Source organism: Phoenix dactylifera, chromosome 14 (genome assembly GCF_009389715.1).
Source record: "Phoenix dactylifera cultivar Barhee BC4 chromosome 14, palm_55x_up_171113_PBpolish2nd_filt_p, whole genome shotgun sequence".
Lineage (NCBI taxonomy): Eukaryota > Viridiplantae > Streptophyta > Magnoliopsida > Arecales > Arecaceae > Phoenix > Phoenix dactylifera.
Window position 1 is genome coordinate 8,862,221 of NC_052405.1, and position 142,344 is coordinate 9,004,564.

The 142,344-nt window shown below is 41.3% G+C and overlaps 9 protein-coding genes and 1 non-coding gene across 22 annotated transcripts; 6 read left to right on the top strand and 4 right to left on the bottom strand.

Moving 5' to 3' along the window:
- The first annotated feature begins 10,326 nt into the window (after positions 1-10,326).
- On the top strand, positions 10,327-16,187 carry LOC103704810 (leucine-rich repeat receptor-like serine/threonine-protein kinase BAM1). The gene is made up of 2 exons (XM_039133547.1): positions 10,327-13,365; positions 15,317-16,187. Exons 1-2 carry the CDS (start codon positions 10,800-10,802, stop codon positions 15,736-15,738), a joined length of 2,988 nt encoding a protein of 995 aa, XP_038989475.1. The 5' UTR covers positions 10,327-10,799; the 3' UTR covers positions 15,739-16,187.
- Positions 16,188-22,425: 6,238 nt separating this feature from the next.
- TRNAT-AGU lies at positions 22,426-22,499 on the top strand. The gene has a single exon. It is a non-coding gene; the product is annotated as a tRNA-Thr (tRNA).
- A 1,730-nt stretch (positions 22,500-24,229) lies between these two features.
- LOC103704878 lies at positions 24,230-27,642 on the top strand. The gene is made up of 5 exons (XM_008788350.4): positions 24,230-24,641; positions 24,721-25,072; positions 26,182-26,285; positions 26,413-26,787; positions 27,335-27,642. Exons 4-5 carry the CDS (start codon positions 26,494-26,496, stop codon positions 27,479-27,481), a joined length of 441 nt encoding a protein of 146 aa, XP_008786572.1. The 5' UTR covers positions 24,230-24,641; positions 24,721-25,072; positions 26,182-26,285; positions 26,413-26,493; the 3' UTR covers positions 27,482-27,642.
- A 1,368-nt stretch (positions 27,643-29,010) lies between these two features.
- LOC103704809 (transcription factor GTE6) lies at positions 29,011-40,136 on the bottom strand. Its single transcript, XM_008788260.4, has 9 exons — positions 39,790-40,136; positions 39,483-39,665; positions 39,088-39,339; positions 36,832-36,909; positions 33,865-34,089; positions 33,577-33,675; positions 31,249-31,307; positions 29,990-30,140; positions 29,011-29,413 (listed from the first exon to the last, which is right to left on the bottom strand). Exons 2-9 carry the CDS (start codon positions 39,660-39,662, stop codon positions 29,249-29,251), a joined length of 1,209 nt encoding a protein of 402 aa, XP_008786482.2. The 5' UTR covers positions 39,663-39,665; positions 39,790-40,136; the 3' UTR covers positions 29,011-29,248.
- A 3,253-nt stretch (positions 40,137-43,389) lies between these two features.
- On the bottom strand, positions 43,390-59,407 carry LOC103704808 (prohibitin-1, mitochondrial-like). Its single transcript, XM_039133548.1, has 5 exons — positions 59,020-59,407; positions 46,814-46,930; positions 45,121-45,291; positions 44,770-44,982; positions 43,390-43,831 (listed from the first exon to the last, which is right to left on the bottom strand). Exons 1-5 carry the CDS (start codon positions 59,194-59,196, stop codon positions 43,631-43,633), a joined length of 879 nt encoding a protein of 292 aa, XP_038989476.1. The 5' UTR covers positions 59,197-59,407; the 3' UTR covers positions 43,390-43,630.
- Positions 59,408-73,056: 13,649 nt separating this feature from the next.
- On the bottom strand, positions 73,057-84,772 carry LOC103704807 (MACPF domain-containing protein At4g24290-like). 4 transcript variants are annotated; one of them, XM_026803739.2, is made up of 8 exons: positions 84,485-84,769; positions 83,913-84,373; positions 80,499-80,737; positions 79,336-79,537; positions 77,806-77,874; positions 77,534-77,720; positions 75,867-76,033; positions 73,057-74,051 (listed from the first exon to the last, which is right to left on the bottom strand). In XM_026803739.2, the coding sequence occupies exons 2-8, from the start codon at positions 84,171-84,173 to the stop codon at positions 73,374-73,376; spliced, it is 1,803 nt and encodes a 600-aa protein (XP_026659540.2). In that variant the 5' UTR covers positions 84,174-84,373; positions 84,485-84,769; the 3' UTR covers positions 73,057-73,373. The 4 variants fall into 4 exon arrangements, with proteins under 4 accessions (XP_026659540.2, XP_038989478.1, XP_038989477.1 ...); XM_039133550.1 differs by having other exon boundaries at positions 84,471-84,769; XM_039133549.1 differs by having other exon boundaries at positions 84,455-84,769.
- A 4,246-nt stretch (positions 84,773-89,018) lies between these two features.
- Positions 89,019-95,033, top strand: LOC103704806 (phosphoribosylamine--glycine ligase). Of its 6 annotated transcripts, none has more exons than XM_039133554.1 (5): positions 89,019-89,141; positions 89,902-90,209; positions 91,704-92,074; positions 93,120-93,650; positions 94,087-95,033. In XM_039133554.1, the coding sequence occupies exons 2-5, from the start codon at positions 89,930-89,932 to the stop codon at positions 94,498-94,500; spliced, it is 1,596 nt and encodes a 531-aa protein (XP_038989482.1). In that variant the 5' UTR covers positions 89,019-89,141; positions 89,902-89,929; the 3' UTR covers positions 94,501-95,033. The 6 variants fall into 6 exon arrangements, with proteins under 6 accessions (XP_038989482.1, XP_038989479.1, XP_038989484.1 ...); XM_039133551.1 differs by having other exon boundaries at positions 89,020-89,141; positions 91,701-92,074; XM_039133556.1 differs by having other exon boundaries at positions 89,020-89,141; positions 89,924-90,209; positions 91,701-92,074.
- Positions 95,034-98,723: 3,690 nt separating this feature from the next.
- On the top strand, positions 98,724-106,640 carry LOC103704805 (putative methylesterase 14, chloroplastic). 3 transcript variants are annotated; one of them, XM_008788252.4, is made up of 6 exons: positions 98,724-98,972; positions 99,084-99,293; positions 102,177-102,416; positions 102,520-102,663; positions 103,245-103,379; positions 106,049-106,383. In XM_008788252.4, exons 2-6 carry the CDS (start codon positions 99,138-99,140, stop codon positions 106,322-106,324), a joined length of 951 nt encoding a protein of 316 aa, XP_008786474.2. In that variant the 5' UTR covers positions 98,724-98,972; positions 99,084-99,137; the 3' UTR covers positions 106,325-106,383. The 3 variants fall into 3 exon arrangements, with proteins under 3 accessions (XP_008786474.2, XP_008786473.2, XP_017697696.2); XM_008788251.4 differs by having other exon boundaries at positions 98,724-99,293; positions 106,049-106,640; XM_017842207.3 differs by having other exon boundaries at positions 98,724-99,293; positions 102,520-102,621.
- A 7,052-nt stretch (positions 106,641-113,692) lies between these two features.
- Positions 113,693-127,994, bottom strand: LOC103704804 (regulator of nonsense transcripts UPF3-like). Its single transcript, XM_008788250.4, has 12 exons — positions 127,572-127,994; positions 125,556-125,662; positions 124,948-125,043; positions 124,730-124,825; positions 124,510-124,589; positions 118,687-118,773; positions 117,966-118,113; positions 116,216-116,307; positions 115,408-116,125; positions 115,188-115,309; positions 115,048-115,101; positions 113,693-114,515 (listed from the first exon to the last, which is right to left on the bottom strand). The coding sequence occupies exons 1-11, from the start codon at positions 127,709-127,711 to the stop codon at positions 115,063-115,065; spliced, it is 1,725 nt and encodes a 574-aa protein (XP_008786472.2). The 5' UTR covers positions 127,712-127,994; the 3' UTR covers positions 113,693-114,515; positions 115,048-115,062.
- Positions 127,995-132,703: 4,709 nt separating this feature from the next.
- On the top strand, positions 132,704-141,682 carry LOC103704803 (immune-associated nucleotide-binding protein 9). Of its 3 annotated transcripts, XM_008788247.4 has the most exons (7): positions 132,744-132,831; positions 135,801-136,011; positions 137,328-137,577; positions 137,743-138,020; positions 139,371-139,535; positions 139,628-139,762; positions 141,195-141,624. In XM_008788247.4, exons 2-7 carry the CDS (start codon positions 136,003-136,005, stop codon positions 141,405-141,407), a joined length of 1,050 nt encoding a protein of 349 aa, XP_008786469.1. In that variant the 5' UTR covers positions 132,744-132,831; positions 135,801-136,002; the 3' UTR covers positions 141,408-141,624. The 3 variants fall into 3 exon arrangements, with proteins under 3 accessions (XP_008786470.1, XP_038989485.1, XP_008786469.1); XM_008788248.4 differs by lacking the exon at positions 135,801-136,011 and having other exon boundaries at positions 132,704-132,831; XM_039133557.1 differs by lacking the exon at positions 135,801-136,011 and having other exon boundaries at positions 132,735-132,831; positions 137,302-137,577; positions 141,195-141,682.
- Positions 141,683-142,344: the final 662 nt, after the last annotated feature.

The following is a 142,344-nucleotide window of genomic DNA, read 5'->3' on the forward strand; positions in this document are numbered from 1 at the left end:
ATTTGATCTTTTACACTGCATACACTTTACACTTGGAAGCACTACTTTCAGTAACAAAGAAAACATTATTTATGTTTATATCTTTTAAATAGATGTTAATTAAGAATATTCTGATGCGAGAAATGATTATGCTAAATGATATTACTTCACTATTACCACCTTTAATGTCTTGTTGTGATGATTACTAGAGCTTTTACTTTTTCTCCACAATCATCAAACAAAAAGCCAGGGCTAGACTTGACAAAAGTAATGGAAAGATTACATCAACATAAATCATTGCAGAACTCTTGTTTGAGACAAAACCCAACTATTGTCAGTGTTAACATGATCAAGGACAGCTCCAGCAAAGAAATTATCCCAGAATTTAACCTCATCATCTCAAATGATCTTTTCTCACTGTTGATTCTTGATTTGTAAACTCTTATCACTAATAGAAGACAGAGTCGTGACCCAAATTAGTTTTGTTTGGTCGGCAGCGGCAGAACTCATTTATAAGCCTCATGGTCCGAATATAGGCATACGAGAACTAATGGATCCACGGTTGGATCCAAATATTTCACAAAACAGAAAGAAAATTCATGAAGTTGTCAATATTTAGGGGTCATGGCATGACCTTTTCCATGACTCTTAAATGATCTGTCTTCAATTTGTCCAGCAACTTGGAAATCCTTCCTAAGTAGGTTGAGCTCGGCGACATAAACACATTCCAAGGTGTCTCATAATCTCATAGTTTCAACTAGACCAACCCACTTTTAAGTCTAGAACCATATTGATCCAGGCCAAGACGGTGGAACCTATTCTAAGGTCTTGGCCCTTGGGAAGGGAGAAAGGACCTGCATCTTGTATCTTGGCACGCTATTTTTGTTAGTGAAAAATCTTCAATAATATTTGTTGAAATAGGACAATTGTCACATCATCCATCTAAAAGACAAACCGCTCTTCTTCATCATCGTGACGTGACACACCGTGTATCATGCTAATGGTATCTCTTCGTATTTGAAAAATGAAGAAGAGCCGCCCATCTTTGCGATAGATGATGCGGCAACTATCCACGATGGTATCATACTCTGCAGATGCGCAAGTTGCACTGCATACGATCCGAGCTCATATTTGTTAGGGTATGTTTTGAAATTTTCTGCAATTTGGCAAGATAGGAGGGGGAGTGCCGAGGAAGGTAAGGAGCAAGCAAGTGAGGGTGTATTTAGGGTTTGCAGGGCCTAATCCCCTCATGATCAGAAGCAGGGGCGGCCCAATATATTTGGAGGCCCTAGGCGAACTCATTAGAAGAGGCCTTTTTTTATTATTATTTAAATAATAAATTTTTTTTGTTAATAAACTAAGTAACTACAATTACTTACTAACTCACCTGCCTCACACAGTCACACTCACGGTGAACCGCCGATTCGAACCGGGGTCCGGGATCAGTGGGAGCCGCGATCAGTGGCCAGTGGGATTTGGGAAGTGGGAACAGGGGAGGAGGTCGGGAGGTGGGACCGTGGGAGGAGGTCGGGACTCGGGAACCGGGAACCCCGAGGAGCCGAGGAGGCCGGAGCGGCGGAGGAGCTAAGGAGAGGAGTAGAGGACGGGGTCACGGGAGGAGGTCGGAGCGGCGGAGGACCGTGGGTGGGGGCTTCCCTGGGCCGGGACTCGGGAGTCGGGACTTGGGAGGAGGTCGGAGACTCGGAAGTCGGAAGAGCCGAGGAGCCTGAGGAGGAAGTCGGAACTCGGAACTCGGAAGTCGGGACTCGGAACTCGGAAGACCTCGTCGCCTCGGTAGCCGCGGAGCCCGGAGGTCGGAGGAGCCGAGGACGGCGACTCGGAGTCGGCGAGGAGAGGACGGGAGGCCGGAGGCCCGGAGCTGAGGCCGGAGCTCGGAGCCGAGGAGGAGGCAGCACGGACTGCACGGAGTCACGGACGCACGGTGGACCGGAGCTCGGAGCCGAGGAGGAGGCAGCACGGACTGCACGGAGTCACGGACGCACGGTGGACCGGAGCTCGGAGCCGAGGACGGCGACGTCGGCGAGGAGAGCTAGAGAGGGTTTTGCGCTCGTCGCTCTCACTCTGCAAGCTGATTCTGCCGAGAACCGGAGAAGGTTCCGGCATTAAAAAGGCAGAGAAGGGGGAGAGAAGGGGGGAGCCGGGGAGGAAATGCCCGTTGGACTTGGCCGTTGCGTTGCCCGTTGCTTGTCGACGACTCGACAGCTCGACGTTGCCGGTAGACGTCGCCCGTCGCTAGTCCCCGTGACCCCGTCTGCTAGACCACAGACGCCACCGCCCACTCCCCGTCAGCCCGTCTGCAGCCTTTCACGTCGCCGCCCAAACCCACTCCCCGTCTGCAGACCTTTATGGAGGAATAAAAAAAAAAAAAACGTGGCTGGGTTGGGGGCCTTCCCTGGGCCGGGGGCCTTAGGCGACCGCCTCAGTCGCCTAAGGCTCGAGCCGGCAGTGATCAGAAGAGACCTCTTTCCTTTCCTTACCCAGTGCCTTTTCTTTCCTACCGATCCCATCACATTTCCAAACAGACCCTTGGAAGGTCCAGCATAATTGGCGAGGATTTGAAAGCAAAACAATATTTCCAAGCACAGGCTTTTATTACTTTCTTCATGTGACTATGGGTTTTTATGTGTGAATGATGGTTTGTCTCAATGATCATACTCCTCTGCTTAGCAATCAGAGTTTCTAATTAGGGTCTCATGTAGTATATTTTCAAACATTTGAGACCAAGTAATTTAAGAAAACAAGCCATTATGCTCATATATATGTTATCTAATAGATTCTCTCATCCATCCATCCATACATACATACATGCATACATATATTGAGTTGCATCAAGGTGCACAAGCTTTAATTTTATAAAATGAGAGGAGTATCAGAAACTATAGCTAGAGCGGCTATTTCAATAGCTGCATGCAAAATGCCAGATATGTTGAATCTACATTCTAAAGCTTGCCAACTAGCGTCTGAAATAGGTCTCTTCAAAATTTTGGATTGGACCTGTACCAATACCCTCTCGAGGGAAGATGAGATTGAACTCGAGAAGAAGAGGACACTAAAAATCAAGCTCATTTTATGTTCATCTTGCACTGAAATTGCCTGTGGGAGTGCTAAATCTACACAAGCACATGCGAACCTCAGCTACACCAATCTTAATGTATTGGTCCTACAAATACAGGACATGGAGTCCTTGCTAAAATTTAAAGCGATAGGTTTCCGCCATGCATGGGTTCAAGCAGTTTTTGCATGGTATCCCACTATAAGAAACATCCCAGAGCAAGAATCATTTAAGATGACCATAGAACACATTCACAAGAAATTAGATGATAGTAAGTAGATTAAAGAATGCAAAAGAAATATATATTTTTATAACATAAGCAAAAGAAATATTTTTCTACTATATTATTAGTATGTCACGGAAGTATATAAATTGGTTTCTACAAAATACAAATTTGATGTGGCGGAAAATAAGCATAATCTTGTGGGATGATCAGATTAGTTAGTCCACCTCAAAACTGATGTGGCAATCAGGATATACTCTGCAACTCTTTGATGTAATTGGGCCAAGTCAATTCTGACCGACTTAAAAGTCAAATCGAGCAGACTAAAAGCGGCCAGCCTTCGATATAACACATCACCCGACATACCTAAGACTAAAAGTGGCATCATATCCTAAGATGGTTCTGGTGCAATCCTAGACGGTCACAATACATCCCTCGACAATTATAACACGATCCTAGTCCGTTACATCATGATTCGGAGGATATTGGAAATCCTATGGCTATATGCTCAAAATCCCTACACAAAAAGTATGAGAACTAGAAGATTCTTTCCCTCTCTTATTCTGCAGCCATATTCCTTCTCTTTTCTAGATCAAAAACTCCCTCTCTAACTCAAACATCGAAGACGATCCATATTAGCAATTCAAAGATCGATAGTAACAATATTTATATAAACTAGCATCACCTCTCCCCTAAATATGTGAATTTCAAGTGTTTCTTGAAATATTTAATACAGATAATATTTCGGATTAGTTTTTCTCTGCCTTTCCCTCGCACATGCACAAAAAGATTAAAAAAAAAAAAAACTAGTAGTCAAGTAGGTCTTAGGATCATTTAGAACACAGTCTTCTCGATAAAAAGGTGATTCATCATCATCCCAACTTTATCATAAGATTCCTTCCCCCAAAAATAAAACTTAATTTGCCATGAGAATTGCGAGCTCATCCTTTCAAAAAAATAAAATAAAGTAAAATAAAAAGGAATTGTAAGTTCAAATCATCAATCCCTTTCCTTCCTTTAATTCCTTTCCTACCTTCCAATGCGAGGTATTTGTTAAAATTCAACTCTTTAATCACATGGGGGCACCCTTAATTAAGACCCATATTGGAGGTGCCTGAGTCCATTGATATTCCTGAGAAAGCATAATCTTTAAAGAACACACTCAAGGTCAAACAATGCTCTCTCTCTCTCTCTCTCTCAAGAGTCATGCAACTAAGTAGGTCCAAAACAACTATACAATGGGATTATAGACCGAAATCATGCAAAAAACCCTTCCACTAATCTTTGTCGCAATATAACAAAGTACTCCTTTGGAGGCCTCTACCAATGAAACCAATAGGTCTTTTCTTTAAAAGTAAAAGGAAAATCTTGGATTTGAGTGCTTAGGATCTAACTTTTTTTTTTCTTTTATACCTTTTTTCTCCCTTTGACACAATAGTACATTATATGCAATAATGTAGATTGAGAATGAAGTACATCATACTAGTTTTAAAGCAAGAAGTGAGTTTAGAGTATGGAGAAGAATTAAGCTTTTAAAACAAGGAAGGAGGTGAGATGATGAGATGCTTATCTTGTTGGGCTCTTGAGCCATGCCAATGGTCCATACTAGCACAGTGTAAGAGTACATGCGCACAGTTATTATTATAATTATGTAAGCTAGGTTATTGAATGGAGTAACTTGATCATAACAATCCTAAATCATGATTGATCCCTCAAGATAAAGGCATTTGCCTTAATTACGAGCGATTAGTACATCCATCACTACACAAAAAAAGAACATTACCGACTCTTATTTGCCGACGCTTATTCCAAGCATCGGCAAAAAAATTTTTCCGTCAACATTTGCCGACGCTTTTTAAAAGCATCGGCTAATGACGACGCTTAAAAGCGTCGTCGAAGTTAATATGTAATTAATGACACTTTTAACGACGCTTTTTAGCGTTGTTAAATAACGCTCTGCACGGATGGAATGAAGGTACCGATCGAAGAGGTTGTTTGTATTTCTAAATGGTGGAGGAGAAGATGCAGACCGCAAATGGTATTTTTTTGGCAAATGGAAATTCGCGACGCTTTAAAGCGTCGGAAAATATTTTTTCCACTGTAGCATAAGCGACGCTTTACCGACGCTTTGGAAAGCGTCGGGATGGTCTCTATCGACGCTTTTAAGCGTCGTTAATAGCAAAAAAAAGCGTCGCTAATGTCCAAGTTTCTTGTAGTGCATGCGGACCACACCTATTGATAGATTAGACCCTCAAATCGAACTTTTCAGAAAGATCATCAATCACCTTTTCTATCATAGTAGATATCTTATTATCCAAGATTTGTCCCTACTGTTTTGGTCAGTTTTGCAAATTCTTATTCACTGTACTACCTTTAATATTATTTGTCTTTTTTTTTGAGAGAGAGAGAGAGAGAGAGAGAATAGGAGACTAATGAGCTTCAACCACATTAGTCACCCGCAATTTTATTAAAGGGAAGAAAAGTTTATATGCACATTTAAGGAAGACTATAGGCAAGAATTTACATCTGAAACAATGAAGAACGAAGATTCAAAAAAGAGCCAACAGTAATGCTTCAGTTTATTTCATTTGAAACAACGAAGAAAAGTTGTTGATCTGATTAGTATTATTAATTATTAATGAAAAAAATACACTAATGCAAAGAGGTCGATGGTAATTGTATTCTCATAGACAAGGTAATGCAGCAGTTTGTTGGCTACCAGCTTCTGAATGTCTAAATTTACCATGTCAGTTGTGCATAGAAGATGCCAATTCTTCCTGTGCTGCCTGTGAAATCTAGTACTTGCATCTTGAGTGGTAAATGGGCGGCTTAGGTAGAATCCTAAGTAAATATGCACTAGCCGTTACTGCTCGAAACGGGAAGAAAAAGCCAAAAAAAGGACATATGATAATCTAAAAGTCTCAGCGGAAGCAGCAGTTCAGTAAAAACAAACAAAATATGCTGGGTTGCAACATGTACAGTAAAATCGATTCAGATATTGCAGTGTTCCTTGCATGGCTTCTTGTCTCTATACGCCAATGTTTCTCGAGTTGGACTTTTGAGATGCTTCCCATATACATATAAGAAAAGTACCGAGCACAGGCATTATAAAATTCAAAAGTAAAACCAACAGTGAGTGGGCAGGCAAAAGCTCTATGGTCGTTCAAACAAGGAAGACTCCTGCCATCATGCTTGGGAGGTGTGCTTTCAGTCTTTCCGAATAGTTTAAAAGAGTAAACCAACTTTATCACAAACTGTGTCGGCACTTAGATTCTTTCTCCTCTCATGACGTTCGCTGCCAACACAGAGAGAGCCATGGCACCTTCCAAAGATACTCCCTTGTCCTAGAAGCCAGGATGAGATCTCTTTTAAGAGCGTCTTCCATCGGTCTTAAAGGAATGGAGCAATATACTGGGTTTTGCTTTATTTTTCCCCCTTCCCTTTGAATCCTTTTCTTTCTCTCTTTTTGTCTTTTCCTTTGCCCTCGCTGGTTCATCCTCCTGCTTTTATTCAATAAAATAGGAATATAAGATGAGGTGCACCACTTCAGTAAAGGAAAAGAAGCCTGGCTTGTTTCTTGGCTTTTGCAAGGCCTAAGAGACCATCACTTATCCTGTTTGAAGACCAGCTTTCTTTCAAACAGCAAGGCATGGGATAGTGTGATCGGTGTCTTCATAAGGCATTCATGGGAAAATAGTGGCCTGACATGCCACTAGCTATCGCATTCCAATCATTCTTGGAAGAGAAAAGAAAAATGAACCATGATTTGTTCTTCATAAAAAAGTGACGACGAGCCTAGATACTATGTTGCATGACTGCAGAAATCCTTGTTGAGAGGTGTGGAAATAGGGTCTTCAGTCTCTTTTTTTTTTTTAAAAAAAGGCTTGAGCATGATAGAACTGCTAACATCTGATCAATCCTTCTCACTGATAGCAACGTGCAGCTAACAAGTAATTCATCTACATCACCATGGATGGTACTCAGAGAAACATGCAGTCCTCATACTTTTCCATTGGTATAAATGCATTTCAGGCTGTGGGAAACATATATACCAACTCTTCCACTTTGGCATTGAATACAGCATTGCCAGAACTTTGAGATTAATAGCGGTTCATGATTCACATCGAAACGCTTGCAAGTTTCACTGGAACCAACTCTTCTAGCACCTATCATGAATTCCACTTGTCCAATGATCGCATCGAGTCGAAACTTTTTGTGTCTTTTCCTGAAGCTAGTATACATTATGACAAGATGCAGATGTGGGTCAAGGTTATGCTGCACTTGTCGATCATCGACCTTAGTCAGTACGTAACAAGTTTAGTTGATCAAATATCGAGGAGAGATGATATTGATGATGTAGAAAAGAGCGGAAGTGAGGGTCCACTGGAGATCTGCCGGGGGAGTAGGTCCTGTTGTGGAAGCAGTGAACTTGCTGAGGGCATCAGTGCTTGGATAATGAACTGCGTACTTCTGTGACTTTTTTAAGCAACCTTCCAAGTGAAAGAGTCATTTAGGAGTAGTGGACCTACCTAAAGACTCATTACTGTGGCTTTTTACACACAGATGCACCTTATCAGCTGCATGTCTTTGGACCATTTCTTAAGCCACTAGCAATCCATCCCAATGACATGTAATCATTTACAATTGGTGACCACCCGTGACCACACCACCTGCTTCTTAGTCTGTCACAAAAGACCAAGATGGTGAAACCCCCCAGGAGGGCATCGTTCTTGCATGCACTCATGATCAACTCCTCCTCACCAGATCTATCAAATGACCACTAACCCTTCAAGGAAGGAGAGCCCTTAGACGCCATTGATGCTTTCAGAATTGGTTCCCCCCCTGGCCGCGGGGTGGAATAAAGGAGCTCAAAGCCTGAAGGGGCAAAAGAAGAGTGAAGTGGAAGAAGCGCTAGAAAGCAAAGAAGGCCACTTTGGGAAGTGGGAGGGGGGAAAAAGAGAGAGAGAGAGAGGTTCCAATTCAAGTCCATATGATACAAGAGCTCTCTTTCCCATGTGAAGGGCGGGCCATGGGGATAGATATCTTTATTTTTCTTTTGAAGTCGAGGGTATCCAACCCCACATACACACACACACACTCACTCACTCTCTCTCTCTCTCTCACCTCTCGTCTCTCCTTTGCTTTAGTTTTCTTTTCTTTAAGACCATATCCTTGAGCAAGGGTGGGAAGGGGGAGAATAAAGCAGACAAAAGCTTCAATGATTCCATTCCACACAACATACCCACACTTGTATATTATTACAGTCATCATTAATGTTGTTTATAATCTTTTTTCCTCTTGTTATAAAAATGGCAGTTGATCTTAGTTATAAGGACATAATGATTCAACTATAATCACATTCAGAGGCGTACATGCATTGGGATATGATATGCCAGATATGTTCACATCCATCTCACATGCTTTTTATTGATGTTAGAATGACAGAATCACCAAGTGGTGAGGTGAAACACTGCTTCATTGAGTCAGCTAAGGACATTCCAAGCTTGGCTTTTAATTGCAACGCACTAGGCTCTGCTATGTGACCCAGAGAGCAAAGGATAACTCTGTGGTAATTAATAGTTCTACTATTGTATCTTTCCGAACATTCTTATTGGATACGCATATAAAATTTCGGCAAGAGAAAGGGCAAAAAAAAAAAGAAAGTAAAAGAAAGACCATGCTCTAAATTTAAAACCTTCACCACAGACTTTTGGGTGTGTCTGGTTCAATTTGAGTCTTGCTTTAATGCATCTAAATATTACAATTGTAACTGGTTTTAAATATAACGTGGGTGATAACCAATCATATTAATGAGACCCAATCTAGCTATGCTAGGAATCGACCCTGGCTGGAATGGCATCTAAATTTAGGACTTGAATGCAATTCACTAATCCATAATCATATCTTGGCCAAGTATATGCTAGATTTGATCTCCTATCTTCTAACTAGTTTTGCTTGACCAAATTGTATAATTTGCTGAAATCCCACAAGTTGATTTTCTCATGCACAGCCTTGATGGAGGACTATAACATGGAATTTCCTTTCGAAACCCGAACCGTTGTCTTGATATAACTACTAGATTTACGCTCGAGAACATAAATGGAACCATTAATACTTATGATGTGGGCGTAAATGAGTCTAATGATATGGCATGACCAGATTGGTCCAGCTCATAATTGACATGGCAACCAAAATACTCTCTAAATGCTCTAAAGCAGTCAGATCGAGAACACCCTTGCCGACTTGGGGACCAGAGCGAGCAGACCAGAGGCAATTGTCCTCTGAGGTCACGTACCATCTGATGTGAAGCCTCGAAGCTCAAATAAATAGATGCTCAGCTCAGTATCTATCCCAAACTGACTGAGTCCTCTCTCCCACTTTGCGAGCACCCTACTTAGTACAGATGCATACTCTCGGGATGACTGTAAGTAAAGATTACAATAATAGCCCCCATGGTTGTGCCAAATCTCTAGACAGTTACAACATAATTCTAGACGGTTACAACATGACTCCAAACTGTTAAAATACGATTCACTGAAGACTCGAAATTCCAGTTATAAATAAGCCATGAGACCCTGCAAGAAAGCGCATCCTAGGTAAATCCTTAATACCAGCATTATTATAATCATTGTTACTTAATCATCGAAGGGTCTGGTAGGAGCTAATCCGGTAAATACTCTAACCCTTTTGTTATCTTGCAGATTCATAGAGACGGGTAGTCCGGAGATCAGCAGCCACAAGTTGGTAGACTTAAACGGATGATTTGAAGTTATATTCATGCTAATAAAGAGCCATGGCTTGGGACTAGGTCCAAAGTCTAAGCATGATTTGCCAAGAGAATAATATCTATCTAATAACAAAAGTAGCATCCTGAAACCATGTTGGTCCGGTCTTATTTTCCCTAGAGTGAACCGCGTTCAGGCAGTCAAGGGCAGACTTCTGATCACTCACTTTACTTTTTATATTTTTCCTAAACATCCCCGCAACTTTTTTTTTTCTTCTGTTGGGGGATAGAATAACCAATGAAACTTCAATGAAACTCTGCAGCCCATCGGCAGTCTTGTTTTCCCTGCTAAAAAAATTTAAAACCACCTCTCCCCTTCACTCTCTTTCCCTCTTTCACCTCCTTTATTGCCTGGCTAAAGAGGCCCAAAGAGATCTAATAAAACCAGCGAGCAGAACCACCTCCATTCTCTTCCCACTGAAGCCAGAGAGCAGAGGAAAAGAAGAAAGAAAAGAGAGAGAGAGAGAGAGAAAGAGAGAGAGGGAGCACTGTTCTCCCTGAAGGCAAAAGAGAGGTAGGTACTACGTTCCACCATTCCTTCTAATGTGAAGTCTCTCCCCCAAAGATGATGCCTCTGTTCCCACTTGCAGCTTCTCAGATTCCTGTGGCTTTTCCTTTTCCCTAGCCTTATATTCTCCTCTGTTCAACCCCTCAACCTCCATTTCTCCACTCACTCCCCTGCACCCATATCCCAAAAACCCATGCCACACTAAAAAACGTTCCCAAAAAACCACAAAAAAATGTTTCCTCTTCTACTCCTCTTGCTGTTCTCCCTTCTGTGCTCTTGTAGTAGTACTCTCCACAATGATGCCGCAGTCCTGGCTTCTGTGAGAAAGAGCTTCCATTCCACCAGCCCAGAATTAAGCAGCTGGAACACTTCCAATCTTGGCTCGGCCTGCACATGGTTCGGAGTGCGGTGCGAGCGAGGCCGAGTCGTGGCCATCGATCTCTCCAACCTGAACATTTCGGGTTCCATTTCGCTCGAAATCTCCGGCCTTGAATCCCTCGTCAACCTCTCCCTTGCTGGCAATGATCTCGAGGGGGAGATCATGGTGTCAAATTTGCCTAGCCTTCGCTACCTTAACATTTCCATCAACCAGTTCAGTGGTGGCCTGGACTGGGACTACTCGAGCCTGCCGAGCTTGGAGGTGTTTGATGCCTACGACAACAACTTCACAGCACCATTACCCCCCGGAGTTGCAAATTTGAAGAGAATCAAGTATCTAGACCTCGGCGGCAACTTCTTCTATGGAAGGATCCCTGCAAGCTATGGGAGCTTGCCTGAACTGGAGTACCTCTCGCTCAATGGCAATGACCTCAGAGGGAGAATTCCAGGTGAACTCGGCAACCTCACCAACTTGAAGCAGCTCTACTTGGGCTTCTACAATGCATTCGAGGGCGGCATACCGACCGAGCTCGGGAAGCTCATCAACTTAGTCCACCTTGAGCTCTCGAGCTGCAGCCTCGACGGCGAAATCCCACATCAACTTGGCAATTTGGTCTCCCTCGACACGCTATTCATCCACACCAATTTGTTATCAGGACCGATCCCATCGTCGCTTGGGAACCTCACCAGGCTCGTCCATCTCGACCTCTCCAACAACGCGCTCACCGGAGAGATACCCCACGAGCTCGCCTCCCTCAGCGGACTGAGCCTTCTGAACCTGTTCATGAACAGACTGCATGGTTCGATTCCAGAATTCGCCGCAGAGCTGCCGAACTTGGACACTCTCCAGCTCTTCATGAACAACTTCACCGGCACCATTCCGGAAAGGCTCGGCTCCAATGGCCGGATTCGGGTGCTCGACCTTTCGTCGAACAAGCTCACTGGTACCATCCCTGATAACCTCTGCCCCTCAAACCAGCTCAAAGTCCTCATTCTGCTGAAAAATTTCTTGTTTGGTCCAATCCCAGAGAGCTTGGGCAAGTGCTCGACCCTGACCAGGGTGAGACTAGGCCAGAATTATCTCAATGGCACCATTCCCTCAGGCTTCCTTTACCTCCCCAAGCTCAACCTTCTAGAGCTCCAAAACAACTACCTCTCTGGTCCAATCTCAGAGAATGCCAACTCTAGCCATGGCCCAACCCAATTGGCTCAGCTCAATCTGTCTAATAACTTGCTCTCGGGACCTATCCCATCCTCCATTTCACACCTCTCTTCCCTCCAAGCCCTGCAGCTAAATGGCAATCGATTCAATGGCTTGATTCCCAGCTCTATCGGTGAACTCAGGCAGATTGTGGAGCTCGATCTCAGCCAGAATGCTCTCTCTGGCCAAATCCCACCGGAGATCAGCAATTGCACTCAATTAACCTATCTTGACCTTAGCCAAAACAACCTCTCCGGACCAATTCCCTCGGAGATCACCGGAATTGGGATCTTGAACTACCTGAACCTGTCGAGGAACCACCTCAATGGCGCAATACCGAGGTCGATCGGCGTGATGAGGAGCTTGACGGTGGTTGATTTCTCCTTCAACGATTTGTTCGGTCGGCTACCAAACACCGGTCAGCTAGCCTACTTCAATGCTTCATCCTTCGCAGGCAACCCCCATCTATGTGGGCCGGTCCTCAACAACCCATGCAACTACACGGCCGGTCCCGTTCCGTCCCGGCACGTCTCGGGAGATTTCAAGTTGGTTTTTGCACTAGGCCTTCTCCTATGCTCCTTGGTCTTCGCGGCGGCCGCGATCGTGCGAGCGCGGTCGAACCGCCGCAGGTCCGATGGTGACACGTGGCGTCTGACGGCATTCGGTCAGGCGGATTTCGGGGTGCCGAACGTTTTGGAGTGCATGAAGGATGCGAACGTGATTGGGCGCGGCGGGGCTGGTGTGGTGTACCTTGGGCGCACCAGAACCGACCAACAGATCGCCGTCAAGAGATTGATGGGATTCGGATCCAACGGCCATGATCACGGGTTCAGGGCTGAGATCAGGACTCTAGGGAGCATCAGACATCGGAACATCGTGCGGCTGATAGCCTTCTGTTCCAATAGGGACACCAATGTCCTGGTGTACGAGTACATGAGCAACGGGAGCTTGGGGGAGGTGTTACACGGGAAGGGAGGGGGGTTCTTGGGGTGGGACCGCAGGTACAGGATAGCAGTGGAGGCTGCCAGGGGTCTATGTTATCTGCACCATGATTGTAGCCCTATGATAGTACACCGGGACGTGAAGAGCAACAACATCTTGCTGGGAGCGAATTTCGAGGCACACGTGGCGGATTTTGGACTGGCCAAGTTCTTGCGGGATGGGGGCGCATCCGAGTGCATGTCCGCCGTTGCCGGATCCTACGGCTATATTGCTCCTGGTACGTTGTTCCCTGACCTGTGCTTGATTTCATACCCAACCATCTGATTTGATTTACAGTATCTTGCTTACAAGTCCCTTGGAAGCCTATACTTATAAATGCCCTTCTAAATGTTACTACATCTTATGATTATCTTTATTTGATCTGAAAGCTAGAATAGGTGGACAAAAAATATCATTTTGGTCAAAATTTTATTATGAACTATCTAGTGCGAAAATTTTACATATAATAATTATAACAGAAGGGGACAACTAGTGATGATAGAGATTTTCTTATACAAGTAGTTAAGAGTAAATACTAGGGGGCAAGTTGTTCAGTGGCATGAACTTTCTCTTTTTACAGTGTATGACAAAGTATTTGGTCTAATATGACAAAATTAATGCAGTACACTAGGGATTGTCCAGTGTCAAGTTGGCTTGTCAGCGAAACATTGCCTGAAAAGAACTTTTTGGTGACTAACTAGAACCCAACACATCTTAAAGGAGCTGCTGTCATCTAACTTTTTTGGCCATGGATGCCACTCAAATCACTTTAACTTGGAGGTTGGTAGCCTTAGAGATATAGGATGCCCTACACGGCATGCACTACATAGCTCTGCATCATTACCAATCATCTCATTTTTTTTTCATAGATTTCATTCATCATATGCTCATCTTGATGACTGGCCCATAGAAAAAAAATAGATAATTGGTACGGTGCATAGCTATATTAAAGCATACAGTATAGGATATAATTTCTCGCTAGCTGTTTAGAATAAGAGGACGACAAGTACATGCCGGTGCTAATTGGGTGGCAATTGCATCCACAGCTTCTATTCAACTCAAAATCTTTGATCTCACTTAAATCACTTTAACTTGGAGGCTGGTAGCCTTAGAAATATGGGTTGCCCTACACAGCATGCACTACATAGCTCTGTATCATTACCAATCATCTCATCTTTTTTTCCATAGATTTTATTCATCATGTGTCTTGATGACAGGCTCATAGAAAAAAAAAAGGAAAAGATAATTGGTATGGTGCACGACTACATTAAAGCATACGGCGTAGGATATAATTTTTCGCTGGCTAGTTGAAAAGGACAATAAGTACAGGTGCCAATTGGGTGGCAATGGCATCCATAGCTCCTATTCAACTCAAAATTCTTGATCTCCTGAGCTTGAGATCTAAAGAGAAACAAAAAAATTACAAAGGAGGGTGACTTCCATGATTTCACGTGAAAACGTTAGGGGTGATATGGGTATTTTCAGTGGGATCCACTGGAACCGCCCATTAATTTCGGTGCCGCGAGTCGTACCGTCCGAGATGGAAGTCCGAGTCAGCGGGGCCGACACGGAAGCAGCTCTGACTGCCTTCATAAAAAGACGAACAGTACCAGAATCCCAAATTAATGAGCCCTTGTTTGCAGTTAATAAAACCAATTGCTTGGTATTTTAACAAGCATGTCTTTGACACTGAGGCTCATATGATATTTTTTTTTTTGATCTATGTGAATGCTTGTCCTAGGATTCGCCAAAAGTAGTCAACTATTAGGGGAGGAAAGATTCCCTCAAACTTTGACATCGTTTTCTTGATTTGAAGGGGGATATTCCTACCTTGGGATTGCAGTGAATGCTGCCATCCACTTGTTTTGTTAGGCTTAATTAAGTCGGTTTCACTGCTAAATCCCATAGCCTCTACTGGAAAGTAATTTTGAGTTAATATGTGAGATTGTGCTGGCTCACTAGCAATAAGTTGCAAAACTAGATCTTTTTTCTCGAAAAAAAAAATATGATGAGAGTTATATTTTCCTACCTTCTGAATATATGTGTAAACTGATTATTCGTAACTTTATGTGGTACTAGAAAAATCTGGCATAAAATTTCACTTTTAGTTCAATAATTGCCATGCTTTTAGAGTAATATAGATTTTTTTTGAAACTATATTTTATATTTTCTGCTCTTTGTGAATGCAGAATACGCTTACACTCTTAAAGTAGATGAGAAAAGTGATGTCTATAGCTTTGGAGTGGTTCTTTTGGAGCTTATCACTGGACGACGTCCGGTTGGAGACTTTGGCAATGGGGTGGACATAGTGCAATGGGCCAAGAGGATCACTAATTGTAGCAGAGACAATGTTGCTACAATCGTGGATTCAAGGCTAAGCACGGTGCCTATAAATGAGGTGATGCATGTCTTCTTTATTGCAATGCTATGCATTCAGGAAAACAGTGTTGAGAGGCCAACAATGAGGGAAGTGGTCTTGATGTTATCTGAATTTCCTCATCATGCCTCCGAAGATCAATCTCCTTCTTCTTCCTCGGCTCCTCCTAGAAAAGAAGACAACCCCAACAAGGAGACCAACTGTTACAAGCTCTTTCCAGATCTCTTAACCTAACTTTGGGTTGTCGAACTGTGGATATTAATTACACTAATGATGCTGAAGTTGGATATTATAATATGGCCTTGTAGTTCACCCAAGTTATTCCCCCTTTGTATTTCTAAGGTTTGAATGGAAGTTGTTGGGTAGAAAGAGTGGTAAGAGTAACATAGATTTTTTTCCCTTTTGAAAGGTGTATAGGGTCATGTTCTTTCATCTAGAGTTTGCATGGCTAATGTTGTCATGCGGCTCTATGTGGTCCATGTATTATAGTTCTCCATCATGGCATTTTGCTTTTGCAATCCTTGTAATCTTTATCCACCATCCACTGTCCTATCCCTTCAATTCCTTGTGATATCCTTTGATAGCTCATGCTGGGAAACTAATAAGTGTTGGTGTAACTTTTTTACATGTGACTTGTCCTGTCATCATTTGGATAAAGTGCTAAATTATGCTTTTTGATGTTATCATATGGCTTTATGGTTGCACGATGCGCTTGTTTATATATATATATTCTTTGTTTGAAGGTTATAATTAACCCAAATGAAGTTAAGTAATAAGAATCTATCATCTTTTCCTAAGTGAAAGTGGAAAAGGCTGAGACAGCACAAGTTACATGTAAAATTGTTCAAATAACAATATAAACTTTGATATGCAAATAAGTGCAACAATTATACTTCAAAAGGATAAGATGGGAATTTGGATTTCTTTTATATGAATTAGGACATGATAACTTGCAGGTTACCAAATCAAGTAGGCCCTTGACAATCCACATCTGATTCGAAGAGTCATGGGGAAATGTAGTTTGGTAGTTGAGATCTTTCAAGTTGGGTGCTGCCATGGTTGCTCGTTTTGTGTAGAAATATATCTGAGATAGGTTTATTTGTCCAAAAATGCCCTAGACCCTAAGATGGTATTTTCACAAAAATACATTGGATCATATATATGTTTGCAGAAAATTTAGCCTCGATATGTTTCTACCTTTGTCACTCAAGGAAGGACTGCATTTATCCTTGCTGAAACCAAGCCTCTTGGATCTCTGTCTGTCTGTCTGTCTGTTTGTTTGTCTGTCTGTCTGTCTGCAGGTATGCTCACAAGCATATGCATATTTACATGCTTACAGTTTTAACATCTTTTAGTATACCTAAGAGGGGCAAGACTGGATGTAGCAAAGCCAAAACCTATTACCTATATGGTATAATTTGATGGTCCATGGGCTTGATGTGGGCTAACAAGGTGTCCTTTTTTTCTCTCCTGAATATAGCTGTCAAGGTATCTACAGGCCCAACTCAGTTTTCTTCTTGCTAAAAGTAGCATTCATTTGTGTCTATGCATATTTTTGCATGATAAATCTTCTGAAATTAGTTGTAGCATCACTGCATCTCTTCTTGCTTACTCCTTTACACTTTCATTGCATTATGAAGTTTTAAATCATTTGTACTATTGGTACATGTGCCACATTATATATCTAAAGAGTTATCAATGCCATCTATTTAATTTAGATATGAACTATCGAATTAGGGTAAAAGTTTGTTAAAAAAAAGAAATACTGTGGCTTAGTCATATATATTTAAAAAGTTAAGCGATGTAGCTTATGTGAAAATTATATTAAATATTTGTAAGTAATTAAAGGCCCACTCAATGTGAAAATTATATAAACTAATATCGACCCTTCAAAAAAAGAAAAGGTGCTGTGATAGTATTCAAAGTTGTTCTTAAGTTATATTAGGTTGCATACTGCCTTATTAGGATGATTCTAACTTATAATGTCTGATATAGTTGCTGACATTCTCATTGAAAGACTACTAGTATTCTTGCATTTTTCTTTAATGCAAAACTATACATGGAGCTTCTGTTTCTTGCATTAAAGTAAATTTGGTATCAATTTTTGATCTAAGAGACCATCAGATTTGATATAGACTATTTTGACCACTACGTGTAGGATTAAAAAGGATCCTAAGATTGGCAATATCGGAAAGTCTAATCACATACCAAACTTCCAGAGGCTATAACTTACCTGTACGATGCTTAATCAAGATAATCCTTTTTTTAATTTTAAATCAAATGACTTTTTGAGCTCTACAATGTGGCATTGCTCCTTAAAGTGTAGGGCGTATCGAGTGAGAAAGCTTAAATTTCATTGTTTGGGCTCTAAAATAGAAAAATTGATTTTTTTTTTTTAAAAAAAAGATCTAACGTATCTTTCAATTAGGAAATAATTAGGTGGAGCAATTGAAGGCAAAATCAATATAGAAGTTAAGAACTAGCTCTTGTAATATTTTAGCTTTTTTATAGTTATATTCACTAGTTAATTTTAGAAATGCTAAGTCGAACTAAAACTAAAAAAAAAAATCCGATCCGGATTATGCAAGAGTAGCCCTTATTAGTATAAGTAGACTCTATGTATATTAATTTGTTACTAATCACTTAAAGGAAAGAAATCTTACTTTCATTAAATTTTCTTCTTTCTTCTAAAATCTTTTTGAAGACTCAAGTTAAATGGATTGAGAAAATTTTCCCTTCTTCTTATTTGGATTAATTTTTTTAAGTATATACAGTAAAGAAAAGGGGATTTAGGCACACCTAGGACTAGATTTTGCACCCATCGCAAGTCTTTCTTTATGCCTTCGCAGCTTCTTCGAGGACCATTCTGTCAATGAATAGCTTGAGAGGACAAACATTTATTATCCTATCATTGGCATGCTGCCTCTCCTTCAAGAAGCTCTAAAATAGGTTCCTTTGGCTCTCTTTATCTTTTTTTTTTCAGAAAATTGTTTCCTCTTGTTGTAAGTCCTTCAATGATCTGCTCTTAAAAGGCAGACTGGCTAAGTTGCAGCCGTCAGAGTAGAAGACTGTTTGTTTTGGTAGAAAGTGAGAGATGATGCTGGCAAGTATCAATGAATGGATAACTTTTGCCATTAGTGACAATTAATGACATATGAAACTCTCATGCAGCATTGTCATAACCAGAACCATCCTCTTGCTTTAAACGTAGTCTGGTGGGTTTTTTTTCAAGAAAAACTTCAACATCTTCAAGTCTTTCCTTCCTATAGAATTGAGAGTCCTTAAAATTGATCTCATTATCGAAGCGAATAGATTCTAAATCGCTCTATTTTAGCATACGAGGATAATAGAAAACATTCACTTTTATTTTCATTCCATTACTTCTTCTTGCTTACTTCTAAGATGGCATTTTATAGTTACATTGTGACCCTTTACATCTCCTTACGTAAATGCATTATAGTATCTAAGAGATAATTATTTATACTTATATGAAAATCTAAAAGGCATTATTTATACATCATGAATATTCTAGTAGTTATAGCTTAAAATATGCATTGATACTTCACTAACTATACTTGTTGCATTTGGTTTATTTTCCCAACAGTCTATACAAGTTTACAGGTATACAGACCAAATGTAGCAGATCTGAAGTGACCTATTTCCATGCCCTCAATCTGTAGCTTTATATATACATAATGGTGATAGTCTGTGTTTGCTGTTTGGATTTATGATCATATACAGAGCACTGATGTTGTCACAAGAATAGTATACTTGGACATTCCAAGGTGAAGAGAACCTTAAAAATGTTTTAGAATGCGCTTCGCCATTTGGTAGTGACCACAGTTTAGATTATTCATAAACTGAGAAACAAAGTTGACACCATAGATGATGTTTGATCTTGTAACCCGTCATCTATGCCCTTTCAAGGACATCCAAGGCATATTTTGATTCAAAAAGAAGTATACCATCTCCAAGTGTTGTGACTTTTAGGCCCAGAAGATAAAAGAGATGACCCATCTCCTATGTAGCAAACTTGCCACCCAAAATGTTAATGAATTCATGAAGCAGAGTAGAGCTAAATCCTGTAAGAACCATAATAATGGAACCAGTGTCCCATAAGAGCTAAGGTAGACAAAAGTTGAAGGATCAGCGTGTGATGACCTCTGTGGGCACCTAGTCCCACATCAGTTATCCAATAAATAGATCTTAGATATTTATATAGGATCAAATAACCTAAATAACACTTTTCAGCTAGTCTTTTTAGATAAAATACTGGGTTGTTGCAAATGGTATCTAAGAGGACCTAGCTTAAGACCTATATAAATTAAGGAACGTTACCCATTGCATTTGAATAAATTTGGGCCATTGGCCTGATGAAGATGCTAATACTTAAATAGAAAGAATATGTGAAGAATTGTGCGAACGTATATTTAGTCCCACATCAGCCATGCAATGAGTACATCATGGGTATTTATACAAAGCCAAGAAACTCAAATAATACATTTTCGCTATTTTTTTTGAATGAGGTCCTAGATATTGCAAATGGTATCAAAGAGGACCCAATTTATAACCTATGTGGATTAGGAGATACTGCACCATGAGCTTGCTGGTCACAGTCCTCAACCAGAAGAGGATGTTAGGGCTTAAATGAGGGAGGGGTTACGTATGCTCGGTCTCACATGGGCTATGTAATGAGTATATTCGAGTACTTATTCAGGGCTAAAAAATCTAAATAGTATCTTCCGGCTAGTCTTTTAAAATGAGATCTTGGATTTTCACACAGCGAAATAACAAAATCCATAAGCAAGAAGAAATTTGCTAAATCGGCCTAACTAGGCTCTCGAAGGCTACATGGGTATAAAGCATGATTCGATTTGAATGGTTTTTGCCGATGAATCCCCGATGGTTGTTGTTCGGTTGATGTATCTCCCATTTTGGAACAATAGGTATAGGGAAGATGGTCGTGACAATGCCTCGAATGTTTCGGTGTAGTCCATGCCATCAACTTGATCAATGCCTTTAGCTGCTCATCATGCTTCCAAGGCATTCAAGAGATCCACCGGCATGAAGCTTAGTTTTAAAGACCCACTTGGGTCCAATAACATGCATTTGAGGCTCTCTTGGAACAAGCTCCCAATTCTGATCGGGATGAAAAGCTCACACGGTGCTACGTATCATCCTTCTTTTTCACGAAAATTGATGAAGATTGGCATAGCTCAAGTTGGGCTTAGATACACCAATACGAGAGCGATTGACTGTATGATGTGTGGATTTCATGTCACTACTTGCTTGAGCCACATGATTAGAACGATCCATGTGATTTGAGTTGATAGCCTAATGGGCTTCTTGAGTTGATGGGCCTTCGTGTTTTTGGATGGTGGGCAGTAGAAGGCCCATAATTAAAGGGACATAATTTATGCTACGAGCCTACGACTAGTTAGATCCATGGAGGGAAACACTTCTTCATGAGACATGACATGCCTTGAAACATACATTTGGTTATAAAGTTTGGCACCAAGAAGGGATTAAGCTAATGGAAGGCTTCCCACATTATGCATGCAGCGGTGAAGGATGACTACTTGTTAAATTATGTGGCTGGGAGATCAAGAAGCTCATCTTTCCCCTTGATCAGCTTAAAGACTTTGATCAATTCCAAAATTGTGGTATTTGTTCATCGGCTTTTCAACAACTTATGCATGCAACTTATCCAAGTTTTAGTTGTATCTCAAGATATGATAAAAAAAAAATGTAATTCATACGTCTATTTCAAGCTGATAATTGTTGCAAGCACCAAGAAAGAAAGTTGCCTCTTCTCTTCATCCTTTCCCTTCTTCTGACATTGGAGTTTGGATCAGAGGGCAGACATCCAGTTTTAGATAACATGCCATCCTTGTATTGTAAAATGGCATCATCACAATGGACAATTCCATCGTTTATAATCGAAAAGAAAAGTTACAAGAGGTTTTTCAAACCAGAAATAAGTCTTTTCATTTTTCTCTTCTTTAAGTCTTCCCAATTCCCAATTATCTTGATACCTATCAAGATAAGAATCTTCGTAAACTGGGCTATCTTTATAGCATGTCTCTTTAAAGTGAAAGTGGAATTCCCCCTTTGTTTTTTCCTTTCCATTCACTCGGATCTCTTCCGTTTCATCTATTTTTTCCGAAACTTCCCGTTCTTCTGAACTAAGAAGGGTGTTATGCAATACATGGATGGTGGGCCTCAAACAATCACATGCTTCTCTCCAATAATACACTGATGGCCTGTGGCATGAAACTATACCTCTCCAAACAGAGGATGGTTCTGATTGGCTAACATTTTACTGTAACATAATAGCTGTTATTTTTTCTATGCATAGAGTTTGCGAACTTTAGAGGGTGGGAATCAAAGGAGGAGAGGTCATGAAGCAGGATTAGATAGTCATGGGCCATAGCTGCAACATAGGTAGGCTTTGGCCTTCCAGATAATTGTTATGGAGTGATCTGTTGAACTAAATCTGGATGCTTAAACTTGCTTCGAGGGCATGTTGCACGTAAAACATTAAGTCTTCTGTGTTCCTTGCATGTTTTTTTTTTTTTTTCCTTCTCTGAACAGCTCCTTTTCTTTCTCCCTTTTACCTGAGTACAAAATCAAATTTTAATGAAAATTTTAAGAGTTCACACTTGGATCCAAATCCATTGGAAATACAATCCCTTTTAATGAATGATACAGAAATGGATAACAGACAGAAATAATGGTGTGTTATTGTAAACAAGTGCAAAGTGTTGATGAAAAAGAGGGAGAAGGCTTCAAAATTAACCTAAACAAAGAAGAGTGGAAATCCTCTGCAGCTGAATGAAGAGAGAGACAGAAATATAGGGGAGATCATAAACAAGGAAAATAAATTGGTGTTTATTTTGACAGACTCCTCCCTTTAAAACGGCTTTCATAGCTCAGTTGGTTAGAGCACCCGTTTAGTAAGCGGGAGGTCTTGAGTTCGACTCTCAATGAAAGCAAATCTTTTTTAAAATTTCAACCTCAATAGAGAAGGCTTTAAATTTTTTTTGACCAAGCAAACATTTCGATCATTGTTTTATTTTTCCACCCGAAAGTTTTGCTCATTTCATCAACCTGTTTTGTTGTCACTCTTGTTGTCTTCATTCCTGCAAAGTTCGAGAGATGGAGTGAAAAAATGGTTTGGTGGGAGAGCAAAGAGTTTAAGGGGGTGAAGGAGTTAAAATAACAATGAGAGAATCCAAACAATATCTCTTCATATTTTTCCCCATAATGTTTCAGTGGCATGGCTAAGATTATGGAGACTTTTCTTTCAATCAAATTGCCAAGCAGAACTTAATGTGCATCTTTGTCTTGATGTTTACATAAACGAAGTCCCCTTGTTTTATTTATCAATTCCTTTTAATGATGTGGTGGTGTTGGACAGTTGGTACTTGTTTTCCTATTGAACTGTTTCATGATGCGGTCTCCCCTGCAAGATACTGGTATTAGTTTCATTGGTATCTATACTTCATTTGCTTCTGTTCCCTGGTTGGAATCATCATTGATTGCCAAGTTGTTTGAGTTGTTTAAATATCATATGATTAGCTTGTCCAGTCTGCATTTTTGGATCCTCAATGCTTATAATATCAGCATTTAATCCTCCTTCACGAATACTTCTACCATGAAAGCTCTTTGTTTCTTTTTTCGAAAAAGGAAAATCATTTATTCGATCCTTTTTCTTCAGAATTTTTGTTACTACTGTGGATGAATAGAAAAAAATAGGACAAGACCTCCAAAAAAAGTCATGGCTTTACTGTTTCCTCTCCTACTTTATGTCTCCAGAGTCCATTCATGAGGGGACTTCTTGCTTCCAGGATTGAAATGAAGCCGACGGTAACTGTCCTTTGTTCATGACCCAAATAGTTATAATGGCTTTTCTTGTTTTTCAGAAAAGAGGAAGTTTAAAGGAATACTATTATTACAGAGCTTTAGCAATTAATTTTCTGACGTTTTCAATTATTTGAAATCTATTCAGTTGATATATTTTGTTCTTCAAAATGATTTCCTTATTTACCTCCTCAGTCAGTCACATTTCATAAATTAGCAGCATGACCTTTGCATCTTCAAAGTTTCGATGGCTAACCAATTACTCTGAAACCTTTCAAAGGCAAATGAAGATAGTTACTGACAATGCGCCAATGGACCGAGATGTGTTCATAATTTTGTTTAACAATATCCATCAAGTTTGTCCAACAACTTATTTCTAAGTAAGGAGTTTAGAGTACAACCTTTGTATAATCTTAAAGTAATGAAGCGACCGAGTTTTAATGCCCGCAGCCTGAGATAATCGAAAAGGAAACAGCCTTACATGATCCAACAGCAAATCTTTAAAACCAAATAAAAAAAGAGAGCCAAGTAATTATTTTGTCTGTTTTTGGTGTTCATCATTTACAAGTCCAAAAGGATTTCATGCTAGGTCTTTGTAGGCTTTATTTTCCTCCATAGACATAGTTATTATCATGTTGAAGATGGACCCTCAATGCTCATTAGTCTAAAAAGCCATGTTTCCTTGCTTCCCTTCTTATCTAGTCATCTCACTTTGTAATAATAGCAGCTATTGTTTTTTATCATAATTATTTTTCTTTGAAGCCAAGGATGTTTGCCAATTGGTTGCAATACCTATTGAAGCCTTTGCAATACCTTTGCCTTTCTTTTTTCCACTCCATGTGCTCTCCCAGTGGATAATTCAGTTGATGGCTTTTGTGAAAAAGCTTCTGGGACACCTCTTGACAGGTCATCATAATCATCGAGGTGCGGAAATTGAGGAACCGGCAAGCGCCCGATCAGTTCCAATCCTTTTCATGCTCTTGGTCCTCACTTGTTAATCCTACATCCATTCGGTTCTTTTTAGGCCAATGCTTTTCTTTCTTCCCTTCAATCATGGTACCTCTGTCTATGTGTATCTGTAAGATCTCTGTACTTGGATTCTCTTTTTCTCATGTCTTCCTCTTGGAAATCCTTGGACTATTTCTATGTGGGATCTGAACATGTTCTTGGAGAATTGAAATGTGATATAGGAATTACTTTCCACCATGCTTGCAGCCTTTCATCTGTTTTAAAAAATATTACACATTGCCTTGGCAGCTTTCCTTTTTCTCAAAGTAATGGCAGGAACTGTGCTGGTTTCCACTTATGCTCTTTATTTTTTTCAGTGTCACTGAACTTTCTCCTGGACTGCAGATAGGCATATAACAATGACCAATCCACCCCTTCACTTATGCTGCTTGTGAGGAGTTGGTCGAAGTCTTCTAGGGACAAAGTACAGGTTTTCATTCAGGTTGAAGCAAAAGCTTATAGAAAACAATGGAAGAGGATAGGAGATTCCTAGGCACTTGCATCCTTTTTCTCCTTCATTAATGCCACTTTGTGCTATATTGCAATTAGCTTGATGCTGGCTGGGATCAACAACCATCGACTATTCCTTCCTTGGCAGTGCAGTCATAATTAAGGGGAGCTGAAGCTAGATACAGCTTATTTGCAATAACAAAGACCTTGTTACGAAATTCTGGTTCCAGTTCTCGTTCGACGTCAGGTTAGCTATCCACCAAGTCTTCTTTTAGCTTCGCTGTTCATTTGAGCATCATCTGTGCAATTATCACACTTTTTGGCTATTCTAGGTTGAAGCTGTGCTCAGCCCCCCAAGTCCCAGTCCATCTCCTTCCCTTTCTCTTTTCTAGTGCCTGTGGCTTATCTAAGCATCATGCATATGAAAACTTGTCCTAGCAAAGAGAAAGATTCGAGAAATGGACATGGTAGAAAAAATATGGAAAGAATATCACCATGTCTGTCAATGAGGCCTTTGCGCGAGTCTTTGTGATGGTTTCTGGTTATCTTTCATGTAAAGAATTCAGGATGCAAACTTCTGTGCTGCTGTTCTCACTATAAAGAGAATGCCATCACATCTGGTTGAGGAGGAATGGAGACCTTATCCTTCCGCAATTATTTAGTGTTATTTTGCTTTTGAGTATGTTTTCAAAATCTAAAAGATAGCTAACTATTAAAAAATATTTTTATGTTGATCGATTAACAGATTAGGTACTAGAAAATAAATATCTCATGAAAACAAGTACTGGAAATATGACCATCTATCTGCATGTAATTTTAACCTCCTATATTTGTTCTTTTGTAGTTTGTTGCTTATGTTAAATCTGATGCGTGGACTTGTCTCTTAAAATTTCAACTAATTTCCAAAATGAAATAAACTCGATGAAAATTAGATGGTTCCATGTGTTCCATACTCTTCAGTTCTGGAATTTTTTCTTGTTTCTTTTTTCCCTGAATTTTCTGTGAACAAGATGTAGTTTTGCATCTTCTTTCTCTTTCTTCTGTGGCATCAATTTCTTTCTCATCAAGAGGTCAGTTGTGGTTGTGGTCTATATTATTCTTAGGAGTTCTCCCACCAAACTTTTTTTTTCTCGAGCAAAGTTCTTATACAAAACTTAATTGCTAGAGTTTTAAAATGTGGAAAATTTAGAAACTAAAATCTTTTGATAGATGGTTACATGATGTATTTCTTATTTTTTTTGTTTATTAAAAATAATCTGTTTCTTCTCAACTACTACATGTTATTTAAGCATCGCCTCGAAGCATGCACACGATTCCTATTATACTGAGATACCGTTGATGCTGATGCTTTGACAGCTTGTTGATAACCAAGAAGCTAAAATTCAACACTCACGCAGAAGTTGAGCAACTCCCCCAACAGTTCAATCCAGCTATTCTATCTATTCATCTGCTTCCTTGAGGTTAGTTTGCTGCTGCTGTTCTATCTATTAACAATTTGATAACGCTTGCACATCTTTTTACTGAAAGTGCCTTAAGGACAAGATGTAAACTCTTGTACACACTCAAGAGAGTTGTAATTCTACGTAGGTGATTTAGCCAATCCTTTAACGACGGATTATAGTTGGGATACGGCTATCAAAAGTTGCTAAAGAGAGCAAGCAAGAAGCCATGAACAGCATGGAAGAGAGACCAAAATTTTGGAGTGAGAACACAACTCCATCAGGAACAACTGATAGGGAGGCTTCCTGGAAGGACGTCGGCACATCCATGAATGCCATCTCCTTTGGGTTTGTTGCTACAGCAGTCTTAGTATCCATGTTCCTCATCATGGCAATCTTCGAGCATTTACTTGGACCGAGGCCCTCTCACCCTTCATCTCAAACTGATGATCAAGAATCCATGGAGATGGGCCAACAACCAACTCAGACGCATCCACTTGGGAAGCTCAGCAATTCAGAGTCTGTAAGTCTACTTGCATTATAGCTGTATGATGCCTGTTTAGTTTTATAAGAATGATTTATCAGTAGTTGTTTCAAGAACCTGGAAATCACTGCTAAGTTTCAGTTCTGAGATTTACTCACAAAAAAAAAGAGTTTCAGTTCGAAGATGAGTCACAATTTTGAATTTTCTGATTGGGAGAATGACCAATTTAGCAAGCACAGTATTGAAATTGTGCAATATTCTGCAAAATTTCATAACTAGGTGTTGTGAAATTGTGTTTTTTTTTTTTTTGAAATTTCAAAATTAAGTGAAAACTGCAAATTGGAAATTAACTATACAATGAATGAAGGTTTAAATATTACCTCCAAACAAAATACAGATATTGAATTGGTGGTACACTTTATTGTTCTCCATAATGCTAGCTTATTAGTGGACATGGCTGAATCCCTTGCACGCTTTCGGGCATTGCCCACTTCATATTTTTATGCAGATAACTCCCTTCTTCTCCAACCTATAATTCATCGAGCAATTATTTGATTATTGGCTAATTTTCCTTTGGTCGTGACAGGTGGCAACTCCGTATCCAGTCGATGTATCCGTGTTGATGCCAGGGCAAATATATCCAACTTACTTAGCCCAACCAGCCCCTCACCCTTGTCCAAGAGAAGGGATATATTGGCCTTCCCATGATCATCATGCCTTTAGTTCTACGTAGTTCTTCACATGTAGTAATCCCATGCAAGTTGAAAATATGGCGCAGGCTCAAATAATTATGGATCTAATGATTTGCCTGTACTAAAACCTGCACCAGAGTACAGCTTTTACCATCAATACATTCAAAAGGGGTATTATTTCGAGAGTATCTCATCTCTTCTAGTTTTGTTTGACCATTGTCTACGATGCCTCACCGGATAGGAGATTCTCATGATATCCCTGATGCTGATCAATAAAGACATAGTATGGTCTACTAAAATTGCAGGCAGCATTAAGGTTCTAATGTCCATATAGCTTGCCTTAAAGTTAATCTAAAATATATTGATTTTAACATTGATATAAACTGTAGACCCATCAGCAGGTCAGCGCCTGCCATGAAAGCTCTATGATTTCTTGAGCTTTTTAAAGACATCAAAGTGCACTCTTCATCCTGGTGAGTTATGACCATGTTTTCTATTAGCCCGATCCAATGGCTAAGACAGGTGCTGATGAAGTCTTCTGCATTGCTACAGCACAACACTCATCAGGTACAGAGCCATTTATAAGTATGCCACATACGCTGAGTGAAGAAATTTTCTTTAATATATTCTCACTTGAGTAGAGTAGTCCAAGGGGATCCCTCAATCCAACGTCTTTCCAGCAGCTGCAATCCATGAACACAAGCTCTAAAAAATGTGTTCAAAGGCAGGAACCAATGCTTTTGAACAAAGGCAGTGGAGCTGGATGATGTCCCCAGTTGATAAATTTTAGCAATTAAAGCTTTTCAAAGAAGGCAGTTTCGTGCAGTTCTCATGGCTAGCAAAATTTCAGTTCCATGAATAACCTAGTCAGCAAATAGAATTGCAGAAGTTCTTCCAACCTGCACAGCTAATCATCTCCCTCGTCTTCGTTTAGTTGCCATTCTGGGTAACTGATTTCCCAGGCTGAAACTCAAAAGACCCCTGCCAACACCAGGGCATGAGGCTCAATTTTACAGTTCCTGCAGACTGTAAAGTGTTCAAAATGTGGCAGCAAAAGGAGCACAAATAGAACTTCTACAGTTAAAACAGATTTTGCTACTTTTGAATGAAGTACTGCAAGAACAAAACGAACAGAAAAGCAGAAAAATCCATGCACCTTTACAACAGCCTGATTCACATTACATACCTTTATATTATAAAATTATTTACATCTGGTTTCAAAAATTTAAAATCTTATGTCCATGAGAGTTATTTATCCATAGTCACAGTACATCATTCAAGACCATGATGAGAGTTCGATCCACTATTTCTTGTTTGCTTTGGGATGCCAAAACAAACATCAATCACACCACAAGCCAGAGAACTCATTTTTCTTAGCTTGGTTTAAACCATGAGTATCTATGGCTGAAGAGAGAACCTCCTTTGTTTCTGATTATAAATTAAACCAGTGACAAACACCCAGACCCACCATTAAGTAAACCGCAGCCATAGCATTCTGCACAAGGCATTCAGCAGACCTTTCATTGATGTTTATCAAAAACCCGTTTATATGAACAATCCATCTTACCAATAGCAAAAATGTTGGAATTCATTTCTAGCTGCAAAATAGGTTCTGCCAGGTTTGGCCATTTCATCAGCATTGTAACCCATACCAACTTTCTTTAACCAAAATTTCTTCTAAATGGCAAATAGTAAAAAGAACTTACTGCACATGCAAGATTAACTAATTTGTTATCTAGCACTTAACATCTGATATTTTGTTCAGTCAGGTTAATAGGTGCATAGGTTTGACAAATTAATAAATAACATCATGAGGAAAGCTTTTTGTTCCGTTTCTTTGCAGTCTTGGCCAGAGCATCACATATCTCCTTCTTCCGTTTTGAGTTATCATCAGCCTTGCTTGCAGAATTTTTGGCTTGAAGTTCCAATGCACTCTTCACAAAGAATTTGAGCCTCCACAATGTGCTTTCACTCTGCACAAATAGAAGGTGCAGCAAAATTTCAAGGCTTGAACAGCGAGAATGCTCTATGAACAGAAGGTAAAAAAATATTTTCACTTGGAACAACAGAGGAAATATGTTGATGTTAAACCCAGCTTAACATCTAAAGTCAAAATATGGATGGTAAGGACTAAAACTGGATATGAACACATGGAACAAAAGAAAGAGGCGCTCCTATTTGCACCACAAATAATAATAGCAATTAAGACTCATCGAAGTACAAAGGTTGCTTCAAAAAGGGATGCCCAGCACCGAACGCAAAAACCAATTAGGCGACTTGCAGTCCATTCCTAAACTGCTTAGAATAGCAAGAGTACAATTCTTTTAATGCATGGTTCATAGAAAGTAAAACCTTGTTGAATATAAACAAACATGCAAACAGGGATGATGGTTAACTCAGGCTTGGTGTTAAATATCATTGTATATAGACAATTTATCCATATTGACGGGCATTTCAATTGTTGCTGTTACATACATTCATGACACAATTATGTCATGAATCTATGATAGCACTTGAAGTGAACATGAAAAGAGTCTGCGGGTGTAGACCTGAGCATCCATATCGAGGTCCACCTCTTCAGCAGCAACTGGGAAGCTCGGATTGTGTTGAGCAATAATCTCTAGTGCCTTGGTAATATCTTCAGGGGATAAAGAACTCAGCCCCACGCCAAGTTTTCTTTTCTCATCTGCAGACATTTTTCTTCAAAATTTTTCCAGAGTTAGTCATGAATTAATCACATAAGTCAATGAAATTAATACAGAATATATCTGATAAAAGACAGAGGTATATGACCATATCAGATAAGCAGTCTCAAAAATAATTTATACAGGACAACAGAATTTATTTTGGTCCATTTCTTTGGATTAAACGGGCAAACTTGTTTGAAGAAACACAGAGAATATGGAAAGGAAAAGAGCAAATAAACAGAATGGGCAAAAATGTAGAATTCCATCATGCATAATGACAATGACCACCACCACCACCACCATCACCATCATCAATGTCTTTCCCCATCAAGCGGAGTCCACACAAGGAGGCTCCAGGGAAGAATTTAGCAGATTTTTATAACTGAAAATCAACACAGGTTAACCACTTAACTCAACCATTGGTGCCAAGCCAAGCAAGAGTTGTTTTCCATAAAACCAGTATTTGTAAATAAAGAGATGTTTATTGCTTGCAATTTAACCTCATACAACTAGGGACCAACCGTCCATGATTAGGAATTAACTTGATTGAGTAAATGAATTAATTTTAAAGAAGAAAAGGATGATTAAGTTATGGTGCTTCGGACAAATGGACACATAAAAACACCAACCATTATTGATTAATAAATTAAAAGAGTGATGGTTCACATTAAAAAATTATAAAAATACAAAGTTACACTGTGATATTGGAGCAGCTCGTGCCCACACTAGACAGCATTCTTCAAGCATAATCTTGCATGCTGTCACTCACTTCAATTGGTGCTTTCCATTAACTTGTGAAATTATCTTTTCAATAACTACAATTTTGTAATTTATTATCCAGAAATAAAAAATTAATCAGAATATTTCCTTCTTGGAAGGAGTTTTGTTTCTCCACTGTTAATAAGAAAATATTAACCAGCCTTATCCAACCTGGTTAATGTATTTGCTTTGCTTCTAAGAAACTTTATTTTTCTTAATATAGTGCCCTATTGGTGCATTCAGTCATATTATTAACTGCTAAGCCAAAATTATACCAAAGTGAACTTGTCAAATCAAACATCAGAATTCAATGATGGAGACTCGCTACAGGAGTACAAAGTAACAGAGATAAAAAAAAATACCTGCATCTCTGGATCACTGATTCTCTAAGATCTTGCAAGTGCAAATTGAGCTCATCAAGCTGAAATGCATCAGAAAAAACTGTCATGTATTTAATTAATGAGTTGCAGCTTCAACATTGTCCTAGAATTGCAGCTGCTTTGCTTGGTTTGGCCATTAACCCTTGAAAAGTTCTCACTTCAAACAGAAGATAAAAAGAGGTTTCATCTGGAATCTTTTCCACAGGCTCAGCTCATGTAGTTTGAATATTCCAGCTACCCACATTGGAGTTAAGTAATTGGGCTATTCATTATGTGTTTATTATGTGCAATTCAACAATTAACTGAAATGTAGCTGCAACTAAGTGGTGTGTAATTAATAAATTTTTAGAATGGAGAAGTGCATGGGAGATAAGGAGCTTGCTGCTGCAGTTTGCAATTCAACCGTACACAGTTAGCGAACTTTACGGATTGGTGAGCACAAGGAAAATCTAAGATTTGCTCTTTGTTTCCCATCCAAATTCCAGGCAATTAAAGGAAACTGATCCAAGAGACTAGTCCATATTGCCAAAAAGCAAAACTAAACCCAATTTTTGATGACAGATTTTATAATACAAGAACTGTATTATCTACCTTCTCAAAATGCACCCTGAACCAACAGAAACCATATATACTTGCATTATTACCTTCCAAATAGATAAATTGTTATAATATTTTCTTGTTTTCCTTTTCCTTCATCAGTTTAACTGACAACTAAAAAAAATTGATGCATGTTCCTCCAGTTCCTAAATATTACATGCTTTTTATTCCTTACAAATATTGTAATTTCTCTATCACAAAAAAAAAGAGATTGTCCAATTGGACCAAAAAGAGTACTCAGGAAACCAGTCGGGAGAAGGGTATTTTGCCTTTTTGTTTCACTGTTATTCTGGTTCTAACCACACAAGGCATCCCAATTATTCATATATTTTATTTCCTTTGATCCATAAATCCACAATTAAAAATGTCAAATTGCATAATCAAAGAGGCCGCAAGACAGACATTCCCCTGAAACATGGCTCTTAATCTATAAACAAACAGAATTATGACCAATTAATGAACATATAAAATAATTAAAGAGAAAACAACCAGGGACCTGTTTATTCATTAGGAAAGTATTTGGGGCCCAGTTCCATCTGTAGTGTACTCAGAAGTTTTATCTAAAGTGTCCAAGTTCCCAAGTGTTGAATAAAGCAGCTACCAAAAATCTAGGCATAGGGAAACATGAGGTGTAATTTTAAGTCTGTTTTAGTTTTCGATACTTAAGTTATTTACATTTATTCCTTAGTCACATTTAAGTTGTTTAAGATGTGCTAAGATAATTAAATTGATATATAACTATGATAAATTTGCATATGTAAAAGGGTGACATTTCTCTTAAAATCCCCAGCATGTGAACGAAGAATCCCCTGCATGTAGGCTGTCAAACGAACTGAACAGATCAAGCTCGGCTCAATCTCAGTTTGAGAAAGCATGAATCAAGGTTAATTTGAAGCTAAACAAATCAAGCTTAAACCAGCAACAAACTTGAAAATAGTTTCAAGCTGAGCTAATAAATGACCCAGTTTGATCAGGCTCAGCTCAATAAGGCTTCAATATGTTTATATTATATATATTGTATATATTACACCGTTAGATTTAAATATTTAATCTATATAATTCATCTTTTCTTGGAATCAATTAAATGTAAATTCAGGCTTGACCCAAGATTGAATGAAGGTATAATTCAACCTTAAACAAAGATCAATTCAAGCTTCAATTGATTTCAGCTCAATTTAGGATGATTAAGCTGATCAATTAGGCTTGTGTTTCGCTTGGTTTGAAATTAAGTTCGAATTGAGCTTGAATTAATGGTAAACAAATCAAGCTAGATCCCACCGTTCAAGCTCGAAACCAATTTCAAACTAAGCTTGATCAGAACCAAGCTCAATAAGGCTCAGCTCGATTATAAACCTACATGCATGACACTCCAAAGAAAAAATGCAGGCATCGACATTTTTTGCTGACATAAGCAGGACATCTCAAAGTGGAGACTGCCACCATGTTGTACTGTCGCATCCAAGTTTCTCAAAGAGTCAAAATTTTCAGAAATTCTGAAGCTGTTCTCTATACAGGTTTAGAATCACCATTCAGGACAATGGATAAGTGGATAAGAAAGATTTTTGTAACTCAGAGGCCAATGGGGATCACAACCAATTTGTTCAAAAAAGTAGGAAAAGATTTCCTACACATTATCAGGTTGCTCCTCCTGCATATAGAAAGGAATTGGAATTTTTTAACTTTACAGCCAAGAAGAAACTTCTGAATGTTTACCTCATTGTTTGTCTCTCTTGCCATACTTGCAAAAGCAGCCTCTCGAGCCATCTGCATATTTGCAAGTGCTCGTGCCTCCTCCTCCTTTTGTCTTTTTTCCTAGCCAGATACATACGTCGATTGTATGAGTACATAGTATATACTATAGTGAAAGAATCCACAACTTCAACTACAAGCAAGAATATGAGCAGAAATGGAAGCTGGAATGAAGGGACTGAATACATGCAAAATTGGTCCTTACATTTCAAAAACACAATAAAATAAAACAGCAATAAAATAATGTTTTACCTCTTCAACCACTTTGGGCAATAATTGCAGCCATTTCTCTTCAAATTTCTCCAGCAACGTTTTTGCCATCACATGAACATCACTTCTCTCATCATTGTATGTCATTGCATTTGTGAAGATTAATCTTACATCAGCGTATATTTCCCTAACATTTTTATATCCGCTGCCATCCTTTGCTTCCATCTGATTTTTGATAGTACTGAAATCCATGGGTTTCTTAATAACCTAAGATGCACCAATGTCCAAACCATTTTATAATTTTTGTTGGACAGCAAATTAAGTAGAATAGCTCAAGAGAAACTTTTATAAGAAAAGGAAATTAAAAATCTGAGATAAATTTCTAGTGACCAATACAAAAAATTCTATCAATTGTAACAGCAAGTAACATCTTAATATTGTAGTTGCGCATACTTTATCATGTTGTTCAATAGATGTACTAACAAAAGACAAGAATCAGATATTGGTGAATGAAATTAGGTACAAGAAGAACTGGTGTCCCATGGTTGGAGGTATGTCTAAAGATTCAGGCTTCTTCTACTGAAATAAGACTCAAGCTACAAGTGGAAGAATTCTGAAAATGAAAACACAAATGGTGCAATTTTCAGAATCCTGAGTCCCGCAGTGCAATGCGGTCTCTATCCTTCCATGAAATGCTTCCTGAAACCATGCTCCGCACACTACCTCGAATTTCAAAAGAACAAATAAATAAAGGTTGGTCCTTTAGTCAATATTTTTCACAAGCTAAAAGTTGGATTACCTGTTCACTTATTTAGTTTCATTAGATGACTCAGTTTGAGATGGAACCATGCACACGGAACAAAACTAACATGGAGCACTAGAAGTGATAGTTATAGTTTAACAACTTAGCAACATCCTATCTCAGGAAAATTGTCATAAGACGACATTAACATGCAATAAATATTATAACCTTGCCGAAGTACAAGATATTCAAAGTCAAGATCATGATATTTAAAGTCATGTAGCTCCACCCTCCATCTTGACAAGGGTCCTCCCCCACGAACTGTGTTACAAAATATTGTAGCTCATTGAATTTGACATCAAGTCGCTAGTTTCTTTTTTTCCTATTTCTTCTTCCCTCCATGCATGGATAGGTTTTGGAGTCTTTCCCTCGTCGCAGTCCATTTTCTCACAGGAGGGGAAAAGATGGTTGGGATGACCCAATCCTGCCAAGTCTAAAACATTGCAAGAAAGGAAGAGGTTCATTTATCACATGAATTTCTGTGGGATATGCATCTTCACATGATAAAGCTTTGCCATGAACTTTGGAAAGCGTTTTAGGTCCCTAATCTTAGCATAAAACACAGCAGAATTCAACTAAGCCTTTTCAAAATCCAAAAATGGTGCACCAAATCCCTCCTTTTCAAATAACAATCATAATATCACCAATATTAACCAAGCAAACTTCTCTGTGCGAGACTGCAACCCTCCATCATGCACCCAATCCCTTCCCACAATGCTTCGGAATTCCAAAACTCTTAGGACTCGTTTGGTTCGTGGGAAGAATTGTTCCTCACCGGAATTTTTTTTTTTTGAAAAGCTGATTTCTGAAAATATGATGCCTGAAAAAATGGTTTTGACATGTTTGGTTAACTATGGAAAAGTGGTACATTGCAGAGTAGCTTATGTTTACTTGAGCATCTACTTTTCTGAAATAGTTGTGTGAAATATCTATTATACCCTTAATAAAGAAAAAGAACTTATCCATGAATTTTGATAGCTTAAGGGTAGTTTTGAAAGAAAAAAAAAATCCCAATTTCTAACCGGCTGAAAAATAGGTTTTTCATGTCCCTCATAGATTTTTCTTTTCCATGAAACATGAGAATCTTCTTCTCATGGGAATGCTACTTTTCCATCTCTCTCCACTAAAAACTCCAACCAAGCAAGAAGTTTTTCTTTGTTTTTCCATTGACCACACTTTCTCTCCTTTGTCCGCGAACCAAACGAGTCCTTATAAAACATTCTGATCACCATCCAGTCACAAATTTTTTTCCTTTAGATTCGTAAGTTCACTTGATTTTTAAGTGAGTCTACATCTCGGAAAACATATGAACATTTTAGTATATGCATGCATCTACTTATTTTTAGGTGGAATTTGCCAAGTTTTGCAGTCTCATTACTTATGGTAGACCACGAAAACATTCAATAACATGCATTAAGTGATGATAAAAGGTAGGACAAGGTCATCTGTCTGTTGAATTTTGGAGTTCGGGTTAAATGTTTGTCTTAGTGATCGATAACAAGAAAGTAAGGGAACTAAAGAAGCAATGAATGCAAAATTTACATTAAAAGTGATAGGAGCAGAAGCTAAATTTGTATAGCAACTTGGAACTTTAAAGATTTAAACTCAGCCTTCACTTCACCATTGCATTAAAAGTGCTTAATTGTGATAATATATGAAAAGGTTACTATTCCATCCCCAAATTTTGTTTCAGGATGCATTTCCTTAAAGCTTTGATGATCAAAATTTGTTCATGATAAAATTCTCAGAGGAAACTTACATGATAAAAGTCTTATGATGGAAGTAACAATAGAAAAATAAAAAGGAAAAGAATAAGAAAAAAATCTGAATCTTGATGAAATACAGCTGAAAATATAATTCTTATGTATGTTCATAGAAAATTAAAAAGAAAAGAATAAGAAGAAAAAAATAGATTTAGGTTCAAAGGTCCATACTATGAAAACGAAGTCTTGGAAACCTGAATGAGAGTGAAGCAAAGAGAAACCAAGATGCTCACTTATGATAGGAGTCAAATGAATCATGATTTGATCTGATTATATATATTGTCTACTTTCTTTCAATCACTGCACATACCATTTGAAAGTCAATGAGTAAATGCTTCATGAGTATTTAATAATTGACAGGCCTTGGACATGATCATACCCATAAAAAAGAGTGTCAAACAAATAATGCTCACACAGGAGGCCAAAGAGAAGTAAAAACTTTACCTCATAGTAGTCATGGAGACCAAGAGCTTCAACTTCTACAGGTTTCATAAATGGCCAAGCCCACTTGTGCTGTGTGATCTGGAAAAATACATATTTTTTACAAACAATAAATATCCGATGTAATAGTAAAGAAATACACTAATATAAGGAATGTATTCAACGTGAGGAGAATGTATTCAGTATTGGTAAGTGATTATGGGACCTCAAAGAAATACGAGTCATATTTAGACATGGCTGGTGAAGAATGCTTCTCAGACATCAGAGGTAACTGATGATTGAAAGGCATTTTGAAGCTAATGAAAAAGTGAGGACTTCATTCTAGCCCTTCAGATCTGAACCAGAAAAACTCCCCCCACCCCCCACCCCCCCCAAATAAAAAGGAAAAAGAAAGAAAAGCAAAAATGGAAAAAAAAATCACATTTCAAACGACAACAAGCTGCGCTTCATGTAGTGCATTATTTAAATGTGATACATGCATACTAAGGATTGTATTATTACAAAGTACAAATATAAGGAATGCATTCAATGTCAGCGAGTGAATATGTGATTACAAAGAAATATGGGCCATATTTTGGAGAATGGTTCATGAAGGATGCTTCTTAAGATTTCCAAGGTAAGTGAAGCTTAAAGCATTGTGAAGCTAATGGAAAAGTTGGCAACTTTGTCCTTGCTGTTGTTTTAGATCTTATATTGCTCCTTTCTTTTACTGCACCGGCCTTTATGAATCGCAAGCCTCTGTTCATAGATACAGCATCACATGTTGATCCTTTGCTTCATAGTATATTGCTTCCACTTCTTATGGAATTAAAAGTAATTTAAAGCACCTGGTACGATCTTATAAATTATTATACCTGCTTGCATTTTCCTTATCAACAAGCATGCCATATTCATTTTTACATCTACTACCATATCAATCCTGACTCTCACAAGCTTAATTAAATGACTTTCTACTAAACAATTTGTCACTATGAGAATTCCTCCTACAAAATGGGCTCCACACCCCACCATCCTCAAACTAAAGCCTGTGCATCAAATATGCATAAACAAAGAAATGCTTGCGAGAGAATGACCTACATTATCCAAACCATTTGATTTAGCCTACACTACATCCGACACTTTGCAAAGTACACCTTTGTTACAGCATTGCAACCAAAATCTATATTAATCAACAGTCCTCGAGAAAATCAATCCCATATGCAAGCTCTAGTTCTCTTTTATGATTTCCTTCTAGATGCTTGAGATTAACTTAGTCATCACCACTTTAATTTTCTGTAGCCCTTTGCCGCAAAATGAATCTATCAGACACATTACACCTCTAATTCCTGCCCTCCTTGCTTCTTGGCTCAACAGATGATAACCCAGCCCTTTGTTTTAAAGTAGGCCTTCCACCACAAGCTCAAGAAACAAAACATGGACTTTATAAACAGACATGCAATGCACCAGGAGATTCCTCTTTAAAAAATTAACGTAATTTTCCCAAAACAAAACACATGGGCATGATATTGTTAAGGTCGACAAGCAACATAAGAACTGGGATCCTCTATACCGATTGTACATTAGTACAAAACCAACAAACAAGCAACAAAAAGATTTTACACAATAAATAATCTAACTATAAAGAGGTTCTAACCAAGGCCTGTAATACCGTCCAGTACCAACCGGACCAGTAAAATACTAGTACAAGACTGAGTTTTGGTTCATATATGAACCGAATCGACCCATTCGATCAAAACCGAGCAGAACTGCTGAAATACTATGACAGGGAGTAAGAAAAAGTGCTGGGAGCCTATCCCGATACTCCGTACCATACCATATTGTCCATGCCACACCAAATTGGTAATGTACTAATATAGCTTTTGGTACCCATTTTTTGGACCTTGGTCTTAAACAAGTAATGTGACGTGCTTTTCATCATGCATGAAAACATTAGGGGTAGCATGGGGTGCAAGGATGAAAGTTAATCTGTCTTGTTGCAAACACAAATTGATGGGAATCTAATTCGAAAGTCAAACAATAAAACACCATCAATTTCTGGAATATTTTGTAGGAATTATTTATCTGTATCATTTATTGAGGTCAGTCATACTTGCAATGCCGCAAGCTTAGCTTAGGTTATCATCTCTAGCACTGACCTATTGTGTTTAGATGCATCTAGAGAGAGGCATGAAAATGGTTTTCCATGAAAAGCGAATAAAAATTCAGAAAACTTTCCAAACAGCTAAGCAGTAAGTACATAAAAGCAAGATCAAAACTTGCCTGCTTCAATATCGTGCCAAACTGGCGCATAAGCTCCTGCATTCTTTTCGAGCAAACCACTTCCTTTCGAGACCCATCCACCTGCTTCTTAGCATTACCATTGCTTCCACTATTATTAACAATGTTAGTGCCACTGTTAATCCCAAGAGATTTCTCCTTATCTTTATCCTTCATGACCGAGCTCCCCTTAGAATTGTTGGGCTGTTTTTTACTCGCATAGAACTGCGTGATATCATTCACCTTTAGCTCCACCTGCAAAACAATGACACATTAATACAGAAACAGAGTGGGTAAAAGGTATTTTTCTCCCTTTTTTGATCAAAGTCCGATTGGGCACCATGCGATAATAGATTAGCAAAAGAGGGGCGGAGGGAAGGGTAAGGAGGTGAGAAGACCTCATCGGTCTTGGAAACTAGGTCATCGACGCGATGCCTGAACGCTTCCACGACTCTTTCCCGGTTCCCCGATTCCACAGCCGCGCCGCCGGCGCCGTCATCGTTCCCTTTCTCATTCGGCGGCGGCAGAGGAGCTGTTCCCACTGCTCCATCCTCCGCCAGAACTGATGATGCCTCCATCGTCTATACGTACCAGAAATTTATGAAATTTATATCAGATTCGAGTGCAAGAATCTAGGGAAAATATGGCCCGATCGGAGAAACTAGATATTGGTGCTGGAAAAATCTAGGGTTGTGGACGAAATACCTCTCTTGATCCCTTCAATCCTCCTCTCCTTCACCGAATGGATGAATCGAAGGGTTTTCAACAAGCAATATAACTCTTTTTTGAAAATAAGAAACAGAACTCAATCCACGATCGGCTTGGATCTTTTACGTCGAAACTATTTCGCGATTCCTTGAAAAGATAACAGTCCTCGTCTCCCGGGGGCTCATCTCGCGCGCTCGATCTCGTAGTCGAGGAAGCCTATAACGACCGTGGGGAACAAGAAGAACCGAGGTCGGAGCGTCGGCCTCGGAAGGACAGTCGAGCCGGGCTGGTTTCGTTCGGGCTGACGCGCCGGCGACCAGGGCCTGGATGGAGGTTTTATTGATACAGTATTAATAATTTCGATCAACATCTTTTAATCTTCAAATATATTTTTTTTGATAATTATATTCAAAATTATTTTTAATTATTAAATATTTGTATCAAATTCTTAGTATGGTAAGTTGGTAACTAATTTCACAATGGGAATCTTTATCTTCTTTACATATTAGAAAATAAACCGCGCTACATAGCGAAGTTAAATCAAATAACAAAGAAACAAATAGAAGGAGAGAAAGATAGAGGAAGGGAAAGGAAGAGACTGTGTATGAGAGAGGTGAGAGGGAGATTAAACCAGCTCTATCAAATTAGCAATTGATAGGTACTATCAGTAAAAAGCACCACATATCATGTTAAAAAAAAAAAAAAAAAAAAAAAGGAGCCAAGCATATTTGAACCTCTGCTCTCCTCTACATTTATCCCTAGCAAAATCCTACAATCTAGCCTCCGTGCGCTGCCAATCTCCCCCATTCCCTTGCATCGCCATACAACAGCTCTAGTGCCCCTCTATTCTCTACGTCCATTGTCGTCGACATCCTTCCAAGCCCCCCTCTCCTCTAATAACTTGAAATTAAGACTTAATAAGCTTAATTTTAAATAATAGTAGATGCAATGGCATTAATTTTAAAAAAATAAACTGTCGATAAATCTCGAACGGTTTTAAGTAGAGGCCTAGGGTTCCGGTGCAGAAAAAAGGCTTAGGGTTCTAGTAAAGCCACTTGGGATCAAGCAAAGGCGAGGGGTGCACATAAAGGACATTGGTGGCGTATAGGAGCTGGAGAACAGCGGTGCAAGAGAAAGGAGAGGGCAAAATGAGTTTCAAGTAGAAAAAGAATCTGAAAGGAAGGCTTGGGAGGATGCCGATGGCTCATGGGAGCCAAAAAATAGCGGCGCATGGGAGCCGAAGAATAGTGGCGTATAGGATCTAGAGGCCATTGTCGCATGAGAAATTCAGCGCTGGGGAGGAAAGGAGAGGAGACCAATTCCGCTTATGATGAAAGAAGAGGATAAATGGAGAGGGACTAATTTCGAACTCTATTTCTCTCTCCTTTGGGCTCAAGAGGGCGACTCCAGCGCATAAGAGCTAGAGATGGGTAGCGCACATGAAATCGTAGGATATATCTTGGAATGACAATAAAAGAGAAAGGGAGAGGGTGGAGCACATTTGAACTCCGTTTCTCTCTTTTTTTTACTTAATAAGTCGGTTTACGTGGATCACCCCTAGATCTTTAGATTGCATAGCGCTTCTTGATAGGACCGGTCTATCACTGAGCTAGTAGACCTAGTGGATCATCCATAGAACTTTAAATTGCATAGCGCTTTTTAATAGGATCGGTCCATCGCTGAGCTAGCAAATGTAGCGTAACTAATAATTTCTCGGTAAGAGAACCGACAGTAGGGCTTGCGCCCTCTTGTTACAAGAGAGAAAAGGATAGAGAAAGAGACGAAAAGGGAGAGAGAATAAGATAGAGGTCGAGAGGGAGGGGGGAGGTCGGTTCTTGGCTCACCAAATAGAGTTAGAGAGAGGGAGAGAGGGAGGTAGGGAGGGAGAGGGAGACTAGTTTTCTCGACCATCGAAGAGGGCAACCAAGTGAGGGAGAGGGAGAGAAGAGGAGAGGGAGAGAGAGGAAGGAGGCTAAGGCTTCAACAATGCAGGCCATAGACAGGTGATGCCGCGATAGGGTCTAACGATGCCATTGTGGAGAGGAAAAGAGGTCCACTCTATCGGCTAGATTAGAGTTAGGGATTCGTCTTCATTTCGGTGCTCTTCTCTCACAACTCATCATTCATCCATCGCCTCATCTCCTCCTCAAAGCTCGTCTTTGACATCTCCATCACTAGTGTGAACGAAAGATGGCTGGCAGCAAACCACCAACCACCCCAATCCCCTTTCTCTTCATCTCTTCTCCTCTTTTTATCTCTCTCTCCCTCCCTCCCTCCCTCTAGCGGGATCCCAATGGATGGCTTGCAGGAGATGTTAAGACACTTTCGACTCCCTCTCGCTCTCCCTATCTTGCTTACTGGAGTTGGTGGCAGGCTAGTAGCAACCTGCCCCTCCCTTGCTCTCTCTCTCTCTCTCTCTCAATCCTCTCATCCAACCTCCGACGATGCGGGCGAGATCTTAGCAACCAACACATGGGGAAGAGAGAGTGCATGAGAAGAGAAAACGAGAGGATAGAAAAGGGGGAGAGGGGGGTGGCGGAGTGGGGTGGTGTTATGCAATCGAAGAAAGAGGAGAAATAGAGGAGAGAGGCAACTATTCGAGCACGCCTCTCCCATCCCACACCATACTAATGTGACCGCAACCACTCTCCATTACTACTGACCTCGAGAGGGGGAGGCACATGATGCGATGAGAGGCGTACAGGGGCATGTCGTATGTGTTTGAGGGGAGTTGAACTCCCTCACATACAGAAGGGAGCTGAACTTCCTTTAATGTAGCTATATAGATTAGCCACCTACCAAAATGGTTGTGCAAAGCCATGCAATCTGTCAAGTAAATACTGAAGCATCTTGAGCCTATGCTAATTATGCGCACAATCATGATCTTTTCTCTAGATACAATCAAAATCAAGCTCCTGATCATTATAACTTTTTGAGAACTAAATGGTCCTATTTAATTTGACATTTTAATACTAAAGTTTTACACATGACTCGTTGATGAGGAATTTTGGTTTCACCGGTCACCATGTCCCTAGCTACAAAAGATTTTGCAAACAAGACAATTTAATTAAATTTAGATTTAAACAAAAAACCTTCCATGATAATGTGTTGCCAAACTGATAGAGATGAAGAGTTTTTTACAATTAAAATTCTAATCAGATAAAGAGAAATTAGGATTGACAGTGGAAGAGTGGCAAGCAAACCCAGATTAAGAGGAGTACCAAGGTTAAGAATTGGAACCTGTTTCATAGAGAAAATGTTTGAAGGCATTACAGAAACTAAAAAGTTGGCAAATATTTCCATTGGATTGAAGGATAGATATGTAGAGTGATGGATTAGAGTTCGAGTTTAATAGCTGAACAGAAAACTACATGAATAGACAAGCCCTATTTTCTGTTTCCTGCACTCTCAATTCTGAACTGAACCAAACGAAGGGTAATCTTTTTAGCAGGAAGTACGTACAGTGTGGCGTCAACAAACAACTCAGGAGACCAACATACAAACAGGCAGCTAAAGGACCTCATGTTACAACCTACGAAAGGGACAAGCACGCAAGCACCACCTCACAAGCACCACCATCAGTATCAATCAACAAAATAAAGTGAAAAATAAAGTAACTTTTTATTTTTCAAGGAAAAGCTCTAGCACCCGCCAAACAAATAGAGGCAGATAATTTTTCAGCAAATTTTCCTTCTAGTTCGATCTTTTATTTGGTAGAAAAAAAGGGAACTGATCAATTTTTTTGGAACCCGTCAATTTATCCGAAATATCATCAGTCCTTTCAACCATTCTAAGTTACTCTTTTACCACATACAGAAGGGTAAAAGGCATCCCTTGTTCATTTCTTCAATCTGGTTGTTCCCTCCGCATTCAAATCCTGAAGGTTCAACAACAGCTCATCAGAATTCAAGAACACACGGTTAGCAGAATTTGCAATTGTCCGTGCCACCTCCCGTGCAGCTTCAATCTGTCTTAAAGCCACAAATGCTGGATTGCTTGCAATTGCCTGTCCTATAAGCTCAGCACTCTTGGCCTCACCCTGATAACATGATAGGCAAGAAAACAATGAGTACAAGCAGATGCATAGGGACAAGCCCACATATATGCTTCTGTTTAAGAGAATTTTATGCATGCATAGGTCAACATGCCATCTGATTGCCCAGATACAAGGAAAAAACAAACAATCATAATATGCGCAAAAGAAAAGATTTCGAAATGCATGCCCATGAATGGTTTTTATGAAACATGAAATCAGTTTTCCCAGCTTCAAAAAGCTCAATCCTATATTGTCCTTTGAACATATGCCAACAGAATGCGAAAGAGGTTGCTGACCAGCCCAAGCATACCAGAGCAAATAGAAACTAATTCAAAATGGAAGGAACCTTAGCCTGAGAAACTGGATGATAGAATATCTATCTCGGCTTATCTCAAGGACTGCATCACGGTAATGTGCATGGACACTTCAGTTTTAATACTCACATGGTCAAAACATGTGCAAGGATCTTCTTCTAGTCAATGCATTGTCATTCGTAGACTGATCCTGATTGACAAATTGCCAAGTGCCCTAAGCGATATAGGTACATCTGATTTACAAGTAGTTCTTAACCATCAAAACCAGTTGGTGGCTGTTCCCAGTGCCACTACATATTCACTAGCTGCCACAGCCAGCAAGCAACTGCCATGCAGGTCACTGATATTTTTTTACCAAGTCTTTCCTAGATCTTTCACAAATCAACAACTAAAATTTTGATTTTTTTTTTTAAAAAAAAAAATCAAGGACCATGATCTGCAAAAAATCCAGACTGTTAAGGGTTCAGTCCATACGACATATTGGTTCAACGCAAGCACATAAAGAAGGCAGCAGATAGAGGCTCAATTTTAACAATCACCATATACAAGGCATAGGCTACTGGCTACTATGAAAGTTACTGAAAGAAATACTTCAACATTATAAGACTTCATATAACCCAAGCTCACCTGTGCTCTAATAATAGCACTTCTCTTATCTTGCTCAGCCTTTTCCACAACGAACTTGGCCCGCTCAGCATCCTGTGCTGCCACCTGTTTAGCTTCAATTGCACGAGTGAACTCCTTCCCAAAGCTCAAGGCTGTAATAGACACATCATCCAACACAATGTTGAAATTTGCAGCCCTCTCAGACAATATCTTCCGTATTTCCCTACTTACAGCCTGCAGAATATGATTAACTTCTTCAATCAATTTTTCTATAAACTACATACTAATTTTTTTCTTATGTATAATTACATGATAGACCACAACAAATTACAGGGTACAAAAAATATTTTAAATGAGTTTGTTCCAGAGTACCTCTCTTTGTGTGATCAGCTGGCTGGCATTGTATCGCGCTACAACAGCTTTCAAAGTTTCATGAATAACTGATGGGAGAACCCTTTCATTGTAATTCTCTCCAAGAGTACGGTATATTGTAGGCAAACGGTCTGGAAATGGTCGAGTAAGAACCCGAAGCCCAAGATTTACCTAAGCAAATATACAGGTTCCAGCAATCATAATACAGAGATACTCATAAGACTAAGGTAATTTGACTTTGCAAAAGCCTAAAAGATAAGTAGTTAAAGCACAGAGATATAGATATGACTAACTACTTGCCAAACAGCAACCTAAAGCATAAATTGATGAAATTGTCATTTAGTAATGATATTATTCTTGATCAATCATGACATGTTGTTTGGTTGAATCACGCAAATGAAGTTAGCAGCAACTAAGACATGAAGTGGCCATGTTAAGGTTAACAATATTAAAGAAAAAAAATATAAGAATATAAATAAAAAGAGAAAGGGATCATATAATATGTTCAGCATTGAGATTAGGTCAAGTCAAATGGGAAATCTTCATCAACAACAAGATATGTAAGATATTTTGGATGCCTTCTGTCATAAAAATTAATACAAGGGAGATCTTCATATATGTTGTTGCACCTCTTACTCTATCAAAAACCAATATCAAGAAATTTCAGTGGCATATATAACAAAGGGAAATTATCTTGTCTTCATCTGTAATTCAATATCTGCAACAAATCAAATGTTTCAGACTTTAAAAGGAATCAAACTAATCAAAGCTATTCCACAGGATAAAAACACTGCAAGCTTGGTCATTTTCAAGAAAAAACTGTAACATTTGTCTAATCAATTTTAACTAGAACACAGTTGGTAATGATCAAGAAAGCAGTGCTTGGGAGTAAGATGTGATGGTTGGGAGTTGGAAGATTGTCACACTGTAGGCATTCTAGGAAAACAAAACCTTCTGTCAGCTGTCAAATCTCAATGAAACATAGTAGCTCACCAAACGATACACCAGTCACCAGTAAATACCACAGGATTCCCCATCAGAATAGACCTGGATATGGATCAATATAAAACAGTCACAAATCACCAAATCTCTCATCTGAAAGGGGGACTTGTAAGGAGCTTTAATCTCCATGGCACAGCTCCTATCCAGTTCATCAAGCCCCAGATCGGAATGAGCAATGCCAAAGTTAAGCTTAAGAAAGGCACTAAAAGATGACACTAAGGCAAACCACAATGCAGCATTAAAAATATCACCACTCACACCCAAAATTGTTCAACATTTGTGTGTACGTTGAATAGTTCAAAGTAGTTAGATTTCAAACACATCTCTAATTTAAATTTCCAATAAATTGCTCTAAATCCCATATAAGCAAAATAATCATCAAGCAATAAAGATTCCTTCCATCATTTCTGAAAGTAAGTTTGATGTTACTTCCAAGAATGCTAAGTTAGGGCCATTGATTATATAGAACACGGAGTCAAATTAGCAAGCTAACACATGTAGATAACTTGCAGTACAATCATTTGTGCATCTAAATGGTTGAAGCATCAATTAACACACCACCTCCCCCCCAACCAAAAAAAAAGGGTCAAAATACAGTAGTTAAACATTAGTAGGAACTATATGCCAATAAAATGTACATTACAAAAAGTTGTGATTAAAGATCAATTTTATTGGTGAAAAGGAATGATACCATTTGCAGATCGTAACTACCAGAAGTGCTCTCTACAAGATGAGGACGGGCACGAACATCATATATGATAGGTCTCTCAAACCAGGGAATGATCAAATGTGTCCCTTCTGGATAAACCTGCATATAAGCTCCAATTAGACACCATAACAAATAAGCATCAAGCCCCAACCAAGCTATTCATATTCGACTTTAACAAATCCTCATATGCTCCAATCCATCCTCCAGATAAAAACTAAAACACTGTCAAATAAATGTCTTTAAATACATATGAATCAAAATAATAAATACATAGACAAGCAAGGAAAATGGCTGAACAGCCTATAGCGAACTTTCAAGACTGATAAAGAAACAAAACGATCCTACAAGAGAAGTACATACAAATTAACATATCTCCAAATTCACATTGTACAAATTAGCTACAGCAAAATCCATTCACAGAACCACAATAAACAGGAAAAAGAAAGAAAGAAAGAAAACGACCATTCCGCTTGAAGTGGCACATTCATGGTGAATCCAAAATGTTTTATGCATGAAACAAGCACCTAGTATAACTGTTGCTGGTGGTCCAAACCGAGAACGATTGGCACAGCGGTGTGAACGGGGTTCCCTTGGAGTTGGGTTGATTGCGCTCCACCTTCCACCGGGAAACCTGCAAGCAAGCCTCGCACCACCACTGGGGTAGTGGGGGCCCTCCGACGATCAAGTCAGAGGAGATTGAAGGAGAAGGAGAGATAGCAGCAGCAGGTAAGAGAATACTCTGGAAAACCTTTGCTTACCCTCCCCCTTCTCCCCCCCAGCCGCATATATACCAGGCTGGGGGGTCTTTCTGGGGGGTTGGTCATCGTGTGGCACGATGGAGTTGCCACTGGCATGGCCGTTACAGGGCGTCGTGGGGCAGCGCTGGGTACGGCCATGACAGGGCGTAGTGGGGCTCCGCTTTGTACGGCTGTTACAGGGGATCGTGGAGCAGCGCCGGATGCGACCGTTGCAGGGAGTAGTGGAGCAGGGGGCCGCAGCGTGCCTCAGGGGAACAGCCTGTCGTTGTCGGGAGATTGCCGACTCGGGGTCGGATGACTGGATCAGGGGGCAGCCGACTCGGGGTCGGGCTGCGGAGCCGAAGATATCCGACTCGGGGTCGGATTGCTGGATCAAGGGACTGCCGTAGTCTTCCTGGGCGCGCGTGCCGGTCACGTGGGGCATGGTGGCTAAATTCCCCCGTAACAGTAGCCCCCCACTTCCGAGCCTGGAACCAGGAGGGGAACGGGTGAAGGGAGTGATGCTTCGAGATTGCCGCCATCCCTCGGAAAGGCGCGCGCGCTTCGAGCTCCCCGCCTCCTTTATGGCGTATAGCGGTTGTCGCTGATCTGGCAGTCTGCGGATTTCGGCGGACATCCTTCCTTAATGGCGTCGATTCGCCTTTGGGGCGCGAGCGATCCTTCGGCAGCCAGGCGTCCTCTGGCGTCACCGAGGCGTCACCCGCCTTTCCGCCTATTTAACCGGGGGCCCTCCCCCGTCCGCTTTTCTCTTCGCAGGCATCTTCGAGTTTCTCCCTTGCGCTGCTGTCGTTGCCGTCGGACTGTTCGCTCGCTCCTCCTTTGACGCTCTCATTTTTCCTATCTTTTAGCTCGCCCAGTACATGATTCGTCTGGAGGAGAGCCACGAGGAACAGGCGAGGCTCCTGGCGAGGGCCGAGAGCCGACTGAAAGCAGTAGAGGAGGGAGGCCAGGCTGCGGCGGGGAGGACGACCAGGGACCTCGAGACGAGGCTCCAGGTGGCCGAAGAGCGGGCACTCGGCTTCGCCGCCCTCGAGAGGCAACTGTTGGAGGCTCAGGAGCAACTCAAGGTTGCCTCGGGTCTCGAAAGCGAGATCAGGAAGGCGGAGGAGCGGGCCGAAAAGCAGTCCCGGAAGGCTGCCGACTTCCGGGAGAGGTGGGAGAAGGCCCGGCAGTCAGCCGACAACGCCCGCAACCGAACCCGGTCTCTTGAAGCCAAGCTGGGCGAATTGGAGTCGGTCTTGGAGGAGTCCCGCGCGAGCGACCAGGAGCTTCGTTCGCGCCTGGAGGAGGCCGAGGCTGCTCGCATTGCTGCCGAGGCGAAGCACAAGGAGGCTCGGGCTGATCTGCTGAGGGTCTCCTCCGAGGCGGACGACCGGATTGTGGCGAAGGTCATGGAGGCAAAAGCTCAGATTACGGAGCGAGCAGAGGCGGCGCTGGCCGAGAAGAGCGCGGAAATCGGGCGTCTGGCGGTACAGGCCTATCGTCAGTCCGCTGAGTTCATCCGTGACATGTCGGAGGCGGTACAGGCCTATCGTCGGTCCGATGAGTTCGTCCGTGACATGTCGGACGCGGGGTCCGACTCCTTTGTCTTAGGCTTCGATGAAGGCTTGGCAAGGGTGTCGGCCAAATACCCCGGGATTGACCTGAGTGGGGTCTCCCTCCTCGACTCCCCTCCGGCGTCATTGCCTGCTGATTCTCCAACTGCCTCCCTACCCCTTGCGGACGTGCCCGACGTTCCCGACCCAGGGGTTCCTCCAAGCTGACCCTCTGTACCTTTCTTTGTCCTTTTCTTTGTATGTTGGCGTTTTGCCAAGTTGTATGGGTCTCGGCCCTGAAACAATGAAAGTTAATGCAAATAGAGTGTTTCTTCATTTCACTTTCGTCCTTCCTCTTTTTAACTCTTGGTAGCGTCTCGCCGACTCCTAACTCTTGAAGTTCTTCCGGCGCTAGGCCAGGCATCCGAGGGTTAGGCCTCAGGAAATTCTTCCGGCGCTAGGCCAGGCATTCGAGGGTTAGGCCTCAGGAAATTCTTCCGGCGCTAGGCCAGGCATCCGAGGGTTAGGCCTCAGGAAATTCTTCCGGCGCTAGGCCAGGCATCCGAGGGTTAGGCCTCAGGAAATTCTTCCGGCGCTAGGTCAGGCATCCGAGGGTTAGGCCTCAGGAAATTTCGCTCGTTAGTCGGCCAAGGCTGGCGCAAGCCGAGGCGACCGGTCGGGGCTTCAGTCTAGTCTGCTCCCGGGATGATCATCGGGTTAGCCTGGCATCCGAGGGCCGAGCCTCGGGAGATTCCGCTCGTTGGTCGGCCAAGGCTGGCGCAAACCGAGGCGACCGGTCGGGGCTTCAGGCTAGTCTGCTCCCGGGATGATCATCGGGTTAGCCTGGCATCCGAGGGCCGAGCCTCGGAAAATTCCGCTCGTTGGTCGGCCAAGGCTGGCGCAAGCCGAGGCGACCGGTCGGGGCTTCAGGCTAGTCTGCTCCCGGGATGATCATCGGGTTAGCCTGGCATCCGAGGGCCGAGCCTCGGGGAATTCCGCTCGTTGGTCGGCCAAGGCTGGCGCAAGCCGAGGCGACCGGTCGGGGCTTCAGGCTAGTCTGCTCCCGGGATGATCATCGGGTTAGCCTGGCATCCGAGGGTCGAGCCTCGGGAAATTCCGCTCGTTGGTCGGCCAAGGCTGGCGCAAGCCGAGGCGACCGGTCGGGGCTTCAGGCTAGTCTGCTCCCGGGATGATCATCGGGTTAGCCTGGCATCCGAGGGCCGAGCCTCGGAAAATTCCGCTCGTTGGTCGGCCAAGGCTGGCGCAAGCCGAGGCGACCGGTCGGGGCTTCAGGCTAGTCTGCTCCCGAGATGATCATCGGGTTAGCCTGGCATCCGAGGGCCGAGCCTCGGGAGATTCCGCTCGTTGGTCGGCCAAGGCTGGCGCAAGCCGAGGCGACCGGTCGGGGCTTCAGGCTAGTCTGCTCCCGGGATGATCATCGGGTTAGCCTGGCATCCGAGGGCCGAGCCTCGGGAAATTCCGCTCGTTGGTCGGCCAAGGCTGGCGCAAGCCGAGGCGACCGGTCGGGGCTTCAGGCTAGTCTGCTCCCGGGATGATCATCGGGTTAGCCTGGCATCCGAGGGCCGAGCCTCGGGAGATTCCGCTCGTTGGTCGGCCAAGGCTGGCGCAAGCCGAGGCGACCGGTCGGGGCTTCAGGCTAGTCTGCTCCCGGGATGATCATCGGGTTAGCCTGGCATCCGAGGACCGAGCCTCGGGAAGTTCCGCTCGTTGGTCGGCCAAGGCTGGCGCAAGCCGAGGCGACCGGTCGGGGCTTCAGGCTAGTCTGCTCCCGGAATGATCATCGGGTTAGCATGGCATCCGAGGGCCGAGCCTCGGAAGATTCCGCTCGTTGGTCGGCCAAGGCTGGCGCAAGCCGAGGCGACCGGTCGGGGCTTCAGGCTAGTCTGCTCCCGGGATGATCATCGGGTTAGCCTGGCATCCGAGGGCCGAGCCTCAAAAAATTCCGCTCGTTGGTCGGCCAAGGCTGGCGCAAGCCGAGGCGACCGGTCGGGGCTTCAGGCTAGTCTGCTCCCGGGATGATTATCGGGTTAGCCTGGCATCCGAGGGCCGAGCCTCGGGAGATTCCGCTCGTTGGTCGGCCAAGGCTGGCGCAAGCCGAGGCGACCGGTCGGGGCTTCAGGCTAGTCTGCTCCCGGGATGATCATCGGGTTAGCCTGGCATCCGAGGACCGAGCCTCGGAAAGTTCCGCTCGTTGGTCGGCCAAGGCTGGCGCAAGCCGAGGCGACCGGTCGGGGCTTCAGGCCAGTCTGCTCCCGGGATGATCATCGGGTTAGCCTGGCATCCGAGGGCCGAGCCTTGGGAAATTCCGCTCGTTGGCCACGCGCCTGTCGCTTGCCGCTCGACGGGATTTCTCCGTGGCGAGCTACGATCGTGTTTCTTCTCCTCTCCAAGCGTCGCCTGGGGAACACTGGAAGGGCATTAAATGCTAATTAAAGCGTTACCTGGGAAATCGGATCGCCAGTTGCTGCTTGCAAGGAGTGTCAGTTAAGCGGCCGCGATACGCGCGCTCTTCGAGGCGGATGCGGCCTGGGCGCGAGCGGAGATACGTGGGCCGCGGGATACACGCTGCCCGGAGTGTCCTGCATGAAGAATGCAATTAAGGAGAACGACTCTTAGGAGATCGTGGGAGGATACGCCTCGAGAGCCGGAACGGCTCCGGATTCGGTGCGCCCGCCTTTATTGGAGCCACCCGCATCGGAACGACCGGGGGGCCTCAGTTTGGCTATAAATATAAGTGCAGGCGCGGTGGAGCCTGCCAAGCCGGAGCTATTCAGGTTGCCATGGTTCGTGGACCTCCTCTCCGGCGTGTGGCTGGGAAGCCCCCGCCGGAGGAACGGGAGGCGCGCCCCTCGCGACTTCCGCCAACTAGCCGTTTCATCTGGGATCAACAGGGAGGTTCTCCCCGGCGGAACTCCGCTCTAGGCGTTTCATCCGGGATCACATCCCCCCTCCTTTCAGCCCCGCCTCCCGATTGAGCTCTGCGCCAGACGCTTCATCCGGGTTCGCGCCTCCTCGCGCTCTTCTCCCTTGTGTTCCTTCCCTCCCCTTCTCCTGGGGAGGACCGGAATATCCCTTGGAGGTGGCGTTCCTCTGGAGGCAGCGGGAACTCCTCCTTCGTCCACTTCTTCTTCGTCCGCGCCGGCTCTTCGTCTTTTGCGTGAGGCGTCGATGGCGCCTCCGGGGAGAAGCACCCACGCCCGGTGGGATTGCAGCTGCTTCGGATGGAGGGTTCGGGATCCCAGATCTTCAGCTCCACGGAGTCTCCACCTCTTCCTTGTTTTCTTTACTCCCCAATTCTCCTCTGGGAATTCTTTGTGATCACACGAACACACCGTTGTAACCAGGAATTATTGAAATGAAAAGAATTGTACATTTTTCGAACTGTCTTCCTGGCTTTGTCGTTCTACTGGTAATACACCCGCAGGTTAGCGGAATTCCAGCTCCTCGGAATTTCTCGACCATCTAGGGCCTCCAACTGGTAGGAGCCAGGTCGGTTTACCCAGCAAACCCTATACGGGCCTTCCCAATTTGGCGCCAGCTTCCCACCTTCCGCGGGTTGAGATGCTTTGGCTCGCCTTAGCACCAGATCTCTGATTCTGAAAAGTTTCGGTCGGACCTTGGAGTTATAATATCGGGCCACCCTCCGCTGATACATCGCCATCCGAACCTGCGCCATTTCTCTTGCTTCTTCCAAGAGGTCCAGGTTTCCTCGGAGTTGCTCCGAATTGGCCTCGGGTCGGTGCGCGGCCACCCGGGGCGAGGGGAGTCCGAGCTCCACGGGAACAACCGCTTCCGTGCCATAGGTTAGGCTGAAAGGCGTCTCCCCGGTAGGGGTCCGATGCGTGGTCCGATACGCCCAAAGGACATTCTCGAGTTCTTCGACCCAAGCTTGCCCCGTCCGACCAATTCGCGCCTTAATTCCTTGGAGGATTGTCCGATTTGTGACCTCGGCCTCACCGTTGGTTTGGGGATGCGACACAGATGTAAACCGATGCTCGATCCCGAACTCCTCGCAGAAGTCACAGAAATGCTTGTTGTCGAACTGTCGACCATTATCCGAGATGAGGACCCGAGGTACCCCAAATCGGACAATGATGTTTTTCTTCACGAACTTCCGGACTTGCGCCTCCGTGATAGTGGCCAGCGGCTCTGCCTCCACCCACTTGGTGAAGTAGTCGATTGCAACAATCAAAAATTTCCGCTGAGCTGAAGCGACGGGGAATGGTCCGAGGATATCCATTCCCCACTGTGCGAAGGGCCAGGGCGCGGTGATTGGTGCCAAGGGGACAGAAGGGACTCTCTGGACGTTGGCGTGGCGCTGGCAGGCGTCGCATTTCCGTACGTGATCCTTCGAGTCCTCCAACAAGGTAGGCCAATAATAGCCTTGCCTCATGATCTTGTGCGCTAAGGACCTAGCCCCCAAGTGCGATCCGCAGACGCCCTCATGGACTTCGCCGAGGACGTAGGCCGCCTCCGAGGGGCGGAGGCACCTTAAGAGGGGGGCGGTGAACGAGGTCCGGTACAGCCTCCCTTCATAGAGTACGTAGTGGGCGGACTTCTTGACAAGTCGCCGAGCTTGATCTTCGTCTTCAGGGAGGATCCCTTCGGCGAGGTAGGCGACGAGCGGGTCCATCCAAGACGGCTCCGGATCAATCGCCATCACCGCTCCAGCCTCGCCGATGCTCGGGGCATCCAGGGTCTCCAGGTAGATTGCCCTCGACAAGTTGTGCGCCTCTGTGCCCACCAAGCGGGACAACCTGTCGGCCCTGGCATTTTCGCTTCTGGGGACCTGCTGGATGTCGACACTGCCGAGGTTGGGAATGAGTGCTTGCACCTTCCGGACGTAGTTCTGCATGGTCGGGCTCCGGGCCTCGAACTCCCCACGAACCTGCCCGACCACCAGCTGGGAGTCAGTGAAGACCTTCAAACGCCGAATGCCGAGCTCCCTGGTGAGTTTGAGTCCCGTGACTAGGGCCTCGTACTCCGCCTCGTTGTTGGTCACTGGAAATCCAAACCTCAAGGCATACTCGGCTATCACTCCATCAGGACTGGTAAGGACCAGCCCGGCCCCTCCACCCTCGGGGTTCGACGACCCATCGATGTGAAGCGTCCAAATCGGGAGGTCGAGGCTGGGCGTGTCCGGCGGTTTAGGTTCCGCCTCCTGCACCGTGCACTCAGCGAGGAAGTCCGCGAGCATCTGGGCCTTGATGGCGGGTCGAGGCTGGTAGTGGATGTCGAACTCACCGAGTTCTACTGCCCACTTCACCAGTCGTCCCGCATTCTCGGGGTTGCTGAGGATCTGCCGTAGTGGTTGATCGGTTAAGAGGGTGACCGAATGAGCCTGAAAATAGGGGCGAAGCCTCCTGGTCGCGGTCAGCAGCGCGAAGGCGATCTTTTCAGCCTTCGTGTACCGCGTCTCGGCATCCCGTAGGACCCGGCTGATGTAGTACACAGGCTTCTGGAGCTTTGCCTCTTTCCGAACCAGCACCGCACTGACCGCGGTTGGGGAGACCGCCAGATAGAGGTAGAGCATCTCCCCTTCTTGCGGCTTGGACAGTAGGGGAGGAGACGCCAGGTATTCCTTGAGCTGGTCGAATGCTGCTTGACATTCGGCCGTCCAGAGGAAGTCTTTCGGGCGTTTTAACACCTTGAAGAATGGTTGGCAGCGTTCGGCCGATTTTGCCACAAATCGTCCAAGCGCGGCGACCCTTCCAGCGAGCTCCTGAACCTCCTTTACTTTGGTCGGAGGGGACATACCTTGGATGGCCTTGATTTTGTCTGGGTTGGCTTCGATACCCCGCTGGTTGACAATGAAACCGAGGAACCTCCCGGCCGAAGCGCCGAAGGCGCACTTCGCTGGGTTCAGCTTCATGCGAAACTTCCGCAAGGTGGTGAAAGTCTCCTCCAAATCCGCGATGTGCTGGTCTGCATGGCGGCTCTTCACCAGCATATCGTCCACGTACACCTCCATGTTCCGGCCGATTTGCTCTTTGAAGATTTTGTTGACGAGGCGCTGGTAAGTGGCGCCAGCATTCTTCAGACCGAAGGGCATTACCTTGTAGCAGTACAGCCCCCGGTCTGTTATAAAGGCAGTTTTCTCCTCGTCCTGTGGGGCCATCATTATCTAGTTGTAACCGGAGAAGGCGTCCATGAAAGACAGCAGCTGATATCCGGAAGTCGCGTCGACCAGTTGGTCTATTCGCGGAAGCGGAAAGCTATCCTTAGGGCACGCCTTGTTCAGGTCGGTATAGTCGATGCACATCCTCCACTTCCCGCTCGCCTTCCGGACAAGTACAACATTTGCCAGCCACTCGGGGTAGCTTACCTCCCTTATGAATCCTGCCTCCAAGAGCTTGTCTACCTCCTGGTCGACCACCTGGATCCGATCCGGGGCACAGTGTCTCTTCTTCTGCTTTATTGGTCGGTGGGTCGGGTCGACGTTGAGGGCGTGAGAAATGACCTCCGGGTCGATCCCAGGTACATCGGCCGCCGACCAGGCAAATACATCGGCATTGGCTCGGAGGAATTCCACCAACCGGGCCCGAGCTCCCGAGTCGAGATTGGCGCCGACCCGGACCGTCCGGTCCGGGCGGCCTTCCTCGAGGGAAACTTCGACCACACCCTCGGCTGGCTCCCCCTGCCGCAAGGCCACCTCGTCTCTGGCGTCAAGGGACTCGACGCTTAGGGCTTCCACGGGCTTCTTCCCTTTGAGAGTCGCTAGGAAACATTGCCGTGCGGTCGGTTGGTCACCTCGGACCTCTCCGATCCCAGCCGCCGTGGGGAACCGCATGAGCAAGTGGTACGTAGAGACCACCGCACGAAGGGCGTTCAGTCCGGGTCGTCCGAGGATAGCGTTGTAGGCCGAGGGAACACGGACGACCAAGAACCCGAGTCGCACCGTGGCTTCTGCGGGTGCAACGCCCGCAGTCACAGGCAGCTCGACGACTCCTTCGGCCGGGACAGCGTCACCAGTGAATCCGATGAGGGGGGTGGATGTTTTGTGCAACAATTGTCTGGACAAGCTCATCTTTTGGAAGGCCTCGTAAAACAAAATATCGGCTGAGCTTCCACTATCAACAAGAACACGCCTTACATCATAGTTTGCCATAGTGAGGGAGATCACCATGGCGTCATCGTGGGGAGTCTGAACCCCCTTTACATCCTCATCAGAAAAGGTGATTACATTGCCGACCCTCTGCCTCTTTACGACGGCCATCCCTGATGCTTCCGCCGAGCCCCCTGCGTTCCTCACAGGCCGAGAGCAGCCCCCAGTGATAGTATGGATCACGCCCGCAACGGGTCGGTTCTGCTCCCGAGGCTCCGGAGGAGCCGGGTCGGCCGGACGCGGGTCCGCGGGGGGACGTCGGTCGCTCACATATCGACCGAGACGCCCCCGACGGATGAGAGCCTCGATCTCGTCCCGAAGCTGGAAGCAGTCCTCCGTGTCGTGGCCGTGGTCTCGCTGGTACTCACAGTACGCCCGAGAGGGCCTCTTCCCAGGGATCTTCCGCATCTGTCTCAGAGCCGGGAGATCCTCCCGCCCCTTGATCTCCATAAGGATCTGGGCCCGGGGAGTCAGGAGAGGGGTGTACCGGTTGAAACGTCGAGGCGGAGAACGAGGGCGTGGGGCGCCGTGGTTCCTCGCCGGCGACGGGCTTCTGCGCCGACGCTGGGGCGTCGGGCTCCTCCTCTGGCGTGCCTCTTTTCGCCTTTTCTTCCCAAGCTTTGGAGGGATCTCGGCGGCCTCCTTGCTCCGGTGGGCGGCCGCCTCCTCGGCGTCCGCATACTGGTTCGCCCAGGACAACAGCTCCGGGAAGCTCCGTGGCAGGCGTTTATCCAGGGAGAAGGTGAGTCTGCCCTTCCGGAAGCCACGCTTCAGGGCTGAAAGGGCCACCTCCTGACTCAGGTTCCGGACCTCCAGCGTAGCCTTGTTGAAGCGGGTAAGATAATCCCGCAGGCTCTCTCCCTCGTTTTGCCGGACATCAAAGAGGGAGTCGGAGACCAGTCGCCGCCGGCTACTGACGGCGAAGTGAGTGATGAAGAGGCGAGTGAACTGGTCGAAGGACCGGATCGAGTCAGCCTCCAGCCCGGCGAACCACGCCCTCGCCGGGCCACGGAGGGTTGCCGGGAAAGCTTTGCAGAGAAGGGGATCTGATGCTCCGTGGAGGAGCATGAGGGTCCTGAAACTCTCGACGTGATCCCGAGGGTCCGCCGCCCCGTCATAGGGCTCGATCGCCGGCATTTTGAAACCCGGCGGATTCGGGGTCCGCAGGATCCTCGAGGCAAGCGCCGGCTGGGAGGAGATCTCCAAGTCGGCGAAGGGATCTTTGGAATGGCCCTTCAGGACCTGGAGTTGTCGGTGGAGATCGTCCACCCGCCGATCCAGGGAGCGCGACCGGTGGGTGGGAGACAAGGAGCGGCGAGAGGGAGACCGACTGGAGCGCGGGTTCCTTGAGGACTGGGGGGTCTGGGAACGCGCCCGGGCCCGCCTCTCGTACCCCGCGCAACTCCGATGGGAAGGTCCCGGCAGAATGGAGCGTGCTCGAGAATCCTCCTCGCGCCGGCGCTCCTCCCCATGGGAGAGGAAGGAGCGCGGGTTGAGGAGGGCAGGCGAACGCTCAGGCAGCAGCGGCTCCTGAGCCCGCTGCGGCGCCCGGGACATCGCACCCTGCAGATTCTGCACCGCCTCCGCGAGGGTGCGAACCTGCTGGGCTAGCTGGTCGAACTGGGCGACTTCGACCGTCTGAATGGGCGGTGGGGCGGTGGAGTGTTGCTGAGAGCGTGTTGGAGATGCAGCGGCTTTCCGGCCAGAGGCGCGAGAGGCCCCGCGACCGGAAGCATTGGAAGCTCCACGACCACCTCGCCGTGCCATTACGATCGCTCTAAGATCCGTCCCTTCCTCTAGCGCCAACTGTTGCTGGTGGTCCAAACCGAGAACGATTGGCACAGCGGTGTGAACGGGGTTCCCTTGGAGTTGGGTTGATTGCGCTCCACCTTCCACCGGGAAACCTGCAAGCAAGCCTCGCACCACCACTGGGGTAGTGGGGGCCCTCCGACGATCAAGTCAGAGGAGATTGAAGGAGAAGGAGAGATAGCAGCAGCAGGTAAGAGAATACTCTGGAAAACCTTTGCTTACCCTCCCCCTTCTCCCCCCCAGCCGCATATATACCAGGCTGGGGGGTCTTTCTGGGGGGTTGGTCATCGTGTGGCACGATGGAGTTGCCACTGGCATGGCCGTTACAGGGCGTCGTGGGGCAGCGCTGGGTACGGCCATGACAGGGCGTAGTGGGGCTCCGCTTTGTACGGCTGTTACAGGGGATCGTGGAGCAGCGCCGGATGCGACCGTTGCAGGGAGTAGTGGAGCAGGGGGCCGCGGCGTGCCTCAGGGGAACAGCCTGTCGTTGTCGGGAGATTGCCGACTCGGGGTCGGATGACTGGATCAGGGGGCAGCCGACTCGGGGTCGGGCTGCGGAGCCGAAGATATCCGACTCGGGGTCGGATTGCTGGATCAAGGGACTGCCGTAGTCTTCCTGGGCGCGCGTGCCGGTCACGTGGGGCATGGTGGCTAAATTCCCCCGTAACAATAACCATTTACAATTTGCCAGCATATACAAGAAATAGTCAATTATCTACAAGAACAGATACCAACCCATCATCTCATTATGTAATACACAGTTCTTGAAGAAAATAATTCCAAAGAGGGGTGTAATAATGATACGTTTAAAAAACTTAAATGAGGGGTTTTCCTTCAAGCACAGGATCGTATAAAAGTATCAACCAAAATAAAAAAGAAATAATCCAGTAACGGACTCAATTTAAGACTCGGTATTTAAAAAATAAAAGAAAAGACCTCCAAATATAAAGCATTTCGAACCTTTTCCTTGATACCATAAATCCGATTAAAGACGATGGCGCGGTGACCACCGTCGACGTTGTAGAAACTGTTGAGGGCGGCGTAGACGCCGGCGCCGCCAAGGAGCGCCACCTTGACGAACGTACCCACCGAGCCGGCGCTGGGGAGCTTCGGAACCCTAGCGTTCTTAAAATTCATCTCTCCTCCTCCGCTCCACCTCAAGCCCCAAACAATCCAAAGAAAAAGAGAAGAAGGGGATCAAGAAATCGGGGGTTTGCTGCGAAATAGAGATTGATTTCGTTTCCGGAGAGAAAGAGAGAGAGGGCGGTGAACTGGGGGAAGGAGAAGAAGAAGGCAATGGCGTTCTCTCCCCAGAGGCTATAAGCGGTGTCGGCGGGTTTCCGCGTACGTGTCTTGCGAAAGAAGAAACTAGAGCGAATTGGATGGACGGCTTGGATTTTTTGGGATTAAGGACTTGATTGAGTTGGGTGATCTGACCTATACGGACGTGACACGAATCCAAGGTTCAGATTATCGGGCAACTATGCGTCTGAAGTCAAATTATCACGACACCAATCAAGTTGGATATGGATAACAGGATAAGAATACGATAAAATTGGAACAAGAATGAACTAAATTTACATACTACTTAATTGTTATGCACTGCATTTGAAAGAATTATCAAAGCGAGTTTCCTAATATCGAACACATATTTGTAGAAACCATATTGGTGATATATCCGATTAAGTGGTCTAATTAAATTATTGGTCCAACCACCAAGTCCACACTTCAGTCTTGTTATAATTAAAAATATTTTAAAATTTTAAATTTCATAAGTACAAAATATAATATAGATACATAACTATTTATAATTTTTTATTTTTGATGAAAATTATTCGTAATTTTTATGTTCAATACTACTTTCTAAAATATATTGATCTACATCCTGCATTACCCCTTAATTATAGTATAAATAAAAAATAGCCATGGCTTATTTAATTTTTAAGAAATGAAAGACAAGTTGTATATAGTGTAGAAAATATGTAAGATTTATTAATTTGTATTCTTAAAGAGTAAATTTTAGAAGTATTAAATGCATAAAATAATATATATTTCTTCAGTTATGTGTATATATATATATATATATATATATATATATATATAGTTTTATATCTGAAAGGAATTGTCTATTTTTTTTTTTATTGGAAAGAATTAATGATTAAAATAGCGAGAAAGTGAGATGTTTTGAATAACAGGTATAATTTTATTATTTTGATAAATTACTTCAAACTAATTGTTGCTCGGGTGGTTGAGAGATTCGATTTGATTTCTAATTCAATAACTTTACTTAAAAATCATCTTCATTTTTATGCCGTGGTGTCAACTATGATTAGACATCTCTCCTCAATCAAAAAGAAGTTTTGTTTGATAATGCTTTGATTGTCTATTTTTATTTTCGGAATATAAGAACATCGGACCATACCATACCTATATAATGAAGCCATTTTACTTTTGTATTTTTTTTTTTTAGAAAACTTTCAAACTATTGGGAGCAAATATTTACTGCTTTCAACAATGAGCGAATGGCAGAAGTTTTGGTATAAAGACTATCTTCCACATCAATATAATGAGCAGGATTTCACTAATTTGTAGAAAAACAAAAGTCAAAAGCGATGAAAAGAAAACAATCAACGAATAATATACAACCTCTAATTATATTTTACTATAATGAACAATATTCGCTAATCCTTCTACAATGACACAGTTTGACTGTCTTCTTTCATGTTAATAGTTATACATGAGCTTAATTGCTATAACTTTTATGCAGCTGCCACTCTTCTCTTATCACCATTCCTTCTGATCAAGACCCCTCCTCGGCCCTTTCATCATCATATATTGTAGTGACTACCTCCATGGATGCAGATATAACCAGCTTCCCTTTCCCTTCGCCACCCACCTTCTCCACCATCCTCTGAGCAAAAGAAGAGATCTCAGATGCAAAGTACTCACGGCTCGCTGAACCCAGGCACATCTCAGAGAGCATTCCATCCATGGCCATCTTCGACAGCTCCGAACTGAAGAACCTATGCATCCACTCCGAGAACGTCTTCTCCTCCACCGGAAACTCGCTTTCCCTTAGCAAGACATCGGTCTCATTGGTGCATGGACGCAAAACACACCGGATTTTCTCCTTGAACTGCAACTCGAAGAGTACTTCGTTGGGGTTCTCTAGATTGCTGTGATCGAGCACTGCAACCAGGTCGTAGGAATTGATTGTCGACGTCTCTGGATCGCCTTTTGAGTGCACGAACCAAGGAGAAGTTTTCTTTTTTCTGAAGAAGCGTGACATAATGCTGCCCTTCAACCTGGTAAGACTGGAGGGGGGAGACAATTCTTATCAGCACAAGGGATGGTGCAATGAGAGATATTGGAAGCACAAGAATTCTAAGAAGAGTTCGAGTTTGACTGGAGAAAGAAAGAGCTTTCACGAGGTGAGGAATTTTTGAGTTGTTCTTGACTTGCCACTCCTACCGTATGCCCGGCTTATGTGGGTTTCCCTGATCTGGTCTTTTTTTTTTTTTTGGAGGCATTGGGCTTTTTAGTCGGCAAAGCAGGAGTATGGTGATGGGAGAAGAGGCTGAATCCGACTAAATCAAACATATTTATGATGGTCACTAGGCCGGGTTGAGTCGGGTTAGTTAGGGCTATAGGACTGCCAGGATTGACCAATACTTGGCTTAACCTAATTACTTATAGCCTAATCTACATGAGTCGTGATCCAACCCAAACTATCCTACCTGGCTCAATCTATGTTTATAACCCTACTGAAAACTGATGAAAACCCTTGAGCCTCAACACCAAGAAGGGCTCGTCGGAATTCTACAGCAGTGATTCTAGTAATTGTATTTATTCAAGGATTGGATAATGTATTTGTGAAGATCTATACAGGTATGTGTTTGTTCTTATATCGATAGGTCTTTGGTAAAAAATTTAAATAATGCTTTTTAGCTAATTTTTTTTGATGAGATCCTAATTGTTACGGTATCCGGCTTAAAAAAAAAAGAAAAAAAGGAAAGACCTTAAAAAGCCTTTGATTGGATTCTGAGTGGCCAGTCCATTGAGCCACAACAATCCCAAGCACCGTAGATGGCAGACCAGGCGCTTGTACGTGGGCCAACAATACTATTTTAAAACAATACACAAACATAAAGATATAATCTCAGCATGATCACAAATATAAATAATTCACAGAAAACTGGATCTAAACATCTAAACGTACCTAGGAAGAGCCATGGATTGGCTAGCTCCAAGCTCTTTGCATTCACCACGTCCGCTGCTCGTAGTTCCCAAGAACATTGCAAACTAGTGATTGTATCAGCGGGCAGCGAGCTTCTCTATACGAAGGCCTTACGAAGCTTCTTCAACGCTGCGACTCTCGGTCATTGTCCTACTCCATATAGAAGTCATTTGAAGCTTTTCTAATACTATTACTGTTGCTGAAAATTGGACTCAGGGGCGACCGTGGGCTGAGGAGGAGGAGCTCCGGCAAGTGGTGTGTCGACGGACTGCGTCCTCCGGAGGACCTGCAAGAAGCCGGTAGCCGAGGTTTCCGATACCAGCCCTCCGATGCTTAAGTCAGAGGGGGCTTTTGTGGAGCAAATAGAGAAATTGCACGGAAAGAGGAGAGCCTGCTTTCAAAAGAAAATGTCCCCCTTTTATAAGAGAGGTGTAGGGATTACCTGTGACTGGACATGACTGTGCGAATTAATGAGTTGTCGTGGATGATTGGATGAGATCGTATGAATTAATGAGTTGCCGTGGATGATTGGACGAAATCGTGTGAATTAATGAGTTGCCGTGAATGATTGGATGAGATTGTGTGAATTAATGAGTTACCGTAGATGGCCTGAGATTTTAGGCTGGCTGGAGGTCCGTTGAGATCGTGCGCATTCAATTGTTGACAGTCGCTAGGGCGGAGATCGCGGGATTGGACCCCATATGAGGAGGAGAGGGGCTTGATTTCCGATGGAGCGGAGAGGTCTACTTCGTCCTTTGACTGGGTCTCCTTTAGGCCTGAGGTCGATCGAGCTCAATTTAACTGAGACTAAGGCCATAAGGTAGCGAGCTCTGAGGTTGGGCGTGCTAAGGTCGGGCACGCTGAGGTCGGGCATGCTGAGGTCGAGCATCTCGAGGTCGAGCGCCTTGAGGGTTGCTGCCGTTACGCTCGTCATCACGTGCCGGCGGTGTATCCACGTGTTTTAGGCAATCCATTTTTCCCCCAATACTATCCTCCGACTTACGAGTTCGAGCCGCTTACAAGCTCGGACGAAGGAAGTAATTGTCTTTATCATGTTGGTGGGATCAGACAGCTTTAATTTGCTCCGTCGTTCCACGCGCTTCGGGGCATCTTTAATGAGAGCACGAGGCAACACCCTTTTGCTTTTCGAGGCAATTTCGAGCCGTGGGCTCATGATGAGGCTTCGGAATCCGACGAGACGCCGCTTCGATTCTACTTTTAAAGCGTTGATCCAAGTTGATACGCCGTTTCGGTTTCCGAGGCTGACACGTGGCACGATCTAGACGGGAGGCGCGATTTGACTCTATCGATCCGAGCCATCAGGGGGGTCTATATAAACCCTGGCTTGGCCCTGAAAGCTCTCATTTGGCCGCCACAGCTGTTGCCTTTTTCTTCTTCCACTTTCTTCTCCCCTTTTCTTCCGATCGTTGTTAGTTTTCCCCGGCGGCGCTTCGAGGCATTTTTCGGCGATCGCCTCGATCCTTCACTTTCGGCCGTCGACGCTTTCGGCGAAATCCACAGTAGGTCTTCTACCCATGTTTGCTCGGAGGGCCGTCATTTTTCCTTTCTTTCTTCCTTCTTTATTTTCCTCTATCCCGTGAGTACGGCAATGTCAGGCGGTGCTTCATCTTCCGGTAGGGATCTTCCTCGTAGGAGAGAGGTCGCATCAGAGATGGGCCGCGGCCCAAACGGAGTCGGGTCAAATTTGGCCGAGGAGGAATTGGATATGATCCGGGCCCGGTTCTTCCCCTAACGCAGGTTCCACCTGGAGCCTGCGAGACTGGAAGACCGGGTGACTAGACGTCCTCCGAGTCGGATCGGAGTGTACGTAGAGACATTCTGGGCCGGCCTGTGGTTCTCTTTGCACAGGTTCGTGAACGAGCTCCTGGCAGCATACAAGCTCGTCCCAGCGCAGCTCGTTCCGAACTCGTGGAGGACCATTTTTGGATTCTTATCCCTTTGCCTCGCGCACGGGATATCGGCCTCGGTAAACGTCTTCCGTTGGTGTTTCATGCTGAAATCCAACCCCGTGGACAAAGAGTGGCTTTACCTTTCCCTCCAGAGCGGTAGGTCGTTCTTCCGAGGTACTCCTTCCTCCATTCGTGGGTGGAAGGAGAAATTTTTCTTCCTCTCCTCCGAGCGCACATGGGAATTTGACCCGTCGTGGGGGCAGCCCTGGCTCAGGGCCATCAACAAGCCCCCCAAGCTTTCGGCGAACGAGCAGAGGATTCTTGATGCTCTTCGTAGCCTCGGGGGAGACATTCTTCTGAACGACCTTCTAAGCGAGGAGGCCTTGGTGAACGTTGGCCTGAGCTCGGCGCGCTCCGAGGGTAAGGGCGGTTGCACTACTTCTCCCCTATTTCGCCGTCCTTTGCTTTGCTCGTTTTCCTTTTCACTATCTGACACTTGAGCTCTTTCTCCCTTTTCGACGTTGCAGAGATGGTGACCAGCAATGCAGCCCTCCTCGCCAAGTACAAGAAGAGGGTAGCCAAGGCTGGCGGGGCTCAACCCGTGCCCAGGAAGAAGGCTAAGCCGGCCTCGACTCCTGCTCTCGTCGAGGTGGGGGACCCTGAGGCCGGGACTTCTGAGTTCATCTGGAAGGAAGCTCCCCCCGCCGAGCGCGCGAGCTCTTCCACAGGCGCGAGGGATCCTGCGGCCCCAGCTTGCCCGGCCCCCATTTCTCAGCGACCAAGTCGCCAGGTGTTCGCTTGCGGCGCTCGGGTTCCGAGCCGGGCAGCGATCTCGGGGTCCCGAGCTCTTCTCTGCCGAGCTCAGCAAGGCCCAACCTCCCAAGCTCTTCAAGGGCCGATGTCCCGAGCTCGTTGAGAGCCGGGAGCTAGAGGCCCTTTTGCCCGGAGTGGTCAGTCTACGAGAATGACTCGGCCCTCCATGACAGCAACATTGCGCGTCAGGTGTTCCGTTGTGCGCTGCTCCCGGTCGACCGAGCTGAGTTCGAGGCTACCAATATCAGCGGCCTTGTCGATCAAACCTACTGCTCCACCATTCAGGTAAGTTCGTTTCTTGCTTTAACTTTCATATCCTTTTGAACTTTTGACCTCTGCTCACCCCCATTTTCCTTCTTTACAGCATCTTCACGAAGTCGACATGTTGGTCGCCGTGGCGTCCGAATGTCAGGACAAGGCTCGGAGGAGCTAGAGGGGGCAAGAGGATGCTGAGAAAAAGCTCGGTGAGGCCGAGGCCGCGCGGAGGGAGGCCACCGCAAGGATGGAAGCTGCCGAAGCCGAGTTGAGCACCTCGAAGAAGAGAAGGCCTCGCATGCTTTGGCCAGGTCGGAGCTCCGCGCCTCTAAGGCGCGCCCGCTCCGAGATCGCCGGCCACAAGTATGCGGCAGGGGTCCTTCGGCTGAAAATCGAGTAACTCGAAGCTCGAGAAAGGATGGCGCTGGAGCAAGCCCAGAACGTGGTGCAAATCTTTCGGGAGTCGGAAGAGTTCCGTGAGCTGATAGAGGAGGAAACGGTGGACGGGCTCATCCGCGGCTTCGAGGATTTTCGAAGGCAGATACTGAGGATTTGTCCCAAGCTCGACCTCCACAAACTTTAGCCTCGTTTGGGGATCATCGAGGATGAAAGCGAGCCCGGGAGTCCTGAGGACGACGGTGCGATCGGCAGTGCGCCTGCAAGCCCTGAGGCCAAACAGGAGACTGCCAAGGCCGAGACCGAGGCCACCGCGGATGCTCGCGGAGACGGACCAATGGAGGACCCTGGGGCGGCTTCTACTGAGAATCCTGACGTGATCGTCGTGGATGACCTCGAGGTCGATGCCGAGGCTACTGCTGTTCCAGAGATGCCTTAGGAGTTAGCCTTTTTCTCATTTCTTTTTATAAGTGAGGTCGGCCATTGCTGTTATTGTTCAACTATGTGGGTCGACCTTCAGATCAAACTTTGTACTCAGCCTTGGGGCTTTTTATCAATAAAATGCATGCTTTCTATAATTTCTCTTTGTGTTTGTGTTGGCTTTTACTTGTGCAATCAACGAACTCCTGTCTTCAACATGAATTGAACTCCGCGCATCGTTCGCTTCCATAGGTGATTCTGGTATTTTTTGGTGAAATTCTGCTAAGTCCTTGGGCTCGGCTTCCGAAAAAATCCCGCTAAATCTTTGGACTCAGCTTCCGGAAGAATTTTGTCAAGTCTTTGGGCTCAGCTTCCGGACTTGGTCGGGCATCTGTTTGGAGAAACTTGAGGTTGATGGAGATCGGGGAATGAAATTGGCGCAGCGGTATATCCCGAACTTAGTCAGGGCATCTCGAACTTGGTCGAGGCATCACACATGAGGTCGAGGAAGTCTGAGCTCGCGGTCGACTCTGCAACGCTTTCTGAGGCTGAGGGAGACTTGGCTCGCAGTCGACTCAGCGGGGCATCCCGAGCTTGGTTGGGGGATCATGCGCGAGGTCGAGGGAGCCTGAGCTCGCGGTCGACTCTACGATGCTTCCCGAGATCGAGGGAGACTTAGCTCGCGGTCGACTCAGCGGGGCATCCCGAGCTTTGTCGGAGGATCATGCGCAAGGTCGAGGGAGCCTGAGCTCACAGTCAACTCTACGATGCTTCCCGAGGTCGAGGGAGACTTGGCTCACGGTCGACTCAGCGGGGCATCCCGAGCTTTGTCGAAGGATCAAGCGCGAGGTTGAGGGAGCCTGAACTCGCGGTCAACTCTGCGATGCTTTCTGAGGCCGAGGGAGACTTGGCTCGCGGTCGACTCAGCGGGGCATCCCGAGCTTTGTCGGGGGATCATGCATGAGGTCGAGAGAGCCTGAGCTCGCGGTCGACTCTGCAATGCTTTCCGAGGTCGAGAGAGACTTGGCTCGCGGTCGACTCAAAGGGGCATTCCGAGCTTTGTCGGAGGATCATGCGCGAGGTCGAGGGAGCCTGAGCTTGCGGTCGACTCTATGATGCTTCCCAAGGCCGAGAGAGATTTAGCTCGCGGTCGACTCAGCGGGGCATCCCGACCTTTGTCGGAGGATCATGCGCAAGGTCTCGGAAGCTTGAGCTCGCGGTCGACATTACGATGCTTCCCGAGACCGAGGGAGACTTGGCTCACGGTCGGCTTAGCGGGGCATCCCGAACTTGGTCGAGGCATCCCGAGCTTGGTCCAGGTCTTGTTGGAGATGCAGATCGAGCTTGAAGTTGACGCGGTGAAGCATCCCGAACTTTGTCGAGGATCGCCAAGTTCCCTCAAGGGCTTGAATCATCTTAAGGGTATCCTGGAGTCTGCAAGTAGATTAACATTAGAAGAGGTGTTGAATAATTAGGAGAAGACTTGAGAAATACTCTATTGGTTGTGTTCTCAAATACGGAAGACCCCTAGGGGGGCTTTACTAATAATACATTCGAAGATTTTCGGAGTGCCAGCTTCGGAGAATGGAGATCCCTTCAAGAGACTCCAACTTGTACGCTCCGAGCTGCTGGACTCGAGCAACTCAGTATGGCCTCTCCCAGTTTGGGGCAAGCTTTCCTTGCTCGGTAAGTTGGAAAGCTTCATCTTTCCTCAGGATAAGATCTCCCACCTTGAAGAGTTTGACCTTTATACAGGAGTTGTAGTACTGCGCCGCTTTCTGTTGATATCTTGCCATCCGGATTCGAGCGATCTTCCTTATTTCCTCAAGGAGACCCAAGTTATTTCTGAGGTGGGATAGGTTGGAGGCTACATCATAGTTCTCCACCCTTAGTGATAGGAGCCCGATTTTCAAGAGAATGACGGCTTCCGTTTCGTAAGCCAGATTGAAGGGGGTTTCGCCGGTGGGGAGTCGGAATGTAGTTCTGTAGGCCTAGAGAATATTGTAAATATCTTCAATCCATTGCCCTTTGGATCGGTCGAGTCTGGCTTTGAGCCTCTAAAGGATGGTGTGATTTATCACCTCGGTTTTTTCGTTCGTCTGCGGATGAGCGACTGAGGTGAAACGATAGTCGATGTCGAGCTCGGAGCAGAACTTCCTAAAGCGGGCCTTGTCGAACTGGCGGCCGTTGTCGGATATGAGAATGCGGGGGAGCCCGAACCTGCAGATTATTGATTTTCAGACGAAGTCCCGCATTTTCGGCTTGAAGATTTGGGCTACCGGTTCACCTTCAACCTATTTGATAAAGTAGCCGATGGAGACAATAAGAAACTTTCTTTATCCGGTGGCCTGCGAAAATAGACCCAAGATGTCGATCCCCCATTGGGCAAATGGCCAGGGGGCGCTGATCGAGGTCAGTGGGACTAAAGATCGGCGCTGAATGTTGGCATTTCGCTGATACCTATCGCACCTTTGGACGAAGTCCACGGCATCTTTTTGAAGTGTAGGCCAATACTATCCTTGGCGTAGAATTTTGTGGGCCAGGGCCCGACCCCCTAGGTGATTCCCACAGATTCCTTCATGGACCTCTCGCATGGCATAATCCGCCTCTGAAGGGCGGAGTCATCTAAAGAGAGGAGAGGTGAATGACCTACAGTAGAGCTTGCCTTCGTACGAGAGGTATCGAAAAGCCTGACGCTTGATCCAGCGGGCTTCGAGCTCGTTGTCGGGGAGGATTTCGCTTTGCAGGTAGTTGACGAGCGCGTCTATCCAGCTCGGTTCGGTCTCGATGCAGAGAACGGGTTCAGGCTCGTCGATGCTGGGTGCTTCGAAGTACTCGAACGATGTGGTCTTCGGGAGCTCGCTCATACAGAAGGTTGCCAGTTTTGATAGCTGGTCTGTCCTCGCGTTCTCTGCTCTGAAAATATGCTGAATATCGAAGAAGCCTAGTATGGATGTGATATCTCGTACCTTTTGAAGGTACCTCTGCATTGACGGCTTTCTCGCTTCGAAATCTTCCGAGATCTGGCTCACAACCAGTTGGGAGTTACTGAAGAACTTTACGCTCTCGACCTTCAGCTCCTTTGCCAACCTCAGCCTGGCGATGAACGCCCGTACTCTGCTTCTTTTATTTGAGGCGGATAACTCGAAACATAGGGCCTGCTCTACAACCATCCCATCCGATCTAGTGAGGATGAGGCCTGCTTCGCTACCCTCCAAGGTCGAGGAGCCGTCCACATGTAGAACCTATGGTTGCCTCGGGATCTCCTCTATTGGTGTGAGCTCGGGATCATTCGGTAGAGTGCACTCTACAATAAAGTCAGCGAGCACTTGGGCCTTGATTGCCGGCCTTGGACATAATTCGAGGTCGAATTCCCCAAGCTTGACCGCCCACTTTGCGATTCTCCCCGCGTGATCCGACCGTTGCAGGACTTGCTTTATAGGCTGGTCGATCAATATGGCCACAATGTGGACCTGAAAGTAAGATCGAAGCCTTCTGGCTGAGATGAGCAGTGCATAGATTGTCTTCTCCAACTTGGAGTATCGGATCTCGACGTTCCTCAGGACTCGGCTGGTGTAATATACTGGTCTTTGAGACTTATCTTCTTCTCGGACCAGGACTGAGCTTACCGCCACCGGGGAGACGGTCAGGTAAAAGAGCTCGCCTTGCTGAGGCTTTGTGAGCAATGGAGGGGAGGCAAGATGGCGTCTGAGTTCTTCAAAGGCTTGTTGACACTCTTCCGATCATAGGAAGTCCTTCGGCTTCTTCAGGATTTTAAAGAATGAGAAGCATTGTTCGGCTGACTTGGCAACAAACCTTCCCAGGGCAGCAACTCGTCCGGTGAGTCGTTGTACCTCCTTGACTGCCTTTTTCGGCCTATCTGATCTTTAAAGACTTGGCTGACCAGCCTTTGATATGTTGCTTCGGCATTTTTCAGCTCGAATGGCATCACTTTGTAGCAGTAGAGACCCTTGTCTGTGATGAAAGCTGTCTTCTCCTCATCCTCGGGCTCCATATGGATCTGATTGTACCCCGAGAAGGCATCCATGAAGATCAGCAACTGGTGTCCCGAGGTGGAGTCGACAAGCTGGTCGATCCTGGGAAGGAAAAAAAAGTGTTGCCGGGTTTCTGACTCTCGCATTGGGGGTGGAGGTCGGAAATAGTCTCGGCCTTCTATCTCCATAAGGATCTCTGCCCGGGGTGCATTAAGAGGAGTATAGTTCTTATACCTTCCCGGGGGCATCCATGGCCGAGGCGGGGATCTCCGCCGAGGCGAGAACCTCGGTCGGCGCTGCGCCTGCTAGCGAGGCGGAGTCCTCAAGCGAGGCTGGTTCTTCTCTCGGCGGGGAGACCGACTTCTCGGGCAACCACTCTCCTCGCAGCGCCTTTTCTGCCCTTTTAGGGCCTGCTCAACCGCGCCCCGCATGGAGGTGATGGCCCCCTCGGCTTTTGCATATTTTCGAGCTCGGGCCAGCATCTCGATAAAGTCGGTAGAAAAATTCTTCTCGATGGAGAAGAGGAACCTGTAGGACCGAGCTCCTATCTTCAGTGCGGACATAGCGATCGACTGATCGAGCTCACAGACCTCGCAGGTTGCAGCGGTGAAACGGTCGATATAGTCTTTAAGGAACTCTCCTTCTTTTTACTTGATATCGAGGATAGAGTCCAACGTTCGCCGCTGGCGTCGGCTGGCAGCAAAGTTGGCAGCAAACTGCCTGCCAAGTTGCTCAAAAGAGGACACAATGCTCGGCTTCAGGCCTGAGAACCAGAGCCAAGCCGTTCCTCGGAGGGTTGCAAGGAAAGCCTTGCAGAGCACAGCCTTCGAGGACCCCTGCAACGCCATAAGGGCTCGATAGCTCTCCAAGTGGTCCAGGGGGTCGGTGGTCCCGTTGTAAGGCTCTATCTGAGGCATTTTGAACCTCGGCGGGACTGATTCGTCCTTAATCTGGCGAGAGAAGGGTGACTTGGTAGTGAACTCAAAATCACCCTCACACCTTGCCTTCCGGTCCTGGAGCGCCTCGATCTGGTGCTCGAGTTTCTCGACCTTCTTGTCGAGTTCTCCGCCTTGGGAGACTGCCAAGGCGGTCTGCCCCGGTACCGGTTAACCCGGGGCCGACTTGACCTCCAAGAGTTGGGGCCTTTTATACTGATTCTTTCGTAGCGGCTCCCTCGAAGGAGACGCTCGGTTTGATTCCTGGTAACAGCGTCGTCCTTCATGGTCGACCCTCGAAGAGTCATGGGGACCTTGGCTTTGGAACACCGGTCCATCTGGAAGGAGTGCCGATCGGACCGGGATCTGCGGAGGCGGCACAGGAGGGGCCTCCACGCATTGCAGGCCTTGGACTGCCACTGCCAGGGCCTGGACTTGCTGCACCAGTATGTTGAACTGTTCCGCCTAGACTTAGGGAGCTGGATCCGCCGGAGGCCTTGGTGGTGGGTTCTAGACTGAGTGGCCAGAACTTGGCGCGCGACGCCGAGAGGTGTTGGAGGCTCCTTTACTCATTAACTTCATGGTCACGACTCGGGCCCTTCCTCTAGCGCCAACTGTTGCTGGAAATTGGATCCAGGGGCGACCGTGGGCTAACGAGGAGGAGCTCCGGCAAGTGGTGCGTCGACGGACTACGTCCTCCGGGGAACCTGCAAGAAGCTAGTGGCCGGGGTTTCCGGCACCGACCCTCCGATGTTTAAGTCAGAGGGGGCTTTTGTGGAGCAAATAGAGAAATTGCACGGAAAGAGAAGAGTCTGCTTTTCAGAAGAAAATGTCCCCTTTTTATAAGAGGGGTGTAGGGGTTACCTGTGACTGGACGTGACTGTGCGAATTAATGAGTTGTTGTGGATGATTGGACGAGATCGTGTGAATTAATGGGCTGCCGTGAATAGCCTGAGATTTTGGGCTGGCTAGAGATCCGTTGAGATCGTGCGCATTCAATTGTTGACAGTCGCTGGGGCGGAGATCGCGGGATTGGACCCCGTATGAGGAGGAGAGGGGCTTAATTTTCGATGGAGTGGAGAGGTCTACTTCGTCCTTTGACTGGGTCTCCTTTGAGCTTGAGATCGATCGGGCTCAGCTTAACTGAGACTAAGGCCGTATGGCAACGAGCTCTGAGGTCGGGCGCCTTGAGGGTTGCTGCCGTTGCGCTCGTCATCCCATGCCAGCGGTGTATCCACGTGTTTTAGGCAATCCATTTTTCCCCCAACAATTACTACTCGCCGTGCCAGCTGGTTTTGGTTCCTAAGTGAAAGTACAGATGCTGCGTTCCTCCGTCTGATCCGTTAATTGTGGAACTGTATAAGTTGGTCTACTTTGTTTTCTTCTCCTAGTGAGACAAGGAGAACCAGACCCTGTGAAAGTATGACCCCGACCACTCCTCCTCGGAAACAATCCCAAGTCCAGGCCCAGATTGATTTGCAAAGGGATGGTTAGGCCTAATTAACATATTTACTAATAGAAATTTGAACAGTTTAACAAATGCACATTACATTTACATTTGACAGGTTGATTTATAATAGACGACTCCTTTTGTTTTTAGATACGAACGATCAAAAAATTTAAAATGATCTTAGAAGCTTTTAAGTTGCACGAATGGTTATGATCATTGGTTCCTAATCTTATAATGCAAAAACGGCTTGGAATCTTTAACTGTTGTTTTGATGACAGGCACAGCTAGAAGATCTTCTAGGTCTTTTATGCATCTTTGAAACACAATGCACGGTTTCATCCTCTTTTCTTTTTTTTTTTTCTTTTTTTCCTTTCTTTTTTTTCTTTGAAACTCCCAATCGATACTGTCGAAGACTAGACGACAATCGATCCAGTTTTTTTCTGCCAAGCAGCTGACTACATTGTGACTCATATCCTCTTCCCAATCTCACTGCTCAGCCAATGCCAGGGTAGATGCTATCCCCGCATAGGCTCATTAGCTAATGCTGTAATCTCCATAACTAGCTTTCCATCACAAAATACGACCCTGTTCTAGACTTTCACATCTTAAACCAATGAAGAGTGTCTACAATGCTAGAATGTCAGTTTTGGAAGGGCAATTTCCTTGTCTGAATATCTGAAATCGAGCATTGGATTTAAAACGACAAACAAATCATAGTTCAAAACAATTACAGAAGCTGTATTACTTACTACATTACAAACACCCACCAGTGAAACATCCAATGCTCCCCGATGACCACTTTGAAGCAGCTTTTCTTTGTAGAATTTCTCCATCCACCTGTGTATTTAAAAGGGGCATTGATTTTACCGGACCAGTTTTGCTCCTTTCTTCTCTTTCTTCCAACTATAACTCTTCATCTGGTAGCACTGTTGTCAAAAGCGAATACTTGACCCCTAGCGATATCTTACCCCTCTCCAAATGCAGCTTTGCACCTGAGACCGCCCAGTAACCCGGGGAGTCCTGTGGGCCGCGCACCATCTCCGTTGTATCAACAAATTTAAGCAGCTTTGGAGTCTGCACCGGAACTGGAGGGCCGCCAGGATACACTGCTGAGTTGATGTTTACATCTGCAGGACGGGGCTGTGGCTTCTGGGCAGCCATTGAGAAGTGAGTGCTGATCAGTGTTGAGATGAGGCCAGATTTCTGGACCAAGTTTGGAGATTCTTCCCACTCAGGATTCTTAACCAGCACAGCATTTGAAACTGTCGAGAAATGGAGGTGGAGGAAGAGGACTTTCTTGAGCCCATGATGACTGACATGTAACCGAGCCCCGGTGACAATGGAAGAATCATCATCGGCCTCAACTGGACCAGTGTAGACATGAGAAAAGTGTCTCCACTGAACTGGCTCGTAGTACCTGCGGTCATATGGTTCACGGGGGAAGAAACTGCTAGAGTTATCTTGGAGCTGGAGGATTTGAGGAAGGGAGGAAAGATGTTGCAGATGGATCGCTAATCTGTTGCTCCGCTTCCCTTCCAGGTATAACCGAAGACCAGTGACTGGCTTCTTGCCTGCATCAACCTGCAACAAATATAAATTCAGAAGCAATGAGATATTAAAAAGGAAAAAAATCCCACAATCATATGCTGAGACTGAAATGTGGGAGGATCTTGGAGCTGGACTATCTGATGAAAGCATCCAACATATGTTACAGACTACACGCAGGCTTCCATATGGACAGCATTATGTTAACAGACTTGCTTGGAAACATAAAACAAAAGACTTACTACTTAAATCAAAGGCTGGCTACGCAGATCCTACTTTGTCATGTAATCGATAATGTCAGATCTAAAATCTTGGAACCAAAATTGAATTAATCAAGTCGTGGAAACTGTTGATGAACAATATTAAGGTATTAGTCTCAAATAAGACTTGACCTGCAATTGAACATTGACTGCCTGTGTGCAAAAACATTCTTGCTGACTCTTGAGGAGAACCGAGTGGTTGTTTTGAGAAACACACTGAATTTTATGATCAAAATTTAGATTCTGACCTATTTTTGTTCATAAGACAGGCTTTTAAAAGAGAATTTAGGGGTGCTAAGATGTCATGCAAGCTATCCAAGATAGCGTGCTGTTTAATCATTTTATTCAAGTAGAAAATATCTCATCATGGAAGTTACTAAAGATGGGAGAAGCTGAAGGGAACATTCCAAAAACCCTAAATATCCAAGATAACGTAAAAATATAGGAGGGATATCCTGTATATTCAAGGCAGAGAGAAAATAATATGTTGGATGAGGTTCTGGTGATATGAGTTGTAGGACTTTCCCACTGCAACTGTAATCTGTATACAAGATATTGCAATTAATTTCAAGAGTGTTTAATTATGATTGCAGGATCAGCAACCTCTGTTCCCTCCATTCTTTGCCTTCTATCTCCTCTTCTTAGATGATTGGAAGGCTCCAATTCATATTGCTACCCTTGTACAAGAAATCATTTGGTATAATAACCAAGCATCAGACCTTGGGATGGCTACCCAACCTACTTGGCCTTAAGTAGTTTGGCCAACCTGGCACAGATATTTTAAAGGTCAAATGATATAATGCAATATAATATACGTAAAATTGTAACCCTATGGCCTCTCCTTTCCCCAGACAACCCAACACCCTCTCTTCTCCCCTTTACCAAGTCAATCCACCTCCCTCTCCCCCCTTCTTTGCTTTACCTCACTGATCAGATGGTATTTCCTCTCCTTTCCTGTCGATACCCCACCAACCTCCTGTCCTCGTTCTTCCTCCCCTTTCAGCAGCCAATTCATGTTCCGCTCTTTCTTCTCATGGAGAGATTGAAGCTGCGATGATGAGAAGTTTAAGGCATCCTGTCTGGTTTCCCAGCAGCCAACCGCGAGAGAGTGCAGATACCAAGCAATCTCTCTCACTCTCTCCCCACACAAAGTGCGCAGACAAAAGGGAAGGGGGGGAAAAAAAGCAGTGGTGTCATGATCACCAGAAAAGCATTGATCAGTTCAGGTCAAGCCATCCCAAGCCTGAGATGTGATTATCGCTCTAGGCAATGGTACAACCACGTCAATCCCCACAACTACTGGACATTCAGAAAACCCCTAATCTTAAACGACAATGGGCACCATTAATGAAAGAGATAAATGAGCCTATTTAGCAGCAGCAACATCGTTCCTGCACAGCATGTTTCTGTATCAAAACATCTCCTTACTGCATTCACTTAAGCCTACTTAACCAGGTTGAGAATCAGCCTAACATAAACCTTACATTCTTTAATGTTTTGTAGAAGCTCTGAATGAGGTCAGTGATAATGCAATATAGAGGTTAATAATTACTACCAAGAACCTACAGACTTGATAAAATTGAATACTTGCCATACTGGTGTTAACATAGAGCTTTGGACCCATGAAGGTAAACTGTAGAGAAGAACTACTCTGTTGTTTTCGCTGAGGACCAAGGGGAAGATCACTGTAAAAAGGTGCCCATTGTCTTGGCAATTGAAACTCCAGAAACTGATGAAGTTCTTCTATCGGTGGCTTATCTGAAACAAGGAGGGCAATAATTATAAAAAGCAAAACACAATATATGGGCATTATCTGTAACATGTGATGATAAAGAGCCTCAGACAACTCAGAATTGAATACATAATTAGATGTCAGGAAACTTCTTTTGCCTCTCTCAGATCATAGAAAAAGAATCAACCACATGTCAACATTTAAACCCTCCTAATGATTACAGACAGTTTATGAAGAGTAGTGGAGGAAAACAGAATACGCCTATTGCCTATTATAGCATATTTCCTAATGACTACAGGCTTTATCTATAATTATAATGCTTGGATAGATGCGCTGTCAGAACAATGACATGCAATCCACTAGAGGACAGCAACCAATAGATTAATTATATAAAGGAAAAGGAATAGTATTAAAAAATGGTAATAAGATGCTGATGATATATTTTTCTAGTTTACTAATTGATGATTGGTAGATACATAACTGAAAAGGTGAATAACAACTGACGGCATGCAACTGCGAACAAAAGGTAGGAAAGAAACTCATCCATTCAGCATTCTCAAAGTGCAGAAGACCCTAACATCCGCTAGATATGGGGTGACAGCTGAGATGATCTTTAATTTTTTTTCCTATGTGGTATTTAACGTTCAAAATATGTACATATTGATGTAAAGGATTGAAACCCATAAATGCAGCTTGTCCAACTGTAAAGGCAATGATATCAATAAAGGAAGAACCTTATTCCTTTTCTCATTCAGTAAAACATTGTAGAAGTCCATGGCTTGCAAAGTGCATGCACATATGCGCACGCACAAAAAAAAAATGGTGGTTTGCATACTGTTCATTTATGAATTAAAACACTTATTTTCTACCATTAATGAAAAACTGCTCATTTGTTCGACCGTGCATAAATAATGAGTCTCAAACTATCAGAACCAGATTTGCCGTACCAAGCCAAACCAGATGGTACACTCCGTACCGTATCATACCCGTTCGATACCGGTATCCGGTATGGGAGGCGCACCGACACTCCATATACTGAAAAGATCTCATATTGTACCATACCAACACAGTGCTAGTGTGGCACCGGTATGGGGTCTAGTACCAAGACGGCAACTCTGATCAAAATCTTTTTTAGGCATTGCATTGTAGATCCTAAAATACTATGTGGATCATCTATTTGGATGCCCCACCATAATTGATAGCCCTAAAACATAGCATAACATTGTTATGCCCTGGGAACATCAAAGTCGACCCCTCATATCTATGTACAAATACCAGGAGATGCTGTGTACTCTTAATTGCAATGTGCAAATGATACACTAATCAGCGATCACTTGTAGTACCTTGAGCACTAGGCCAATGTGGAAGTAGTTTCATCTTTAAGCTAGTAAATTTCTAGTAATGTTAATGATTGAACCAAATGAGTGTCAGTCATGTCAAGCTGAAGCAAAAGCATATTCTTACATCCATCCATAGGCTGGTCTTATAAGACAATTGAAGTGCAGATTACATCAGTTGATACTTACATCGTAGGTATAGATTGATGGCATGATTTAAGAATCCACTACCAGGAACTCCATTTAAGAGAGAAGTGATTGGCAAAAAAGACATTGATATAACATCAGGTTCAGATTGAACTGTGTTTAACCACTCATTATGAGATAAACCTTTATTATCTTTTCCCCCTCTCCGCTTAAAAATTTTCACGATATCCTGAAATTGAATAAGTAAAACACAATAACTATTAGGTGTGACTAGCTAAGGTTAAAGCTTTTTGACAAAAGCCAAAAGGAAATACCTCCTTTGGAGAGTAAGAACTTGATGAACTGATATTAGCAAACCTTAGCCGTTGCTCTTTGATATCAACCTGTGCTACAAAAATATTAAATTGGTTCAGTGGAAGGAAAGGAGGTCCAAATAGGAACTACTCTAGTCTGATGCTGGATTGTTAATAATGCAACTAAGAGTTACATTATTGCACTGTCTACTTTAGTTGCAAACTGCCTGGTAAAATCAACTGCAATGGAAAATGAAGATGCACAAGCTATTCTGTCAAAATGCGTTTGTTTCTCCTATACATGCTGGGGAATTTATTCATCAGACATTACAAAGTTGAGATAGCATTTTAGCATAAAGATATGCTAAATTCTGCTGCAAGCATTAGAGTATCTGCAATTTAAGACAAGTGGTGGCAGGAATTCTTCATGCACTTCTGATTTTGCAGGGAGCAAATTACACAAAAAAGGAGAATAGATAATGAATTTCATCTTTTCTTTCACAACATGCAGCTGCAAAGGACAACAACAAGATAAACTCTAAATAATCATGAAAAGTTCCAGTAACGGTAAAACCCATGCACTATCAGTATCTAGAGACATGAACAAAAAGGGATGACCATTAAGATCTGCAGAATTGTCACAAAAATTGTTCGTTCTGTTATGTTGTCCCCCCCCCCCCATTCCAACCTTTTTTTGTTTGTGTTAATTCAGCAATGCAAATATAGCCTGCAAGAAATAATTGCAAGTGTACAACCATTTTATTTTGCAGAATAATATAGATTTAATGAAAAGTCTTGAGCAGCAAAATCTTCTATCTTTACTCTGTGGAATTTTCATATTTCATCTATTTAAAAATGAATGAAAAAAGTGGAGCCAACATTTTCTTTTGCAAATTGATTAAAGTTTTTTTTTTTTTTCCGTACAACAGCAGCTCACCCATGTCGGGCATGGGAGCAGCCAGCTAAATCAGAAGAAAACTGATGTAACTATAACCTTAGAACAAAGAATATAAGATCTCTCTCTCATGTATATATGTATATACACAAAGGTGTGTATACATCAGTATGCACATATGCATGAGTGCCACAGTGCTCCCAGAGGACCATCTTGCAAGTATATTCCACTAGCAAAAATAATCAAATGCTCATATATGTACACGTGAAGTTATTTTGCAGTGCAAGACGTGAATTCTTATATGTATGTTACCTTAGGCAATGCAAGACACGAGGGCACGAGTCATTTTCCCATTTAAACCAATTTGTAAATTGATTATGAGTTGGTTTGGAGGGAGGAATATAACCTTGCATTCACAGATATTCATACAAATGTTATTATATCCTGATGCCTAAGTATCTCAGTTTAGATTCAATTAGAAGTCATACCTATAACAAAAATGTGTGTGTGTGTAAAGCATTCGCTCCTAGAAAACCTCATAATGTATATTGGTAACGAGAACCTTTTTACACTGTGTTAGCTAACATTAACTTGAAAGACAGAAAAAACAACACAACAGAAGAGGGATTTTTCTTTTTATAATCAATAAGAAACACCTTATCCTGTCCATATGCCTCTTTAGAATTCAAATCATATTGTCCGTTTACATCAAGAAATCTCCTATCTGCCAACTCCTTCAACCTTTTCTGGACTTCAACAGGTTGGAGGCTTGACGAGTGCTGTTGTCTCACATAAACTACATCCTTTCCTCCCATCTTCACACCAACAACAATATGAGTGCCAAAGTTTGAAATAAACCTGGAATTACAAGCAATAAATGAAGCACACCGAAACTTGTAAATTGCCAATGAGAGATTAAACATAAAGGAGTGTGAAATGCATCGAGCTGCTAGCTATGGATATTTTTCAATAAGTTATGAAAGTTTAAGGAATTGAGCATCACAGATAAAGCCTTCACAAAAACAAGAAATTCTAGTACTGATACATTAGGCTGAGGATGATGCTACATTGAATCTTAGAAAATAATTTTTTTTTAAAAAAGTACAGCGTGAACTTTGATAATATCAAACTATACCAATCAACAAAATTCTACTTGAAGTCATACATATGCCAGCCAAAACAAAACTCGATATAAATTTGCCAGCTAGATTTCTGACAGCCCAAAAGTCTTTCAATAAAGGATGCCCAACTTTCACCAGAAACAAGGATAGGCACCAAAAATCTAAAGGTCACTATGTCCGTAGACATGGATATGAATGCTAGAGTAAACATTGCAATAACTTCTTAGCTACAAAAAAAGAAACTAAGATAAATAAATGAACATGTCATCCCATTAGATATTATGGTCTTAGCAGTGACACTTGGGCACATGACACGGGAATCTTCTTGAAATTGGACACAGGTCCACCGTCCGCATTTGGATCTTATTATATGTGTGTAAGTAAATATGTACTATTCTACTCATATAATGAATATTGTGCTAGATCCATGCTCCATAAGTTCATAAATTTGATAAAACGGTTGTCATGTTAGACTGGATAATTTTCATATAGAAGTGCCAAAAGTAGACACCTAATGATGATAGCATCAAGATATGATGGTATGATGTGTCAAGAAGTGTCATAATTTGTCCCAAGTGTCCAAATGTTTGACATGTCAAAGAACCCAAAATTTGGAGTCCCCACTCTCCAGGTAATGCAGGTTCTTAAGCATTCTCATATGGAATCATCTTTTAATCTAAATCAAGTGAATATCTGACCTTGCCAAAGCAATGGGATCCCATGTTGATGGAACAGCTTGCTTAACATGATCACGAAGTACAATTTGAGATTTTGATAATGCAACCGAGTAAAGGGTAATGAACCACCCATCAAATGCAAGAGATTTGGTGTCTGCTGCATTTTTCTGCCAACAACCTGAAAAATCAAACATATGGTTGAAAAGGCCTGAGGGAATTTTTCCGGATAAAGATAGCTCCTGGTTGAATTGCTCAGACATCTGCAAAAGATTTCATAAATATCAAGAATAGGAAACTATTAGTAAGCATTTAAACAGAAAAGATCTACAATTTCCTTTTCATATAGGAATTCATCTTCCTATATTAAGGAATGTCGGAAGAGCCAGAGTTCAGTAAAATGGTTCATCTGCGACTCCCTCAATCACCCAGAATAATTGGCATTTAAACACTTTGAACACATGAGATAAAAAATTCAGGAAATAAAATCGTCAGATGTGCTTCTGTGAAAATACCTTCGACAGTTATGCTATCTCCCACTGAAGATGTTGAAAAAAAGACCTCTCAATATCAGTTACTTCAAATGCCAGGACTAACAAAAACCAAGCCAGACAAGGTGTGCATAGTGATGGCATGGCTTCTTATTCTTTTCTTTTTTTTAAGGGGGGGTGGGTTAAGATGGAATGGCTTATTTTTTAAGATAGAATACTTATTCTTTAGAATACAATCCAAGAGATCCCATTGGTGAAAGAGGAAATAACCAAAAACAATAAAAGAATAAGTGCTCCCACAAAAGCTTTTAAAATGTTGCAATAGACTCCAAGTGAATAGCTTCAGGTTAATTGCAGGTCAAAATAGTAAAAAAATTCCAGCCATCTCCATCACAATTCTTGCAATTGAGCCCACCATTTAATCGATACTACCTTATACATGTCTGTATAAGCAATAATTGTTGACATCATTCTCCATTCAGCTAAAAAAAAGAAGGAAACGGGAGGGTCACATCTAGTATGGCCAGAACTCTATAAAAAAGGAGATGGGAGGGTCTTACAGAACTTTGTTTATATTTTGATCTTTTATGGTGTCTACTTTCTAGAGATACATCAGGTCCACTATTTGGTTGTTTGAAGATACTATTTCTCTATTAAGAGTTTGGTCCTGTGAACTCTCTCTCTCTCTCTCTCTCTCTCTCTCTCTCTCTCTCTCTCTCTCACGTGCGCACACACCCACCTCCTAGTGACCTTCTGTTCCTTTTACCAACTTTTAGAGGTTTTACGAAAAATTTCATGCATACTTTCTACTTGATGCACTGAAATTAAAACCTCATCTTTTTTTTTCCTACTCAGAATAGGAGATCTTGTCATTACACTCAGTGGCATCTCCACCTAAACTCACATCATCATCTATTCTCCCATCTAATTTCTTTTTTTCTTAAACTATTTACTGCATAAACTTAAATCATACCCTATGTTTCCCCAAATCCGAATTTTCCAAATTAATTTCCTAATGCATCCATTCTGGCAAGATCCAATTCAATATAAACTGATAAACACATAAGTACAGTGGCAGCTCCAAACTCAAGACCAAATAGTTTGGGCCATGCAAATCTTGAACCCCCCCCAAAACAGAATTGACTATTCACATAATAAAATAGTTTTGTCCACAGAAAACAAGTGCACCGGCAGCTTGCTTTTTCCAAAGCATGAGTAAGCTTTTTTGGGAGTTACAGTGAAAGAAACCTTCGGTGGGTCATCAAACAAAGAAGTAAATAAAATAATCGGAAGAGACGGGTAACAAGAAGAAGCAATATAGTAACTGACATAATAGGTTGCAGCAAATAACTTATTGTCCAATCAAAAATACAGGCCGGTTCTTAGAAGTATGGAAGTGTGACTGGTAGCAAAAATAAGATTCCAATGCAGGCCGATAAATTTCATATTCATAATATATTTAGTGGCGAAGGGAACAACAGCACGAGAGGGACTGGGAGCATGGTTCAAGAATGAAATAGACAAGAAAACTCAGCTAGAACTGCTTCTACTGATTAGATTATAACCAGAACACTGTAAGTTTGTCAGATAATTTTTTTTTTAAACAACAAGATAGCATTACAAACATTTTTTAAGCATATCTTATTTGAAGTTCTATGATTCTTTTCCTTGGAAATTATTGAAATACAGCCACAGTGAGACAAGTAGCCTAGGTCTAACTAGAGTATAGCTAGCTATCTGAAATAATTCCTACATTTTTCATGTACTAAATTGTAGTTGACATTAGAAACTAACCGACCAGGTCCAGGTCAAGCTTTTCCAAACTGTAACCTGATGACCTAGCCTGAAACAATACAAATCAGGCTCATGGATCAGTCTGTTCAAGTTCCTAGTTCAAAATCCGCTAACCTTGTAACTCCCACTTATACTTGGATACCACCATTGACTTTTGGATAACTCAGGAAATTCTAATAATGCAAGGCCAGCTCAAAATCCTACTATGGCTAAAATACTGCCTTATTAAAATCTTCTTATAGGCCTGCCACATCACTAATATAACAGGTACAAAATGCCAATATGAAGTTGTCGATTAAACCAAGTATCATGGTTGTATGACCCACATGTTTATCCAATATAACCAAAATCATATGATTAGCTTGATTTGCATTGTGCTCAACACCCCCCCCCCCCCCAACACACACACACACAGAGACTATTTTATCTTTTTTTTTCCTTCTTGATTCGTAAGATACAAGTTTTATAGGCAGGCAAAATGCAGATATCTAAGATAATTAACACCCATTCAACACAAATGGAGAGCTTGAGCTCAGTAAGCATAACGTAAACATTAGGCATGGCCAAATACGATAACACATGTTGTACTTCAATAATATTGTTGCTTGTAAAATAATATGCATAGCGGGGCATGTAAATCACAAATTGTGATATGCACTGAACACATTACAGGGCTTACAACAATAACATGGTGGAGGACCTATAATTTCTTCAACATAGTGAAAGTACAACACTTTTGTGATCCTCGTACAGAGAGGGTTTTGCATCCCATGGGAGAGGATATGTCTAAATGATAGTGTGATCCTGTACCAGTGCCCAACAAAAAGAGGAATGGAACTAGCGTCCTACCTCTCCAATAGTAAACATTAGTGCAGTAAACTTTCATATAGTCAAGTTGCTACATGTATAATTCTAAGGTATTTACCAAATAACAAGGTCTACAAGTATCAAGCAACATAAGCAAAACTAACCTTCATCATTCCAAATCTCATCAACAGTGATCAGTGCTTTATAATTTGTAGTATGGCATACACTATATAGACTACAAGATCAAATATCTGTTTCTTTACCAGTGATACTTACAGCCTTGTCAAGCATATACATATAAAGCAAACAAATGCAAGCTAAAGAACCAAGGCAGAAAAGATTGTACCTGTTGAAAAGCCAAAACATCAGACCTGAACCGCATCCTTTCTCCTTTATCACACTTTATCAATTTCGGCACATTTGGAATACATAAACCACCCGGAAGAACAACATCCTGAACCTGATCTCGATCTAGCTCGATCAAACATGGATCCGGAATTTCCCTCTTGCAGTACTTAAGCCGGATATCTGCAACTATGTCGTATCCTAACCCAATCGAACTAATTGCAATCTCGGCAGCTTTTAAGGGCGGGGCCCTAAGCGCCATTCTTGAACATCACAGAGCAAACCAATAACTTAATTTATACCATTCACAAAAATCATGTGCCCTTCTTCAAAAAAAAAAAAACAAAACAAAACTTCGAGCCCCTACTCAAATAGCATATGATGCTATTCTAATCGACCAAAATTCAATCTTTTTCGCCGATACTATTGAGATCACCCGCAAGAACAAGAACCCTCGATTTTCTGAAATTTTCCCATGGAAACCAAGCATTAATCTCTAGCTTTCCAGATCGGGAAAGCCAAAAAGAAGAATAAAAGATTTACCAAATCTTCAACCAACCAAAGATCTCAAACCTTCTAAGAGTCAGCTCCGATGCATCAAAGAACGACTGCTAAATCCCAGCTCGAGTGGCTTCGAGATCAAGCTCTTAGAACCCTAGATCTTCCCAAGATCGTCCACTACGCTGACGAAAACCCTAAATTTCCCGCCTCCGCTTCAAGGAAATCTTCTCCCTCTGTTTCCTTTCTTTCTTGCCCTCCACGGCTCGGGATGATACTAGGGTCAAAAATTTTAAAGCGGAGTAGCGGAAGAATATTGTCGGCTCTTGTCGCTTTCAGTGATGAGACACTCGTCAATGGTATGGTTGCGAGAATGAATGATTTCTTAATGATTTTTTCCACCTTAGTTTCCTTAATTTTTTTATATTTTATATCATTTTTGTCTCTTCTATATTTATATTCTAAACTTTAGACCTTTTTTATTTAATACCTGCATACATCTGGTGTTGATAGATGAAAATGAAATGTTACAGCTGGCTTGACAATGGTTGCATCCATCATTTGCTCCAAAATATTTGGACAATAGTGAAGGCTGGAGGGGCCAAGCATATGTTCAATGAAACTAATAGAGCTGCAAACTAAGTAGCTGCTTATGTAGCCAGTAACTTCGATAGTATCTTATGGGTTTGAGATGAAAAGTTGTTTCTGTTATTCCGAAATATTTTGTTTTTTAATTTTATTGGGGGTATCTGTACTCGTCAGGAATTATCCATCCATCTTAGCCAAAAAAAAAAACAAATAAACCAAAAAAAAAAAAGACAACAAGCTTGGCGTATATAATTTTTGTTATTTTTTTCTCAATTCATCCTTTCCATCTCTCTCCCCCCTGCAAAGGTCCATCATCTTGAGGAGGCAGTGGCTCGGGCATTGGTCTTGCCCGTGATCTCCAGGTACAATAATAGAATCTTCTAGATGTTGTGGTCCTCCAAGGAGAGCACGTAGCAAGCTTTTAGCTGGTGTGGTCCTCCAAGGGGGGCACGTAGCAGATGATGGTGATGGAAAGCCAAGGAAGGTCATGCTATTGAGAAGGAGCATGATGGCCTTCTTCATGACACCGATCTTCATGGGGACAACATTGCACTCAATAGCCTTCTTGACCTCATTCGTCATCAGCATATACTTTTATCGAACTGTAATGCAACATGCAAAACATCCATCTTTCTTTCTTGTTTCAATGTGAAACAACAAATCCTCTCTTTCTCTCTCTCTTATCGTTGCTAGCTAGCCGGCGCTATCTATCTTCATAAGAAGAGGAGGAGGAAGAAAAGCTCCACTAGTCCGATCTAGAGGAAGGACCATTTGAGATAGAAATATAGTGAAATTGGAGGGGAAGAGGTTGCATGAGAATCGGATGACGAGAAGGAACCTGTCTTTAGAATCGAAGCATTTCTATTTGGATCAAAATAGATATTAATTGTGATGTAGTATATTAGAAGGAACCCGCCGCTCATCATTGAAGGAAAAAACTACATAAGTCAATTTTACTGTATCAGCAAATCACGTGATAGCATGTGGCCATCTCCATCACAACCATCAAACGAACATTGCAGTTAGGATATCGATTGTAAAATTTTAACAATTCAATGATCTAAGTGTACTAAGCTGAAGTTCAGAATAAAAATAAAAACTCAAAATTTTTGGCATAATTAATCCTTACTCTTCCTATAATGAGTTTCCTCCCATTATAATTTTTAAAGTCACATATCTTCTATGTTCAATGGCCTAATATGGCAATCAGGAATGATGTGACAAATTTGTGAGTTGTTGAGTTTAGTTGGGCCTCGTCAGCCATTCAACCAACTAATGTCTTTCACAATGAATAGGCGAATTGTATAACAGCCATTGTCAGTCAAACCACATCTACCATTTTATTCCCAAAAAAATCTAGCATTCAACCAACCAATAACTTTCCATACCAAACTGATCAATCGAGCAGTGATCGGCAGGTGATATTTAACTTTTTTTTATTAATATTATAAAATGAATGAGGTTGTTATTATCAAGTTATTAGTTCCATTCCACTCTCTTCTAGTACGACTAAGTATATAATATTCATGATAATTGATGAGCATTGTGACTTTCCACCTTTTTTCCAATAAAATTTTGATCAAGTTTATATAAACTATCAGGGCGAGAGGCAGAGTGGGATAAGATAGGGATTAGCCCCTTCAGATGTACAGTATTTCACATAAATCACATGTCATTAAGAATTATATATATATATATATTATACATGCACGCCTATGCACATGCCCATAGACACACACAACGTATGTGTGCATAAAGAATATATAATAGAGAAATGTGTATGTATGAGTAAAACATGTATATATATATATATATATATATATATATATATATATATATATATATATATATATATATATATATATATGCATGCATGTATTCTTTTTATATTGCAAAAAAAAGGCCTCTAATCCACTTGAAACTTCGTTCCATCTCAGCCCATGTAGGTTGGAACCTAGGTCCTTTGAGCCAAATGTCAGGAATTCATATGTTAGTTGAGGGCCGAATCAAGGGCGAGCATGCAGAATTGAACCTCTAACCTCTTGCTCAAAGGGTGAGAGATAATACGATTCGAGCAAGGACTCGATGGTTAGGTTAATGTTACGATCGAAAGTGGGATGATACATTGGACTCATGCCTAACTCACTGGGTCTTAGCTTTCCTATTGGGAAGGTCTGATTTGGTTTTTATTTGGGTCCGACCCAGGTCTGCTTGATCTACTTGCACTCCTTGAGTGAAGGCCAAGGCTTTCTAGAGAAGTATGTATACATGGTCCCTTCAGCCGGCAGGTGCCTTCCAACGCCACTCTTTATTTGAGACCGAGCTCAAATATATAGACTGCATCAAGTGTTTCGATTGAAAGCAGGTCTCCCACCCGACTTCGTATCCCTTCCCACGAATTATTTCGTACCGGGAACCGAGGGCGGTGGGTGGAAAAGAGAAGTTGAAGGGAATTTGGCCTGCATCCACCTATTCGATGAAATGCTTGTAAGAGATGCATCCATCCCTGCTGCCCAGAAAGGCTGCCCATGGCGTCGCCCGGACTTGCATGGTTGACATAGTATTTGATTGAAAGCATGCCGTTTGATCCTCGTTCTTTGGTTTGGCAAACGATGCTAAATGCTTGTAAAGTAAATGGAGATGTTAAGCTTGGTGGAATGGCTGGGCAAGACAGCCTCCCCTCATATGCTCCTCTCTCTGATCTGGATGCTTCGGTAGGCAGGGGAGAAAACAAGGCCAAGATGAGGGGAGGCTAATGAAGGAATTGGGTGTGAAGAAGGAAGTTGGATCTGGCTGGATTTCTAGCTGAAGCTATCAACCTCAGCTGATTCAAATGGCAGCCAAGTAGGTCTTAAATCAAAGGTCGCTGCATTTGTCAACCGATCCGCTAATTTAGGTTTGTATCAAAGGTTTGATGTTTTTTTAACTTGCTTTGATGTCCCTCGTCTTTGCATGCTTATACTTCAGATTGTCTACAACTCAAATTCTCAATCTGAATTTTGCTTTGCAGCTTGTGCATGGCTCATCGAGGTCAAGAGCGTAATTGTCTCCTCTCACAGTAGAGACGCATTAGAATTGATGTGGTTTTTCCATGTCTGGTCAGGAGAAGTTAGACTCTGAAATGGAAATACGAATGAGTGGCTTTCATTCCAACTATTTAGTTAAAAAGAGCCATGTTCATATTTCGATTCTAGGTGGAAATGGAATGTCCCAATTTTTTAAAACTTAACTTTCCTTCTAGTATTCACATTCTATTTTGATTCTAATTTTAATTTTGGTTACAAATCAAATATGTCGAAAAATATGACCATATTCCGTTACTTGTTCCAATCTATTTCGATTCTGATTTTAATTTCGGTTGCGAACCAAATACTTTCTTTGCCGTATTGATGAAGAAGTTGATGACACGTATAAGCAAGCATTTTAACGCATCAGCTGAGCCACGTTAGCCCTTCTCTAAATCTGTTCACCTTTTTTTTCCATTCCGGCCTCTGGATTTTGCCAGGGTTATTCCCATTAAATTAGAAGCTTATGGGACCCAGTTTCTACAAAATTGCAGGTCCCACAATTTGTACCAATGGAAGCCAACCAAGGCACTCTTAAGCCTGTTTCGTACATAATTGGAAAACGCTGTTACTCCCTTGAAATGTGGCATCAATTTGGACGCCTTGATAGCTTTTTTTTTCCGTGAGATTTGCCTTCTTTTCAGTCTTGCTAGATAAATTTCTTGCACCACACTACATAGAGGTCATCAAAAGGGACCAATTTGGTACTCCCCAGCCCACGGACTTCACACGAGCCCACCGAACCCGGCGCGCACACCGAAAGGATTCGCCGGTTTCCCTCCCCCTGGTTTGGCTCTCACCTTACCTCACTTTATTTTCCTCCTTCTAGATTAAATCTCTGCCGTCGGATTGGCCAGCATCGGTATGATCGACCTCTGGGCGCTCTCCGGACGCGAAGTGGACGATAAGCAACCGAGGGCGTGACGGTATCAAAAGCCCTCGATTTAAAGACTTGAATCGGTGCCATCGCTTCTCAGTCCTCGCCTCTCCCCCCCCGGCCCCCACCTCCAAAAACCCCATTGGAAAAAGCCGGCGGTTTTAGGCGTTCTCAGGCGGTAAAATTTTGCGATAATCTCAAGGTAAGATCCCAATTTTAATTTTTCGTATCGATTCATATGATTTAAAATAAAAATATTGATAATCCAACTCGTATGTTAGTTTTTTTTTTCTGATGGAGCAATTCTTATTTAAATTGAAATTTTGTTGTTTTCTTTCAATTTAAATATGAAGGTAATAATAATCTTTCTCCTTTTCTATTGTTTTCCATTTGGGGTCGTTTGGTATGGAGTGATCGTCCCAGAATGAAGGTAGATGGAGGTGATGAAATATCTTAGTAGAATTCACCGAATCCGAATCCGAAGATCTTTCACCGCTGAGCTATTGTCGGATTTAAACCCCACTCAGGAGAATTACCGGGTCCAGCTTTGGAATCCAAACCCACCTATTTTTTGCCTTTCTTTGTCCATATCTTGATTCCCTGGGAGACGACGTCAAAGGAGAGAAATATCTTAGTAGAAGCTAGAAAGCAGTTAGGTCACTTTCTTCTTCTCTCCCTTCTCTTCCGTTTCTGTTCTTCTTCGTTCTCTTCTCTCTTTGTTCTTCATTAGTTTTCTTTTCTCCTGGGGAGGTAAAAAAAGACCAGCTTGGGGAAATAAAAAGGTGTCTATGTTGAGATATTTTAGTAGTTATCGACATAGGTTTTTGGTTTGATTTGTTACGAGTCTTGTTGTTATGAAAGAAGTTAAAAAACTCTGAATATTTAGTCTTCCTTGCTTATTTCAATACTTAAATTTATTGGAGATGGTTGTTTTTTGTGCTTACTAACTTTTTTTTTTCTAGTATAATTTTTTTTTTCTGTTAGGAATCAATGGCTTGTGCTGCTCACAATATCGCGAGCTCACTGAGATTTCCAGATTTCGGACCAGCAAAAGTATTCCCCAAGAATCATCTTTGCAGTGGCTTGAGTTCATCAGTTTCCTTCGTGGGTTACCAGAAATGGAGATGGAGTGCTCTTTCATTGTCACATATTGGAGAATTCCCTGTGTCGACTCGTTGGAGCTTCATCACCAGGGCGTCGAATAGCTCCAATGGGGATTTGCAGGGAAATGCCTTCTCTGGCAGCGGCAATGGCAGCGCCAAGGACGCTGGTGAGAAATTGGGACCTTAATTCATAAGTATTTCTACTATATAAAAAGAAAAATCCTTATGTGATCATCGGTAATAGAAGTTTGTACATATGTGCGAGTTATGTGTATATGTTACTGTCAGGAATATTTTAGCTAATGCTGCAATGATTTTTTTCCAAATTTTAGTGTTTCAAAAACACAACTTTTAGGAAACATCTGAAGCATGCATTTCAGATTTAATTTAAAATAAACTAGTTTTGAATTCCTATAGATATAAGTACAAGTAAATAATCAAACAATATGATCTAATCGATGTCATAAGGGATTCTAGAGACTATATGCTTGAAGAATTGTGGGTTTATCTCTGCCTTGGGTAGGACATTGATGGGGGAAATTTGATGCTTTGGTGGTTTGGTATCTTCCTTTTACTAAAGTCTTAGCAATCAGCATATCAAATGGAGCTTGTGAGGGACATTGTCTGAAGATTCTTCTTTGCTGCCCTATAATCTGTAGAGAATGTGAAGTGCCTTGGTTTTTCTTGCTAGATTATTGGAGTAGGTGTTTTGATTATTGGGAAATGTTTTCCTAAGCAGTGACGAGGGAGTACTGGAGAAGAAGATTCCTTTTTCTTGTGTTGTCGTGGAAATGGAAAGGCAAGGTGTGCTGTGTGTACCATGCCATTCTAGTGCTTGGCATGCAATGGAAGGGCAGCATGCCAAAGTTTGACTTATAGCTGCTAATGTTGGATGCTGGTAAGCCACTGGCATGTTATATATTTTATGTGCATGCCAAGCCATGCCAACCAGAACTTAAATCAGTGCCTAAAGTGCTTAATTCTGTTGGATTAGGAAGGGTAAGATTTGAAAATATGTTCTTGTTGGAGTTGGAGAGTTTAATTTGGCGATTTTTTTGGGGGGTTATAAAGGTAAAAATGAGATTAGATTAGTGTTCTTGGAGGATAGCAGGTTTTAAAATGAATGTTCAGATTAATCAAACGCTATTTGTTGTGGTTTTCTGCTACTGCCACTGTGACTAAATCTGAGCCATTTTATTGACCTTGAATGTCACTGTTGTTATGCTTGCCTACTTTTGTTTTCGAAATTATGGAATGCAAAGATGCAGATCATGGTTTTCCTTCATTTCTTCTTCTTTCTTTGAATTTATAGTATTCTTGGGATTGTTAAGATCCATCGTAAATAACACTGTTGATGTGAGTGGTAAACTGAAGTTACATACTAAATGTTGAGTTAAACCTCATATCTTCAAAATGCGGTTTGTATTAAGGGGCCATATGAATGTTTGAAATATGATGTTTATGTAGTCTTTCTAGTCTTATGATTATGAAATATCTTTACTGCAGCTTTAGTCTGGTCCAATAAATTATTATTGGTATAACAATCATCCTCTTTAATTTCTTTATTGTGATCTAATGAATTATTATCAGTACAAGGATCACCCTTTCTTGTCTTCATTGGAAGAAAGTTATTTCTGATTGCATATTTCTTATTGTAGAAGAAGGGGTAGCAGTGCTGGTCATTGGCGGTGGAGGAAGGGAGCATGCACTTTGCTATGCCTTGAAGCAGTCTCCGTCCTGTGATGCAGTTTTTTGTGCCCCTGGTAATGCAGGGATTGATCAATCGGGGGATGCCACCTGCATATCAGACCTAAATATCTCTGACAGTGCAGCTGTGATATCCTTTTGCCACATGTGGGGAGTTGGCCTGGTGGTAATTGGTCCAGAAGCTCCTTTAGTTGCTGGTCTTGCGAATGACCTTGTTAAGGCTGGGATCCCAACGTTTGGCCCATCAGCAGAGGCTGCAGCATTGGAGGGATCGAAGGACTTCATGAAGAAGTTGTGCGACAAATATGGCATCCCTACAGCAAATGTATGTTCTCATGTTTTCAATTTCAAGTATTCTGAACTGATTTCTAATCTTTGTACACTTGTTAATTCCATATGATGTGGGAATGTCACTGCTTTTGGGGTAGAAAGCATGCGAACTGAATTTTGGTCAGCGATTGAAATCCCATGGGTTAGGGCCATCCTGAATTTTCTATGGAACACGACGCACCACGTCATGCGCTTGGGACAGCGGGCGTCTCATCCCATCCCACTCCCAATCGTGCCCTATCCCGTCCTGACACCTGAGGCAGTGCCCTATCCCAACACTCGGGATGGAAGGATGCCCCACCATCCTGCTAGGCCTTAAAATCCTTGATTTTGATCACTCCAAGTCATTCAAATGGGACATGTTTGATTCCCTGGTCAAGTGAAGTCAGGCCTGAACATATAAATCAACCTTCGATGAGAAATTCTTCTTAATAAGAATTCCAGCATCAATTCCATCCACCCCCACCCTTGTGCACTCTCCCTCTTCTTAATTTACTCTTATTGTTGTAATCTTCTGTTTGATATTTACTGTTCTTAAAATGAAAGATCCTTTCAAATAATTAGATGGCTGAATGACTCTTATAAGTTTTAGTTTCAATATAAGTTCTAGTTTAGTTTTTGTCTCACTTCATATTCAAAAACTTACGATTTTGATGCTCTCTCTCTCTCTCTCTCTCTCTCTCTCTCTCTGAGAACTGGGATGAGTGGAAGGCTAGGCAAATATAAAAGTGAAGGTGGGATCGAACCTTGGTCTCTTGTATCCATATGAGAGACTTTACTAACTTGACTAGTTGGCAGCCACTAGTCATTTACTTCTTTTTACATATTCAAAGAAGGAAATTACTACTGTTTGTTTCGGTTTGTATTTGAGTTTTCTTTATGCTTGGTTGTTTAATTACTACCGGTGAGCCATATAGAAAAATTGAAAGAACTGAGTGACACCCTGTCACATAAGTTTGTGGATCAAACATTTACTTTCTGTGCTTCTTTGTAGCTTCATTTTACTAATTTTGTGCTATGGTGCATGTTTGTTTGTGCAGTATCGAACCTTTACAAACCCTTCTGATGCAAAGCAATATGTTAAGGAGCAAGGAGCGCCTATTGTTGTCAAAGCTGATGGATTGGCTGCTGGGAAGGGAGTCATTGTTGCCATGACTTTGGAGGAGGCATATGAAGCTATAGACTCAATGCTGGTTAATGGTGCTTTTGGATCTGCTGGTTCCCGAGTCATTATTGAAGAATTCCTTGAGGGTGAAGAAGCTTCTTTCTTTGCTCTGGTGGATGGTGAAACTGCCTTACCGCTTGAATCTGCACAGGACCATAAAAGAGTGGGCGATGGGGATACCGGCCTAAATACAGGTGGAATGGGTGCATATTCTCCTGCACCAGTACTAACAAAAGAACTTCAGTCTGCAGTCATGGAATCAATAATCCTCCCAACAGTGAAGGGGATGGCAACTGAAGGGTGTAAATTTGTTGGTGTGTTGTATGCTGGTCTTATGATTGAGAAAAAATCTGGGTTACCTAAGCTCATTGAGTACAATGTCCGCTTTGGAGATCCTGAATGCCAGGTCAGTAACTGTTCAATTACTTGGCAAGCATTCAACACTACTTACTAAGTTCATATAATCTGCATATTTGGTCATAATGAAAAATATGATAATGTGGAAGAAAATTTGGTATAAATATCCTAAAGGGCCTGATTCTGGTTGCCTCTTAAGATGAAATATTCTGTGCCATTAGTTGGCTTCGATTGAACTAGTCATATCATATATTGGTGCAATTTTTGTGATTTTATTGTTCATAGAGAAATTCTAAGCTTGGATTATTGTGTAGTCGCATGAACAACATCGCACTATTAAACTTTACATGATTAATGTTGCTTATAATTCTACGAATTTGATTTAATTTGATTCATTATGTGAGTATCATGTTTGTGTATAGTTTTATTTTATCTGTGATCAGAAATACTGATGCATGAACTCCCCTTCTGACTATAATTAACAGGTTCTGATGATGCGGTTGGAGTCCGATCTGGCACAGGTTCTGCTTGCAGCTACTAGAGGAGAGTTGGGCAGGGTATCACTGAGTTGGTCATCTGGACCGGCTATGGTGGTGGTGATGGCTAGTCGAGGTTATCCAGGTGCCTATGAGAAGGGCACTGTGATAAAAAACCTAGAAGAAGCGGAGCTGATTTCTCCTATGGTTAAGATATTTCATGCTGGAACAGCTCAGGATTCAAATGGCAATTTCATTGCCTCAGGGGGTCGTGTGCTTGGGGTAACTGCGAAGGGAAAAGATTTAGAAGAAGCGAGAGCAAGGGCTTATGATGCAGTTGAAGCAATTGACTGGCCTGAAGGATTCTGTAGGCATGATATTGGCTGGAGAGCACTTAAACGCATGCCATTAGCAAGTCGCTAATAAGCAGAATTTTTGTAAGCATTGGGACTCACTGGCTTTTTTTGACAAGACAAATCATAAAAACTTTTACCAGAACCATACTACATGAGGAAGCAGAGAAAGAGAGAGTGAGGCATGCAAAGATAAGCTGTGAAATGCTTGTTGGAAGCTGATAGCAAAGAAAGTTACTTTGTTGATGTAGCCTTTTGCCTTGGTGCTGTTCATGCTTAACTTAGATCTAAAGAGATGCATTAATCCAATAGACCTGCAGCTTGATGATTTTTCTTACCAGCTGATCTGAGGGAGGGTGAAGAAGGCCCAGTCATGAGGCAGAGATAAGAAACAATAAATGGAAAAGCTAGTGAGTGTTACGATAGATGAGGTTATACATATTGGTACGATTGAGTCAGATCGGGTGATAGTTAATTGTATCATGTTTGTGTATGCTTCTCAAATTTCAGCATATAGCCCGCAAACTTATGCCATGGTATAAAAATGCATGCCTTGCCATCAATTATCAATATCAATTATTAATACTTGTGCTTCGATTTCAATCCTCTTAATCTCTGCAAGCGGGTTCACAAGTGGTTTATTTTAAATTGGCACATTTTTGACTGCTTAAAATTTGAATCTTGCCCATGAGAATTAGAGAGGCAGTATCTTATAGCTTTGAACAGATGTGTATTATATTTCAAATTTTCTACCATAATTTTATTCTTCTGCTATTTCCTCAAAGAGATTGTTACATGTGATGTGTTTTAACCTGGTAAATTGTGGTGAAATTGGATGTGCCTCCTTTCTGTTGAGTCAACAAAGTTTTCTTTTCTCTATTTATGGACATCTTGATCACAAAGAAAACATGTAACATTTTCTTGTTTCATTTCTGATTCTTAGCTCCATGGCATCTACTTGTTCATATCACATATGGTATATACTTTTGAGAGGCGGGAGTTATGCTTAAAAGAATTCTGCTATGATGCCTTGATGGGTTTGGTGTTTCTGATGTTCAATATTACCTTTGGAAAACATTTTGTAGGATTACTGCATACTACAAGAAGCTGATAGGTTTCTTTTATTTCCTATGAAACTGAGAGGTCGCATGTACTGCTGCATCTCCATGCCAGATTCAGTTCCTCTAAAACAAGCAAGCAAAGTTTCCACCTTGACCTAACCCACGTGGTAACAAATAAGATAGCTTAAATTTTTAACAGTTTATTAGAAGTTTTTCTTTTGGTAAGAAATCTGATCACGAACTGCTCTCAACCTCATATCATTCACTCTTCGTTTTTCTCGTCTCAAGGTATTCCATGATTTTTTTTTAAATTTTTTCACGTCTTTGACTTCTTTTTATGGAGTTTTGCTACTAATATGCGAGGCTGTGGTGAAGTTTCTGGTGAAGTTTCTTGGATTATATTGTCCTTATGCGTTGGATTTGTGTGGGAACTCTTGTCACTGATGGAATTTCGGGGCATTATTGGATTGAAATTATATAGTTTCTAACTGATTCTTGAATCTGTTTTTCTAAATATCTGCACTTGATGCAAGGTTTTGCACAGAATTTGAAGCTTGGGAAATTTATAGCGAATTTGTTTCATTCCTTTTGTCTTTATAAGAGATTAGATGAATAGATGGATAAGAAGTCAAACTATTTAGTTTGGAAATTAATTTATTGATTTATCACACTAAGCTATTCATTAAGGATGGTGACTTGGAGATTGAAACTCTGTACAACTTAATCCATCCGAGCTATATTCAGTTTTGCTCAGAAAATAAACCTTCTTAAACAACCATGGATCTTGCAAGAAGGTTTGTACTCCATAACACTACTGTAGTATAGACTCTATAATTTTCCTCTTTAACTTTCCCATGTTTCCATTGATAACTTGAGTCTTCAGGTCCTCTATGTCCTTCAGTGATCGGTCTATATTCAGTCACCAGAAGCAGTTACCGAGTTTCGCCAAACTTTGGGAGAAAATAGGGTTGATATCTTTGTAATTGCAGAGTTGAAGAGTGTGCTCTTCTTTTGTTCACACTGGTTATTGTACATTATGTTTCTATTAATACATTTTTTAGTAGCATTGCCTCTCTTCACATCAAAAAAGAAAAGAAAAAGAAAGAGAGAAAAAAAAGAAGCTTGGTGGCAAACCCTGGAAACAAAAACAGCTCCATTATCATTTATATGTGGAGATTGGTGTTTTTTTTTTTTTTTACTAAAGTGGACGATTCATACAGATCTAATACGAAGATTGGTGCACTTCACACCACAATAGTATAGCATCGTATATGTTTATGATATATTGTTTGGAGCTGCTATTTTTTTGGTTTTTTGGTTTACCATAACTACATGCTCTATCATTACTCAGGGAAAAGATTGCATGTATGTTTTGAAGGTTAGATTGACTAATGACAACCCTTTCATATAATGAAATTTCCATGTACTTTGGTCTCCTAGTTGACCACCTTCCTCCTTGAACCCTCGCAAGAAATAAGTTTAACACCAACCTGCAGGTGAACGTGATGTGGGCAAGCACCGCATAGCTAATAAATATCTTCCATCTATTGAGATTGTAAGGACTCCTTATTGCTACAGCTCTAGAGCATTTGCACTTTAATAGGCCAGAATAGTAGCACCATTGTCATTCCACTCTAGAAGGTGCAAGGATATTGATCTTTACCTCTCATCCAAGATTTAAATAGTAGAACTTGCAGTGAAAAATTACAATTATCATTACAAAGCATGGGATTCATCGAACTTGAATGGTTGAAACTTGAAACTTGAGTATAGCCATGTTACTCTTCATCGACTACATGCATCATATCATTTCATGGAACAAACAGCCAATGAAATTCGATAATTATTTATTCAGATAGTGATGAATATTTCTCCACTGCATTATTGCACCTTAAGATGACACTAGTTATTGCACCATGTGGCTTTGCTTTCAGTGGGCATGACATTTTGGATTGTAGAATAATGGATGTGTACTTGCAATGAGCGAAACATGGTGGCTCTTTGCTTGCTAGCTCAAGAACAGCACAACACAGGCAATGCTTTATGGTGACTCTCCAAGTCTGTGATCTTATGATATTATTTTTTTCTTCAGAAGCCCTTCACAGAATCAGATCTTCTTTACTCATAGTTGTTTGCTGTTTTCTTGGTTTCTATTTCAGTAGATTACTATGGGACCAAACAAATTCCCCCCTCATGCTTCATGTGTCCTCTTACATTTCCCTCCACCAAAGCAATTCTAGGATGAACATGTACTCAAAGCAATTCTCTCCCATCCATTCAAGCTTTTGCCTAAACTGAAGGGACATTTGCAAGAACAAATTAGCAAGTGCAGGCCATAGCAATTCCTTCAAAGTTGAATCTAAAGATGAAATGTAGCCATTTGGTAAATGGCTGCATTTAGCTTTCTTCCATCCTGCCATCAAAAACAAAGCCTGAAGGTTTAGCTTTATAAACTAGTTGCATAAGAAGGCACCCCATGCCTAAACTAGTGGAAACATAGTTTAGAACCTTTCTTTATTAGATAAATTAGTGAAGGCATAAGCTGCACATTGGAGCAAAAATATTATGAAAAAAATGCACACAGCACTTGACACCCACCAAAACTTCATGAAGAATATGATGTTAATATTTCACAAGGCACAATCAAATTGTCCATCAAACTTCAAACCTTGCAATTATTAAAATAAGATATAGCTACAAAAATATTATTTTGGTAATAATCTATGAGAGAGAATTGGTGGGTGGATGAAAACCAAAAGGACTCGCTATCTTCTTTTTTTTTAAAAAAAAAAAGGAAGCCAATTTTCATGGCTAGAGATCTGCGTCAACTGAGCGAATAATCCATCTAGTATTTAATTTCGACAGCTACAATTTCTCTTCCTTATCTCTTAGTCCCAAAATTTTTAATTTCAAAGCCAGTAGGAATCCACGATAGCCATTACTCTCTCTCTCTCTCTCTCTCTCTCTCACCAAACTACATTATAATTACTGAGGGTAAATGACATTGGGATGAAATTCTTCTCAAGATTTTTTTTTCCTTAAAACCCTATTTTTTTCACCCCAAGGGATTTTTTTTTTTTTTTTCAAGATCATTGGAAATAAATGGCCGATAAATTCGCAGATTCTCGTTATTTCCTCTTAACATCTTTCTTTGTAAAAGCTCCGAATTTTGTGATTTTCCTCTGAAAAATCTCAAGTAGTTTCTACATTCTCGTCTTGTTTGGGATTTTCTGGTTTTTTCTTCGTTAATTCTCAGAATGTGTCAGTCTGGAAAAATATAGAATTAACCACAGTTGTTCTATCTTTTCCCACAAAAATTCCATTTTGATCCATTTCAACTTCCCTTTGAGCTATAAAATCCCCCCTTTGGTCAGTTTTTCTAGCGTTTCTGGCGGTATTTTTTGGGATTGGTTGGGTCTTTTCTTCGTTTCGTAATCAAGATCTCATCTTTCCTGTTCCTGACGCAATCTCCTGTTCTTAGGTAGGTTTTCATCCTAAGTTGCAAGCTTTGTTTCCCTCAAAACATTTGCAAACTTGCTTCGCCTCGTCATTTTCTTCGATGGGTAATGGGTTGGCGTGCATGCGCATAAAGGACTTGAGAGGTGGCTTTGGATCTCAGAGCAAGAGGAATTCCTCTCGGAGGAAGATGGCGGCCCAAGAGGAGTTGCTTCTCCGCCAGGCTCTGTCAACGGCAAGCAACCGGCAACATTCCCAGCGCTTCGATGGTTCGATGTCTCGCCGGACCGGGTCCTTGAGCTCCCGCAGGCGGACACTATCGGATCCATTCTCCAATGGGAAGCAGGTCAGCTCCCAAAGTTCACTTTACGAGTTTTCAGTTCTCATTGTCTCAATTCTGATTTCCGATTTTCGAATCAACTTGAAAGCCTAATCATGACATTCCTTTTTGTTTGCATGATAAAGATGGCAGCTTTATAGTTTTTGTTATATAAATGAGTCAATTATAAAGGTAAAAGTTAAAGTATTTTGGTTTAACATTAAATTGGTGCCTTCTTTTTCATTCATATTTTCTGTCCGCAAGACCATGTTCAGAATCCTCACTAAACTGTAGAATGAGGTTGTCATGTGTATGAACAAATTGTTTCTTTGATTTGTTTAATTCTCCAAGCACGGACATTGGATCAACTAAGTTGTAAAATATTTGGAGGTAAGTAGCCTTGATGTTGCTCTTCAGAATTCAGTAGCCTTCATGATGTTCATTACTTGTTCCTTTGGTTGAAATCAGTCATTTGTCTGAAATAGGTCTGAAGATTAAAATTTGGGTGCTCTAGGCATATGACTATATTAGATCTGCCCAATGCTCCATTATTTTGAGGTCAGTGGATATGTGATTTACAAATTTCGCTTGGAAAACCCGAAAATGAAAAAGATGACCTCTTAAATGTAAGAGGGTTATGAGATCTTAATCAATATGCTATCTCCACCAGCCTTGTGACTCTTTCTAAGTTCATTTATTATCCCAAATAGGTTCATATTAGTGTATTTCGAAGTGGTGTTTATCCTTATTTTGTTGGTCATATACCATAATTCAATTTGGAGTAATCGGCATAAGGTAAAAGAAACAGCCTTTTCTTGTCTTAGAAAAGAGCATCTGTTTCTAAAGATCAAAATAAGCCAAAAATTATATTTCTCCAATACATTTGCATCAAAATTACCTAATGTATCACTGGTTTGTGCTGGCTTAAGCACCATTAAGTCAAGGCAAACCTTCTGATGTGGTTCACTTGTATCTAGCTGCTATTTTCCTTTGCATAGAGTATTTCTTTGGAGAAGTTGATATTTGTATTACACTGTTGCTTTGTTCCCTAAATCATTTTTGTCCCCAAATACTGCAAGTAGCGAAAAGGATGGAAACAGGATTGGATGTATTGGGAAGGGGTAATGGGCTTTGAAGGCCAGAAGCCTCTTTAGATTCTGCGAAATATGTACCTTTAATCTGCCTCGAGGATCAGACATCTCCTGGGTTCTTTACTATCTTGGTGGATGCACTGGAGACAAAGAATCAAAAAGCAAATGAGCCCTGGATTGGATTCTTTGGTCATTGTTCTCCGTCGGTAAATCTGGCTGGTGTGCAATCAACAGATTTTCACTCGTAAAATGAAGATTATACCTGAGGTCACAGTGCAGATCAAACATTCCTTTGCTGAATGGTGTAGCATGCGATGGGGAACAAAGCTACCTCTCATCAACTTGCAGTTTCCTTGTTAAATTCCTAAAGCCTCCTCTCCTTTCCACCTCCCCACTCTCTCTTGCTTTTTCCCCTGTTCACCTCTATGTACCCTCTTCTTTCTTCATTAACTCAATGAATTTGGGTGGCCTTGCCTCCCATTTATTCAAATAAAAAAAAAAAAGAAACATGTACTTTTAACTGTTTAGGCAATGTGTAAATTTGTGCTACAATGATGACATAAACATAAATGGTGCTTAATTACTGGTGCTGTTAAGACTAATATGATGCTTTAGCAAATAGATTGGCTCCCGAATACCAGAGTACTTCAAACAACCAAGATCTATACCATGTGCCCTCTTATTTCTAAAACCTGAAAGTTGTTTTTGTCAATAAAATACCAATGCTCTACAAATCCAGCTTATAATGATACAGTTTCTGAAGTGGATAAATGAAGCAAAGTGAAAGTCTAAGTAAACGAACTGAAATTTTGGTGCAATACCAAGTAACTCCTTTAAAATGCAGCCTTGGTTTTACCAAATGGTATATAACATACTCCCTTTTGAAGAATTCTGGTGTCTTTAGTTTCACTTGCTGCTTTCCTGCCCAAACTTTAGAACAAACTTGCTTGCATCGAGTTGATTATATTTGGAAATCGTAATCACAAAACTAGTATTATATGACATTGGAACAGATAATCTTGTGCAACTGTCATGCGGCTCATTCCTGATATGCCCTATGACTAATCCTGATTGTGTCCAGGAACATTGTAACTTCAGACTCCTGCAAGAAGCAGGAAAGATCAGTTCTGGAAAAAAGATACCTACTTAATGGATGAACCAGGACAAATAGTAGAAGGCCTCCTTTACAAGAGCTATGGGATTAATTGATTAAGGATACAAACATCTGGAGCCCATGTTTTTGTGTGAAAACTGTGGTAGAAAGAGGATACAAGAGTGACTCTAATATCTCTCAGTACTTCCACCATAGGTTCCACAGTTGATTTTTCAAAGATCAGCTTCATAATAAATTTAGATAAACATTCAGGCTGATATGTACGCTATTTCGTTTAGCTTGCACCTAAGTACCATATGAGGTATCAATTTTTCTAGAGTCAATATCTGGAATTCATTTTGACAGGCTGGCAAGTCCTGTGTACCTTTTTACTATTTGCTTCTAGTCCTGACTCCACCTATAGATATTCTATCTCTTACAGAAAATATTTTGATGTTTCAGTGTGATAATTATATTTGATTTTCACACATTAATCTATGATCTTTATCTTCCCATCACCTGATCTTCTTACGGAATTTCTTCTCTTTTTTCCCCTTCATTGTGCTCTCTGGTAGGGTTGTTCTACTAGTTCCTGTAAACAGGACATGTTCCTGCTGTGAATAACTGGTTTTTTTATTAACAACTGATCTATTTCCTAGATTTATGTATTTGCATAAAAAATTGCCATACTTAATTGATTTCTCATCCTTGAAAACTATTCTCCAGGTTCCAATTTATCTGGAGAACATTGAAACAAGGAAATTTGTTCTAGTACATGGAGAAGGATTTGGAGCATGGTGCTGGTATAAGACTATTTCCCTGCTAGAGGAAGTAGGGTTGACAGCGGTTGCTTTGGATCTTGCTGGGTCTGGGATAGACAATACAGACATTAACAGCATAACAACTATGGCTGACTATGCGAAACCTCTCATTGATTACCTACACGGACTTCCTGATGATGAAAAGGTGGAAAAAACTTTCAAGTTATTATAACTGTTATGCTTATGCACCTCTTCATTGTTTAATAATCATGTTTCTTGATAATATCTTGACCAGTTAAGCTTTACAGGTTATCTTGGTTGGTCACAGCTGTGGAGGTGCAATCATTTCATACGCACTCGAGCTTCACCCGAAGAAGATATCAAAAGCAGTGTTTCTGAGTGCAACAATGGTACTGGATGGGCAGAGACCTTTTGATGCGTTTGCTGAACAAGTCCGTATTTTACGTTAGTACTTTTATTTCTTTCTGGGCATGTGCAGGATTTTATTTTTCTAATTTTATAATGGTCAATAAATTAGGGGTAGCCTTTCCTGAAATCCCTAAACCTCCCAACTCTTTGTGAATGTGGTGTTTAATCCAGTCTCTTCACACAACATGAAGAGGTTTCATCAGCAAGCCAGCTGGCACCTTCTTTTCGCATCCACTCATGATTTTATCTCTATCATCTATTTTAAATCTTAGAAAATATAAAATCAGCATATGTAAATCTAAATAATATGATGTTAAACTTGTAAATGAGATAGTTCTTTAGTTTTACATGCACATGTAATTGCCGCCCTGCAAACCTGTTTACTGATACACCACCTAATCAGCAAGCCTCCTTTTGTGTTGCTATCTCAAGCTTATTGTGCATATTTAATCTTAGAAGATCCCGTGACACTTCTTAAACTTATCTTATAAAGGATGTCACTTATCACACATACCTGGGCTAAGATAATGTTTAAGTTGGAAGCTGCTTTTCACTTTTGATCACACCTGCAACTTATGCTTGCATATTCTATCTGTATTTGCAGCTAGGTTCTGCAGAAATTTTCATGCAAGAGTCACAATCATTATTATATGGCAATGGCAAAGACAAACCTCCTACAGGTCTCATGTTGGACAAACAACAAATTAAGGGGTTGTATTTCAACCACAGCCCTTCCAAGGTTTGGCTTCTGCTTCATCTGACAAATATCTTAAGAGTAAATTACAAAAAAAACCCTGAAGTTTACGTTTATCACACTTATACCTGGTAGTTTGTAAAACCTACACTTATAGCCAATTAAATTAACGGTGTTAGTGAAACTATTTACCTCATGTGAAAAGTCAAAATTTTTCTTGGATAGGGAGGAGGATGCACATATTTTCTTATATCCTTGAGTGGCCGTTATATCGCTTAAGGTTATTTTAGTCATTTTTGAAATTTTTCTGACGTGACATTTGGGTCTCATTTAAGGTTAACAGTTTGTCTGACTTTCTATTAACTAAAGTGTTAGACAAAAATAAACTTCAAGAGGGTAAGCATAGTTTTTTCAAACTATCGGGCATTAGTGTAAGTTACCCCTAATCTCAGAAAGGTTTTTGTAATTTAATTCAAAATGCTATTTAGGAAATCTGTTATTTTTTTTCAGAAACTATTTCTATGAATTCTCTGTGTTGAAATTTTCAATTACACTTTCATAGTATGGGTACTTGAAAATAGTTGCTCTTGATTGTTCAATAAAGAACTTAACTACCAGTTTCTGCTATGCAGCCTCCATGAGCTGAGATGTATTACATCTTGTAGCTGCAGTGAAATACCAGCTACACAACGCAATGTGTTTTTAATATTCTAACTAATTAACATATTGTGTTCCAAAAATATTGGAACTTCATATAAAACTCAAGGAGATAATAACAGTGATTACGCTCAAGGCTTTTTCCGCCTTACTAGTGGTCAGAAAAGATCATAATACATGAAAGTAACAATGGATAACCAAATTAAAGACCTTCATAACTTGATAGCATTATGAGCTATTAAAGCCACTAACAAAAAACAAATTGGCTTCGCCAATATTTGAATGATATTAACGAACAGCTGATTTTTGGTGTGAATGAATGAATATGCACCTTCGATAAGATTTATCGAATTTTTTGGCACCTCATATATAGTTCAAATTTGTAGCAAACCTATATCAAAAAATCGTCATATCATAGAACCTTTGCTACATTTGAATTCTATATGTTAACTTTCAAACTATTAGATACCATGCAATAAAAGCATTTTCATAAACAAGATTTTTTTTCTTTCCCCTATTTACTCATGTTTTTCAGGCTGACAAACAGCAAACAAGGATACCAAAACCATCTAGATCTAATAATGTAAAAGGGTCCTGTATAATTTGCAGCTGTATTTGGCATCATGTTTAATGTAGTGCGATAGTTGTGTTATGTTGGACATATTCTGCCGCTGTGCGGGCCATACCTTGCGGGGTCCCTGAGCAGCACAGGGAGGGTCACTGTCAGCATGTCTTGCCGCCTGCCAATGACGATGGCTTGGTTAGTAGGTGGGTTATACCCGAGGGTCCCTGAACCCATGGCGAGGCCAGGTCGGAGTCCGGGGTGGGCGAGGCCTGGTCGGAGTCGACTCGTGGCGCTGCCTTTGGTGGGGTTTTAGGAAATAGGGTTGCGCCTTCACTAACACCGGTCGGTTTTGGTGTAATGGTAGCGCTTGATCCTGACAACTGGTATCAAAGCCAGAGGTCTCGAGTTCGAAACCCAGGCACCGCGTTGGGGGGGGATGTTGGATATATTCTGCCGTTGTGCAGGCCATACCTTGCGGGGTCCCTGAGCAGCACAGGGAGGGTCACTGTCAGCATGTCCTGCCGCCTGCCAACGGCGATGGCTTGGTTAGTAGGTGGGTTATACCCGAGGGTCCCTGAACCCATGGCGAGGCCAGGTCGGAGTCTGGGGTGGGCGAGGCCTGGTCGGAGTCGACTCGTGGCGCTGCCTTTGGTGGGATTTAAGGAAATAGAGTTGCGCCTTCACTAACACCGGTTGGTTTTGGTATAATGGTAGCGCTTGATCCTGACAACTTGTAAAATATCTGTCATTATATTCCGATATAGACCTACATGGAGGCTATATATTGAAATTTAAACACCAATGGCAGAGGTAACCGTAGTCACATTTAAGGATTTGTCTTTAGGTCCTTGAATAAACTCCTTGTCTATATTACAAATCCTTCCAAAATTAGAACTAAAGTGCTGCCGTCATATCCAGATTCACTAATTCCCAGTGATAACAAATATGCATAAACATGATTTCTTGTCAGCAGAAAAACCCACCTCTCACTGTTGTGCAGTCTTGTTTGGAAGGAAAACATGATGGATCTATTTGCTAATTTAGAGTAATAGCACATTTTCACTGATGTAGTCACAATAATATCTCTTTTATAACTGGAATTATTTCAGGAAATTCCATATGGAAAAACCTTTGCACACTTCCAAAAACTTCACATTTCTGTTGTCATAATATCTGATAGAGAACGATGATTCAAATAAAAATGTAATGTATAATGACATAGAGACCTGAATGTTGGAACATACAAAACTGTCTACGAACACTTTCTATGTGGAAATCAGAAACAAATCTGAAGTACAGTATTTATAAGCACTTCTGCATGGAAATCAAAAGCAAATTCAGCATTTGTATATAAGGATAAAATTGTGGAGTATTCATTTCAGGCGCATGGAAAGTATCATATGCCCGGAGACATGCCACTTCATTTCCTGCCAATGTTTTGTTTCAAGCATTAAATATGTGCTGTCAATTGATTTTTGTGCTGCAATGACAGGATATTGCGTTGGCGTTGGTGTCCATGAGACCAATCCCTCTGGCTCCTATCATGGAGAAACTGTCTCTGACACCAGAAAATTATGGGACCGTCCGCCGATACTTCGTTCAAACGATTGAAGACAACATGCTCTCACCTGACATCCAGGAGAAGCTGGTCCGAGAGAACCCGCCTCTTGGGATATTCAAGATCAAAGGCACTGATCATTGCCCCTTCTTCTCGAAGCCACAATCATTAAACAAGATTTTGCTCGAAATTGCCCAGCTGTCTTGGTGAGAACAACCACAAATGTGCCATGAGTTTATGATGAGCTACAAGGCTGCAGGTTATATAGATACCGTGACAAAAATTATTTGAACTACATGAATGAACAACAGGGAACCCGATACTTGTGCTTCCTTTTAGTTATTTACATTTATCATGTTATTGTGATGGTTATAGTTTTCTTTCAGAAAAAAGAAAAACATACTAGATATATCCAGATATTTCAATTCACATATTATGTAGAGATTATTTGAATGTCTATCCATCCAATACAAAAAGCTTAACAGATATTTCTATTTATAGATTTTGATATTCAGTTTGTAAGAAATCTATATACGATAGTACAATAAAATATTAGAACAATTTTGGGTGATATATAATTTCATATCAGCTTGTATCTCTGAGTGAAGTTATAAGTACAAATGTAGTATTCTGTTTGCAGAAATGTTATGGACAAACATTTCTTAATCACACATTTACCAATCTGTATATCCTCAACCCCCCCTCCCCCCCCCCCCCCCCCCCCCCCCTCAAAAAAAAAAAAAACAGAGAGAGAGAGAGAGAGAAACATGCACTCAGACAGACACAAAACCATCATTATTTTGGCATGATCCATTTAGAATTGTTCCATAAGAAGCTACTAGTAGGTACCTAACTGGTTCTGTGAAAAGAAGCTGGATGTAAAAAGAAGAGCAGCAGAAGAAAAAGAGATTTTCCTCCCTTTTGCCAGCTTTTCCTCTGCTTACCAGTGGGAGTTATCATTTTCCAGCTTTTACTCTGTTCATCAATTCCCACATGTACCGGCACCGGCTAGACAGAGACAAATGAATCAAACCAGACGTACAGTATTCCTTCCCTTTATTGTAATGTACGGATGGTTCCTCCATCTGGGGGGAAAGCTGGGGAAATCTCTGTTCCCTTGTTCCCTGTCATCTAAATTACATGACAACTACTGGCCTGAGTGGAAGTTCAGCAGCTGAGTGTGAGGTTTAGGTGCAACTAAACATGAGCATTGTATTACTTCCATTCCATGTGTTAGCACCCAATTTTATATTTTTGCATCAAGTCTGCATGTTCCTGGAAATTTAAGGAGCCATTTATTATTCCTTTTTTTTCTTTTATTTACTATAGGCTTTGTGGCATAATGCTACTCCGACCGCAGTCGAATGAAACTATAGATCTTGCCCTGGGGTAAGCTGTAACTAAAGATAAGATTTCAATGATGTTGATATCCCTAAATAATAGAGCTCCTCAAAAATCATTGCTTACAATAAAGTGGAGATAAAATCATTATTAACACAATTTAGTTCTAGAAAATCCTATTTGAGAATAAATGCTGAATGTTGTAGCACTTGTTTTTGGCACTTATCTTCAAAATAACAAAACAAAAGTACGTGCTTGTATTGTTGTTCACCGAACAAAATATCATCTTTCTAGTTGGCATGCATATGTAAATATTTTCTCCTTTACTCAGACAAATTCTGAAAATGCCATGTAGTAGTCATTATTCATGGTATATATGACTATTGTAATAGAATAGATGGCAAATTAACAGGCAGAAATTAAATTCTTGTGATTAAATTCCTGTGACTCACATGAGGCCTTCACCAAAATCCATGCATTGAAAACTTCATGCATCCCAAGGGTATTTCAGCAGTAGAATCTATGTAGACGAGTAGGCTGAATGAATAAGACAAACATCTAATCGTTAGCACGAGGAGCGAAGGACAAACAAATGATTGGAATTTGGTTGATGCCTTTGCTTTTGTGGGACTTGGGGTACCTGCTTGTATTCCTTCCCCCTGAAAGCCTCATCTGTATCCCGGGTTCCCGACCGTATATAGGAGGCTTCTTCGTACACATGGAAGGTTGGTCGGTTGGCTATTTTGCAAGAATGATCATCATATTGCCGTCTTGGACAAAATGGATTCAGATTTTTTTTTCCGAACAAAATACCCTTCACCACTGATGGGATGAAACTATATATCGTATATGAGTATAATTCATAAAGAAAAAACATAACTTAAGAGAGAAGAGAGGGAGAAAGAATGAGAACTTTTTTCCTCCGGCCGCCGCCTGCGGTATCCACCACTGCCCTCCACAATTTAAAGTTTATTAGTAATGGTAGATAATGGTAGGTATGATCCATGATCGGAAGTAGACAGTAGTGGATATCATCAGCATGAGTGATTGTAGAGATGATGATGGTGGGTGGCGGTAGAAATCATTAACGATGGTGAATAGTATAAATCGTTGGTGTTGGTAGTAGTAGTGATAGAGATCAAAATACTAATATGCTTGGGTATTTTATCAATTTCTCTAGAATAGTGAATATATCCCAAAAAAAATACTTTAAACTCAATAAATGTACATCAGCAAATGTGTATCGTATGTTTAAAATACGTTGATCATCTTTGATGAGGATCATCCATTATCCACCATCAACTATTGATGGCTACGGTCACTAGTAAAGATCGTTGGCGATAATAGATAGCAATGGTATTATCGGTAACCAGTGCTAGAGAGTATCAAGAATGGTGGATAATGGTGGGATTAATAGTGGAGATCGTCGCTGGTGATGAGTGATGTTGAAGAAATCAACGGTAGTAGGTTGTGGTGGAGATCGTCATTATGGTAGACAGTGGTGGAGAATGTTGGTAAGGACAATTGTAGAAATCATAAACAATGATGGGTGGTGGTAGAGATCATCAACCATATTGATAGCGGCATAGATAGTGATGGATGGTGATGATTTTTGATGGTGGTGAATGATGAAAGAGATCCTTGATGATTGTAGGATGTTGTAGAGATCAAAATTGATGGTGAGTAATGGTGGACATCAATGATGAGAAGCAGCAACGATGATAGATGACTTTGGAGATGATTGATGGCGATGACAAAAGAGGGTCTTTATTTCACTTTCGCTTTCTTCTTTTAAGCTATTCCTTTTTCTGATAATTTATTTCATATTGGAGTATATTTTCATCCCACTTTCTCTTTCTTCTTTCGTATTCTAGGATGACATGGGGAGGAATGTTTTGGTCCAAAAAGTGGAAATAACCCTTCCCATAATTACAAAAAACTATAGATGCTTTTACAAAAAATAAAAATTCAATAATTATTTTTGCAAAATATCCAACTTAGCAGTACTGAATTTATTGGAAAAATCTTAAATAATTTGAAAAAGTCACTCAACTGTGCGGTGGTGGTGCATTGCCGTAACACTCTTCATGAAATTAGAAAAAGCCAGGTGATTGGTGGCAAGTGCCAAAGCAAATTTTTTTGAGTTACTATAGCACTACTTCCCAGCTCATAGGTACATTCTCCTCGGGGGCTCGCACTCTCTCTCTACAATCTTTTTATTATAATTGTTAGAATTATGCACAATCTCGCCCACCACATTATGTATAATATTGGATATCACAGCTGCTATATATATATCGCATGTACATGAGCTCGAAACAATCTCCAAAAATCATATGGTCCGATTGTCATATTCAAATTTAATATATACACCAATATATTATATTCGGTCTTTAGTATCTTTCTCGTAATCATAAAATTTTGTTGTTGTATTCTACTAAATCCGATCCTCAAAGTCAAGAAGCTCGACTTGTACATAAAACACACCAATATCATGAACATGACAAGCAATTCAAATCTCATGCTCCTCTTGTACCCTCATATTCTAACTATTCCTGCTCTGGGCTCTTGCTTATGCATAGAAGTCCTACGCTCCATGCTTTTTTTGTGCTTGGGGGAGAGAGAGAGAGAGAGAGAGAGAGAGAGAGAGAGAGAGAGGGAAGTCCTGGCCGCAGTCATCCTTCACACCGTGAGACTAAGAGCGTGCGTTCGACCGAGAGAGAGAAAGAGAGAGGGAGAGAGACCATGGAGGAGGAGAGGGTGGTGGCACCAATGTTGAAGAGGAGTCTGAGGAGAGGTTGCATAAAGACGACGAGAGGGCCATGGTTGGTCCGGAGGCAGGGGCGGGGTGGATCAGTGGCGACATCATGGAGGAGGCCGTCGGAGTGGGAAAGGGAGAACAACCGACGAAGAGAGAGGCGGCGGCGGCAGGTTGCGGCGAGAATATATGGTGGCCTGAAGAAGCACGGGAACTATGAGCTGCCGAGCCATGCCGACCAGAACGACGTCCTCAAGGCGCTCTGCAAGGAGGCCGGGTGGCACGTCGAGGAGGATGGCACCATTCATCGTTCACAGCTCGACGACGAGAACGCCATTCATCGCAAGGTAAATGCGTCCATGCATGCGATTCCACTGCTTCTTTCTCCTCCTCCTCCTCTTTTTCTTTTTTTTTTGATTTTTTTTCGAGTTTCAAAACCGGTTGAATATTCTAAGGGAGACGAACGGAGAACGGTTATTTACTTCAATTACACTAAGTTTGCATGCTAATCTGTGACAGGGTGAATATATACATATAATATATTATGGATAAGGAGCCGGCTCTCACCCATAAAAGTCTATGCAAATATATATACATGCATATACAAAGAGGGAGGTGGACTTAATTTGGATATCTTAATACTTTCTGAGAACAAAATCAATAATAAAACCCGATCAAATTAAAGATTTGTATCATGATTATTTATTTTAGTAGTCTCTACTTTATATATCATGTTGGTGCAAAAATGAATGGGTAAAATAATATTTCGGACTATATCTCGCTATAAGTACTAAAATTTGTTGATTTTAGCATATATATATATATGTTTTATCATATATAAATTATGATTCACATGATAAATTCTCAATTTAAATATGTTATCTTGTATTTTTGCACCATAGTTAATGTAAACTTTTATTTTTATATCCACACGATGGATAGGTTAAAAACAACTAAAATATATAAGTATTTTTAAATATTTTTGGTAGTTTCTCCCTTCGCCTATTACCTTTTGATAAATATTTTCAGCAATATAGATTACAATAAGTATGTGAATTATAATTTAGACCTTCCATTTCTAGGTCTGGGTTTGAAACGAAAAGATATCTTTCCTTTCTAAAGAAATGTAGTCTATTCTATACAACCTATTACATATTAGAAAACAGCCAAATATTTTTACTACATAATTTTTTTAATTTACTTCATATTAGTTTTATTTTTTGTTTTACAAAAGATATAACTAGTTATTGTTGACAGAGTTCTACTCGGGGATCTGGTAGCAATACGACAAATCTTGAATTAATGTCTTTTGACAACCACCACCTACAGTTGAATTACCGTTTGGAAACACGGGAAGAGATGAAAGAAGACGAGCTCTCACTAGATCTGACACTTTGGTTTAAGTGCATGTAAGAAAAAGCTTTCATGGACGCATGAATGCAGAGGCAAAAGAAGGTAAACATGAGTTAAAACTGAAGGTACGGTAATTTCATGTTAATTAGTAGGTTGTTTTTTCAAACAAAAAAACAAATGTGGTGAAGACTTTTGTATACCTTGTTTTTCCATTTGAAGTTCGTATGAAATTGTTCCAGTTATTGAATTAAAGGCCAACTTATTTGTTCTATATTTTTTTTTCTTAACCTACTAAAATGAAAGTAAAAAAGAATACCCATGCAACATGTGATGAAGAAGCAACTATTCTCCATACATTGAAAATACTTATGCTGAATACGCCAGCAAACATTCGTTGCATTCATCTTCTTGCTGTTAACTCTAAATTCAGCTCGGTCCATGCTGTAGTGAGATCCTCTTGGTGCTTTGAGAGGCGCCCCAAGAATGGCCAGCAGCTCCATCTTCTGAACACGAAAAAAAAATTATCGCACATTGTACTTCATGTGATAGTCTTGCAAGTAATTATGCAAAGCTCCATACCATATGTTTCCTCTTGATGTTATTTGAGTGTTACTAAACACAGTCGCACTTATAAACACATGCATCTGGTTCTCAAAAATCATGTGCATCCAAACCTAATTGGTCCTTGTCTGATACGCTGAAGTCGCTCTTATCCAAATGCAAAGGTCTTTTAAGACGTTGTCTTCCTCCTCTCTTTCACATTCGGTACATCTCAGATCAAATCAGGATCGGAGTTTATATATTCATATACAGACTCCATATAAAAAAATAATATAGGTTGATATAGGATCGTACTAACAAAAAAAAAATATTATGGGTGATACAGTTTATTACGTGATTTCCTAAAATCACTGTAATAAAATCATGCTAATAAAACAAATAATATAGATTGATAGAGGGTCACGTTAATAAAGAAAAATATTATGAGCGATGCAAGTTGTTGTATATCTTTAAAATTATGCTAACAATAGCAAGAACCCTTTGTCTGCAAGCCAAGTGAATGCTTCTCATCCAGTAGTTCTTTGGGTCTCTCGCCTGCAACCCCTTATAGGAAGGATCTAAACCTCACCAACCGCATACAAGTGTTTTGGACGAGAAATAAATTTAGCCCACCGGCCACGGGCCTTTCAGTTCCAAGCGTGCTGTTGCTCTTCGTTTTGCGAGTAAACGAGAGACTGACCAAGTCGGAATAATTCGGATGAAGGAACAACCCGAACCCAGGCAAGACCAAGAGCAAAGTCCGAGTAGGAAGTATCCTCCCTGAAACAAAAATAGATGAAAGAAGATCGAGACGAAGTAAGGCATACGGTAAAATCTCGCACAACGCGCAGAGATATTGCCTTGGGACGGCGAAACAAACCTGAGATGCGCAAGATCTACTCAGCAACCAGAACTTTCTAATTTATTATATAAGATCGGTTAATTTTTTTTTTTTTTAGAAGTCTAAACCACTTTTTCTGCCCGAACCTCTTGGAGAAGCCGCAATTTTAAGGTAAATCCAAAGCTCGCCATAATTGAACGGCCGAGATAAATAAACATTGGAAGAGAAATGATAACTAGAAATGGGTGCAACCATTGCTATAGGCGGATATTGTATATTACATTATCTTTACAAGTCGTTAAGCACAAGTAATGAAGAAAATTGATCACGAGGTCCACTGCTGAATTCCTTGATCCCATATGCCTAAGGTCTCCACAGGATAAGATAAAGCTTAATACTATCTATAATCTCACCTAAAAAAACTAGCCAACAAAATATTGCTCGAACAATCTCCCCCCAATGCACAGCCAATATGAAACACGCCCATACAGACTGTCACACACATCCTATTTTGCCTCAAATGGTGCCGCTGCCTATGGGAGGACTTAGGAGAAAAGGGGGACTGCAGTCAAATGACGAGAAATCCCTCTCGAAAACTAGTTAAACTCCCTCTCTTCTCTATTAACTATAACTATGCTTCAAGATTTGAAAAGACAATGAGGTAACCATATGATCTATTATATAATATCTGCGATAGAACTTTTATTCCATTCCACACTTGCGCACACAGCACGACCAGCAGCAATGAATACTCAAGCAAACACATCTATTATGGTAGGAATCACAGACAGGAAAAAGGCACAAGAGAACACCTGCATCTGGGTCATATATATAACAAACAATATTCAAAGCATTCACACAATAGAGGACTTGGCCGATAACCCAATCCATTCCTTTAGCTACATTCCCAGCTCTCCTCTCCAGCCAGCTGGTTTGCCCAATGCTTCAGTGGATGACACTGAATTTCCAACTATTACAAAACCAACTTTTATTTGCTTGACCAAATTCCACGGCTATATGATTTCATATATTGTTTTCACACCCAAAGCAGACAGTGGTAAAAGCTGCATTCAACCCTTCTCCAAATATATTTACATCTCCGCCAAGCACCTTCACGCAACACAGCCTCCTGGTTCCTCGGCCAAAGATGCTTGAGAAGAATTCTGTTTGACGACTCTGAGGCTAGACTTGTTTCACGACCCGTGCCAAAATATCTAGCCCACGAAGATTCCTTCATTGCTTGCGGATAGAATGAGGTACTCCAACTTCAAACAGATAATCACAGGCACTGTCATATAACTACTATCTACGGGGATAACTTTAAAATTCCACCTAATTAACCCAGATTTCCCTCCAAGTAGAGCATAATTCACTAGCAATAAACAATCATGCTGCTCTTGACGTGACTGGATCTGCAATTTGTAATGGGAACAATTTGGCAATGGCACACTCCAACAGCACGTACCAAACAGGTTATGGTACCTTGCGTGATCCAAAATGGATGGAGAAGACTCAGTAGCGAAACCAAAATGCTTCCACAGTTTGATACAAGTTGCACCAGTGTATATCTGTAGTTATGTAGAGAGAGACAACTTCAGTCATTTGACTAAATAAAATAGCACTGCACAAAACAACCACAGAAGAACTAGCTTGGGAACCAAAAGGTTCGTAACAAACAATAAAATGAAATGAAAAAAGCGCATACAACCTCAATGTTTTATACAATCCACCCAAAACAACCTCCAAGAAATTTTTGGCTGCTGATAAAAAAGAAACACTTCAATGACAGAATTGTAAACTAGGTGGACAAATAAATTCTGGCAGCTTCACAAGTACATCAAGTTCACATAATAGTGGATCAATCAGCTAGGTAAGTGGTGGTTGCAGTTTGCATAAGAGGATATCAGAAACAAATTATACATCGGAGCATGCCCATCTATATAATATAGGAATAGCATGCAACTTTGTTTTGGAATGATGAGAGCATCAGCTCATAGTTACTACCCTTCCCCACACAAGTATCTTTCAGACTATAGAGTTTATGTTTGGAAAATAATTTAAAAATCAGTAATGGAGAAATTAAGAATGAAAAGTACTTACAATTCAATAGAAAATTTATGAAGCTGAACCCGACTTCTGAACCCATACTTGTCTCTGCACATGGAGCAGTATATCAATTACATATCAATGATAAAAAATAATCTATGTCTACAACTTACAATATCATAATCCTGGCTGACCTCATGGGAACCAAAGCCAGAAGAACCCCTCTTGGAATGTTTCCCCTCAGATATACTCGAAGAGCTCTCCGCATCCTTTGAACCACGCACAGGTCCTCGGCGACCAGCATGCCTATGTGAACCTAGATATTTATCAAGCAATCATCAAACATCCTGACCAACAAAGTGCAGAAGAGGGGGGCCATCAGAAATATTTTACAATGAAGTGACAGGGCCTTACCATTTTCTACTACAAAAAGACTGACTCGTCCACCTCCATGACTTTTCATTTCTTCAGTTCTGCTTGCACTAAGTGAATCAGATTTTCTCTCCCCTTGACCCAGTTGCATGCCATGATCAGCCAGTGAACTGCTGCCACGTCCTACATGAGCATTCTGAACCACTACTCCATCATCTGCTAGTCTGATACCAGCTGCTTGTTGAGAAATAGAGACATCTTCTAAAGAATCCGCCAAAATTAACGCAGGTTCAGGAGATGAAGAATGAGTTCCATCATTTGATTGAGATCTGTCCGAGCGACGAAGAGGGGCCCAGACACCACGATCAGGTCTATCTTTATTCCTAGTACGCCTATCATGCTTGTCACTAATGGATACAGAACCATGCTTGTAGCCTGCAGCAACCTTATCGTCTATATATCTTTTATCATCACCGTCAGAGACAGATGGAAGTGGAGAACTACTAGAAACATGATCTCTCGAAATTGAGCGTGCACTGGGGGGGCGAGGGGGGCGCTTGTCCTTCTCCACGTTGGCTGTCTGCATCTGCTGCTCAGGCTGGGAAGAAACAGTATATGACTGAGTCTGACGTGCTTCCTTAGAAAGTATGCCTCTAATTATTCTCCCACTAGACTCGAGTCTCCGGCTCTGTTTAGAAGTCGAGGTAGGTGAGCTTCTTAGTGATGTTAAATTCTGCTGCTGCACTAAGCCACCAGATGCCTGTTCAAAGAGGTAAAATCAAGGAAGTGGCGACAAAAGATTTAAAGAGAGAAACAAGACAGTTTTCATACAATGCAATCAGTTGCTTACATGAGAACCTTCTCTCCCCTTCCCTTTCAAAAGCATAATTTTGCTCTTCCCAGCTTCAACAGGAAAAGAGGTTGATCCACTTGAGCCAGACACTAGAAAACAAAGCAAACAGCTGCAAATCAGAACATGCTAATACATAAAATACAAGCACACTAGATCTAGTGATCTACATAATGCACAAAACAGAATTGATAAGTCGTTGATGAGAGCATGTTCCTTGGATAGAACCCCAGAAATATATTTCACATAGGGTCATTGTATTCAGATAACCACATCATAGGACCATAACAACCGATAGAGCAGTGAAATACACATACACCCACAAACAGAGTAAGGATACATAAAAACATTTTGAAAATTAAACATAGCAAGAAAAGACCAAAACAACAACAAAGGTGCACCATGCACAAAAACATGAAGTCAACTTTCTCATGTTCCATCAACTTTCTTTTTGTCCGTGAGTATGTAATTTCATGACAATTGATCTATCTAATCCCTCAAAGAAACAAGTTTTTGCCGTTACAGGTTTTGTGGACATCTATAATCACAGAACCAAGATATGGAAGATAGCTCCCAGAAAGACGGCAGCTAGACTACTCAGCTTCATAGTGAGAAGTTACCCATTGTGGTTAATTTCTTTTGAACCAAAAAAGGAAACAAGGATTGGAATATGTGAATTTAAATGTGACTGTCAACAGATTACAGGAGTAGTAGAAAAATATGAACTACGACAAATACCTAGACAGGCAGAGGCGAAAATGGATCAGATAATAACCACTCGGATTCATTGTTGTCTCCAAATCTATTTAGACACAAACACAAGTTTTATCATTGATTTATATCCATATTCATACTTGTGTTTGTATCCACCGGAAGTGGATACCAATATCAACATAAACAACTCATTTGTATTTTAACCCATTAATGACCCTGCTTCTTTCATCAAAAAAACAGCCCTGCTTCTTAGGCTCACATCTCTTATTAATTCTGAAGTGGATTTAATAAGTGACAACAGCATTACGCCTGCAATTTTCTTTCCACGCAATGCTATCTTTTAGTTGATGTGTTGCATCCCAGGACCACTACTAGAAAGCCTTTTAACCTCCACATCGTATCTCAAGAAGAGTTTATAAAGGTCTATTAAATGGGCCACATGATTTAGTAGATGTGGTGACCAAGGGTTCAAGAATCAGCAGGATGAAATGTGTCCCAGCCATCCCACCCCATTCCTATGAGAAAACGGGACTTGCGACTGGGACGGGACATGAAGCCCTTGGTCCATCACACCCGGGGCTCCCTCGTCCCATGGAAACACCAGCTACGTCTCCAATTTGTGAAGGAAACAAGTCCTCCACCGCTCTTCCTCCGCAAGGTTACCCTTGCTCATGGCAGCAAGGCCCTTCCCCACTCCCAATCCCCTCGCAAGGTGGGCTCTTAAGGACCATCAATCTCTCCCAAGTGGCACAAACGAGGGCAAGGTGTTCCCTATCACCCTCTCCCTCTTCCAATTTGATGGTTCTCTCTCTGCAAGGTTCACCAAAGCATGTCCCCTCAGTTTGGTGGTCTGCTCTCGCTGCTAAGTTCGCAAGACTGCATCCCTCGGCCTTCTTTTCTTCTTTCGAGCACAGCCTCTGCCTCTTTTGAAGTGGGACTGATGCACATTGATGCTTACCCTATTATATAGCATTTGAAATATCATACTGAAATGTAACAGGATATCTTCAAGTAATGAAATTTAAATAAAGCATACCAAATTCATCTTCTAATGCTTCTGTACCACTTGAAGAAGCTACAGAAATAGGTTTATCTGGAAGTTGCTGGTCTTCTCTCCTTGACACTAAAATGTATGTTGGTTTGTCTTTGGCACCCCCATTCTTGGTATTATCCCTCAGTACATACTGCAGATAGAAAAGCAGGTGATGTCAACATGCTATGAGGATTACTACCTGTTATGACATAGCACACAGGGAAGTCAGGAACCAATGGTTCAGGATGAAACAACAAGGCCCCTCAAAGAAAAGGAACAGAGAGACTAATGCTTAAATATCTTAAATCATGAAATTTACAGCTCAAGCAGTGGCACTAATATTATTTGTATTAACTCGCTATAGATACTGGGAATTCGCAGAAATAGATCAGGATGCCATGGATTTAATTTAATAACTGCTAAACACCCCCACCCACCCTTTCCTATACCTGCCCCCGACAAATGAACCCCAACCACCAACACACACCAATACCTCCCCCCCCCAACCCACCCCAACAACATCCACACCCACCCCCATCCACTCACCCACGCATAAACACGATAACATGCCAACACCACGCCATCCCACCCACCCCCCACCCAATGCACACACACACCCCTCTAAACAGTCACATGCATGTGAACTCACACAAACTCAAGCATGCATACACACACAGAAAAGAAAATATCCAAAAAGGAAAACCTAAACTAATAAATAGCATACCATTGAAGTGGACAATCTTCGCTTGTCAGAACCTCGTTTAGAAACTCCCCCAGCTCTTTTGCTAAGTTTTCCATTACCAGGCAATCTCTGCAGAATATGATAGTTAGAATATGGCCAATAATCTAGAGATATAAACACAGTGCGCACTCAAATTTTATTTTTTTTTAAAAAAGGATAAACAAGAAAAGAAAGACAGCAAAACTACTTAACAAAAATTATTATATGCATTAAAGTCACTACTGTGGACTAATCATGGAGAACAGCATGGCTTAAAATGAAACCAAGAAAAGTTTCATAAAATATAAATTATTAGACACAAGAAAGGACTGAAACATAAGAAAACTGGAGGACCTAAAAAAAATGAGCTCTACAGCTGTATTCTTACAGAAATTGTCCTGCCTGGATAAATGAAATAAAAGTGACAAAAATAATGTCCATATAAATTCAAATTTTCTTTAAATCAAAAGTGGTTAAAGTTTAGAAATTCAAATGGTATGCATGCCAAATATCTACTTTTTGTTTGGACATTTTTGTACAATTGTATGTACCAATTAGGGGAGAATCCATCATAAAGTATTGAATGGGCTGAATCATCCTGAAAGTCTCAAGAGCCATTCAGAAATTATAGCTAGCAAACAGAATATCAAAAATAACACTTACGTGAGGCAACATGAATAACAGAAATAAATGTATAAAGGTGCCATTTCCATCACTTTCATTTTTTCTTTTTTTAAAAAAAAAAAGAGAAAAAATGTTCATTTCTTTTCTGATTTTAAAAAATATATAAACATGTTTGGTATAGTCAATTGTGTTTCAAAATAAATACATCGATGGTGATTGCCATGGTGGCCAGTAATGGCCAGTGTGATGGTGGTATAGTGGAGGTGACTACGATCAAGATGATGGCAGCGGTAGTGTAGTGGAGGCAAAGTGATAGTGGCGGTGGTGGTGGTGGCAGCAACCATGATGGTGGTGAGGTTACCAACATCATGACAGAAGCAATGGCTATGGCGGCGATGTGGTGGAGGCGATAATGATAGTAATAGTGATGGTAATTGTAGCGACGGTGGAGGCACTAGCAATGTGGTGGAGTTCGCAATGAGAACAACAATGGTGAGGTGAAGGCAGCGATAACAACGATGGTGACAGCAAAGGTGGCAATGCAATGATAACAGTGGCGGCAGTAGCGGTGATGGCGGTTGTGGTGAAGGCATTGTTGATGGTGGTGGTAAAAACATGAATTTCTTATTTTTGAAAATATTGAAAGCAAGGATTTCTTACTTTCATTTTTTTTTAGAAATAATCAAATTGACTTTTTAAAATAGATAATAAAACAGTAGTACCAAATATTTTGTCTCGATTTCTGTAATTTTATTTTTAAAAATAAAAAATAAAAGTGCTGCCAAACAGGCTGGAAACATAATAATAAATATGTTAAGTAATCAAAGAATTCCGCAGATAATAATAAAATCCTTTCCGGTTATTCTCAAACTTTTTATCAGATAATCTGTTGCATATTCCATCAACACACCTTAACAGACAGGCAACACACTCCTTTTGTTTTAAAGAGGGAAAAAGACTAAATCTTATAACAGTTACAGATCTGCTGATATCAATTTATCTAATATGCATCATATTCTGTACATTCACAATTTAACTAAAATTTCATTGTAGTTTCAGTCCTCAGAATTTGCATCTAAAGATTTAGATTGATTGGAATCTTTCCAGATCAACAGAAGTCGAAATTCCAACTTCATTACTATCATCCTATTTTTAATTTACAGCAAACACATACTTCTGTAATTGATTTTAGGGAGGGGAGATATATGTCTGGAAGTCTCATAACTCCTTCAGCCAGAGCGACAGTTAAAGCAACACTAAGAATATATGAATTTACCATTCTATGGTAGAATAGAAACCATAGATAGACCTTTAAATATGTTAAAAAAGTGCAATGAATACATAAGCAGCATGACAGATCATATTGGAGAAGTGATCAAAAACATCAGTTTATCTTTTCCAGTTCTGCTTAAAAGGTTTCTAGAATTCAACACTGAGAAAAGGTGTTGTAGGCTCGTAAAAGCTCAAAAAATAAAAAAACAAAATGATGAGAACTCAGACTGGATAGATGAAGACATAACCAATCAAAATTACTTACACCCACAAAAAAAACAAAACAAAAAAAACTTACCACCTCACTATGTTCATGAAAATAGTGGCAGCACACAAACACTCCCCTGAATCCACCAACCACACAATATAGCAAGCACAAAATGAAAATATCCAGCGGAGCCAACATTGAAGGATAAATATAGCCAATCAAAATAGCACGAAGATATCTTGTTAATTATAGATATAATCATGTTTGACAACCACTGCATGCAATGCATAGTATTTAGTGTATGATCATTTCAAGTTGAAAACATATACATGAAGGGGATTACTATTTATTCTATATGGACAGACTGGCAGACAGATAGATAGACAGACAGAAGTAGATGAGGCTCTGGTCGACCATATCTGAAACCAGATCAAGTGAAATCGAAAGATGGATTGAAAACAAAGATCTGAGCTAGCGAATGTCATCTACTACCTCCAACTTGCCTACCCACCAAAAATCATGCATCTTGGGGACCCCCTGCCTCCACATCAAGTGGTCGCTAATGGGCCTTGCATCGTGTTATGTAAACTGTCCAATTTGACCACTTGATGCATAGCCAAGGGGTCTCCAAAATGCATGATTTTTTATTTGTAGGCAATTTAGCAGTCCGGATCTTCACTTTTGGAAACCTGTCTTCAGACTTCACCTGACAGGATCTGGTATCATATCTAGTTAACCAGAGCCTAGTATGTACACAAACAAACGAAGAGCATCTCGCATGATGGAAGTGCTTTTGCTAGTTCTAGCTTATCAGCTCAAAAGTTTATACTTTTGTTGGGCGAAAAAAGTGTTTCCTGAGTGAAAGCATGAACAATGCCAATATCGGACCATATTTTTCGGATCATATGTAGCAGATGTCATCAAACACAACAAACAAGTAACAAATCATTCTAGAACCCAAATCACCCATCTCCTAAAAATTTTCTTTCCCTCCCAAGTATATACAAGGTTCCTCTTCAATATAACCCCAACTTGCCAATGACTAAGGACATCTAAACTTCTCGTCTGTAAGCTGCCTTCTTTTTCCCCAAGTTACAAACTGTATAACTTTTTCACTTCAAAACTTCAATCTAACAATTCAGCTACTTTGGTATAATTGTAGCCTAAATAATTAAAGCATCTCTTGGCTACCGGACAGACATGACAATTTGTTGTCACGGCCCATACTACATAGTCTGCAAAATGATTTTTAATCCAAACAAAGCACACGTTTCAAACATTTCCACCATCAAATCCTAGCAATGTCTCTTTGTTTTCTCACAGTCAACTCCTAAGCCAATAAAAAGTATATGATAGTTATATTCTCAACTTTACATAGGTCGGCAAGTAGAATAGCAGCACTAGCAAAAATTGGCTCTAAGCCTCACCAAGCCATAAGGGTAGACTGAAAACAAGTGCAAGCTCAACTACACCTAATTGCTTTAAAAGGTCAATCCCATAGTCCAGCCCTCAGCAGCACTTTATCTAGGTGCTGTCAGGGGGTCAATTTGTTGGAGAGAAATTACCCAGCCAACATAATCTCTAAAAAAAAATTATGACCAGTCCGCCAATGCTCATATTGAAGCTTAAAGAATTTAACAAGAAGATATAGTGAAAATGATTCCCCTCCTCCGCATTCATCTCCTAATATTTGAAGACAAGGAGGCTATGAAATCCTCAATAACCATGTTATGTTTGAATTATGGAAAAGCATCGGTCACAGTATTCGCTTCCTACTTCGAACACATCATTCACCTCCTACCAGCCATGAAAGAACAAAAAGGGAAGACCAACTCAGTAGATGAACTATCTGTCTCTCCTCCACTATCTTCCAAGCTATGTCCTAAGAAATTCTTCCAATTCAATATACATCTATGCAAAGTCATATTGGTTGCAAAACTTACTGTTGGGCAAAACGGTCCTTGATTATCTGCAGTTCCATCTTTGACCTCTAATCTTCTACTTCAAACATTTGATGCACCATCCAATTTTCAGAGTACCTAGCATTTGCCAGCACAGTCGTAAATTTATATTTAGCATCTCCTTTCATCCACTTTAAGTCTGAGTTTTCATTTAAGACAGTCAATCTCCAAGATTAACATGAGATAGTTTTCAATTGTTCGCTGCACAATTCTTATGAACGGTTAGAATGCCGAGCACTAGCTGACTCCAGAAAAACCTCATAGCCCTATCATCCACTTAAAGGGTGACTATATTCACCACATAGCTTCTTCTCAGACTAATTCCAGATGGTATCCTCTTTAAACTTTTTACTCATCTCACCTGCATTCTCTGAGTAAGCACTGCAAATAGTTGTGCTTCTCAATATTCTTCAAATTGTAAAGTTTACTAATGAGTTGTTCTCTTGCTCTGACAATCCTTAATATCTTTCTTGGTGCTGACTTAGCTGTTTTTTTTTTACATTTCTTGCTTTTCTTTTTGGCCGGTAACTTGGTTAGTAACCTATCTTGATACAGCAATAAACCTTCCATTTATCAAAGGGTCTCTTCCACATCATTGTTGCATTTTAAGATCATTAATTCAAGTGGTTCCAACATCATCCACACTTCATGTATTTTTCATTTCTTATAGTATCTCCGTTATAACTTCTTTAACAGAAGTTACATACCAACATAAAAACCATTATAACTTTATATATTTTCGCTTTCCTTATTTTACTCACTAGCTTACCAAAATTGGCATCCAGAACACTTAATATACATTCATTTTAAGAAATTTCAAGTCCAGAAGCAAATTGATGTTCCTCCTAATAAACTGTCTATTTTGACCACTATTAGTTAAGTCTTATTAATAATCAAGTCCTAATGTTCCCAACCTTAAATGTAGTTTTCATGTTTATGAAAAAGAAAAATGCCATCATGGATAAAGTTAAAGAGACTTTCAATCCAAAATCCAGTGTTCGAATTTAAGATAGATGCTAGAGTGATCACAGTATAAATATTAAATTTAATAACCCACTTTAAAAAAAATCCACACTTCTGCTCTCCTACAAGGTGATACCTATAGAAGATTTTCTCAAATTTCATCCTCCATAGTTCCCAAATTTACAAAAACAGCCTACCAGCTAGACTTAGAGCTCAGACTTGTATACAGAACAAACATGTAAGGACTTGTTTTTTTCCTAGTTAGAAGTTTCATTACACCTTCCAATATACTGACACAAGCTCACCTCCCATGACAGTCTTTTCCTACTGTAAAGGCTGCACCTTTCCTAGATGGATCCCAAGTCTGGGCCATCCACATCCTCCTTACACATCATATATCTGTATGAAAACATTTTTCGGAAATAATCCTTAATACAACAAAAAGATTATAACAAAGAATACCGCCCATGAAACATTTTAGTCGGAAAATCATCATGTAATTTTAAACTGTTCATGAAACTCATCAATCCAAGTGAGAACTTCTAAAAGATCTCTCCTGAACAATATAAAGAAAATCAGAGATCTAGATTTTCCTTTCACTTGTAGGAAGGTAAATTCTAAGCCATCCAACATGTTTTAACACATGGATATGTCATGAAAATGCAAGCTACCAAAAAACCAAAAACCAACAAATATGGGCCAATAATTGAGAGCTATGGCAGAAAAAACCTTGCTACAATACTGTGCCTTTGACAACAAAAGAAAAGATACAGCAAGTCTGCACAATTAACAAGATACCTGAATACCACTCTTGGCAGCTCTTTTTTGTCGAACAAAATCCATCAAAGGTGTGACTATGGGTGTCTCCTTTGGAGCACCTACAGAGCAGGAAGTGAAAATGTCAGCACAAATGCCTTCTTGTTTTCTTAACTTATTACAGACTCTTGATTATGGTATCCAGTGATTCTAGCAGGATAAGCCTAAATGTGTCCTTTCACATCTAAATATCAGAGCATACCTGCTCTTTCTGCTTCTTTTCTTTCCAGCTGAATCTCAGCACTTGGAAGATGTTCAGGCTTCGAAAGAAGCTCAAGAAACTCCAGATATTCGGGATCTAGTTATTCATCAAAGAAGCGTTTGTGATTAAAACAGAGAAAAATAACATATATAAGCCAGAGCATGTCGAGGTAAACAAGTACATGCAGAATCAAAGTAGACAAAAAGAAAAATGCATACCCTTGGATATAGTCCCTTCACGGCCATCCTTCTTGGGCCATGGCTTTGGAACACGTTGTGAAGGTGCATATTCTACAAGCGCCTTAAATTGAGCACCTGCCAAGAGTGATGAAATTGCTATCTATATCAATTATTTTTTTTAATCCTCTGGAAAAATGAAAGGTAGCGGCACATCGGGGATCACAGGAACCATAGCCAGTCAAATATCTGAATTTTCCAAGAATATGAATACTGCTATAAAAGCAAATGGCTGTTTAGGACCTCAGGACTCAACTGTACTCTTCTCTTGATTAACATATCAAACATGCAGGCACATGTGCGTGCACACAAAAGCATGTGCATAAAACATGCATACTAGTAAGTACATACACACATAAACACACGTATGCACATATGCTTATCAAATAGAGGTAAATTTACTCACACTCATGCTACAAAAACATTACATATAAGAATGTAATTATCTGCAACTGATCTCTTAGCCAGAAAAGTGGATCAAATATTCTATTAGCCAGGCTGCTATATGAACAAACCAATTAGCCACTTAACATAACAATAATTTACAAGCTTCCATTAAAATAAAATAAGAAAAAATTGTATTTATTTACCCTTCTCATTGACAAAGATGTGTCCATCAAATAACTCAGCAAACTCGACCACATCTTCCAGTCGCTTAAAATTAAGGTAGGCTCGAGAATATCTCTGATTTTTGTGACTGCAGAAAACATTCAAACTGCATTCGATTAGTATGAAGAATAAACTTACAGTTGCCTCAATAGTTTGTGTTACATCACAAGCATATAAAAAGTCATAGACTTAATTCTGCTTGTGCAGGAGATTGTCTTTGCTTATTATCTTTAATGCCGTTAAGATGCTAAATTTTAAAACATAAACAAAGATATTTGCCTCTGATTGAACTCTTGAAGAGAAGAAGTGATCATAAAATAAAGAAACCATCTTAACTAAGAAAAAAAAGGAGTAATAAATCCTGTGAGTCCTGGTAATTGTGCGCAGTGCAGTTCATTGCATTAACATGCTCCAACTGATCACATAAATGAACTTCGACAATCGATAAAGAAAAGCAAAAAATGTTAAGAAATTATCACATTAAACCCTAGATAACAGCTTGTACTGTTACAATCAACAGACTGGATGCCCTTTACAGAGACCAAAACATATTCTTGAGCAAAATACTCACAAAAGGTTGATGTCAGGTTAAGAGCCAATCATAAAATATCCTTAAAAACCTAATTAATCATTTTGATCCTTGAAAAAGACCACACACATAAATTAAAGTTTTCTTATAAAGGTTCAGATTAAGTGAACAATTAAAAGGGGGTGATATTGGAATCTTAGATGCCAGAACCAATAGCAGGTGCAGGAGCACTTACACGTCCAAGTGTAGAGAAGTGCTTGTTTCCACAAAAAAAAAAACAACTAAAGAAAACATTTAGAAAGAAAGCACAGCTTCGAGTTTTATGGTATTTTATGAAGTGGGTAAACAGAATTTTTCAGCTAATATGATAAGGATTAAAAATAAGTGCCCCGAACAATGACATCATGCTGTCACATTAACTCATTGTCCTCACTAAAATAACTTGGTATATCTATATTACGAAGACTTGACAATCGATAACAGAAGAACCTTGGGCAAAGACAATTACAAGTGAGGCCTCTATATAGACTCTCTACTTCATAAAACAGACCCATACTGAACCTCTCAATGGATAACATTATGAAGAAAAACAAAAGCAGAGAAAGAACTCAAACAATTCTGGTAGCATCACCAATACATGTAAATAATAGCATAGACAGACCTTAATCCAAAACTTTATCAATGAATAAGAACGCATCCTTGAATCAATCACAACCACCACACGTGGAAAGGGGAAAAAAAATCCAGGAGCTGGATCTCTGAAATATTCCTAACTAAATTTTCAACATGTGAGAGAGATGAGGACGGCATTTTATTGCCAATAAAAACAAAAGAAATTCTGGATGTATATATACAAATAAGATGATTATACCGCCATGCAGGTGATGTTCTCCCTTTAAGGGAACCTACTATTATCGAGGCCCATAAACCCTTCGTTGTTAAACTATGTAGTCTCACAGCTAACCTGCGTCTGAAAGTCAGATGACAGGCATCACAGCCTTGACAGACAATCCAAAACCACTACGAACTACCTCAAAGCAACAAAGTCTAGTGTTCGGAAAAAATTACATGACACCAGCTTTTTTTATAAAAAAAACACTTCGAACTAGCAAGTTCAGTTCTTGGTGCAAACCCAAATCCAGACAGGCTCTAATTACATAATTACAAACTAAAATTTACGCTCAGAGCCCAAAATACATCCCCGGAAACAGTGTCCAGAAACAACCATCGGTTTGCACCCGCAAACCCCAATATAGGCACCCAAAAAAAGATCTTTAAAAAGTCTCGATTCATCAACAAGCCAAGTCCCAAGTTAACAATCTAGTGACAAGTAAAATACCCTAATTTTGATTTTTCAAATTATGTTTCAATGCTTGGACCACCGCGGATTCGGCCCGACTAAAGATCAAATACAAACTAACAACCGAGACAACGGATAAAGATTAAAAAGAGGCAACGAAACCCTAACCTGGCCTTCCCGGGGCGGAAGCACGCCCAGTCGTAGCGGCCGGCAAACCTCCCGTCGATCTGCTCCATCAGCGCCGACTGAGAGATCGACGGCGGAAGGTGCCGGAGCACGACCTTCGTCCGATCAAACGAGTCCTTCATGTGCGAAATCCCCGGCCGAGGAAGAAACCCTAGAAAATTCTTGCACGGATTAAGGGGGAAAACCCACGGTACCTCTGCGGATTGCGCGACAATCCCTCACCGAATCACATCTCCTCCCCCGTAGTATCCCGATCGCGTGGGACAAGGTTAGGGTTTTTGCACTAATTAGGGTTTCGATCTGAAGCCGCGGGCGGAACTGGCTCAGAAATCCGGTCAGAGAGAACCGAAGGGGCAAAGAATTTGTGCCAACTGACGGAAGGGGCCGAGGCGGAAAATTAAGTAAAGAAAATTTATTTTGGGATTGCTAAAAGGAGCCGGCGTGCGCACTGCGCTCTTTGGCGCACGTTAGAAGCTCCGAAGATACCGTTCTGCTGTACCTCCGGAAGAATGACATGCGCTGGGGCTTGGTGGTGGAGCCCGGAGATTTGGTTGTTTCTTATTGGCTGATGGCTCGATCTGCCGTGTGTTGGGAGGGACACCACATGCAAGTGACGTGGAAATATATATATATATATATATATATATATATCTGCTGTTTGCTGAGGTGCACGTGAGGTCACCAGCGTACGAAGATACAGCGATGTGATTTGAGAGTCTGTCTACTGCTTGGCGGAGGGAAGATCTGGACCGTCCGTTCGGCTAATTGATGATGGATGTGATGAGAGATTCGGCATAGACTTTCACCATGCACGTGCAAGTAAATGAAAAGAGAGACTGCGCGCGCGTGCAGGGACGATGACTATGAGCTAGTCCTCAGTTACAGTGATCTACTAATTAGATCGCTGCTCAATGGTATCCGCATGCTTTGATATGAGTGTGATCTTTTTTGGATCATACATGTTTACAGAGAAGACGAATAGGGCTGATTGAGTGGTATTTTTTGCCGCTCACCATTCTAGAGGCTTCACTTGGATAGACCGCATGTATTATCTTTTTTTCTGATTTTGTTGGTTGTACTCACACTTGGTCATTCATATCCTTTTTTCTGGGTTGGTCGCATGTAGCCAATGTGTTGAACGTTGTTGCAAAGAGATGCAATAATTTAAACCATATTATTCTATAAATCAGCTAAATTAAATTATTTGAGTATACATAATATTTATGAGAAATAAAAAATACAAATATTTAACAATTGAATTGAAATATTTGTCAAAGGATCCAATAATGTAGGTCTGGTAAAAAAGTTGTAATTTAGGCTATGTTTAATTATTATTTGCGCTCTCATTCTGGATTAGTGAACTTGTTATAGGCCCTGTTTGAGGGAGCTGTGGGCAGTAGAGCTGTTGGAAATAGAGTTGTTAGAAGTAGAGCTGTTTGAAGTAGAGTTGTTCGAAAAACTGTTTGCTGTTTGGTAACTACATTTGTAAAATGCTGTGTCACTTTAACATATGTTTGATAAACAAACTAAGAAAGTACTTTTGTATCACAAAATTACCATAAAGGACATTGCATAGTATTATACAACAGAATATAATAAAACATAACATATATTAATACATAAATATACAATATAGTATAATATTATTGTAATATACAATAATATTATCATAATATAGCATAATAGTAATATAATTATTAGAGTAAATTAATTTTTGATAATATAACATAATATTAAATTATTTAACATAACATATTAATGTATTACGATATAATGTAATATATTATATTTATAGTATAATACAATAATAAAGGTATAAAATATTATAATTATTAGTATAAATTAATTTTCTATAATTCAATATTCGGCCAGCAAAAATAGGAATAGGATAAGCTTGATCTTCTCAACTTTTTTTTCTTAGTAGTTACCTTTGTTCTATCTTTCGTTATTTAGCTTTTGGATTTGATGGGAGATGTGCGTTTCACATGATTAATAGTATAGTTGCCTAGTAGATGAACACGAGCTTGCCATCCATAGGAATGCGATGTAGGCGGTTATGATGCACTGGTACATATATAGTTATCAGAAATTATGTATATGTGATGTAGATCGTTAGATCAAGATTTAAATTTCTTGTGTTTAGGATAGAATATGTTGCAGTGACTCTATAGTTGAGAGGGTTGCAAAAGCAAATGGGCGAGCTAAGTCCATGAACCTGAAAAAATTTATGCCGTCTATTCATCTCCACAGCTCTTTTTTTCTTTTTTTTTTTTTTATGTACAACGGTTGATCACCTAATTCTAGGATAGGTTATGCCAACCGAATCAGAAGTGAGACAATAGCCCAAGGATGGAAGAAAAAGCCCCTGATATGTCCAAAGGAACTCTCCGAAATGCTGGGCATCATAGGTAGTAACCTAATCTGTAGTTCTGTTCACTTTTCGATACACATGCACAGCCTGAAAGGCGCTACACTTTCTGGCCAATTGATGGATATAGCAAATAAGAGGAGACTCGTCTCCCATCCGCCCCTCTCCGCATATCCAGTCGACCACCGAGGCAGCGTCCCTCTCGAAAAGGATCTACTTCGCCCACAACACTCGTCTCGTATAAGTGATGCCTTTTCATGCTGCCTTGAGCTCTTTCTTTTGACATGAGTGCCATGTGCTAAGATTTTGAGCAAAAACTTGATGTGGTGGCCCTATATTCCACGCTTGTTTATCCACTCTCATATACTTCCATCAAAGGGTTTGGCAATTTGTATAAAAAAAAAAAAAGGTTTGGCAATGGATTGAATCTATTTCTAGTCTAGCAAATAATCTCAGGATTTCATATCCAACCCATTTAAAACTGGATTGAAAAGAATAAACTTGTTTTTAGCTTAATTATTTTGCACAAATCTATATCTAACAACCAAATAATTTTGTTGTTCACATATTAAGTATATATTTTGGCAAGAGTAATGAGAGGGGCCGAAGCATGGTACCATAAAAGGCACTTCATAACTCAGGTGCCAATTGGAAATGGTATAAGATAAAATTTTAGGGTCAAGGATATAGATAAAGTGAAAATTGAGAAGAAGAAATTAAAGAAATGCGACAGATCCTAAAGCATGTTATTCCCATCATTGCTTTTCGAAAGCACCATCCATGTTTGTGGGAATGGTTCTTGAGAATATTGTTCATCAAGAATCGGCCCATTCTAGATGCTGACAAAGCTGGAGAGCTCAAGCTGTCGTTTGCTCCGGTCAGGATTGGAGAGGATGTGAGGCATACGACCGCTACTGGGATCCTCGTTGGGTGGCTACACTCTGACTTGAAATAACACAAATAAAGAAGTTCTCCGATTGGAGCGTATCCGATGGAATATTCTTTGATGTCTAAGTTGGGATGGTATTCAAAAACAGAAGAAGGTGCTCTTGTAGTTTGTTAAGGCGGCTTGAGCACTTACCTTTTGGGTTCCTTTCTTTTGTTGATTGTCAGGATGGAGGAGCTTACCTACTACCGAAGAATTAGGACACGTAGGCCAACCAGAAATGACTACCCTAGGTATACGACATAGATACAGATGCGAATGTCTTGCACACGGATGACATTCTACCTATCACATTGGTAGGATCTCAGTGATCACTAGAACCCCCTTCTGGTTATGATGTGGCCAATCTTGGAAAACTCATGATATGCGAATTCGGTCACGCAGCGCCGAGCCTGCCAGGTTAGTGGGCCTGATCAACCATGTATTGGCGCCATGGCAAACTCTGATTGGTTAGTCCTTCGATGAATTGTGGCCGATCTGGATGCGCATCAATAAATAACAAGCATAGTGGTTCCATAATTTTAGTAGATGCAGGTTTCAACTCTATGCAACTTCAAAGTTTGTTTAATATCTATCACAGCCGCAGCACCTTCTTTAACTATTAGTTTAACAATGGCATGCGCTCAGGTAGATGCATGCAGGAAGCAATTTATCTTTCGCACCATGATGTGCTCACCTTAAACTGTTGAAATCCTAGAGACACAACGTATCCAGAAATTTTAAACCTAAGCGACATACTCTCTTAGACCCTATTGGTTCGGCTTGAGTGTTTTTTTCTTTTTTTCTTCTCATGCTTTATCAGTTTGATTTCGGAGACATGACTTGTTTATTCTTAGCTTCTTCAATCTTCATGCCTCTTCGACTCAAATCATAGCTAACCATCTAATACTAAGTAAAAATCAATAATACATCAAACTTCCAATTCAAACTCGAACAAACAACCATAATTTATAATACTAACATTAAATCTATATTCCTCTCTCTCCTCTATTGTAGATATATATCTGTAAAATTTTATAAAAAAATATATCACATATAATCAGGCATGTAGCCAGTATATGGGAGTCAATCTTTATTGAGACTTATTCAGGACTTACTCGAATGACTACTTAACAGAAAGTGAGAGCTCTGGTTTCTCTAGGGATTTTCGTAGTTTGTGGATCACTTCAAACGCCAACCAAATTTTAACAAGATATTAAATCTAACCACCTCCCCCCCCCCTAAAATCTTGTTTAAAAAAAAAAAAAAACTATACCTGGAACCAGATTAGATACGACAAGATACGATTTCAGAGGAGTCTTCCGTGCTATAGTTGAATCGAATCGATCGGCTCGAGGATAGACTTCTGGTTCGTTTACAGCACGGGATAAGTGACGTGCAGGCGAGAAAAAGTACCGAGGACTCCAGCGTTTGAGGCGTGAGAGGCAAACCGCTTCCATCCACGTGGCTTTACAGAGTTAACAATGACCACGGACTCTCCTTGGTTCTCCTCAGCAAACCAACGAACCAACCAATTCAGATCCTTCGATCAGTACATCAATCCGCGAAGCACAGCATCCACATCCATCCATCCGACATCCAACGGCTCGGTGGACGCCGAAAGGCGTAGGGATCGGGGTTGTTTGTATCTTGCGCACGAAAAAAGGATTGACCCTCCTTCGCGCGAAGCCACCGTTGGATCACCCATCGCACAGCTCTCGATGATCCGGACTCGTGATTCGTCCACGTGCGCAGATGTCAGAGAGATCGGTGGGCGATCCAACGGTGGATCCTTGTGCAATGAGTAGAGTCATATATGGTGAGCATACCGAACTTGATAAAATCGGCCTCATCTCAATATAAAATTATGCCCTCCTACCCTTCTCAACCAAAACTCTTAGAAAGAATCCAGCCCTCTTTCCTTCCCAGCGACCCGAAATCAATCTCAGGTAATCAATTCTTCGACTTCTGATCCATATATTCGCATCTATATCGCGTTTGATTTGATTCTTATTAGTGATTTTGTTTGAAGTTTTGCAAGGAATCATGCCATGCAGATCATTTCTTTTTGGGATTTCTTTTTGTTGCTCCCAGAGGAAAATATAAATTTTAGTTCATAACCGCTTAAATCCATAAAGGTTTGCGTAGTATATGGATTTTGTTTCTTTCTTGTTTTTTTTCCTTATTAGTGATTTGATTTGATTCTTATTAGTGATTTTATTTGAAGTTTTTTCAAGGAATCACGCCGTAAAGGTCACTTTTTTTTATTGGGATTTGTTTTTGTTGCTCCAGAGAAAGTTATGAACTTTTAGTTCCGCTTAAATCCATAAGGGCTTGCGTAGTATATGGATTTTGTTTCTTTCTTTTTTCCCCGAGACATTATCCTGTCAAAGCTTGTAGATTTCGATGAAATATTATATTTATATGTATTCTTTTTTTTTTAGTTTTTCAAAGCCCCCGTTTGTTGAAGTCAAGTATAGTTTCTTGTGAGATAATGGCTTAGCATTGTGCTATTTTATGGTTGCTGTGTGTGCGTATAGAAGTACTTTATATGATTACCTGGTAGTTCGGTGTCAAGGTGGTGCCTTTATCTACATATATGCATCACAACATGCATATATCTTTCATTCCATTAGATAGGCATGGCATGTTGTAATATGATCAAATGAACTGGTCAATGCATGTATCTAGCAAGATATTTGATCTGTCAATACATGTATTTTATAGTTTGGAACTATGTATTTACCTGTTTCACTAGTTCTGGAGACTGGAGCACCTCTGTGTTCTGAACATACGTAGAGGTCAAGCAGGAACAGGTCATTAGGGTTTTGCAGCATGTCAGTTTTGCTCTAGTATATTACCAAAACAATAACAGCTGTTATATATATGTTTGGTGGTCATGAGGACTCTTATTTAACACTACTGTTGTTTATAGAATTGAAGGGCTTTGTTTGGTTTTTTTAGTATTAGTACTTCTAAAAATATCTATAGAAACGGCTTTCAAATACAAGACAATACTCTTTAGAATATAAGTGACAATCATGTTTTCACGTTGCTGTAATAATCTGCCATATGCCATTATAACAGCTAAACATAGCCATTATAATGTAGCAATGGGACTATTGAGAAGCTAGACTCTTGATTTTTTTTTTTTTCTTTGGCATGACCATAGTGGTTTCTGGCATGAACATTGCAGAGTAAAGTTGTAATTTATGACTTTTATACCTGACCAGCAAGATTTATTCTAGTTGTACATGGTTGGCAATCATCTTACAAAATCTTCCATTCTCTTGTGAATTATCAACCGAATGTAAGCTATCATTGCTAAATTATCTCAATCAGACCACTAGTTTATCTGTCTTGTTTTCTATAAAGATAACAAGGGCACTGAAGATAGGTGGAGTGCTTCTTCCAGAACTAAGAGGCGTACCTCTTTCATTCTTATGTTCTTCTGAATTTTTTTTCCAAATACTTTAATCATTTTTTTACCCATTGGTAGCTCAAGAGTTGCTTCTTCTAAGCCATATTCTCTTATCCAGACCTGATATTTACCTTGAAAAGGACAAAGAACAATTCCATTGGAAGGGATTTCGTGAAATACTGAAATGCATACTTTGTAGGATCGATTTCCATTGAAATGATGTAGAAACACATGAAGAGTCAAATGGAATGAACCTATACCCATTTGAAGATAAATCACTATAAATCTGGTTAGCAAGGTTTGAAGAATTGCAAATACTGCATGCTGTACAGCTCTGTGCCAGCAAACTATGAGTAAATATGGGAGTGTACCATAGTATGGACCATGCTGGTGCATAACTGGTATGCCCCTATACCATGGTAGTTCAGACCTTGTTGGCTAGATTAAATAAATAGGAAAACAAGGATTAAAGGTCAATGGATTGTGTTGGGGGGCATGCGAGGAATTCATCATGTGAGTGAGTGCATGCATCAGGGTGAACTGAAGGAGTTTATTGTGAAGCTCAGTTTGTTTTACAGCAAAGTAGTAGGAGTATGTATAAGCTTCAAGTTTTTAAATCTTCATTGTTCAATTCCCGATTCGATCTTGACTTTCCATATTGAGCTTGCTAGAATTTCCAGTGCATTATATTTGTGGTTTCCTAAACATGTTTGACGTGGTATTGTGAGATTGTTTGGAGTGGAGGGGACTGGAGAGAAGGGTGTCAATACAGTAGTCAATGATTGGATCCGGTTGATAGGTAGCATGTACAACTGTCATGTCTTTTTGCAGTAATTTATGAAAACTAATATTTGAAAAATGTGTACCAGCATAACTTGCAAGATAACTGTTTTATGGGAAGTTGCATAGTGATATGCTGATATTATGTGATGCTTACCTTCACTAGAACTTTGTATTTCATTGATCTCTATCTTTATATATATATATATATATATATATATATATATATATATATATATATATATATATATATATATATATATATATATATATATATATATATATGCATGCATGTACATACCAATGTTGTATGCGTGCCCTTTCAGTATAATTTAAAACATTTTACCCCTCCAGGTCAACAGGCATCAAGTTTTATACTTAAGCTCAATTGTAACAATATATCCTAACTGATATAAATTAATTTGGTGCAAGATAAGATATTGCCATGAGTCTTTCATAAAACAATTAATTTCATGGGAGCAAGAAGTCAGCAGCGAAGCTTGGTTCTGTAAAATAAATTATGTAGATAAGAAATATATTACTGAAAACAAACTAAGATAAAGGAGTCTAAGTTTATGTAGATAAAAAATAATTACTGAAAACAAGTTAAGATGAAGGAGTCTAAGTTGTGCTCATATTTTAATTTTCTGAAGCGAGACTAGTGAGGTGTCTTTCAATGTGCTAATTTCTAATTGTCTTTCATTTTTTGCTTTGCAGAACCCACATCTTTGGTCAATATGGAGGTTTTTATAGGCCATAGAAGTTTAGGGGGATCATATTTACCAGCATATCCTTTTCCTTACAGATTTATTATGAAGAATAGCAAAGTAATTCCTGTAGGCTTGTTAAGTAGGAGAAGATAGATATCATGACCTATTAAGAAGATCTACCTCACTGTGGTCAATTGGTGCTGTGGGTTATGTCGAAGGTATAATAAATATGAGATCTTTAACTTTCTGCATTAAACTTGTAAACAAATGAACATGCCAAAAGATGCAAAAAAATGCCCTGCTGCTTCTATAACAAGATGTTATAAGCTGAGTGCTGATGCCATATAGCCAATGTCCCTTTATCAAGCTTTTAAGTTCTGCACGGCAGTATTAGGCATGCAATGCCATGCCATATGCAGGTCAGGCATTGGCATGTTAGTGCCACCTGCTGCCTTCAGGCATAGTCAACTATTTAAATTCATGCTCCTTTTCTCTTCTTGTATTCTTCTTCTTCTCGTTATAGTGGGGTGGGGAGCTGTGGGGTGGCTCCAGTTCTTAGTGCATTCATTCAGTGCTTAACGGGAAAGAATGCTGAACGATTTATAAATTCAGGCACCAAACAACACATATCAAGGCCTGTTGGTTGTGGATGTATGAAGGTGTTTCAACATATGATTGATAAAAAGGAATCAAGTGAGCCTGGCAGCCATTCCAAGGGGTACTTGAGCTCTAGCAATACTCAAATTCTAGCAGGAAATTAGCTAATGAAAAATTTGACCACATTCTTCATTGCATGCTTGCAGAAATGAGTTTAATTATGTAAGGGAACATGCATGGACTAATGGTCCCATAAAAATGTTCACATGTTTGTTTGGACCTAAATGAAACCCACCATATTATGTTTGTGAAGTAGTAAAGAAACTTGTAGTAAAACCTTTAAGTTGTCAGGTTATCAAACTATCTTGCCTGGGATTTGGTACTGCCACATGCTTACAGATGCATTAGGAAAGCAACTGGTTCCAGGGAGGTAACATAAAGCCAGGTGGTATCGTCAAGACATGCAAAATAATTGCCTTCCACTGCAGATAATTCTTGATGCATGCATATATCTTAATTTCTTATCAACATTACATATGCTGTTTGATAAGTCTTATGATTTGTTTATAACTACTGTTGTGAAATATTACCGAAAAGCAATACCTTCCTCTCCTTCTTTGATACACACAAACAAACACAATATGATACTTGGTGTCATTTAGGGTCTGCTGCTATTCTAAGATTTTATGCAACTTTACCCCTGGGTTCTTGTCCTCTTTTACATGAATTTCTTTCTTCTTCCTGTATTTGTCGTTTAACTCTCCCATGCCTCGTGACCGACATTCAGGAGTAGCTTAGTTATTACCTTTTATTGGTCTCTCTCATTTAAAATTTGCTTATTGATGAAAAAAGCAAACCATGCAATGTAGAGGCTAATGCCTGCCTATTGATTTTTGTTGCTTTGTCTGTAGCTTTGAAATTATTTATTATTCTGCAGAGATTTTTTAATTACACAATGGGTGGAAGCAAGATAGATGATGACTGGGAGTTTACTGCATCGGGTAATGGTGTTAGTACTGTAGTTTTGGTTGGAAAAACTGGAAATGGCAAGAGTGCAACTGGGAATACCATTCTCGGTAGGAAGGCATTCTTGTCGCAATTCAGTCCAGCTGGCGTGACATGTACTTGTGAGATGCAAAGCACCATTTTAAAAGATGGTCGTACTCTAAATGTTATTGACACTCCTGGTAAGTATATATATATTTTTGGTGTCCTTAACCTTTTTCTCTAACACCGGCTGCTATCAATTACTTATTCTCTTTTTTTTGCTGAAGATCGATTACTTATTCTCTACTGCACACTTTAGGTGTTTGAATGTGCAGAAAAACTAAAGTTTTTTTTTTTTTTTGAAGGACTCTTTGATTTTTCAGCTGGTTCTGAATTCATTGGGAAAGAGATTGTTAAATGTATCAACATGGCCAAGGATGGAATTCATGCAGTTCTTATGGTTTTTTCTACAAGATCACGTTTTTCAAGAGAAGAAGAGGCCACGATTCAGAGTTTGCAAACCTTTTTTGGTGAGAGAATTGTTGACTACATGATCGTGGTTTTTACTGGTGGTGATGATCTTGAAGAAAGTGGAATGACCTTGCAGGAATTTATAGGTCGTGGGTGCCCTGAGCCGTTACAGGTTCAATGCCATTTTGCCATTGCTTGCTTCTTTTTTTTTTCACAGGAAAAATTATTGATTCCCTTCATATCTAGTTGAATTTTATTTTCTTATCCCCAGAATAAAATAAATAAAATATGAATCAGATTTTTTTGGAAATTATGAACATGTTATTTTGAAAACATATGTGTGCAGTCAAGATTTGCAATCTTGGTACTAGATCCCATACAGTACCCAATTGATACGTGGTGTATTGTGTTAGTATGATGCTTATCTTGGAAGCACACTTGGTAGGGGGGCATGCAGAGTTTCAATGCTCTATTGGTACGGTATGGTATGCCCCGTAGCAGACAGTATTGTATGGTATAACAAAGCATGTTGCAACAATGTGCAAGATATGTACATATAATGCTGTGTTTAACTAACAAGACAGCCATTGCCATGCATTGCATGAGGTGCTCATTTAATTTGTGCATGGTTAATATTTTGTTCTCTTCAAACTAAAAACGACATTTCATATATGTCATTCCATATCCATATATATGTTTTTTTTTTTTTAATAAATTACGTCCTGTGTTAATCTTTGAAGAACTTTCTATGAAACCCCTAATTCCAGCACTGATTTTGGGTTTCTACCTAGCTTCTCTACCATTAGTATCTTGTACGTGATTTTCCTTTTTTGATATCACGCCAGCTGTCTCCATCAACTACTTGACATTCTCCATCAGTGCGTTCTCTTCTTAAATCAAGAGTGTAAAGTGCAAACACACTTCGTGCCGTTCATGTTTCCTCGTGTTGTGGAGAGCATAACAATGTTATATCTCACCACTTCTGTATCATGCTTATGCATCAGGTTATTCTTCTTTGAAAAGTGATGGAATTTATTCACTTATCTGATTTCTTGTTCTTTAGTGCAACTGTTTGAGAATTAATTGCTATTAAAGCAAGGCGGGAATTCCTGTTTACCTATATTCGGTTCTCAAAATGATCCATGTGGTCAAAGATGGGTGCAAAAATGAATGATCAGGAAGTAGTGTGAAAGCGTGCATATAAACTAGCATGAACTATTACTATAATTGTTCAAATAATATAAAAGGAACTTTTATCTTTTTTTTTTATGGTAAAAATTATAAGAAGCAATAATGTCTTATAATAATATAAGCATACCATCTGAAGTATTTTATATTAGTAAAATGACTTGATGAATGAATAATGTGTACCGAGTTGAGAATCATGATTGCACATTGTAACTTGGCTATGTATTTCTTCTCTCTCGTTTTCACTCATTGTGGCTCTGACCCAAGCATAATTCATATATTAATCCATTTAATCACATGACATAAAACATCTCATATTGATAATTTGTTGCAGAACATTCTTCGGCTGTGTAAAAAAAGAGTTATGCTTTTTGATAACAAGACCAACAATGAGATTAAGCGAGCTGCGCAGGTGAAGCAGCTGTTCTTCCTTGTAGATTCTGTCGTCGCCAGTAATGGCGGACAACCATTTTCAGATCAGATTTTTGCTGAACTTAAGGTAAGGATGTTCCTTACCATATTAAAAGATTGTAGGTTGTCTTTGATATTTATTGGCACTACTGATTGTTAACACAACTATTTGTTTAACAGGAGGGAGCTTTAAGGATGCATGATAGAGAGAAAGAAGTCGAAGCTATGAAGGGTTATTCGGAACAACGGATATCACAGTTGAAGGAAGAGATCTATAAATCATATGATGATCAGCTTGCACGAATAACAGATATGGTACTCTCTTTAACTAATCGCTTCCAATGACATCTACTTGCGTTATTCTTGAAGGACTTATACCTTGCTAATGGAGATTCACAAGCTAATAACCACTTGACGATTGTGAGACACATAGTTTACAGATATGACTATAAGGCTGTGGTGGGATCTGGGGGAGTCGCACAAACTTTACTTTTATCTTATGGGTTACATAATATTCAAACACTCAACAGAGATCTTTTTAAATGTGGTAGGAAGTACATCAGTTGATTTGTTTGGTTTAACTTTAGATTTTACTTTAGATGAGACATGGTGGGTTCTGGTATTCTGCTGAGCTCAGACAAATGGGTTTGATTACATGTTCGGGCAACATTGGTTAGGTTTCGTTATGGCTTAGGTTAAAGGATTTGTGAGGTGCTAATATGGTTGATTAACTTGGTTAAGGATTATTGTGTCAGTTATTTTCCCCCCTGAAAAAATGAGTTGGTTAGGGGGGGCTTGGTTGTCTGTTTGACAAAGCTAATTATCTACACCATTTTCAGGTGCACACTACGGTTTAATACATTTTCCAAACATAGAAAATATTTATCTTCGTAACTTGCCTATATTAATGGCTAAGATATTTTCTTTTCTTAGCATATATTAGTTCGAAAATCTGTATTCTGTTTTAGTACTATAGGATTTCATTGTTCTTTCAAACAATGGTTTTTGTTATAATTGAAAATATATTTAGAACTTATATGCATATCTCTATGTATGTACATATTCACATATGTGTGCATATATACGTAGATTTTGTATTTTGTGTATCATATGCATAATATTTATTATATGCATAGGTTATATGTGAAGAATGGGTTGATGCGATTATATATATTGGTCTTTTGTGTATAGATATTTCATCTTTGCACCTTCATAGTGCTCCCAATACCTGCTTCTCCAAATTATTTGATTAATTCTATCATTTATTTTCTAAAAAGAAACAGGCCAAATAGCATAATTGCAAATAATGGCCTGTTATATCATCTTTTAAATCATTAGTTCTGCCAAATCAAAAGGTAACTGCAATTGTCATGCATTATTTCCAGATGTCGTATAACAGCCTTTAGATTGTCTTTTGTGTGTCCACTTTCCATGTTCCCACTATTTTTTCCAAACAAACTGTGATGTCAATTATATGTCCATGGCATTGTTGACCTTTGCACTTAAGAAGCACTTGAACTTTTTCTGAAGTAGATCAGCAGCAGAGTATGCCTTGGATTGATTTTGCTTGTTCAAGGGTAATTTGCAGCTGGACATTCTATTACTTCACACGTAATTCAGTTTTGAATGTGTAATGCAGCTTTTTCATGTGATATAATTGAATTGGTCACATTTGATGTGTTGTTGTCTCACCTCTTCTATGGTGATATCTTAATGTGGGCTTGAACTCTGATTTTTATGTCTGCAGGTGGAGCACAAGTTAAAACAAACTATTGATAGACTTGAGAAACAGTTGGCTGAAGAACAAGCTGCACGACTAGAAGCCGAGAAGCTATCGCAAGAAGCCAGAATGAGATCAGATGATGAGATTCGTTTACTTAGGGAGAGTCTGGAGAGAGCTCAAAGGGAGAATGAGGAATACCGAAAGCGCGCTGAAAGTATGAAGTGTGCCATCCTGTGACATCATTTCATTGGATGATTATAAATACTTTATGAGGTTGTTTATAAGGTGATATTTAGAATTTTTATTTTCGTAGGTTCAATATGGAGCAAAACTTTTAGAAATTCTGCTTTGGTAGGTTTGATATGGAACAATTCCAAGTTTGTGGGCCATGCTATTTGTTCTAATTATATATATATTTAGCGTGCTGAAATATACTTGATTGGTTATAAAGCAATGTATATGCTGTAAGATACATCTATGCTTTACCTGCTACCATGTTAGTCCATTGTTAATAGTTTCGCTCCGTCTGTGGTCATACAAGTATATGATGGACATGATCTTGTTTCAAAGGTTACCTTAAGTTCTCTCGGCCGGAACTCTTGTTTCAAAGGTTTCGCTCCGTCTGGTTTCGCCCCGGCTCTTCTTGGCCGGAACTTTTGATATTGGAAAGAAAAGGAAGAAGAAAGAAAATATGAAGGTAACTTCCTGCTTATAGTTAGTTGATTATAGTAACCTGTTTGTTTTTTTAATCCTTCAATGGTGTTTGCTTGCATGGGTCTCCTGGAGCTTTATGTGCATTATCCATTACTCTTCTAAGTTCTCTCGCATTGAGACGGTGGATATCACAAGTAGAGGACACTGTTCTGTTCTCTTGTTTCTCCCCCAATGAAACTAGGAAAATCTTGAAAATTCTCATATGACTTTGATTGTTCAGTCAATAAATTGCATGAGGTCCTTTGTTTCACCATCTTTTTGTCACCTTTTTTTGGTCTGGCCTTTGAATTGCATGGAAATCTGTTTGAAGTGAGCTAATGAAAACGAGAATTCTTTTGGCCAGATCAGTCATTTAGGAAAGTGTCTTCTTAAATTTTTGATCAATGCTAATGCGACTCGCAGTTCCAATCCGTTTGGGTTAGAAATTTGAACGCACGTTAGGCACCCACCCATCCTCCAT

Bases quoted from the DNA above. Each gene is read 5' to 3' on its own strand.
- LOC103704810 (XM_039133547.1), top strand. From the start codon at position 10,800: ATGTTTCCTCTTCTACTCCTCTTGCTGTTCTCCCTTCTGTGCTCTTGT. The intron at 13,366-15,316 runs GTACGTTGTTCC...TTGTGAATGCAG, and splicing joins CTACGGCTATATTGCTCCTG to AATACGCTTACACTCTTAAA.
- LOC103704878 (XM_008788350.4), top strand. From the start codon at position 26,494: ATGAACAGCATGGAAGAGAGACCAAAATTTTGGAGTGAGAACACAACT. The intron at 26,788-27,334 runs GTAAGTCTACTT...TGGTCGTGACAG, and splicing joins AGCTCAGCAATTCAGAGTCT to GTGGCAACTCCGTATCCAGT.
- LOC103704809 (XM_008788260.4), bottom strand. From the start codon at position 39,662: ATGGAGGCATCATCAGTTCTGGCGGAGGATGGAGCAGTGGGAACAGCT. The intron at 33,676-33,864 runs GTAAAACATTAT...GTATCTGGCTAG, and splicing joins TGCCCAAAGTGGTTGAAGAG to GAAAAAAGACAAAAGGAGGA. The intron at 29,414-29,989 runs GTCTACACCCGC...CTATTTGTGCAG, and splicing joins ACCTCGATATGGATGCTCAG to AGTGAAAGCACATTGTGGAG.
- LOC103704808 (XM_039133548.1), bottom strand. From the start codon at position 59,196: ATGAATTTTAAGAACGCTAGGGTTCCGAAGCTCCCCAGCGCCGGCTCG. The intron at 46,931-59,019 runs GTTCGAAATGCT...GCTTATATGCAG, and splicing joins TTTATGGTATCAAGGAAAAG to GTTTATCCAGAAGGGACACA. The intron at 45,292-46,813 runs GTATCATTCCTT...ATATTTGCTTAG, and splicing joins GTAGTTACGATCTGCAAATG to GTAAATCTTGGGCTTCGGGT.
- LOC103704807 (XM_026803739.2), bottom strand. From the start codon at position 84,173: ATGGCGCTTAGGGCCCCGCCCTTAAAAGCTGCCGAGATTGCAATTAGT. The intron at 80,738-83,912 runs GTACAATCTTTT...AATCTTTTGCAG, and splicing joins ATGTTTTGGCTTTTCAACAG to ATGTCTGAGCAATTCAACCA. The intron at 77,721-77,805 runs GTATTTCCTTTT...ATTCAATTTCAG, and splicing joins GTTCTTACTCTCCAAAGGAG to GATATCGTGAAAATTTTTAA.
- LOC103704806 (XM_039133551.1), top strand. From the start codon at position 89,930: ATGGCTTGTGCTGCTCACAATATCGCGAGCTCACTGAGATTTCCAGAT. The intron at 92,075-93,119 runs GTATGTTCTCAT...TTGTTTGTGCAG, and splicing joins ATGGCATCCCTACAGCAAAT to TATCGAACCTTTACAAACCC. The intron at 93,651-94,086 runs GTCAGTAACTGT...TATAATTAACAG, and splicing joins TTGGAGATCCTGAATGCCAG to GTTCTGATGATGCGGTTGGA.
- LOC103704805 (XM_008788251.4), top strand. From the start codon at position 99,051: ATGGGTAATGGGTTGGCGTGCATGCGCATAAAGGACTTGAGAGGTGGC. The intron at 99,294-102,176 runs GTCAGCTCCCAA...ACTATTCTCCAG, and splicing joins CATTCTCCAATGGGAAGCAG to GTTCCAATTTATCTGGAGAA. The intron at 103,380-106,048 runs GTTTGGCTTCTG...CTGCAATGACAG, and splicing joins TCAACCACAGCCCTTCCAAG to GATATTGCGTTGGCGTTGGT.
- LOC103704804 (XM_008788250.4), bottom strand. From the start codon at position 127,711: ATGAAGGACTCGTTTGATCGGACGAAGGTCGTGCTCCGGCACCTTCCG. The intron at 125,044-125,555 runs GTAAATAAATAC...CACTCTTGGCAG, and splicing joins CATCTTTGTCAATGAGAAGG to GTGCTCAATTTAAGGCGCTT. The intron at 124,590-124,729 runs GTATGCTCTGAT...CCTGCTCTGTAG, and splicing joins AAAAGAAGCAGAAAGAGCAG to GTGCTCCAAAGGAGACACCC.
- LOC103704803 (XM_039133557.1), top strand. From the start codon at position 132,750: ATGCCCTCCTACCCTTCTCAACCAAAACTCTTAGAAAGAATCCAGCCC. The intron at 132,832-137,301 runs GTAATCAATTCT...CTTTGTCTGTAG, and splicing joins CGACCCGAAATCAATCTCAG to CTTTGAAATTATTTATTATT. The intron at 139,536-139,627 runs GTAAGGATGTTC...TTTGTTTAACAG, and splicing joins AGATTTTTGCTGAACTTAAG to GAGGGAGCTTTAAGGATGCA.